The 144,179-nt window shown below is 44.2% G+C and overlaps 2 protein-coding genes across 4 annotated transcripts; one reads left to right on the top strand and one right to left on the bottom strand.

Annotated features, from left to right (window-relative positions):
• Positions 1-53,974: 53,974 nt before the first annotated feature.
• Positions 53,975-73,581, bottom strand: LOC104332715 (uncharacterized). The gene is made up of 3 exons (XM_075419848.1): positions 73,458-73,581; positions 63,971-64,045; positions 53,975-55,357 (listed from the first exon to the last, which is right to left on the bottom strand). Exons 1-3 carry the CDS (start codon positions 73,481-73,483, stop codon positions 55,072-55,074), a joined length of 387 nt encoding a protein of 128 aa, XP_075275963.1. The 5' UTR covers positions 73,484-73,581; the 3' UTR covers positions 53,975-55,071.
• Positions 73,582-74,022: 441 nt separating this feature from the next.
• Positions 74,023-136,298, top strand: LNX2 (ligand of numb-protein X 2). 3 transcript variants are annotated; one of them, XM_075419822.1, is made up of 10 exons: positions 74,023-74,279; positions 107,692-108,219; positions 117,641-117,879; positions 118,959-119,158; positions 122,820-123,191; positions 124,710-124,856; positions 127,038-127,215; positions 129,015-129,246; positions 131,050-131,208; positions 134,555-136,298. In XM_075419822.1, exons 2-10 carry the CDS (start codon positions 107,819-107,821, stop codon positions 134,688-134,690), a joined length of 2,064 nt encoding a protein of 687 aa, XP_075275937.1. In that variant the 5' UTR covers positions 74,023-74,279; positions 107,692-107,818; the 3' UTR covers positions 134,691-136,298. The 3 variants fall into 3 exon arrangements, with proteins under 3 accessions (XP_075275937.1, XP_075275953.1, XP_075275946.1); XM_075419838.1 differs by lacking the exon at positions 74,023-74,279 and adding an exon at positions 92,812-92,938; XM_075419831.1 differs by lacking the exon at positions 74,023-74,279 and adding an exon at positions 97,328-97,472.
• The last annotated feature ends 7,881 nt before the right edge of the window (positions 136,299-144,179 follow it).

Here is a 144,179-nt window from a genome sequence, read left to right as displayed (position 1 = left end):
GTTTACTTGTGCAACCAGAAATACATTTTTAAAAAATCACTGCTTTATCAGTAGAATTGATTCTTGTGGCTGCTGTACTCTCCTCGCTGGCCTCTTGCTTCGTTGAACAGGACTAACTGCATGAACAGATATCTAAAATGCGTTACTTTTGGCTCCTGACTCAAACTGTACTCCGTACAGAATTAACCTTTCCTCTTGGGCGTACCTTGCACACTGACACAACAGTGACTGCATGATCAGCCGGTTTCACAGTGTTTATTTCTCCGAGGAGAACACCTCTGCATCTCACTCAGCATCTCTGCGGAGAGGTAGGGCAAGCTCTGTTCAGCTGACGGACCGCCAAGGCAAAGTGATCAGGGCTGGTACCTATCTAGGACCAGCAGAAGGTGATGCTCATGTCCTTTGTTTATGTGAAGCAGTGTCTGAAAACTGCAGAGTGTATTTTGTGCACCGACTTTGGTCAAAGCTGGAAGCGTTCTACACCTTCAGAGCCAGGGCTCAGGGGAGGGAAACTGGCAGTGAGACAGTGAGAAGAACACAGGTACTGAGAATCTGCACGAAAAAAAATCACCTTCTATCAATTGCTCAGTGATCTATTTTGCTCTGTCCATGAATACCATCAGAGAAGCAGAAATAAAACCCAGTCTAAACACAGGCCATATCACATCAGACCGGAAGCCCATCTACAGCCGCAACTTCTCTGCAGCAGTGGCCATAGTGGAAATGTACTGCAGTCTATGGGAAAAGAAGTGTAGGGTGATCTTTCACTGGTTAACTCCTGGAGTGCAGTGATCCATAATGCGAGGGCTTCCAGAAACATGTTTTTTGCTTAATTCAATTTCTTCCAAAATAAAGGTAAAACTACAGGTTTCTTTGTCTTGAAGTTGCCCTGCGTTTTCCTTCAGCCCTTGCCTTGTCCATCCATATCTTCCAAATTCATCACCTTATCAATTTAGTAGCCTACCAGCAATGGCCTTCGCCATGCAGCCCTGATATGTTGTCGTCCCAGTTCATCCAGTTTCACCTAGTTTTCACCACAAGCTATCATGGCAATAATTTTTCTGTGCCTGTAAAGCCTGTGCCACAGGAGGACCAAATCAAAGTTGCTTGTTTCCAGGACCTGTATTTTTTACCCTTTGGTCACTTTCAATAAGCAGATATCTAGGGCAGAAATTCACCATGTATCTTTGCTTCAGGCCTGTCGCTTGCTAATAGGGTGGGTCTGTAAGGGAAACCTGTAATCGCCTCCCAAGAAGACAGTTCTGGTGCTCTATTTCCCCTCCTTGATTTGACCTTTTACTCAAGAGGACGTGTCAAAGAAGTAGTCAGACAGAAATGATGAAAAGGTAACAGAAAAAGTAGGAACATGTGAAATACTCACAGAATGTAAAATAGCCTTTTGCTTTCATAAAGAGACCATGTTTCAAATTGGTGGTGACCTTGTAAGACAAAAGGACACAGAGGATGGAGAAGTCCCTGAGAGCAATGAAGACAAGGAATTGCAAAAGGGAGCTGGATAAGAGTTCCGCAAATCTGGTCAAATTATTAAATCATTTGCGATACGGCCCTTCAACCTCAGAATCCACCCTGTTTCCCAGCCATTTTTTATTGTCGTCTTCTCCTTTCTTGAAATTTCTCACCTTTATGTATGTCGAGTCCCTTACAAACTGAAAGTTTTTGAAGTTGTCAGTGTGGTCTTCGAGAATATCCAAGGGGAAATTCAGTCATCTCATAAGGTAAGAGACTATATCATACCTGCTATTTCTATGAAGCATTTGAAGAGTTTTCTGAAGCCTGATGAACTTCTTTGAAGGTTTTAATCGCTTTCATGCAGCAAGTACTCAACAAACCATACTGATTGTGTACTTGGGATTAGGGATGCACTGGTTTCAGTGTTGGCTTCTCATCCCCAGCCTGGCAGATTTGGAGGGTTCTGCAGTGGTTGTGTTTATTGCTGAATAAGACATCCAGTTAGTGCATTCTGCGATGGAAGAGAGACAAATAACGGTCTATTAGAGTCACTGTTCAAGAGCTTTCTTCAACTTCTCCTAAGTGAAGTTGCACAGAGAGCCAATAGGAAAAAGCAGAATTTCCCCAAGTCATTTTAAAAGCAATAGAAAAGAGCTGAAGAAGTTGGAGTCGATAAAGGCATTCAAGATTAAACTCTTTGCCTGAAAGAATATCAGGATTTTAATTTTGCAGACAGAGTTTCCCTAACACTGAGAAGACATTCCCAATAGAGTTTTACAACGCTGCTATGCAGCCGCATGCAGAAACACACCGGGAGCATTGCCGAAGGAGGAGTACGGCAAATGAGGCAGGGTGTTTTGCTTTGGATTGATGGCTGGTAGGTCATGCACGGTGAGTGGCAAGGGTTGTGAGAAAAGAGGGCAGCTTGATTGCCCGCAGCAGGGTCTCCTGGACATTGCTGGTGGCGCAGAGATAGAGCCCAAAAGTTGCAAACCAGAACTGTGTAGCTGCTTGATTCCTCCTTTGATGTTGGCGAATGCATGCTCCTCAAGTGTTTATCACACGTGAATGTGAAATGATTATCTTAAATGTTTCTTCAGCTTGTGTAAATCAGACCTCACCAAGGCATGTTAATTCCTTTAACTTGCTAGTCCTGGCAGCAGGCCGAGAAGAGGAACACTCTGAACTGACAAAATTAGTTTCTTCTTTTTATTACATTTTGAAGACTTTAAAAACCCTTTTGAATACAGGAGACTATTACAAATGTATTAGGTTACATGTGTTTGTGTCTGCATATCTGGAAATGAACTTTTACATTATATTATTAAATATATCATTCTATATTATTAAATATATCAGCCGAAGTATCAAGTGTATAGGATGGGAGTGTACAGCCATAAACAACCATATTGTAGCAATTCTATATAAATAATTTCCTGGAACCTGACCACAGTCACTTGTTAACCTCCTCATATTTGCACAGAGACCTTCCAGAACACATCAGAGTATTTTTCAGAGACCTGAAACAAGCATTAATTAACAAAAGCACCAACAAGGATATGCAAGTTGGTGTGTGACAAACGTAGGTGTTGGCACTGCATTTTTTGTGTATTTCAAATGCAAGTATAGCCTGCGAACCTCATTCTTCCACTTCCTTGCTTTTTGTAAGTATAATGACCCAACACATACAAAGGTTGGGTGTGTAGTTGTTATAGCCTGTCCTGGGCTAGTAAGCGACCTAGGAAGTCTCCTATTCAAAATGTGAACTTCACAAATCTGACTTTTGCTTCACACACTTTTGCTGTTACTCTTCATCTTCCCCATGCGGAGAGTGGTATCAAAGACTCTCCCGTTCTGTGGCCCTGTGTACCTGGTGTGCAGCACCACAGCTGAGCTACTACTGAGCATGCGCATGAGCGAGGACGCTCAAAGTTTCTCTCGAAGGAGCTCACTCCTTGGCTTTAGTCTAGTGCCCCAGTCCCTCCCATCATGGGCTAAGGTGGTTCCCTCCAACATGCTTCAGAGAAACTGTCCTTCACATGACCTCAAGAAGAGCTGTCTTATGTTTTGGGAAGATTACCCAAAGCTGTGTGTTCTGATAGGTGTGTGAAAGACGTTATCGTTAGTTACGGACCTTAGGCCAGTGAAGTTCAATGGGAAGACAGCTTACGCACAAAATACAGCTTGGATGTCGTGGACTTCTGGAATCCTACTGAGCTTGTCAGACCCTTGAACTTCAACTTTTGCAGTTGGTGTGAAATACTTACATACGAAAGGATGAATGTACAAAGTGTTTAGAATTTCTTAAAGAACAGTCTAGGGTTTTTTTAATGTTTGATTTACACACAGAGTAGCCAATGTCCTCTGGCTTTGTGTGGAGGGTGAGAGATACACTACATTTCTTTCCGTATGTGAGATGATATGTTAGTGACAGTATAAATGCTTATTGGCAGCCATTCAAAATATTTTTTATCCCCCTGTAAGAAATGGAATAATCTTAGTCAAACTTTATTCTCCATGTAGTGCTACTGTGGATATATAAACTCTCATCCTGTGTTACCTTCCACTGTACCTGCTACAGACATATAGGGAAGGTGCTGTTTTGAGAGGAAGGATTCTACATGAGAGCTGGTCACCCTTGACTCCCTTTGTAGTCAGTGGGGAGAAACAGGTATCTGGTTTACTTCACAAGCCCTTAAAACAAAATAAATCCCACCAGAAATGCCTGTCTGGTGCTACACAGACTCCCTAAATGCCTAACCCAGACGATGTGTCCAGGTGAAACCCACTCGTGCTGTGTCCTGTACTGCTCTGTCTCAGCTGTTGCCTTTTCTCATGGGCTGAGGCTGCAACATTTGGAGCACGGACTCTACAGAAGCCATGGGGCTGCGCAGTGTGGTAGCCAGGAGCATGATGTGAGGAGCCCCTCCAGCCCATGGTTTCTCTCACTTTTGGCTTCCATGCTTGAATCATTGCTCTGCTGATACCTTTGGAAGCTCATATAGCTGAGATCAGAGCCCTTTAACTCCACTCAGGTCCCAGAGTATGGAAACTAGAACTCTGTGCATTAAAAAATGCATCCTGGGAGACTGCAGTGATCCATCAGATTTTAGCCAGATATTCCCCCTTACTCTTTGTTTTATAAATTTTTCCTCCAGTTTTCAAACTTCAGTTCTTCTTTGGATGCTCCTCTTACTTATCCTCCACTTTTTCAGAGTGTCTATCATTTTCTCCATCACCATCTTCACTCACTGTCTTTGTTTGCTTCTCTTCAGCCAGATCACTATCTCAGTAAATGGAGCACTTCTTCCAGTAGCTTTTCATGCATAAGTGTGAGAGCAGAGGTCTGAGCCTGGATGAATGAAGTCTTCCAATTATCCCCACCAAAAGATCAAACTAGGAGGGAGGACAAACAGGACTGATAGTATCTTCTAGGGTTTATTCGCATTTCCCAGACACAGGGCTAGGAAAAAAAAAAGAATATGCCATAAAAGGACAGCATTTTGTCTGCCGCAGATTAGAAGACTCTACTGTCTTGATCGCAGACACGTAAAATGAAATGACAAATTAATCTTAGCATAAAGAATAGGCTGGGGGAAAATCAATATTGCAATCAAGTGAGATGAGGAGAGAAATGTCAGAAATTTCTACAGATGTCAGGAGACCAATTGTGCCCAGAGATGAATAAATACTTGGACCCAATCTTCAGCACCGATTGAAAAAACTCAGCAGTTGCACAAACCATCCCTTTTTCTTCTCCAAAGATTTTAACCAAACTTGTCCTTTTGTTCTTGCCTAAGCTTAGGTCAAATATTGAAATAATTTCCTTCCTGGTTAAAAACAGCTGGAAAGGGACTGGAAGCGGGGAGGGTGTCAGAACCCTCCAGACTCAGGCTGGCTTTTGGTATGTTCATTGATGTACTCCATGTACACACAACAGCACCTAGGAGAACTTCTTTGCCAAGTAGTATCCCGGCCAGGTTGCTTGAGAAAAAGACTGGGGACTCTCTGCAGGCAGAATATAGTTATTAAGGCAGTGTCTGAAGGGTAAAACTACAGCCAATACATGTCCTCCAGTTGTTTTGTCATTAAAATAGGCACAGATTTGGCTTGGCCAAACAGAGAAAGCAGGGTCACATAAAGGAGCTTAAACACCCTGCTAGAGGCTTGCCCCTGGCCACCTCTGGGCCTGGCAGGAGATGTACAGCACAGAGCCCTCTCTGCAGCCTTGCTGGTACCCACAAAATCTCTTCAGTACTGGCAAAGGCAGAGCAAGGAAAAGTGGCACTAAGCCTCCTACCTGTGTTTTCAGTTTTACACCCTTAACAGATGAGCTGTCCTACAGCAAGAAAAATAGACTGGAGCATCTCTGCCATGAATTTCCATCTCATTATTCCTGCGGGCACTCAGTATGCTTAATTTCACCAAATGCCTTCCTTTCCTGCAGTATAATCAGCCTCATGTCAGGAAAGATTCTCCTCCCTTCTGAAGGGATGGGAGTTCTTTTACCACCAATGGCCTTAAAACTTCTAAATCTTCCTTTTTGGAGCCGAGACAGTGAAGGAAGGCTCCTGAGCCCAATTTACTTTGCTGTGCTGGACAGGATCCTGCGGCATCTCTCCGTACAGGAAGCACCTTGCTCTGAAGCAAAGGCAGCAGCATTTTGAAGGAGTTTGTGGCCAGCCTGGATGCTCCTGGGCTTCTCTCGCCAGTACAGCAGTCATTTTGGTAGCTGTAGCTCATAAGTCTTGGCCTTACCATCATCCTCTTCACGAAGCTGCTGTGCCCATTTGCCCAGGGTACTTGTCTGGGCTGGTATGTTTTAGGGTACCAACTTTTTCACCAGTCCAGCCACACTTTGGGCAGAGTGCTATTTTTGACCTAGGGAAGCTTGGTTTCTCTCAGCAGAGATAATCACCAAATCATTTGCAAGCCTGAGTGCTTCCACAGGGAGAAAGCAATCCTGCAGCTCTCTCTTATTTTAGACATTTTGGTGCAGTTAATTGTAGGCTTGATTACTAACCATTTTGCTTGCACGTACCTTTTGGCTTTACTCTGGTACTTTATGTGATAAGTTACTTTAAAATGCAGGATTAGCAGAACTTTCATGAGGCACAGCTGTCCAGCACCCCATTAGGCACAGTTCACAGCATTTATCATTTTTTACACACACACATATGTACACAGAGGCAGACAGTGAGCGCAAATTTGTGTCTCTCCCAGGGCAGCAAAGTTGCAGGACTCCTTCCTCACAGACTTCAGGGCTTAGGCTGTGCTCCCTAGGTGTGTCAGGGCTGGAGAGGACCGGGAGGTGCACCCAGCTGCAGCTGCAGGCTGTTATTGGCTTGGCCTGGGGACGTGGTCTCCAGGGGCTCTGGACCCTGTGCATCGTCCCTGTGCCAGGGCCATCACACCTGCTCCTGCACAGCCTGGGGTGGCCGGGTTAACCATCCTTCTGCAAGTTCATTGAAGCTGGATTTTAAAACGAAGAGGAAGTATCTGACAAGTTTACCCTGTGTTATTCAAGCAATATATTCAGCAGAGCTCAGATGTGTTTCTTTGAGGAAATCAGAAAGGGTTAGGAAGGAAGAGCAAAGCATCGTAAAGAGGCACAAGTGCAGGACTTCCGTTGTCTTGTGCCATGTTGTGGCACGAGGGCATGCATCTGCGTGCTGGTTGTTCGCTTCCCTGGTGTGGTGGGTGACCCAGCAGAAAAGCATTTTTCTGAGGGATCTGACCATCCTGTTTTTGGAACCGTGGGTTTTCTTTAAGGGGCTCTGGCTGTGGCCCTTGGGGAGCGCAGTGCACAGCACAGCGGGCCCATCCTGGGGACTGATCATTATCAACTTGCAGCAGAGGGGCCCCATCCCAGCCTGGGGTCCCCAGAGCAGAGAGCTCCACGGCCAGCCCCGCTCCCATCAGTCACCCTCCCACCCAGCCACACAGGACTCCATGCCCATGGTGGCTGGAGAGGCTCTCTGGGAGTCTCTGGCACGCTTTCCCAAGTCATCCCCAATGAGATCAGCAGTCCTGGAGCCAAAGCCAGGGTCAGAGTCGTTTGTTTCTCCCCAGCAAGACTTCAAAAACAAGCGGTGCTCACAGTGTTCCCCCGGTCCCGAGCTCAGCTGGGGGGTGCAGCCTTCTGGTTGCCCCTCAGCCTCTCCTGCTGACCTTTCCTCTGCCGCCACTTTTTCTCATGTGGGGCATGTTTGTGTGTGGCTGTGAAAGGGGGTCTGCTGTTTGTCCTGTGGCCGAAACGAGCTGCAGCAGGGTGAGGACATTGCTTGGCGACAGCCTCCGAGGTGCCGGTGGCTTTTCAGTGCCCTGCCGGCTGGGTTTCGGCGGCACGCGGTACTGGTCATAGCCATCAGCCTGCAAGTTCCATGTTCGTGGTGGCAACAGCTCCACAACTTCTGTGTTGCTCAGTATTTCAGAAAGGCTCCTCTGCCTCATCATAGAGTAATCTGAGTTAGATCAACAGCAAAATCTGCCTTTGAAGGGAGGAGACCTCCTGAGGGAATTATTGCATTGGTTGCATGTGATAGGGAAAAAGAGAGTGAGAGTACATGTGTGTTCACGTCTGTGTATTCAGAACTGTCCCAAGCTTCTCTGTAAATGAGACACTACTTTGGGCAGATGTTTGCAATCTAAATTAGGTGCCAAAAATACTTTGCAGATGTGACAGCTAATCCAATGTGAAACATGCCCAGAAGTCGACGGAACGCCCGGTGAAGGCTGCTAATAGAGTCAAAGTCAGGACAAACGTTTTCCTCTCTCTGAAACACAAAGTCAAAGGAATACCAAAGATGACAGTTAAACATGAAAAAATCCAAACCACAAACATACACACAAAGATGCAGTGCTTGAGGCTGAAGATGACAGCTGTGGGCGCTGAGAACGATATCAGCATGCAGAATACAATCCATCCTTTTGCTGTCACCAAGCACCTGGGTTAAGAAAGCAAGTACTTTTTCAGATAGTAAGGGGACCACAGTTAGGACTTGCCTTTAGACCCCTACTTGTAAGAAAACCAGACATTCAGAAGAAATTATCACTACTCTTCTCAAAGGGAATAATTTTTTCTCCTGGACTGAAATAGCTAGTGACCACTTGCAGAGCAGGAGAAAGCATATCTATAGTAGGCTTTGGTTTCTCAAAGATTTGTTATTTTTATTTTCTCGAAGATTAGTTATGTTATCTCAGATTGTTAGGTTATCTCAGATTATTTGATAAGGAGGAGTACAACACTCCAGTGCTCTGCTGAGACCAACTCATTACAGATTCCTGGTCACTCTAGAAGCTGCTGTCAGCAGGCTCTGTCTAGGAAGCACCGCAGGTCCCATCCCACCTTTGCTACCGTGTGTCATTCAGCTTTCTTGACTCTTATGCATTAATAGGATAGTGAAATGAATCTTCTCCAGTCTGCATTTGTGACACTGACCCTTGAGTTCTGTGATTTGATTTTTTCAGATTTTTATTAACACTAATGCATAATTAACTGAAGAAGAGGTGCAGTGTTTTAGAAAGATGCTTTAACAGTAGCCAATACCTGTAGTAGCTGATAAAGCTATTTTTTCAGAGAAGTCAACAGGGAAAGTTTGCTGAGGATTTGAGGAATAGCTTCATGTTTTCTGTGTTGCTTTTACATTTGGATCTTATTTGTCCTGGTTATATGGGTTTGTTCAACAGAAGCAGTACCCTTTGATGTCCCCCTCAGCTATGCTCACAAGTGAGAAACAGGGGAGCTTTACCTCTGCTGTCGCTCCCATATGAGGTGAGGAAAGCAGCCAAGATGTATGCGTGGGCAAAGGGAAGAGCTCTGCCACCGCAACTCCACAACATGTGTGGCACTGGTTGAGGGAGGCAAAATAAGGAAAGACAAAGACTAGTTCTCCTCTATTGGCCTAACAAGGAACATCAAAGAATAATTCCCCTCGATCCCCTCAGTGCCCAAGTAAAGCTGTGCCTGCGTAAGCCCCCACTAAACCCCTCCAAACTGTGCGGGTGGGCACAGCCATTCTCCCATCCACCTCCCAGACACACACGTTTCTCCCAGCTGCCAGCTGCTTTCTAACAATTTCTTCAGCTGTGCATTTTCAGCATGTAACATTTGCAGGGTAATGCCCATTTCTGCTGAAAAGTGTCTCAGACTTGTGTTGAATATCATGAGGAACAGTGCGGGGTACTCTAGTGGGGCATCTCCCTAGATTTAAAGGTTTAAAAATCTCAGCCGTCTCTTCCTTAACTAACATGTTACAGAAGGCTAAAGTGTTGAGCATTGCAGTGCCAGAGAAACCTGGTCCAGGGCAGCAAAGGACGGTGGGGTTCAGACATGTACCAGCAGCGATAGCACGCTGCAGACAAATCAGCTGTTGTCCCACTTGGAACTAAAGGAGATGGGATAAACCCTCCTCAGGAAATGGTGGTGTTGGGTGTGTGGGTTTGAGTTGATGTTTCTGCTGTTTCACTGTTCAATTGGCCATCTGGGAAGCTGTGTCTGAGGACAAGGCTGAGTCTGGGTCTCCCTCCTGCACAGACAGAGCTCGCTCACTGTGGTTGCTGGAGCTGTAAATGAAAAGGAAGGGAAAGTCAATTTTGTGGTATTGTTGGCTGGATGGTGAGAAATATGTACATTTAATTTCACCCAAATTAGGTGTGGAAACGGTTTCCTGGTTTTCACTTGAGGCTTCACCTCTGCTCACACAGACAGAGCTTGCACACGGAAAAAGTTCAAAAAAAGCACCAGCAAAGGAGTGCTTGTAAGAAGGGTCTGGGACAGCTGAACATGCATGTGTGTGCACGCGTGTGCTCATCTCTGTGTGTTTGCAGGTCTTTTGGTACCATGGCAATGCCAATTTACACTTTGCCCTGAAGCCGTGGAGTTATGAAAAGCTGGTGTGAGTGACACTGGTGTGGAAGCCCAAGCTGGCAGAGTGACACTTTATCGCAGCGTTTTGCAGCTCTTCTTTCAGGTTCAAAGATTCTGGAGCAGCTCTGACATCAAATGTAAATCAAACTGGAGACAATTCTGCTCTTCTCCAGACTAGAGGAGGGGAGGAATTAGATCCTTCCTGAAATAACATTAAAAAAGAACATTTTTTTCAAGCAAGCATCCTTCTTCTGTGCATATTGGAGAGAGGGGTCCAAGAAGACCAGAAGACAAAAAGCTTGTGACACATTTGCATTATTTTGTGCGCTTCCTCCTAATTCAGCATGCAGACTGACTTGGAGAAGTTTTTAACATTGAATGCCTGTGGCAGCATTTTATATACTGAGGCAAGTGATTTCTCCTGTGTGTGGAGTTTCTTCAGGGAAACTTGTCTGGTACATCATGATCTCTCACATATTTTAGTACACACTTGCCTAGAAATATACTTATGGCAGAAATCTAAAATATAGCAAATTAGGAGGAAGTGAAAGCTGCAGAAAACTGTTCTGGTTAGCACAGGATTAAAAAATAAATTATAAAATAATGAATAGTGAAGAGGCTAGAGAACTGCAAAACAGATAGTGTAATTCTTTTACCATGAGCTATTTATGTGTGTTAAAATACAAGGCAAAAATCTGGGGCTCGTTGGGTCAGAGGAGAAGCCTGACTCACTTTGGCTGTGTTAGTCCCAAATCTGTGAGTGCACCCATGTAACCTGTCCCTGGGAAGACCGCAGTGCAACTCCACTCATCACAGCACAGTGTCTCACTAAAAGCACCATGGCGTGAGAGCTGGAAGAATACAGTCCAAGCAAGGCATTAGGAAAGATACTGCTGCACTCAAAATTATCGGATTTTCACCTCTGTGATGAAAGTCTTCACCCCAGCACCCCGCTAGACCAGCTGAAGCCAGTCTGTGCAGTGGAGCAGTCCCAGGTGGGGCAGTCCCCTGTAAATGGGATATTTCTGGTAGAGAGATACTTGAAATCATAGTAAAACTGTTAGAAGACTACGTGGCTATCTGCAAGAAAAATTAGGAATCTCTAGTGTTTGCAGACATAACAGTGAATGTGTGCTTGTTAATGCTGGGAAACGGACAGAAACAGCTGGTGGCTAAAAGTATCAACAAATATCTCACTGTTCTTCCCCTCTTGGCCGTGAAGAGCAGGAAAAAGCAGCTCCTCTGCCCCCCCTGAGAGGGACAAGCACAGGCACTGTCTAAAGGAGGGCGGGAGGGAATGGGTGAGCAGTGCCATAACCAAGGGTGTGCGTCCCTGCCTGCCCAAGCACGACGGCTCCCTGCTGAATCCCCCGCGCGAGGGGCTGGGTCCTGGGAGGTGGCCTTCTGGGCACTTTAAGTAAAAGAGACCTTGAGACTCCACCAACTCACTTCACACCAACTTTTTGTGCGGTCAGTAGGTGAACCTTCAAAGGTGAAGATCTTAACCCATAAAGATTAAGGTCTAGCAAAATCAAAAGATGAGTACTATTAGAGCAAAAGTAACACATGGAAACCAAATACCATATATTTCTGAGGCTTCTTTCATGGTTTTTCATTGCTTCAGGTTGGCAGTGTTGGTCAGTTTCACAGCAAGAGGGGAAAACTGCCAAAAATTGCTTTCTTAGTGTTTTCATGTCTTCAAGTTTCTTTTTCAGTTTAGCTTTACAATTTCCCCATACAAAAAACCCCAACGAACAGAAAACTCCCTTTTTCAAGCTGACTGCTGCTCGTCTCTGTTCTCCACGTGCCCATCACCACTTGCAAATGAAAACCTGCACCTCTGTAAATCGGACGGAGTGAGAGAAGAGCAACCTTCAGGTTTCTCCAATTGGAATTTATGGATTGTCCTTTCTTGCAGAAAAAAAACAGCTTTCTGAAGAGTTTAGTGGCATCTGAAAATATTAGATATGTAAATTATCCTGTTTCCCACAGTTTCAACAGATACTATTTTTACTATGTAAAATTTTATAGTGAAAATGAGGTAATAATCAAAACAAATTCTCCCTTAGTCATGGAAAAATGCCCCCAGCAGAATCTCACAGAATGTCTCAGGAGAGAGAGCCACATCCTTCATTAGAATTAAAAATTAACCAAGAACACAATGAACACCCAAACATGAGAAACCACAAACAAACAAACAAAATAACCCATTCATATGATGTTTTAAGAAGAGGTAAATCTGGAAAAAAACCCTAAACTTTTCATTAAAATGTTGTTCTACACAATGCATATCTCCATTTTTAAAATATTTTCTCAAGCAAAGATACTGTACCTGGTCTGTTACTTCTCCTTTCTGTTGCTTCACATCAGCTTCTGGGCAGTTGGACCAGGTGGATGGCTCCTGGCATTTGTCCATCTCTCAGCCACCAAATAAGATCAGCTCTGAGAGACTGAGTCCTTGCAAGGGGAAAAACTGCTAATCTATGCTTCCTTGCTTGAAATTAAACTTGATTTTTTAAATATTACTGCATCTTCAGGTTCTTGGTCAAATGTGCTTTGAAGTCAGTGGAAGAACTGACATTGCTTTTGAATACCTATCATTTTGCTTTCCAATGTTTTCTTCCTGTCCACTCTTCATTGGATTTGTTCTGTGCTGTTCTCCGTGCCGGGATGAGGAGCAAAGTTCAGAAGTCTCTGATCCTCATTCACCTTCATGGTTTATCTTCACAAAGCTTTATTTCCCACATCTCTGAAGCACAGCCCAGCCATCCTCCCTGTGTCCTGAAGGTGCCAATAGTAACAGCAGGAGCTGCTGAGCACTTTAGGGGGCCTCCAGGCAAGGGGAAGTCTTGTGTGACTAAACGCGAGGTAGGAGCTCATGTCAGGCAATGCATCATGCTTAGGCTGTGTTTACATTAGCTTTTTTGTATGGAGCAACAGCACCATTGTGGAGCAACAGCACCATTGTGGTCCCCTGACCGTCTCCTCGTATCACACTTCGTCCTGATCGACAGAATGGTTTGAGTGTATGCAAACCAGGTGCCTTCTGGAGGAAAGCAAAGTGGGAAACTCTGCCCAAGAGGCACACAGACTGGGCTCCAACCCCTAAATGGGGACACGAGGGTCTGAAACAGTTACTGGCTCCTCGAGCAGAAGCAAAGCAGAGGCACAGTGGAAACATTTAATCCAGGAGACTACTACAAAGGTCATTCAGAAGACAGCACAGGTAGCTTCAGGCTACACATTTGCCCCTAGTATGCTGCATTACCACTGGGGTAGGTGTAGTCCTGGAAGGCGAAGGGCACTCACCCACGGGGACAAGAACATCCTCTTCCCAGCCAGGCCATCCAAATTCACCATGCCGAGTCTGTGACTTTGTGTGCTGGTTTCAGCTGGGGTAGAGCTAATTTTCTTCTCAGTAGCTGGTGTGTTTTGGATTTAGTACAAGAAGCATGTTGATAAATCTGATGTTTTTAGTTGTTGCTAAGAAATCAAGGACTTTTTTTGGTTTCCCATATTCAGCCAATGAGCAGGTGTGCAGGAGCTGGGAGGGAGCGCGGCCAGGCAGCCAGCCCAAGCTGGCCAGGGGGAATATTCCATACCATGGGCGCTATGCTCAGTTTATAAATGGGGGTTGGCTGGAGGGCAGGAATTCTCTCTTTTCCAGGAGATTTCAACTTTTTTCTGCGATTCCTTTTTTTTTCTGTGAGTTCAAAATTTCCATGAGTTTGAACTTTTCTGGGAGTTCAGTCTGTTTTTTAGGAAGTTCCGTGAAATTAATGAAATCCGTGAGTTCCATGTTCCATGTTCCATGTTTGGGGACCGGCTATGCAATCAGTCTTCAGGGAGTGAGAAAAAAATTATATTGTGTATTGTTTGTTTTGCACATACATTATTATTATTATTATTATTATTAATTGTTTTATTAAACTGTCTTTATCTCAGCCCACTAGCTTCCCCTTTTGTTTATCCTCCTGCCCATCTCATTGCGGGGGAAGAGGAGGGGTGAGCAAGTGGCTGTCTGGTCCTAGTTGCTGGCTGCTGGGTGAAACTACAACACTTTGTTTCCAAGTTGTCAAGCGGATAGAAAGCTGAACTACAATGGAAAAACAATACATCTAAAACCTAAATACTGTTTTTTTCTTCTTGTAATGAGTGTCCAGGTTTTGACTACTTTGATGAAGAAATAACAAGGATCTGGGGCTCTAAACTCAGCTTTCTTATGCTGCGAAAACACTGACAATCATGGATGTGACTTGCACAATTCTCACATCATCCCTGGAGCAGAGGAAGACACAGTCAGTGCATGGCCTGTCCCCCTCTGCTCACACGTTTCTGGCTATTGCCCGGAAGGTCACTTTTCTGAAGATTCATCTCCAAAACAAGAGCATGAAGCAGACTACTCACTGTTTGCTGCTACCTGCCATGGCTTCTACAAGAGGACAATTGCCCAGCAAGCTGTGCACTGTACAGTGATTCTTCCAACGCATGAAGCTAAATCCCAAAGAGGGAATTACAAGGTGTCTGAGTCACGTTAGCTACCTCCTCATCCACGACAGAGCAGTGCATCCAGAAGTACAAAAACACTAAGAAACAATTGTATTAAAGCACAAAAACCACTGAAGTCCCATTTCCATGTTTAGTCCAGTACAACACATCTACCCTGTCGTACAGACCTGGTAAAGTCAATGTTATTTTTACCTTTGATGACAATAGGAGTAGGAGAAGGCTCTGAATTTACAGGTTTTACAATGTCGGACATTTAAAACCATTTACAGGTTTTGCTTATTAGTTTTATTGTTAGAATAGGATGAACAGAATTGTGATAGATAAGGACATAAATGCAACGCAACTAATTAATGCAAATAACGAAAGGAAGGACACTTGTCCTTCTACAGCACAAGAAGAAAACCAGACACAAACATATGCTTGAGCTTTTTTCCTGCATATGAAATGATCTCAAAGGTTCCATTGTCCAATTCCTAGATCACTCATATAAGTGCCTTTCTCAAGCAGTGATTTTTCATGGTTTCACAATGGACATGGAGGTCACTATTAGAATCAAAAAATTAAAACCTCTGAATTTTTCTTTTAGCATTAACTTCAAATATGGAACAAAAAAGGTCTTTATTTCCATCAATAATAGATAAGGGTCAAAGGCTATACATTAAAATCCCCTCCATTAGGCACAGTCAATTGAATTTTGAAGTTTGGTTTTCTGTCCTGGAGTCTTGGTTGGGAACTAAATGTAAGAAAAAGTCACGTTTCCTGGAAAAAAAAAAAAGCCTGAGGACAAAAGGACCTGCTGATGAGTGTTCACACGACTCTGGGCTACGGCAGCTATATGGACCAGGTTCTGACTCCTAGCTCTAAGCAGGCAGTGATGGATGATGTCCCAGTGTGAAGGCTGAGCAGTGATAAATGAGGCAGCCACACTGAGCACACTCAGGGTAACATGGTAGTTTTACAACACATCATAAAACAACACTGGCTGCTGCTTTGATGGACAAAACTCATGGAGACTAGAGAGGAAATATCAGCTGTCTGTGATCAGGCATTGGGAAATTCTGGCTGGCAACCAAACGCAAACAAGAGCACCTTTCTTGGTGCCTCCACTGGGAGAGGAAGAATAGCCATTTGTTAGGTACAGAGAGCTCGTGTCTCTGCTCTGTGGATGGCCATCGAGGGGCTGTGGGCAAAGAACGCTGAGCAACACAGGAGAGAAAGTCTCTGAGGTATTTTGAGACTTGGTCTCAGACACACAGGTATGGTGGGACATTTGGGACGTTGGTCCTGGACTTTGGAAAGAGATAGATATCAAAACTGTGTTGTAAAAAATTCATATAGTTTAACTGAGTCTGAATTCATGTATGCATCAGTCCTTCGAGTGGATTTTCCATGTTGAAAATATGGGCCCTCAAGCCTGGGTGAGACGAGAGTGACCAGCTGGCACATCCCTGGTCAGAGGGGACCAGTCTCTGAGACTTGCAGCTCTGCAAAAGCAGCCAGGGCCGGAGCGGGATCTGGTTGAGACAGAGGAGGTGGTGCAGGCATTGGCAGGCACAAGAGAAAGAGGGGTTGAAGAGGACTAAGGTGAAATCAAAGTAACAGCCCTTTGCTAATGCCCATGCCATTGTCTCAGCTGTTGGCCAAGGATGGCACAGAGCGGCATGTTAGGTAAGGAGCCCAGTACAGTGGAAGTACCTTAGCGAGTGGGAGTTCAAGGCACAGAAACATGGGCTCAGCAGAACGAACGCTAAGTAGGTTTGTGGTGGAATATGACACCAAACATACAGTCTCCAACACACAGAATCACAGAATGTCAGGGGTTGGAAGAGACCTCTGGGGATCATCCAGTCCAACCCCCTTGCCAAAGCAGGGTCACCTACAGCAGGTTGCATAGGACCTCGTCAAAGGTGGGTTTTGAATATCTCCAGAGAAAGAGACTCCACAACCCCTCTGGGCAGCCTGTTCCAGTGCTCCGTCACCCTCAAAGGGAAGTTCTTCCTCACATTCAGATGGAACTTCCTATGCTTCACTTTGTGCCCGTTGCCCGTTGTCCTGTCACTGGGCACCACTGAAAAGAGTCTGGCCATCCTCCTGACACCAACCCTTAAGATATTTATAGGTATTTATAAGGTCCCCTCTCAGCCTTCTCTTCTTCAGGCTAAACAAGCCCAGCTCCCTCAGCCTTTCCTTATAGGAGAGATGGTCCAGTCCCCTCATCATCCTCGTAGACTTCCGCTGGATTCTCTCCAGTAGTTCCAGACACAGATGCTGGAAAGGGAAAGCAGGAGAAAGGGAAAGGCCAGCTGACCCTCACTGCCAAGGGAATCAGCAGGAGTAGATACTCTTTTTAGGTGGCTCCACCCATTCCCTGGAAGTGCAGGGGCATTCCCCTCTGCCTGGCAGTCACCTAAACGTAGGGGGTACTAGACCTCCTCCACAGGCCTCCAGAAACACCTGGCACGCTCATTGACTGTGTAAGGACAGGAGTCATCACATCCACCCTTGGCTGCTCAAAATGTTGGAGTCAAGAGTGAGTGAGTCAGCTGGTCTCCTGCTGCAGCTTGTGGAGGGAGGTAGACATCTCCAGCTGGTAACTAACCCCACAGCAGAGCAACTCATTTCCCTAGGACCCCACCCCAAAACTCAACCACACACATCATCTGTCAGTCACACTCCACTTCTGAGCAACGACTGTAACCACACTGCAGTTACATTACCCAAGGCTGCAAACTCTCTTGCACGTGCTGGGCTTTCCGCATGTGAGCAGTCCCTTTGAAACAAGAGAAGTTAAGAACACGCACCAGGTGCTGCATTATCAATGACTAAACTAATAAGATGGATCCTGAATGATTAGTACAGATCCTATACAAAAACTATAAAAATCAATAGGTTCATGCAATACTGGGTTCTTGTGCTGAACACGATAAAAATCTTAAGCTGATTCATTTTCATATTAACATAATTAAAAAAAATTATATCCATGACAATTTGCATACATTGCACAATCCAACAGCTAGACCCTGTACCATCTTCAGACTGTGATTAAAAGTGTGGGTCAGTGAAACCAACAAAACAAGCCAAGTATGGAGGAGGAGAGAAAAAACTTCTTTGTTTATAAATGTTTATTTGTTTTATTTGATCCAGAATTGCCAATTCAGCAGCAGTTCTCAATGGGAAGACTGAGGACAGAGAGCATATAAGGCAACTTGCAGTTCCTTTTGCCTTCCACGAAGTCAGAGTGCCTTTAAATAGGACTTATCCTTTATTCAATCAAATTATTTAGTTTATCTTATTTGATTAAATTGATCCCATGTAATCGGCTAGACAGATGACCTAGAGTACCCTTAGAATATTGGCTTTTTTTAAAATCCCTAGCTTCCTCGATTCTGTAAATGTATATATGTATCATTGAGCATATAGCTCAACTGAAATATGGAGGTCTTCACCAAAAGAAGAAAAAGTCATGGGACACCTAGCTCAGGGACAGATACCTACACAGACCCTCCTGCTCAGTGCTATCCAGCCACCTACGGCAGTGTGGTTCTATGAAATGTACGCAAGGATTCAACGGTTATATCTCAAACGGGAAATACCATGGTGATGAAATGTATCACAAACCCAACAAATTAAACGAAGTGTGCTGTGCTGTATGCAGTCTGCTGTGCCCTCTAGCAGGAAAGTTCAGCAGCAGTCATGTCCATGTGGTAGATTGCTTTGGCATCTCTTCTTTGAAGAACTTCTGGTCCCACCTCTTGTCAACCTGCTGCCCTGTAACCCTGAAGTTTGGACTACCCAGTCCAGGTGTTTCTTGCACAACACGTGGTAAAATAACAGCAAGTTGGACATTTTCGAGTAAAATGTGTTTTCTGCCCATGTTTGATGCAACATTTTTATTCGCTGTGAAGCTGTACCATGTGCTTTGGAGGAAGGACTGGGAATTTGCCCCAGATGAAACAAAAGAAGGGGTGTTATTTATTATACCTTTGCTCTTTCTATTAGCTATCACCTGATTTTGCCCCAGGCTTCTAAGGAACACGTTTTGGACATGCTCAGTAGACCCTGCAGGGTTGAACAATTCTTACTTACTGAACTTAACTCCATCCCAGGGCCAGATAGGGCCACCTGGGATCTGTTCAAACAGACTCAGTCATGCCTGTGGACTCTCTGTGCTGCATCCAAGGACGACCAGGTGGAGAACAGCTGGAGAAGGACCTGAGCAGGAGGGGAAGTCAGGGAGGAGCACATTGAGCCAGCAATGCTGTGAGGGCAGGACTGGATGTATGGTGATGTGAGGACTGTGAACTGGTATATGGGATAGCCTGGGCAGCTATAGAGTCTGGATCAGAGGGTCCGGGACTTAGTCAGCAAGACTGGAGAGGAGTCAGTGACAGAAACATTGCCACTGGCCTGTGACAATGACTGACATGGCTTGAAGAGACACGAAAAGGGAAAAAAAATGGCAGAAATATGGATAGGGGTGGTAAGGAGAAATGGGATGAGGAGGATGGTCCAAAGGGGTCAGACAATTGCGAGAAGAGCTGTAACATAACACCATAGAAGGGAATTTCTGCTCCTTTGTTGGGCCTAAGGCACACATGGACGGACAAAGCTGCCATGAGCTCTGAGCACGGCTTGATACCCTGGGCTCTCATGTATGTACTGCAGAGCACTCTCTGTGCAAAGCAAGTGAAAAGAAAGCACACTCCAGACCCATGAATTGCTAAACTGCGATTCATTGCAAACACTGCCCTGCGGCTGCCAAAGTCGAATGCAGAGGAATAAGGACTCTGGATCCAGTCCCAGGCAGGGTATGTTCGGTCTGATGCAAACAAACATGTTTGCATTGATCTGGACATCAAAAACACAGCAGGAAATAAAAACAGTCCCCAAGCACGAGGACATTAGTCCTGCTGGTTCAAGACCAAGATGTAAGAAATGCCAATGGGGCATTTATAGCAGCGGCTTTGCAAGGCCATGGGACCTCAGAGCTACTGCTGTTGGCTGTTGCCTGCACCCCGTTCTGCACCCATCCTGCCGCAGGCTTCTTGACCTGCCTCTACTGCTCCTCTGTGTAATCCTGCAGTGTCTCCCATCAAGCTGGGCATTTCCCGCCGGAATACTCAAAGACCAGCTTTGTGGTCTTCCTTTCTTTTTCCCTTGTATTTTGAGAGGCATGACGGTCTTCTGTTGCGTGTTTGCTTTTGATCGGCACCACTGCAGTGAAGTACATACCTGCAGGCTCCCTTTTTTGTATTCTGGGGAGTTAGTTCAGTTTTCCTGACAAGACAGTGTCTTTGCTGGTTCAGGATGCTCTTCAGGTTCAGAATGAGGGTAGACACCACTGCTTCATCTCATCTCCAAGGTAAGCAATATAGAGAGCTCCAGACCTTAGTGAATAATATGTCCAGCTCCCAGAAATTATGCCTGTAACAATAAATCTAAGTTTGTCCTTTTCTTTTCTGCTGTGTTTTAGCCATTAGGGGCCACCTTTTCAAATTCTCCTTTACAATTCGGACACCATGCAATATGTTATGTTTGTTTCTTAGACCAAGCTGAGAACATCATATGACTCAGAACTGTAGGAACTGTGACTGACAAAAAGCAGAAATCATAAGACATTCATCAAGTTTGCTGAACTTAGCAAATTATAAAATCATAGGACGTTTTAGGCTGGAAAAGACCTTTAAGATCACAGAGTTCAACCATAAACGTAACACTGTCAAGTCCACCACTAAACCATTTCCCGAAGTGCCACATCTACATGTCTTTTAAATGCCTCCAGGGATGGTGACGCAACCACTTCCCTGGGCAGCCTGTTCCAGTGCTTGACAACCTTTTTGGTGAAGAAATTTCTGCTTATATGCAGTCTAAACCACCCCTGGCGCAACTTGAAGCTGTTTCCTCTTTTCCTATTGCTTGTCACTTGGGAGAAGAGTGATAATGAAGCTCGCTGTTTTTTTGCTGCTGCTGTCAGATCAGCCTGTCCTATTTGCTATGCTGATCTGGCAGAAAGTAACCCCAATGAGGACCTTCTGTCCCTTTGCAGAATCCCCACACAGGGCTTTTCCCCTGATCCTATGTCTCTGAGTCTTTTCCTTCTTCGCTCCTTTTCATGTGGTCCCTCCTTTCTGTTACTTGGACCCAAGGCTTGTCGTTGTAGCTGCTCTGCTTCTCACGTACAGGACAAGTCCAGCTCCACCCAACATTCAGCCTCTGAATGAAGATTTTTTTTTCTCCATGTTTCTTTCTTTCCTGTTTACTTTCTTTTTCCTGCAGTGCTCTAAAACATAATATTTGGCTTTTGTTTCATAAAGAAATAATCTGGCACATTAAAGAGAAAAGCACGGCTGTCACTGCTTTCACCTTGCGCAGTGAAACTGCTCCTAAACTCCCAGATTCTGTCAAACGGACAACTGTGGTAACTGAACCTGGATGAAAACTCCTAAGGACAATTCTCTATCATAAAACCAGCTTTGACAAAATCAAAATGTGTCCAAGGAAGATACCAAGCCTGAAAATTCTTCAGTTAGAAGTTGCAGTCCTTTGTCCTGACCGTATTACTCCATATTAATAACATTGTAAAAAATTATATTCTGATAAAGTAAAATATAATAGTTTGATATTTTTATTCCAGTACTGCTGTTATTGTAGCACATCTATTTTATCATTACCTAACGTTTTATTATAATGCTTTCACTTTATTGAGGTTAAATGAATTGCAAAATGAAAACATGGTGAATTCTCAAAGCAAAATCTTTCAAGGATCCTACATCACACTTTTTTCATTCAAATGTGCATTCAGCAGAAAAATTAAAGTGCTGGTTTTGCATTTGGATACAGTTCACCAGTGAGGTGTAGCCACAGGCTTCCTCTCCCTTTCTTCAGCCTCCTTGGAACAGGGCAGTCGGCTTCTCGCTGCTCTGGGTGTGCTCCCACCCATCACAGGACTCCTTACACAGGCAGCAGTTATCATAACTTGCTATTTAAAAACACACTTCATAAGCTGCTGGTAACATTGTAGGTTGGCTTTAAAGTTGACATGATTGATAACAAAACACATCAAGCACAAACCATGTTATAGCTACTGATGGGAATGTCACTGGTTTGTTCCTAGGCAATTTAACTGCTAGAAACCGTATCAGTTAAAATGAAAACCCAGAAGCAAATAAAGCTCACATCAGTGCAGATTAGAGAAAAATGTAGTTCTCTACGTCTTTTCAATTTTTTTTTTACTTCTGTTGTGGTTTAACCCAGCAGCTGGCAACTAGGAGCAGACAGCTTCTTGCTCACCTCTCCCTCCCCCAGGGGAGTGAGAAGGAGAATGGACAAAAAGCAAAACTCGTGGGCTGAGAGAAAAACAGTTTAATAAAACAACAAAGGAAGGAATGATAACAATAATAATAATAATAGTAATAGCAGAATATGCAAAACAAGTGATACAGAATATAATTTTTCTCATGGCCTGATGACCAATTCCACAGCCAGTCCCCGAGCAGTGATCGCAGGAGTTGCAGAACTCGCAGATCCCTGTCCCCCAGCCAACCTCCACTTATACACTGAGCATGACATCCATGGTATGGAATATTTCCATTGGCCAGCTTGGATTAGATGACTGGCTGTGCACCCTCCCAGCTCTTGTACACCCGCTCATTAGCTGAACATGGGAAACTGGAAGAAGTCCTTGATTTCTTAACAACTGAAAACATCAGTGAATTATGAACATTCTTTGCATACTAAATCCAAAACACAGCAGCTACTGGGAATAAAATTAACTATTTCCCAGCCAAAACCAGCACAGCATTTAAAACAAATAAGGATGTAAACAAGGCGTTTCTACCGTTTTGACTAAACCTGTTCAAACTCCTGATTTCAGGCAAGCCTTAGCCATGTTCTGTCACCGGTGAGGCTGAACTAATATATAGCAGGGAGATGTCTCCAAGTGCCTGCAAAGCTAGAATACGAGTGGTCAAAACAGATCATGCTCCCACTGCTCTGCATGTTCACCTTCTTGACTTTCAAGCAAAAGCCTTTATAGTCAAACCCTTGTTTACATGCCCCTAATCTACCTTGACTTCAGCAAGGCTTTCGACACAGTCTCCCATGATATCCTCCTAGGGAAGCTGAGGAAGTGTGGCCTGGATGAGTGGTCGGTGAAGTGGATAGAGAACTGGCTGAATGGCAGAACTCAGAGGGTTGTCATCAGCGGCGCTGAGTCTAGTTGGAGGCTGGTAACAAGTGGTGTCCCTCAGGGGTCAGTACTGGGCCCAGCCTTGTTTAACTTCTTCATCAACGACCTGGATGAAGAGTTAGAATGTACCCTCAGTAAGTTTGCTGATGACACCAAACTGGGAGGTGTGGTAGATACATCAGAAGGCTGTGCTGCCATTCAGCGTGACCTGGATAGGCTGGAAAGCTGGGCAGAGAGGAACCTGATGAGGTTCAACAAAGCCAAATGCAGGGTCATGCACCTGGGGAGGAACAACCTCATGCACCAGTAGAGGCTTGGGGTGGACCTGCTGGAGAGCAGCTCTGCGGAGAGGGACCTGGGTGTCCTGGTGGACAACAGGTTAACCATGAGCCAGTAGTGTGCCCTGGCTGCCAAGAAAGCCAATGGGATCCTGGGGTGCATCAAGAAGAGTGTGGCCAGCAGGACAAGGGAGGTTCTCCTTCCCCTCTACACTTCCCTAGTGAGGCCTCATCTGGAGTACTGTGTCCAGTTCTGGGCTCCCCAGTTCAAGAAAGATGAAGAGCTACTGGAGAGAGTCCAGCAGAGGGCTACAAGGATGATGAGGGGACTGGAACATCTCCCCTACGAGGAGAGGTTGAGGGAACTGGGCTTGTTCAGCCTGAAGAAGAGAAGGCTGCGAGGGGACCTTATAAATGCTTATAAATATCTGAAGGGTGGGTGTCAGGAGGATGGGGCCGAGCTCTTTTCAGTTGTGCCAAATGACAGGACAAGGGGCAATGGGCACAAACTGAGGCACAGGAAGTTCCGTCTGAACATGAGGAAGAACTTCTTCCCTCTGAGGGTGACGGAGCACTGGAACAGGCTGCCCAGGGAGGTTGTGGAGTCTCCTTCTGTGGGGATATTCAAGACCCGCCTGGACAAGGTCCTGTGCAGCTTGCTGTAGGTGACCCTGCTTCGGCAGGAGGGTTGGACTAGATGACCCACAGAGGTCCCTTCCAACCCCTACTATTCTGTGATTCTGTGATTCTGTAATCAAAGAAAGTGCTTGAACAACAGATCTGAGAGTGATGACACATTTGAAAATTTTTCATCTATCCTGAAAACACTTATCTGGAGTAATAGGAAAGCCAAGTGTTGAAATGTTTTTTCAGTTGGTGTCTTCCACCTCATGTGGAGTTGTGGTAACAATTAGCTAAGTCAAGCTAGAAAAGCGTAGAATCAAAACCCTTTGGAAATTAACAGAATGTGTCTGACCAATAGAATTGTGAGAAATGATCCAGAATGTTATTTTAATGTTCATAATAGCTTGTGGCTCAGTGGGAAGACATTAACGTACCATGAACTTCAAAAAACCTAATTTTCCTGCCCAAGCACTGCATATCACTTCTCAGGTCACAATAACTTTTGTCCAAGTCTGTGTATACAAACAAAAATGAACTCATAAGCTGATGAGATGGAAAGTCTATAGGGAGGAGCCATGGGCAAATTACTGTTGAATTTCTTTATGGGATAACCAAACAGAGATCACCTTCAATATTCTCTGCTCCATATGACCTTTGAATGGAGTAGAGATGATGTAATTTTTTTTTCTTTTTTCTCACAGGCTGTGATGCCAGTCTGTGTTATGCACTGACTTCACCTTTTAGCCCTGCATAGGTATAAATCACTTCGATGGGATGCTCACAGCCCTGTAACCTCTTCTTGCGACCTCATCCAAAGGGTCAATCTCTGACTGACTCCCCTACATTTGCTCACCTATATCTGCCTTGGCACAGTGGAAGGAAAAAAGCTGTATTTAAGAACAAAAAAAGGACATCCTCTCCTTCACAATGAAATCTTAAAACATCTTGTGAGAAACCTAGCAGTGGTCCAGTGAAAATTTTCCTTTCCACTCTTTCCAGTCCAGCTACTATGAGCAGAAAGAATTGAAACTGAAGCTTTGAGTCCAGGGGTGTATCAGTGTCAGGGCTGGAACCTCCCTGATGCTTGTTTGCAGTCGGGGAGTCCCGTAAGAGAGTAGTTAGTCTTTACTACACCCTGTAGACCCAAACGGTAGGGAGACCTTGAACATTTGGGTTTTCCTTCCCAAAAACTGTAGTAACCGCTCTCCCTTTTCATGCCTTTTAAAAACAGTCTTTCTACCTTAGTTGCCACCCGGCCCTCAAACATTACAGCTGAGAAAATCCGCTGTCCAGTAGACCTGTCCACTCTAGAGCTTTAGCAGCAGTGTTTTAGCTATGCAGCTGTTGTCATCCAGGTACAGAATCACAGAATGGTAGGGGTTGGAAGGGACCTCTGTGGGTCATCTAGTCCAACCCTCCTGCCGAAGCAGGGTCACCTACAGCAGGCTGCACAGGACCTTGTCCAGGCGGGTCTTGAATATCTCCAGAGAAGGAGACTCCACAACCTCCCTGGGCAGCCTGTTCCAGTGCTCCGTCACCCTCAGAGGGAAGAAATTCTTCCTCATGTTCAGACAGAACTTCCTCTGCTTCAGTTTGTGCCCATTGCCCCTTGTCCTGTCACTGGGCACCACTGAAAAGAGCTTGGCCCCATCCTCCTGACACCCACCCTTCAGATATTTGTAAGTACATATTAGGTCCCCTCGCAGCCTTCTCTTCTTCAGGCTGAACAAGCCTGAAGAATGCTAGTCATGATGCTCAAGAGAATGGGGAAAGGATCATAATCATTATTATGCTCATTTCCACCAGGCTTTGGTTCCACAGTATTTTCATTTCTTTAACGAAGAGATGTGACAAGATGTGAAATAGTGGGCAGCTGGAAGGTGTATTTCTCTGCATTGTCCAGCTGTGACTCTCAGAGCACTATAAATTGCTGAAGATATTGCCTTCTCTAATCTTATATCCTCTTCCTTGCTGACGGATGAGAAGACAAGTACAATACCCCGTTGTCTGGAGTCCTACAGGATACAGGCACTTGCTTGCTACTGTACTTTGGCTGGATTGTCTCCTCGTGCATGAGTTTAATATACACACTGTAATCATCAGAATGAAACTTGTTCATACTCTTAACATTTTAAACTATGAAGTTGTTAAAATGTTTGGGGTTTTGTTTCTTTTAGTGGAACTTAGACTTGTGAATCTAACATATTTGGAGAAAGCTCAGATTGTTAAGGAATCAGCAGGACACATCACCGAGCTACAATAGGTTCACTTTCATGTGGATGCTGTAGCAGGCAAGCCTTCATGGAAAAACTCTGAATGTGAATTTAGCTAGTTTTGGATAAAGACGCCTTTCAGCGTCAATAAACACCATGAATGCAGCCACGGTAGAGTTACAACTTAATGAGATGAGGGGAAGTGCACAGGGTCAGGCCTCATCTCCCGGCCTCTGTCATGCTAATCAGCTGGGCAGCCTGCAGCTGAAAAACTGCTGGAATTTTTATTTGCATTTCATTTAGTTGGAAGGAAATTGACCCAGATGGTCCACAAAGGCAATAGAAGGCTGGCAAGCAGTCTAGTGCTGCACACTTTTCCGAGGGGCTGCACTTGTCCGCCCGTCCCTCTTGGAGCCCAAAACATAAAAGATTAAAACAGCGTAAGGGAATTGATTTCATGATTTTTAGATAATTTCCCTAAGATTTCAGAAAAGACCTAAAAAACCTAATTTAATCAGCTAGGAGCTCAACAGTAATTAAAGGGAAGAAAAGCTGAGATAATGAAAGAGGTGGTAGGGATTTTTGCTGTTGCTGGTGGGAACCTTTCTTAATTAGAAAAAGTCTAAAAACTAAATGATGTTAATGATGACAAGCATGAACATTTATTGCAAAGACACTGTACCCTTGGTCAGCTTAGATGATTGATTGCCAAATCTGATAAATTTCCTTAGAAAAAGCTAAAATGATTTGCTATGCATTTGTCCAAGCCAAATATTTCCATGTGTTTGCTCAAATGAACAATGTTGGTGTCACTGTCATTTGGTGGCCAAAGTTTAGACATTTGCACAAGCGATGTGTGATTCTACACCATCTGCTCATGGTTTCACCTATTTTGCTTTGAAAGCTTAGTTAAAACTCTAATAAAATTAAGGGTACTCCAGGTTCCACCTACTTTTGCATTGTAATCTTAGAGATTATAACACTTCAGAGCATGTTCAGCAACCTTATGGAGGGCCAGCTGATGGCATATCTACTTAATTCGAAGATATTACACATAACCATAATCACATTATGTAAAGTGTTTCATAAGGGCAAACTTTCAGCCATAAACTGTCATGACACCCCAGAAGTACACGAAGTTGGAGTAAACAGCTGGTGATCCTTTGTCTTCCAGCTGCACCAGTGGAGGTGCTGCCCTTTACCTGCACCCTGACCTGAAGGCTGGAACCGACTGGTCTTTCATTGCTACTAACACTAGCCAAGGTGAAGCTTCATCTCCTTGTATAAACTGTCTTTCTAGACAGTTAGGTTGCCTCAAACAGCAGTGTGCTAACCCCTTTGGTCTGGATATTTACTGAACACGTGTAAACGAGTCTTCCCAGGGCAAGTCCCGGGGAATCAAACCCAGCGACTTCCATGGAATTGCTTCTGATTTGCACTTGTATAAAAGTGTGTGTAAATCTGGACTAACCTGCTTGGATTACTGGGCTGACACAGGCTTTTATTTTTATTCTGTCTTTGGGGAAATGTGATAAAAGGAGCCTAAGGTAGCCACCAAACTGCACGACAGTGTTGGCAGTGTGACAGCTCGTGCAGGAGCAGAAAGATCTGGGGTTTTGCAGCTTCTTCTGGTTCTCTGAGGACTTACAGTGGGTTCAACTTTTGGCAACTCAGCTGCTAAGCAGCTGCACAAGAACACCACCAAGGTCACCCAAACATACCACACAGTTCCTGTTATAAGCCAGACAGAGAGCTGCTCTTTGTTTTCCAAGGCATGAGTGACTCAGCCACCAGTTTTCTCAAGGATTGTCCCTTCCCATGGTTGACAGTCACACTTCAGCTTTGATTTTATAAAGTTTATGTAAAGCACTTGCCCACAGTCCCCTATGCAAAACAGATTGGGATAATTTACATTTCCATCATAATCAGAAGTCCCAAAGTGTTCCTAATGTCCCTGTTAGCAGTTCAGTAGCTAAGAAAGAATGGAAGAACAATCAGAGGTCATTAGCTCCATTTCTTGATCTGGCAGTGGCCTCTTTAGTAGCCTAGGGAAATTTATAGGACAAACATTTAGAAGGGAGCCAAGATTTATGTGGTTCTGAAGACCAAATAGTCATAGAATCATAGAATCATAGAATGGTAATGGTTGGGAGAGACCTTAAAGATCATCTGGTTCCAACCCAGTCAAGACAGAACACCTTAAAGTTCATACCTGAGAACCATAAGGCAGCTTGCATAGCCACTGTCCACGCTGAAGGTGGCTGAAAGGGCTTCTGGCACTGCAAGTCTTTGAAGTATCTTCTCTGAAAGACGGGAAGAGATCAGTAGTTCTGATGCAGCCTTCGATAGCCCTGCTTGTCCTCCACTGTAGAAGGGGAGGATGCTGACTTCGGGCAATAGCTGTCTCACAGGGGTTGAGCACACTGTGTAGGAGTGGTCTTGGCTTGCTTGAATGAACAAGCTGGTTAAGAAATGTTTCTATTTGCTTGCATCTCCGTATCCACTTAGGAGCCTGGAGGTGAGAGAACTTGGTAGAAAATATGGAGGGCTGAAGCATTCAGATGGTGCACTAATTACATTAAACCCGAATGCACATGGGAAGCCCATAAGGAAGTTTAAAACCGCTCTTCCCAGCACGGACAGTGACGGCTTCACTGCAGGATGCTCCCCTGGGAACAGCAGCGGGCTCAGTACTGAACAGGGGTGAAGAGCTTAGAAAGAGCTGGATGGACTTTCAAGATGAATTGGACTATCTTACTTGCAGATGTGGGTGTTTCTGTCTCCTCTGGAGTCTTCTCGGTGCAAACGCAACCTAACTTTCCAACTGAATGGAGACTCAGTGCTAGAACGGAGCGTGACAGGCCCTGGTGCCAAGGCAGTGCCTAAGCTACATTTTGATTGGTGCCTGAAACCCAGGTGTAAAACCAAAATTGCCTCCTGTTTCTACTGACAAGGCAGAAGAAAAAAGTTTGAGGTGAACTTTGATCTTTTGAGTTGTCGCTGTACCACTGCTGACCCAGTGCTGTCCCACCTGTAGTGTGGGTGAGACGCTCACTACCAGGTTGCCTGTTTCACATTTCAACATAGCTTGAAATTGCCTCGTCGTTGCCACTGTCTGTCTGGGTTAGCTGTGGTGTGCAGACGGACTGAATTCAGCGTACCATACAGGAGGGCAGCAGCAGGCTGGGCCGCGTGAGCCCCACTCATCAGCCCTGCAGGATGACCTCGGCCGCATCAGGGCAGATGATGGACAGGGCTTGCTCTCTGGCCCTTCATGCTCGTGAAGCTCATGCTGGAGGAGTTTGGATGAGCAGAGTAGAAGCAGAAGTTAAAATCTGAAAAAAATGAAAACAACTGTGAGGACCAGCAATTTCTTTAGAAATCATTCAGTATGGTTAAAGAGGCTTGCTATCTTCTTGGCATGCTTTTCAGCAGCTGTCATCAACAAGGGTTTCCAGAGCATAAGCTGTTGCTGCTGGAGGAGATGGAAAGGCTCAGTTCAAAGCAGGAAGTGTAGCCCCCAGGAGAAGAGTTAGGAAGAAAATCAAAAGCTGTCAGATTAACTAAATGCAGTTCTGGAACTGGGGAGTCCAGTCAGCTCTCACTGCGGGACCTGAACGCTGTTGGTTTCTCAGATAGTTTGTTTCAAAGCCACACTTACTTCAAGGCTGCAAAAGCCAAAATTTGTTGTTTATGCTGAAATCCCAAGAAGGTCTCAGGCAAAATGGGAAATGTTTATTCAAACATCTGGCATGGAGAGCTACAGGCTGAACTGGCCCTGGCTAACTCTCCCTCCCTGCTCAGCACTGGTGTGCTCTGTGCTGGGGCTCAGCCTGTGACCTGCACACCTGGGCAGCTGTGGGCAAAACAGAGAGCCCAGAGAAGAACAAGGAGAATGACAGTAAGCCCAGAAAATGTGATATACAATGAAAGAACTATGGTTACTCTAGTATGTGCCAGAGATTTCCTGACAAGATTTTTCAAGTATGCCAAGAGTTGCTGCAAAGAAGGAGTGAAATGCTCTTCATGCCTATATAGGACAAGAAATAATATACTTAGGTCCAGCAAGGAGGTGCCAGTAAGACACTAGAAACACTTGCTAATCATATGGACAGCGAAGGAGTGGAGTTGTGCTAGAGACTTGCATGCTGCCCATCATGGGAAACCTTTAAGAACAGCTTGGAGAAACCTCCGTCTGACGGGTAAGGGTGATCACATCTTGTGGCCATGATCTTTTAAGACTGCTTGAAAACCCTCCAACTTTATTCCTATACTTTGCTTTTTTGTAATCCTTCAGAGTGAATTTACTTTGATGACTTCAGCTCTCTGAATACTTTTGGTTTGATTATGTAGAGTCACCTTGTAACATGTGTAGGATATCTGCACTGGTTCATCTCTCTAAAAAATAAAATAGTGTCAAATATAGGGCTGCAGTGTGTGGATAGAACTCAGCTAAATACAATACTTTTACAAATTTTTGTCCTAAGTCTGAAATCGATCTCTGTCAACCCAATAGAAAAAGTGTCATAGAAGTAGTAGGTTAAAGGGAAATAATTACGAAAAGCTGAATGATTTTAACATGAGAAAAATCATGCTACAGAACTCTGTAGATTAGTTTAAAATTCAACCGAAAGTTAATTCATTAGTAAAGTCACTCAAGCTTGACTAACAACAGCCTGAGCCAGAAAATCTAGCAATTTAACGTAAACCTTTCGCTGCGAGCATAACTTGATGCATATGATGCCAGCTGCAGAAATTGCCATTTCAAACCTCGCTCTGGTTGGCACAATGGGAACAAATAGCTCTCAGCTGCAGGTGAAGCCTACCAGACCTTTCTCCTGAATCTCTGTATAGTGTCAGTTCTTCTTAAAAAACAGCCATTAAATTATCGCCATTGTCTTGGGGCAATGGTGATTGATGCCTCTTCTTTTATGCTAACTCAGCTTGTCTCTCTGCTCTAAATGGCCTTGTCTTTGGCGTGGATGTTGGTAGTACATCATTAGATTTTGGTACGCTTCGTGCCGCTCGCTCGCTCGCAGCTTGGCATACGAGGCTGTCAGGCGTCGTGGCCATTCAGCGGATTAATACGACCCTCCTGAGCTTCTTAATAGAAAAAGCCACGGGCTCCCACCTGTTTGGGCTCGAGCGGGGTGCTTTGTAGGCAGCACGTTCCCCTTGTGAATGCTAGGGTGACAAGGTACAGTAACCGGGCTTTGCGCTTCTGTGGTATCTGTCGGGCTTCATCCCAGCTGCTGCAGGCGGCCTGGGAGGATGCGCAGGGGCGAGCAGGAGCTACGGGAACTCCCCATGATGGCAGCAGAGCCCAAAACAACCATTTCAGGTGCTTACGTTGGCATTCAAGCACTGTTGCATTGCTGTTGCGTTGAAAATGCGAGCTACTCCCTTGCGTGTTGGTATACTGCAGAGGACGGCCCTTCACTGTACACAGCAGATTGCTGTTTGCAAAAGCACAGCCTTTGCAGAGGGACCAAAAAAGTCACTGAACCCCAAAGACCAATCCTCAGCAGGAGAATGAGAAAGCCGTGAAGGTCTGTAAAGAGCTAAAATCGGCCAAGAGCCGTTTCCCTGCTGCACAGCCATGCTGGCCTGCACAAGGACGGTGACTGAGCCCAGGGAGTTCAAACCTCATGCCCGAGAGCCCAGAATCCGACCTGACAGCACTGCATTTTCAGGTGAAGGGGATTAGGAGTGTGAGCTACGGTTCCACGCCGAGTAAGTCATTTCACTGGGTGTTTCTGCAGAGCAGGAATTATAGCTGTGGGGTACTCACCAGGTGAATTCTGAGAGCAAATGAGCATTTCTAAAGAGCTGTGAGATGCTTTGACTAGGAGATTGGGGGCAGGGGGATAGGGAGAAAAAAGGTAAGAGGGTTTGCAGATACTTTTCTTGTATGAAAAATCTTTCTTCTCAAAACTATAAAACCTGGAAAGAGAAGAGCCAGGTTTTACATCTCTCTGGTCCCCCATATAGCACCGTCCTTCACCTCACTGGTCCTGCTCCCCCTCTTTCTCCCTTGCCCATTTCGGTTACGAGTTCTTCAAGCAGGGAATGTTTGCTGCCATGTGTTTGAATTGGTACAACACGACTCTGGTGCCAATTGTGGTTTGTCAGAGTGAAATGAGCCTTAAATGTGCTATTTATCCTTTTCTGCTCCTTGAATAGCCATAGTTTGAATTCGCTGTAATCTTCACAGCTTCTGCACTTCAGACTCCTAAGTAAAGACAGTAAGCACTAAAATAAATGCATATGTCAAAATTGTTATCTCAAGTGGATAAAAAAGCTTAGCCAATCAGTTCTACATCCTGCCTGGGGAGCGTGTGAGGTTTACCCATGCTTCTGTACTTCAGAGATGGGTGACCTGAGCTCAGAATTTGTTATTCAGACTCATATATTTCAGCAGCCCCTGCCCCAGGACGCAGCCTATGTGTGCTGCAGCCACTAGAGCACCTGGCCAGCTTCACATGGGTAAAGTCTCTCTCACCAGGAGCCTTGTTCGAACCAAGCCTACTCACAGGACACTACTAGTGAGACGACTGTGGTGTTCATGGTACAACATAACCCTCTTTATTTAGTGCATAATGTGGTTACCTTTAAATCATTTTCATGTTTTTTCATTTTCTTTTTAGAGCGAAGAGAGGCTGAAAACCTTATTTCTCTCATACATCGAGTATTGAGTGGGGCCTCTGCATCTCAAGCAGGATGTAGTGAAGTCAGAAGATATAGAAAAAGGCAATGAAAATGGCTGTGGGGCAAAGAGGACATTTTATGTGGAGAGACTAAAAAGACTCCTCAGTTTAGAGGACAGAAGGTTGAGGGGATATTTACAAAGTTCACAAAACCAAGAAGGTGATGGATAAGGCAAATGCTGAACTGCTGTTCACCAGGTCCCTGAATGTCAGCACCAGAGAGCACTCTGGGAAACTCAGGAAGATCAGTTTAAAACAGACACAGGACACTACATGGCTGATAGCAGACATCTGGAAATCACATCCACAGGAGACCGCAAAGGTGAATGGTATCAGCGGGTTCACAAGGGGATTAGACACATTTATGGACAGTAGGCTCATGAGGTGGTACTCAGGAACCTATGCAGGCACCCCCCACTAACATGCCATCACCTCTGAGGCTGGGGGCTCCCAGCAGTGCGAATGGACCACAGCACGCCGTGAAACTCATGTGCTCTCCCTCACAGCAGCTCCTAGTGCCACCAACAGGGACAGAGTATGGGGGTAGGGGACCACTCTTCTGACTCAGCAGGGTGTTTCTCGAGCTCACCTTCCGCAGTGTCTCCCCCAACAGCTTCTTGCTCTCCCCAGAGCCCAAAGAAAGCTCTCACTGAAAAGCAACCACCATGGGCTGGCAGGAAGGGGGAGCGTGCCATGGACTAGATAGTTTCCACATCTCTGAATGTGGTCCTGGAGTGACTTCTATTCTGCTTTGGTGGCCGGGAACAATACCCCTTTAATGGAGACACTGTTTTAGAGCGACTCTGTTTATAGCCAACTCCAAACAGATTTTCGCAAATGTTTTCCCAAATACAAAATAATCATTCTGCTTTGGTGGCATTCAACTCCTTCATCTCACTCCTTTCCAGAGATGTGAGGGGAATATGGTTTGCTAGGATGCTCATGAGCATAGAGCCTCTGGCAAACGTTCCTCCATGAAGAGTCACAGTAGGAAAGGATCATCTGGTAAATCTTCAAAGCTCCAGGAATTGCTCAAACTGACACCAGAAAAAAAGTGTCTCCAAGCTACCAATTATGGCTCAGTCACAAAACATAAAAAAAAGCATCTTAGGAATGCACAAGCAATAGACAAGGAATCTGCAGACAATCCAGAGACTGCGGAGCTGCTGAGAAAATCACTACAGGTGAACAGTAAATTAAACAAAATCCTTTCACAGATAATTTTTCAAAAAAAAGAAAATGTGAAATAAACTAACCTTGTTTAGGGGTCCTGCTCTAGCTTTTACAATCTAGACTTTGTACAAAATCAGAATCATAGCAAATAATGGCTCAAAGGGCCGTTTGAGATCTGGGTTGGAGTTTTTCTTTTAAGTTTGCAGTTGCTTCTTTTTAAATGAACACGACATGCTTGGAAGATGTCCGACTGACCTTTCTGGGAATGGCAGAATATCTTATTTTAAGGAAAATTCATCCAAAAGCTAAAGAAGTCTTTATTCCTCCATTTTTACAACCAGCCTTCCCATACGGTAATGTCCTGTCACTACCCGACACTGAGGGCTTTCCATGTGTTGTTTCTGGTGCTTCATTTCCTCTACGTCTTTTAGGTGGTGAGATCTGTTAAATCATAATTACGTGAACCTAGAAATAGAAGTAGAACCTAGACTTCTAGTAACCTCCTGCTAGATGAAGAAGACTTTACCTGTTTCTGGAGGTTTTTTTGAACATTTAAACTCATTAGGGTTCCCTGTGTGATTTGTCATGTTTACTGAGTTCGTTTGTCTTGTGAATTCAAGCACTTGGTTCACCCTGTTTCTGCATCAGCTCAGAGCGAGATGAGGTGTGCTGGAAGCACCTGAGAAAGCATTTTAACGACTTCAGAGCTCCTGAGAGCATTGCTATCCCAAGGTGAACAAGAGCAAATAGCTGTGTTTGGGGAGGAAGAGAAGATAGGGTGGGATGGCCAAACTGTTGCTGAGCAGGAATCCAAGCACAGCACTGACCCTCACCTCTCCCCTCTCCTCATTCCTTCTGTCATCTTCCCACCATCACGCCTCTGGACGCTGCACTGCCTTAACATCTCTTAACTTCATAGTTGCTCATGGTTGTAAACAGCTCTCAAGATTCAAGTGAGTGACATGTGAAAAATGAATGGTCTCTGGAAAAGAAAAACAGCTTCTCCAGATCCAGTGGAGATATACTTCGAGAGCCAGCCTCTGCAGGCTCCAGCTTATTTCTTCAGCAGTGAGGGGCACCCACATTTCTGAAATGCATTCATCCCATGCCATCCTGCCCAGAAGTCACTCCATGTGCAGGGCAATGTGCAAGCTGGATGTGTGAGCCACCCCAGCTCCCGGGAGTGGGAATGTCAGTGTGCCACTCAACTGGCTGCAAGGAGCAGATTTGTATCCAGCATTTGGCGCAGCACTCGGATAGCTAAAAGGGTTTATCCAGGTGCCTAACTCTGGTGTCTAGGACCACCTGAGAGGCCGCAGCAGCTGCTAGTACACAGGCATGAGAGACTCGCAGCTCCACTCCGGTTGCTGGTGCTCAGACCTCCATGCACACCCAGGCACACAGAGCCCCTGCGCCCGGAAAAGCAGCTAGAAATGGACTTTAATGAGAAGATGGGATAGACAGCAGTGATCAGGCACATGGACAGACCGGTAGCTTTGTTACACACAGCCTGCTCTTTTTATTCTCTTTCCGTTTTCCCACCCTTGTTTCCCCAAAGCACCTCCATCTCCCTCTTTCCCTACATTTAGTCCTTCTCTTACAGCTGCCACAGCAAGTTCTGTACAATCTCAAAATGTTCTTCCTCCCCTTCCCATACTGAGTCACATGTCCCCATAGGCACTAACCCCCTTAGTCTATAAGGCGAGAAGGGACCCTCTCAGTGAGAGGCTGTTACCCCCAGACTATGGGGCTGAGGATTCCCCTGTGACAGCTCTGGGAAGGGCAGGTTTTCTCAGTTAGATTGTCTTGGTTTTCTCCAATTAGGTTATGGGGGTTCCTGCCCCATCATCACTGTTGCTCTGTGCTTCGTTGTGTTCACAGAGATGAGACTTCAGTCACATAACCGAACACCTCTAGGCAGATGAATCTCAGTCCTAAAGCCAGTCGTGAAAACCATCTTTTCTGGCAAGCTGTGCCAAATACTTGCATCATACATGATGTTTTTTATTGAAATTATAAACTTGCAGATCTTCTCAAGGCAAGTTGCTGTTTCTGAAGATCTGTATGGCCTGCCATGTTTACATTCATATTTGTAATTTATTTTTCTTTCACCCCACTCTTCTTGTTGTAAACAAGCCATGAACCTCAGCCAGGCAAGACAAGCTGACCAGCCCGCTCCAGCCTTGCACAAGTGCATCCCAGAGCACAGCCAGAGCCCTTGGCAACTCCTCTTGTCCACATCCCCACAGGGCAGGACCTGCCTCCTTGGTTAATCTGGGCTGCCCTTGGCAGTTTACAAGCAGTCTCTTCCTTCTCAGACCCGCAACAATCCGTTGGGTCAGCCACATACAGAAACACCTCTCAGCCCAAGAGGTGCCTAAGTACTGTACTCTTTACTAGGGATGAATGAAACCCCTAGGGTTTCAAGCTTTTCAGCCTCTGAGTTCTAGTTGAAGACTAACTTAAGACTCCAAACCCAAGTTTATTCTCTAAAGGCCTTGGGTTTTCTGCTGTATTCCCAGAAAGAGTAAACTCTAGTTCTGAAATTTGGTCTCCAAAAGCAGAATAGGGTTTATTTCTTGACATGTAAAAGCTGGTTTCTTCTTTCTTCTTGGTAGTGCGGTTGACCATAAGCACATCAAGAGTCTAATGTAAAGCAACAAACCTCATCCCTGCCTGTCCATGTGCTAAAGAGATTTAAATAATATTTATCCACCCCTGAACTTTGCTATGCCCTGTTGAACAGATGACTCGAAGCAAGAAAGAACGATCAGTGGGACTGTCTGCCAGCTTCAACTTTTTTGTCCTCATTTAAGAGAGGGAAAGCTCTGATGAATCCCTTCAATGCTCTTGAAAAAACTGGACAAAACTGCCACTTCAGCTATAGCCCACACTTCAAATGGCCGTGAGATGGCCTTTTCTGAATGTTACATAGTTCAAGGAGGCAGTGGAGTGCTCGGTGGAAGATTTTGTATGGGAACTTTAACTTCCCATTCCATTTGACTTTTGGTCTTTAAAATACAGGTCAAATCAATGAATTTAATGAAGGCTGTGGAACACAAAGGCTTTGCCTTGCATTTTGACCTAGATAAAGGAGAGTCAGTCCAGGTCAAAAGGCTTTAGCAGCACTTTAAGTGGTTAGTACACAAATGTGACAGAGTGTTTAGACTCTCAGAGACTTGCAAGACCCAGTGACAAGCCGTTAAAAGTATTTGAAATAGCTGCTTGAATGAACTTTGATAAGGTACCGCTATTGTCTTCTATTGTCTCTTTCTTTTCATACCAAAACACCCCCAAAAGAACAAGAGTCAATGAATGTATAATGCAGTCCCACTTTTACTGGATTTGGGGCTTCTTTCGGCCCTTTGGACTTTTTTTTGTGAACTGTTTATGCCATTTTCATTCATTTCCCCACATGAAGCCTTTCTCAGATGCTAGTGATTAATGTGACTTGTCAGTAAGAGCTTTTAAAGTGCAATGATACTTTCAGAAGCTATAACGTGTCAATCGAACCTAAGATTAAGAACAAATTAAGAGTAAATTTACTCTTACTGAATCTTCTTTTGAGATGGAGCTACCATACGTGGATGTGGTGGTGGCACTTTCCAGCTCCCACAACACAGATCTAGGCATCTGAGGCAAAACCGGCACAGAGCAGCAGACCTGTATATTAAATTCTGGATTCATACCTTTCCTCTCACAGGGGTTAAAGAGTCCTTCAGGCACTTAACACACATCCACATACCCTACACAGGCATCTAAATTAGGTGGTTGCAATCAGCTTGTTGGTAAAGGTAAGTTTCTATTATCAACAATAAATACATTTTAGTGGTGGAAAGCGTACTATCAGAAAGCACAAGATCTGCCAGAAAGTAAATCTCCATTTAAATACATAATTGTTCTCCATTACCAGAAAGCATTTGTCCAAGGAAAAGTGGTAAAATGTGTAACAGTTCATTATGTCGGACCAAATTTGTCTAGAAAGACCAAAATCCTAGTTAATTTGTGCAAGGCAGAAAGGTTTAGTTTTGTTTTTCTTTTCAATTTTGTTGTAAAAAGTCTGCTTCTTGAAAGCTTTCCAGGCCAGAGATCAGGTTCCCCCTTTATAATGGGAGCTATTAATGCCTGAAATGGGCCGCTCTAAAGAACCACATGTCCGTTTCACATGGTTTGATAGCTCCAAGATTTTGCTCACTGTGCTTTTGGGACTTTTCTCAGTATTCTCTATAGCGAGATTTTTATTGTATTTTACTCTTTTGTCTGGTTTTTGTGTTCGAAAATTTTCCTTTATTCATTGACCAGCAACTTTCTGTCACCCATCTTTGACTTTTCTTCTTACTTCTGCATTAAAGCTGTCATTTACTTCTGCTTTTTCCCCTCTCTCCATATTTGACAGCAAAAGCCTTCATCAGCTTTTATCCCTTTTTGTTCACATTATGACATAACCTGCGCAAAGTGGCACAGCTCCCCAATTCTTGTATATAAAATTTGCAACATTTTTTGAGACGGGTCAGTGCCCATTTTTGGGATCCTTTTCTTTATCTGAGTACCGTGTTAAAACTTTTTGCAGATGTGAGCTATTCAGGAGCAGCCTGCGGCTGCATGCAGAGATGGGGAAAAGAAGAAAAGGCCTTCCTATTTTGTGATTGCCATAGTAACTCAAACATTGCCAGGGTGTTTGTCGGTTTGGTAGGGCACAGCCAGGGAATTTTATTTCCTGTGCAATCAAGCCCTCTACTGGAGATCATGGCTTGTATGACACAGGGTTACAGAGAGGACAGTGGGCTTGTTAGGCCCGGGATTAAGCATTTCGCTTTAAAATAATACCCGTTTGTATCCATTTTGTTCAGCATAACAACAGCTGCCCGCCTTGGGATGACAGGCTTGCCTTTTTAACCGCAGTCTCCTATGACATTTATGAATGAGGCAGACTCCATTCATTTTTGCTTTGAATTCACACTGGTTGTTTTTGGTTATTTGATTCTTTTTTGGTTTTTTTAAGCGTGTGGTGGTAGTAGACTTTGTTCCTGCAATTATAGTCACTGTTTACAATACGGGGAAAATCCATTATTTATTTGGGGTCTCAAATTATCACTTCCATTTAGGAGCAAGCAGGTTAAAAAAGAAAGGAGAAAGAAGCAAACGTATCCTCTTTCTTCTGTAGCATGGAAGTTTTTGTTAGACCAATAGATAGAGATGGAGGAAGAAACTTTCAGGTGCAGGTGCTTTTTTTCAGCCCTGAAAGAGGAGCTGCAGACTTTGGGTTGAGAAGGATTCTGTCTCCTTTCTGGGTCAGAAGAAGAACTTGCTGCTTCAAGAGCTTCCCGTATTTCCAGGCTGTGGCAGACGTGCACCCACCCCAGGTCATTCTTCAGCCACGGCTGCTGCTATTCCAACGCATCCCAGCTTTCACCTGCCCGTGGCTTAACCCAGCAGCAGTGGCTCTGCCCACCTGGGCTCCGGGCCACCGTCTGCAGTGGGTCCTAGCAGAGGAGTGGAGACAGATGTACTGATGCAGGCAGGAGGAGGAAAATAACAGCTTATGGGGAGGCTCCTTCAATCAATCGATTTCAAAGGGAGTTCATTTTTCTGCTGCTTGATGGTCATGCTTTCTGCTAAACACCTCGGGGCTGTAGTGAAAGGACTGACCCACCTGAGCAATAGTGATAGAGACACCCCTCCTCCCCCATTCCTTCATCCCCCCAGAAGAGCTTGTTGTATCGGTTTGCATTTTTAACCTGAAGCAAGTAAAAAAGCAAGCACTGTGTCGACCCTGGCAGCAAGTTTTCCAACTGGAGGACACAGGCCAGCTCTGCAGCTGTGAATCTCATGGTATTTGGCCCTGGTGATCACTGACACTGGTGTCAGGCAAGCACAGGGCATTCCCATTTCAGTTAAGCAGCAACTGCACTCCCGCCTGAGATAACGCAAAGCAGCAAGGCCAGCGTGAATCCGGCCTGGGACTGCAGTTTGATACCATAGCTGTGGGCAGGGGAGAGCATTAGCCCTCCATCGCCACCCTCAACCAGCCAGTCCCGAGGCCAGGACTGCCCTACAGTCCTACACTCTCTGAGGAACTCGGAACACAAGCCCCGTGTGTCCCGCCAGCTCCTCTCCTGACTTCTCTACTCCTGCAGCAGGGATTTAAGAGACTCCCACTCTTCTCTTGATGCATCTCTCCAACCTAGGAGTCCGTGCTCCCTGAAGACCTCCAGCTCCATTTAAATATCAGCCAAAGTACTTCAAATCTGGCACATTGTGAAGGCTGTAAGGGAAGCCAGATGTGAAATTTGGTTTTTCTTTTCCCTTAAATATTTCCTAGAGTAGACAGTCACACTGATCCTTCCCTCCTGGCGAGGTCCAAATTTCTTACCCCTTAACAGAGGTTTCAAGGTAGATAGAAAGGACCTGAAAGCTTCCTTCAGTGCTGGTGACTGAGGGAGTAAAGAGGAGAACCACTCGTGATACCAGAGGGGCTACAGTCTGACTCAGACACATGAACTACTGGGAAATGTTTATTTCATTGCACATTCCACCTGTAAACCCGCCTTTAGTGCAAACCAGAGCTTCCTCAGACCTGCGCCCTAACACCTTCAGGGTCCATTTCCTGGCTTGCCATTGAGATGACAGAAAAGCTGATGAAGACTGCAGTTCTCTTTCTACTAACTTTGGAAATTAAATAAAATCATTTGCTTGCATATAGAGGCTGAAGCAATGATATAATACTGAAAACCACCAGTAACCAAATCTGGTGGTTCAAAGAGGGATTTTTCCTGCAAGTGGTATGTTGATAATCAAATTGGAATGTGGTTTATTTTGCTTTTCCATTCCGGAGTGGTCTTGCAGCTATGAGGTCTGTGGGTATGCCCCATACTGCCACACGGATTCAGCCTTGACCAGGCTGGAGTGCAGCCACAGGCACGACCCATTTGACCTGTTTGACCATGGAAATGCCTGAACTGCAGTGGGGTTGCCCACCCAGCTGGCAGCTCTGTGGTCACTCACCCAGCGCCCGTGTCCCCGAGCTCACCAGCTCGCCCCGCGGCCCAGCCCTTCTCGCAGGCATTCACAAGCCACACTTACTAAAAACCAGAACAGGGATTAGGATCACTAACTCTTCCACTAAGACACTGGAAAAAAACTCTTTGGTCACATTTACTGCAGGATCAGCTTTTTTTTTCCTCTCAAAAAGAAATTAATTAAGCTGATGTAGAATGAAGAGAAAAAGATCTTGTACATTAGGATGATGAAGTGGCTGGTCTTAAGTCTCTATGTTCCGTGAAGTACCTGCTTTCAGACTGAGAAGGTTAAGACTAATATTCAGCTATGTCCCTGAAGCAAAAAAGATTGTAGCCCATGGCTGTTTCTTTAAATATGCTTAAGGACCTGGATCCAGATCACTCAGGCCACAATGGGAGCAAAACCCAGGAGAAGCCTGAACATGCCCATGACTCTTTAACCTGTGGAAGATCTTCCTCAAGGCCAGCTCTGCCCTGAACTGCGCCCTCACTTTGTGCGCAGAAGTGGAAAAGCTGATGTGGGGACTTCTGAAGGGGTTGCCCAACATGTGCACCTCTTCTGTACACGCTGCCCGCCCGATGGATGCCACTGCACAAAGCCATGTTTGGGATGGATTGCAGCAGCCCTGTATCCCTTGCCCATTGCATGGGCTTGCTCGCTCGAGGCTCAAATCAGGCACATGAATGTAGTAACTAAATGCAACACAGAAAAAGTTTCAGATGTGAATCACCTCCTCCTGCTCCATGAGTGATCACTTCTGCCATTCACAGGCAGCTGGCTTGGAGCAGGCACGGCTGTCACTCTGCTCTGGGACTGGATGGGGCTGCAGTCCATGACCTGCCTTCTTAGTGCCCATGGCCGTACAAAGCAATACCACAACCATTTGTACCTAAGGGAATCACAATAAGCAGAAGCATTTGGAAGTACCACCAAGTTCACCTTTCTGACTGAGGACAAGACCCATGCATCCTACAATCCAAATTCTTCACTGAGATAAATTCAAAAAGTCTCATGCAACCCAGAGGAAGACTTTCCTCATTACCTCAAACCTATCTACATCTTGCATTCTTGTGACCTCTCTACTTTGCCATTAAATCCATTTTCCTTTTTCATCTCTCCTTTCCCTTGCCCCAAACATACAAACCCATTGGGAGAGCCACCATTTAGAAAACAAACTTCATCATGCTGTCACAGCTGACATTACTGTATTCTTCAAATATTTCCCTGTTTTCACTACCAGAAATTCTTCCCCTCCCCTTCCAGGAGGTAAAAAACTTTAGGGGATTGGCATGCTTTTATGGTGTCCACTGTCTACATACAGTGAAATCAGTCCTATTGTTATCAATAGAAGTTGCACTTCTAATAAATCATCACAATATGAAATAGGATGCTTGGAGATACTCATAACTCCTTAGGGATATTCAGAAGCTGTCTGGACACAGTCCTGGGCAACCAGCACTATGTGGCCCTACTTGAGCAGGAAGGTTGGACCAGGTGACCTCCAGAGGTGCCTTCCAACTTCAACCCCTCCATGATGCTATGATGAATGCTGGCTATTATAATATTGCTAAAAACTCATTATGATGTTGGTGCACTACTGTAAAGAGTTTTCAGAAAGTAAAGACAGCAAGAATGGAAGAAGGATGTTGAACTTTAAGGATAAGAGAGACTATGAAAAAGCTTCACTTCTAATTTTTACTAGCATGGATTCACAGTAACTCTTCCGATGTCTATCAATTTATGCAGATGTAAGAAGGGAATCTTGCCCAAGTCCCACAGTTCTGAAATACGAATATTTTTAAAGGCCAGTAAAATACAGTGATGTATGAAAATATGTTGTTGTAGAAGTCTTCAAAGCCATGTCGTTCCATGCCTACTTCTGTTATTTGCAGAAAAATTGAACTTTTTTTTTTATGTGGCAATTGAGAAGTTTTACTAGCCCAAGCAATCAAAAATGTGTCTGAACATTGCTATTTTCATCATGGTCAGGCTCAGGTTTGATGGGATCACCATCTTTTCTGTAAGTGAGTCATGATTCACTGGGCAACAATGGATGCTGGGCCTCGGCCTCACCCTTCTTACAGCATAGGAATTAGGATGGTAGGGGTATACATTTGCTTAAGGTTAGAAATATTAAAATCCAGTGGGTGGTGACCTTTGAAATAGGGAGGTAACATGTCTTTTCTATGATTTCCCAAATTTACTCTGGAATTTTATATAAATTCCCAAATGACTCTCCCAAATAAACTCCGAAATTTAATTATTTACAAAATACATCCACGCAGTTCCCAGAACTGAGTGATAAGAAAAACTTACAAAAATAGTGCACCGCCGGATGTAATCCACTTTTAGGGAGAGCACTGGTGTGGCTCCGAGCTTGTCTTCAAGGTGTGTACATCTAAAACGCTGGTGGAATCTCTGTTGTCTTCACTACAGCTGTTGTATGAAGATTATTATGGGACACTTAGGCCACACAGCTATACAGGGAAAATCAGCTCTGTTAAGAGCAAAATTTGTGAGATGAAATAGCAGAAAACTGCTTTTGTGAGACTTGTGAGGCTTTGTCTCACAAATTTTGAGCAGTAGACTGCTATTTCGTCTCACAAAATTTGAGCTTAATAGAGCTTAGAAGCTATTATTTCCATCATTTTACCCTTTGCAGAGAGAAGGCTGCAGCAGGACTTGACTAAACCTAAGTACAATTCTTCACTGTGTTATTGCCTTGCCAGGTCTTTTAACATGATATGAGCACAAGGAAAGCCAAACAAAACCTGCAGCCAATTCCTCCTCAGCAAGTTACACAGTCTACAGCTTCGTTGCCCCTGCTGATGAAGAAAGATGCTCAGACCAGATGCCTAAAGGCACAGGGGAGAGGAGAAAAGAGTCTGCGCTAGCCATGGCACGTCTGTAGCTGGCTCTGGCCCGGGAAGGGTTAAATGCTTTGCGGTGAGGTGGGACAAACTTCACTTAAACTCAATTCTGTGGCCAGCCCGATTGTTTTGACACCTGCACTATGTGAGGGATGGCATGGTCTCCTTTGTGGAGCATAATGGCACATCTTCATTATTGTTCTAATACTCTGCAAAAAAAAAAAATCCCTAATCTTTCTGTGGTGCCAGTGACTGTAACAATGCCGGGATGTTTTATTTTCTTCCTTGCTCTCTCTTTCCCTTAACCCGCTATTGTTGCCATAGCCACGATGGTGCAGTACTGCTGGTTCGGGGAAGTTTCTGTACTGTACCGCCCTGAGCTTATTGTTTAAATCTTTATTATTCAACTGTTCTGAAGATTTACATTTTTAATGGCTCATTTATGTAATCCCATAAATAAAGTAGCAGAAAAGCATCCCACACAAATGAGTGAATTGGGGTTTGAAAAAAGCTGCTGAAGCAGGTCACTCAGGGTCTCAGCTGCGGGGCCTTGATTGGTATCAGCGATATAGCCACTGTGGCAATGGACTTAAGACCACCCAGTCAGCCCCAAAATGGTGCATTACCAGGGAATAGTGGAATGGTGCTATAGTTCAATCTCCCCTATTTAGCAGGGAGCAGAGTTCTGCTGCAAAAACCATTTCAGTCTCAGACTCATTTACCTTATTGCTTTGACAGCTGCACCTCTCCCGCAGCAAAGTTTAGATGATTAGCTTTTCCCTCCTAGCAGCTGATGGCGATAGGTTTTTTTTTTTTCTTAACCAGTATATTCCTGGGGCTGATAAATTCCCTCTAAAGAGGCTGTGAATTCAAGCACCTGCCTGAAGAATTTGTTTTATAAACTGAGTGCTGAGATGGAGATATGTTCTAACAATTCACTTTTAAGCTTCTCTCCAGTGCTCCCCTCGCCGGCTCCCTCCCCACACACAAATCCTTCACGAACTGTAAATCCTTTGAGCAGGGCGAGCGCATTTGTAGCCGCAGCCGTGCTAACGAAAGACAGGGAAGATATTTTGTTTCGCTGTGCATCCCGGGGACTCTGTGTCAGGGCGTCCACCGCATCTCCTGGAGCATCCTGCTCTCAAGGACAGGTACCAGCGGCCGGCTGCGTACCCCACACCTCGCACCTTTATGCTACTCCTCTGGATCAGCAGGAGAAACCCACCTAACTCCAACCTCGTCTCTCCAGCATCACCTTTGGTGAGTGCCACCCTGGCACGGTGTTGGCCCCACCAGTTGGCATCACCCTGAGGGTGTCCAGGCTCAGCATGGGCAGCTTGCCTGGGGCTACCCTGCTGAAGGGACTGTAGCTGGACAGACGTGAGCCGGCTGGAGGACCACTCCTGCCCCCTTTTATCTACTAGCACAGATGTAACTGTGGGGAGCTGGTCCTCAGCACGAGCCCTCATCACCCAGACAGCCTGGAGCTCCATGGGTGCTTGGGTCATGGCAAGATGGGGTAGCTGAGACAGAGAGACAAGCTGGTGCTGCCTGAGAAAGGGACATAGGACTGGTCACTCCTCCTCCTCACCCCCAGGAGCTCTTCTAGGGACCCCAGTTGGCACAGCATGTTTGGGGACAGCTTTCCCTCCTCTAAAATAGGAGGTGGATGCCTCCACTTATGCCAATGGTGGTGACATGAGCCGAGACCCCACCATGGTGAACACCTACCCTGGGGGCCAGCAGTGGCTCATCTCCACCAGTTCCCACCTCCCAGGTCGTCCTGCCGGGCAACAACGGCCACCAGCCTGTCCCTGCTGCAGGACAGCCAGCCCAGGTCCTTGCAGCACTGCTCCCACATGCCTTCCCTCATCCCAGAGAGCTGCAGGAGTGCAGGGCCGCGGAGGCAGCCCCACCAATCCTCCCTGGCTCTTCCCAAGGCTGCCAGGACGAGCACCCGCCGAGGCACGGGCTGCCGGACAGACAACAACCACGCAGAACCGAAACGACGCGACGCGCACCCAGCACCCAAACCACGGCACGTGGTCTGCTGTTACCAAGGCACTTCACCACTGCCTTCCCCACACACCAGTATTCTGAGTGCAAAGGAACAATGCGTTTTCCCTTAATTAAAAAGCAAACGAGCTCTTTACAGAGGTACGCCCACGCGAAGCTCTGCCCGCAGACAAACGGCAGCGGTCTGCAGGACGGACAATAGCCCTTCCTCAGTTTACCTGCTGGATCTCGTTCTGCCTGGCTGCGTGGAGCGGAGTCAAAGGAAGCTGCTCGGAGGCAGGGAGCAGGCAGCGAAACAAAGGCAGGGAGAATACCAGCCAGCCCAAAGGAACAGTGGGGAAGCTGGTAATTGGGCTGTGTGTGTTTGGCTTTCGCCAGGCTAGCAGGTTTGTTTTTCCCAGGCTGGAGCCTAGGCTGAAAGAGACATGAAATTATTAAAGACCTCAACCTAGAAAGGAGAAAAAAGGAAAAAAAGCTGGCAGCGGCGGCTGGAGATGAATCTCGGGTAATGAGAGCGTGGTGGGGGCTCTCTGCTCCCTCCCAAGGGTGGAGGTGCCTGGGAAATTATTTTCAGCAGGCAAAGAAAAATGAAGTTTCGGTAAAATTCATTCCTCTGGATTTTTATTGCTAGTTTAACTCATTTCTCAGACAGCAGGGAGCCTACTGGGCAGGATGAAATAGGTCCGGCTACAGAAAGGCAGAGCTGTGCCTTCATGGTCCCTTCATTGTCGCAAGGAGATTCCTGCAGGGATCCAAGTCCAAATGGGACCCGCTGGTGAGCCAGACCCAAAACCACCCTTGGGAAGGGATTTCCCTGTGGCAGGGCTGATCTTCGGTCCTTTCACCTGGCAAACGTTGCAAGGAGCTGTACGTCTACCTGCAGGTCTTGGAGCTTCTTGCAGGCAGAACAGAGCTGTGTGTGCAGGAGCTCGGGGCAGACCCAAAGCCGTGCCAGTGCTGCACCAAGCCTGAGCTGCTCCTGCCAGCTAGTGCCAGGTGTTTGCACGGAGGGGGACTGTGATTCCTTGCATATATTCACAAAGTACACTACAGATACAAAATTTTCAATAAAGTAACCAACCACCCTCAATATAAAGCTGGTGATAGCGAGGGGAAGTACATTTGCAGCCCCTTTCCCTTTTGGTTCAGGGAGAACCTGTCCTGAGCCTCATGGTCTCCATCTGCAAGAAAAGGTGCTGCAGAATCTTGCTGCTGGACAGGCAGCGGTGAGGGCTGGGGGAAGCAGTACCCAAACAGAGTAGGGGCAAAACGGGACTGGCAGGAGCTGCTGGTGATCCCACGCTGCTTCTCTGGCTTCCCTCCCCCTGTACCCTACCTGCTACCTGCTGGATGGAGACAGAGCTCGGTGCTTAGCTGGTGCAAACCAGCTGTTACGGGTTTGTGTGGCAAGGTTTTGGTAGCAGGGGGGCTACAGGGATGGCTTCTGTGAGAAGCTGCCAGAAGTTTCCCCCATGTCTGATGGAGCCAGTGCCAGCTGGCTCCAAGATGGACCCGCAGCTGGCCAAGGCCAAGCCCATCAGCAATGGTGGTAGTGCCTCTGGGATAACACAGTTAAGAAGGGGAAGAAAAAAAACTGCGGTAAAACGGCAGTGAGGAGAGAGGAATGAGACGGTGTGAGAGAAACAACTCTGCAGACACCAAGGTCAGTGAAGAAGGAGGGGGAGGAGGTGCTCAAGACGCTGGAGCAGAGACCCTTCCCTTGCAGCTCGTGATGAAGACCATGGTGAGGCAGGCTGTCCCTTTGCAGCCCATGGAGGTCCATGGTGGAGCAGATCTCCACCTGTAGCCCATGGAAGGGACCCCACGCCAAAGCAGGTGGGTGCCTGAAGGAAGCTGTGACCCTGTGGGGAGCCCGTGCTGGAGCAGGCTCCTGCCAGGACCTGTGGACCCGTGGAGAGAGAGGAGCCCACACCGGAGCAGGTTTGCTGGCAGGGCTTGTGACCCCGTGGGGGACCCACACTGGAGCAGCCTGTTCCTGAAGGACTGCAGCCCGTGGGAAGGATCCACGCTGGGGCAGTTCATGGAGAACTGTCTCCTGTGAGAGGGACCTCATGCTGGAGCAGGGGCGGAGTGTGAGGAGTCCTCCCCCTGAGGAGGAAGGAGCGGCAGAGACAAGGTGTGATGAACTGACCGTAACCCCCATTCCCCGTCCCCCTGCGACGCTCAGGGGGAGGAGGGAGAGAAACGGGAGGGAAGCTGAGCCCAGAAAGAAGGGAGGGGTGGGGGGGAGGTGTTTTAAGATCTGGTTTTATTTCTGATTATCCTACTCTGATTTGATTGGTGATGAATTAAACTTCCTTTTCTCCCCAAGTTCAGTCTGTTTTGTCCATGACAGTAACTGGTGAGTGGTCTCTCCCTGTCCTGATCTCGACACTCGAGCCTTTCATCATGTTTCCTCTCCCCTGTCCAGCTGAGGAGGAGGAGTGATAGAGCGGCTTTGGTGGGCACCTGGCATTTATCCAGGTCAAACCAAAACACCAGCCCAGCTCTGCTGATGGCAGCACAACTTCACTGATTCATACCAGATGAGGATTTACTTACCGATACAGTACCATTCCCTTCCCAAGAGCCCACGCTTTCTCCCAGAGATTTATTTAACCAGAGCGATCTCAGGCGTTTGATGTGAAGGGGGTCTTTGTGGTAGCCATGGCCCACAAAGCATCTTGCTGGGGTCCTCAGGGAGGGAGGTGCAGGGCCAGACTACGGGAAACTCCACGCACCTCCCCTCAAGGCATCCCCCAGCTCAGTAAATCAAGGTCAGGCAAGAAAGGAGAAGGTAACAGTCAGAGTCAAACTCTGTTCTGGACAAAGCATATTCCGTCCCCCAAGGACTTTGCAAGTGTCTTCTCTGTATGGAGGGATTCAGAGAGGCACTAAACCCCCAGCACTGGCCAGAGGAGCATCAGAAACTCAACCAGCAACACCATCAAATCTCAGCAACACTGCCTCTGCAGTGCTTTAGCAACACAGTGGATTATGCTGAAGAGTAATGTTTTAATTTAGGGGTCTGCTGTGGGCAGTTAAGTTTAGACATCCAGACTGACAACAGCAACTGTTTTCCTTACCGTCCCTGTATCTTTTGCTATTACTCTGGTGTCTGCTAATACGGCAGGGAGAGAAGACTGTATCTGAATATAACACAGAAATAAGACAAAGCAATAGCTCACATAGACCTTTGGTTTTCTTCATGTGTTATACTCCTTTCTTAATATTCTTATTATTGAACTTAAACAACGGCTCATTACCAGGAACTCTGTCATTGCTGTTTCTGATGAATTATCTGCTTGCTGGCATTTTTCTTTGTCTGAGACATTTTGAACGACTAGAGTTGGGCAAGCTTGCATCCCCCAAGGGATATTTTAAAAGACACAGGCAGTTCCTCTCCGGGAGAAGCTGGAGAATTCAGAAGGCACGGTCTCAAGCAGAATGCCCACCCACGTTTCCCAAAACCACACTTTGGTTGCATTTTGATATTAAGCAGCATGTAATACTGCTCCCGTAGCACTTTCTGCAGTCTTTCCCCATTCCCGTCCGTGTGCCCCAGGAAAGCACAGATGGCCTGGCCTGGCTGTGGGTTTCACAGCAAGCAGAGGACCAGGGACGTGCCTGTCTGGAGGTGAACGGGTGCACTCCTGCTTGGCAGGAGGGAGCAGGGAGACCACACTAAGACTACTCCAGCTGCCAACTGCCCAAGCAAACACCAGGCCACGTTCCCGCATTCTCACTTTCATACCACGGTCCTATGTTCATGCTCCTCTTTCACTCTCCCCGTGCTGTGTCTGCCACCCAAGGGAACATGAACTGGGTGCGATGGGGTCGCCATGGTTCCTCCTGCACAAGGCTGAACCGGTGTGGGTGGGAGGATGGCAGAGCAGCAGGGTTTCCTTTCTGCTTGCTAGCAAGCCTCTCTGGTGGCTCCCTGGGGCTGCACTTTCAGACTTCAGAGTCCAATTAAATCCTCAGTTACACTGGTTTTCTACTGTGGTCTAGACAGCCTTTTCTCATCCACACCATTAAAGGCACCATTGCCTTCACTTTATGACAAAGTTTTGACTTTTGCCTCTGTGACTGTAGTGTCATATCCTTGTAACGTTCTTTTTGTGACCGCATCCCAGCGCGTGATGACACTGAGAATGCAGAACACGAGCCTGTTTGTTAAGCCATACTCCAGACCTTAACAGTGCTTCACGGGTGATACAGACTGCCTGAGGTTACAGAATGGTAGGGGTTGGAAGGGACCTCTGTGGGTCATCTAGTCCAAAAGACTCGGGCTTGACATGAGGCTGTGACGCAATATTCTCAAAGCATCCCTACGTATCTGTCCTGGTTTCAGTTGGGATAGGGTGAATTTCCCCTCCAGTAGCTGCTGTGTTTTGGATTTAGTATGAGAATGATGTTGATAACACACTGACGGTTTTAGTTGTTGCTAAGAAACCAAGAACTTCTTTCTGTTTTCGATGTCGGGCTATGAGCAGGTGTGCAGGAACTGGGAGGGAGCACAGCCAGGCAGCCAGCCCAAGCTGGCCAGGGGGAATATCCCATACCATAGGCGTCCTGCTCAGTTTATAAATGGGGGTTGGCCAGGGGGGAGGAACTCTCTTTTTCCATGAGCTCGATCTTTTCTGTAAGTTTGAACTTTTCTGTGAGTTCAAACTTTTAAATGAGTTCAGTGAAATTTGTGGGTTCGGTGAAATCCACGGGCTCCAGGACATCTGTGATCGCTGCTTGGGGACTAGTTGCTGGGCGGTGAGAAAAACTGTATTGTCTATGGCTTGTTCTGCATATTCTTTATTATTACAATTATTTCCTTTGCTGTCTCATTAAGCTGTCTTTATCTCAACCCACAAGTTTTACTTTCTGCCCACTCTACCCCCCCAGCCCACTGAGGCGGGGAGGACCGAGTGAGCAGCTGTGTGGTCCTTGTTGCCGGCTGCCAGGTTAAACCACGACATTTTCTACGCTGGGTATTCCCACATCTCAAACCTGCCCTGCTCAACGCCAAAGCCACGGTGGCCTTGGCTTGCCTACATCCCCAGTCAAGACTCATGGCACTGGTGGCTAGCGGGCCTGGAGGACACAGGGCTGCACGAGCCCGTGGGACCTTATCAAACACGGCCACACTGGGAAGCTGATGGCCATCTGCAGAGCAGCCATGTGGACAGAAGGTGGGCGAGAAACACAGCCTACAGTGCTTATGACCATGCAAAACCTATTCTTTAGGGTACAGGTATACCTAGAGCAATGAGAAAACCTGCCTAAGAGCCTACACGGAAGCAGTAGACGGGAACCGAACTCTTCTCCAGAGACCCACACCAACATTACCGGCAACTACATCCCCTCTCCACGGCACCAGTGCCTGTGCAGTTAGCCCTACGCAGTCGCAGTACGAAAGACACGGGACACTCACGGGGGAACTACACAGAACTTGCACTGTTCCTTATCTGAGTGTTTGGCTCAACATTCCAGTCGTATACGAACAGCAGTTTTGTGTAAAAATAGCACATTCTTCTTGCTTTCCCTTACAAACAAAAGTTTATTTTTTTGCTTACGGATGGAGATTCAATGTTTCGAGGTTCAGTATAGACGCAGCCTTCTAGAGCATTTTATAAGGTGAGGGTAACAGCCTGAGAATCACTAAAACCATAATTGGTAAATTTGGAGTCTAAGCAATACTGACCCGATGTAAAATAAATAAGGACGGTACATCCACAGTGTTCATTTGAGACTTTGAGAGGCTGCTAACTATTTGACATAAAAATATTTGAGCTTTTTTCTATCTTAAGACTATCCTATCTGGAAATGAGGGTGTGAACAGAGATAGCTTGCAAAATTTTTAAGGCCTTTTTTTTTTTTTTTAATCGAGCTATGCCCTCTTTAACATTTACTCTTGACTATTTCCTATTGATAGTCACTCAAACAGGGAGCGTATATTAATGCGGATGAGACTTTCATTCATAGATGGTGAGCTACAACAGGATTATTTGCAAGTGCAAAGATCACTCACATGAATAAAGATTTGGTGCATCAGTGACTCTACTGATAAAATTAATAAAATCATTCTCTTAATGCAATCCAAATATGTTTTCTTGCTACTTATCCAAGCAAGTCTATTTTTGTGTTGTTCCAGTTTAATTAACTGAAAACACATCATTATTAATGAGAGCTCCGATAGGGCAGGAGAGGAAACACACTTCTCAGTGATCAACTCGCAGCCACAACACAAAAACCAGTTCTGTTTGTGCAGGAAAAGCAGCCCCCTCCTGCTACATTATTCCATTGATCTACAAACATTTACATCTCCTTTGTTAACTAGTTTGCTGTAGAAACTTCATAATCACTAAGGAACGCTCTTACAACTGCACCTCGAGAAACTTCTGTGAAGTAAACTTGGATCAGTCTGAAAAACAGGGTCTATTTTTGCCTTTAAGTTGCGTACAATGTCAAATCTGTTGGGCTTTCCTTGGATATTCATGATTCATTGCAAGTAATTCAAATTGGATTTACAAAAGAGAAGAGGCTGTACAATGAAAGAACTACACATTACTATGATCCTGACAGTCAAAACCAATAAAAGTATTTAACAAAGTGTTTTCTTCTCCTCTTTCATATTGTGTTGTGATCTACATTCAGTATCAGGTTGATGAAAATCAATATTTTGAAGAATTTCTGTCCAACATAGTAACAAAAACTCATCGACAAGCTCTTGTGACTATGGCAAGAGAATACCCTCACCTGAATAAACTCTGTTATCTGTACAACGTGCACCAAAACTAAACAAAGCCAACACTAGCAGTTTACAGATAAACCAGAAACACCTTTGAAGTATCACTACAGCAACATTAACGCAAAGTGCATTCCCCTCCCACGTAACTATGCTGCAACGCACTACTGCGTGAAGCTGAGACCAAGAACGCTCTATTTATTTACTTCTGTATTTATCTGTCTTAAGAACTAGGCACTTTTATGGGTAACAAGTGTTCCGAGTTACAGCGGTTAGTAACACATTTTGAAAAGTCATGTTCAAGCTTTAAGTTCCAGGGTTTAACTCCTGCCTTTCAGACACGTCTGTAAGATCATGTTTATAAATGTGACACTGGTGCTGCACAACATAAGCAGCTGCAGACCCAATACAAACCTGGCTTTATGCACACTATTTTTTAATAAAAGTGATCAGCGGGTGAAGATTTGCCTTCAGAACAGTTAACGAGCAGCAGTTTTTGTTTTTATTATGTACACTTATGAAAGACAGCACTGAAATGTGGACTGAACCAACTAACGATTACTAATTCAACATACGCTCTGTAAGTCAGAAAAAAGTGGAACTAGATCTGAACCTACCACCACTGATGACGACGGGCTTTCTCCACCCATCTGGTTTAGGTCATGTCAGATCCTCTAGTCGAGCATTTCTAGTACGGAAGCGCTCTCTATCAACAATCCAGACTAATTTTGAAAGCATACTCTAATCACTTTCCCTCCCTGAAAGCCTGGCTTAGATTATTGTAGAATCAACAGCAGCACTTATCCTAAAGAGGTGTTTGCAGGCCTGAGCGTGGAAAGCTCTCACGACACCACTGCAAGCCAGACCAGGAAGAGTTCATCGGGATTTACCCAGTGGAACATCTCCAGCCCTAATCCTGAGCAATGGCAAGATGAATTCTCTTCTGCAAAGCCACATCCACCCAGCACTGTCACTGCAGCAGAGCCCAGCTGGTATTAAGGGTGCTGCCCTTCCAAAAAGTACAACGGAGAACACAAGCAGCGTCCTGCAAAATAACCACTGTCCCACTTCTCAGCAGTGCAACTCCCAGTTCAGGCATCAAAATCCAGCCGCAGCAGATCTCCACTTCGGTCTCCCCACCTCCTTGCCACTTGGATCTCCTCAGGAGATGCGGTATGGAGCAGCCCATAGATGGCACTCCTGCCCCGACGCAGCCGCCAAGCGCTGGCTCCCCTTCCCCTCAGAGGCCCAGGTCAGCTGAGAAACCCACCAAAAGCATTAATTCCAGAAAGCACTTCTAATGAACATTCTCCATTTTATTGTCAGCACACTTCAGAACGGAAACCTATGTTCAAAACAATTATTTCTGAGAATACTGAAATACAAAATATTTCACGCAGAAGTTTATGACTGTAACACAAACAGAAGTGAGGTGGAGGATATGCCGATGTGTATTACAGCTGCTCCAAGTCACAAGTCTAAGAACTGCACCGCTACAGAACTGTCACACAGGCTTGGAAAGTGAGCGTTTGAGTGTTTTTAAGTATCACCTCTGCATTTCTAGTATTACACATTTACTTGGAAACTTCCTAGCAGTGGACAGAGAACGTGATAATTTTGTCTTCAAGGTTTGTTCTGAAAGCACCATGACAACAGACTGTTCAAACTACTTCCTTACAGAGGGAAGTCTAAACAGAGACAATTATTGCAGTTATGGCTTTTTAGGGGTAATGTTTGTTATTATCTATGACAGGTTTGTGAATACACAATAACAAGGAAAATCAGTATTTCCTGGTAGTTCCTCCTGGAAAGCAAAAACAGTGTTGCCCATTTGAAATTTGTTCTTTTTAAACTAAAGAAAGTAAACTCTTATATTCTATACAAAATTAATGTGCTTGGCCAGGCACTGAGCAGCTTCCCCTTCTTCTAGATTGTGTAAAACTAAACTAACCCCAACACGCAAAACTTCTTTATTGGTTAGCAGCAAAGAAGCTCTGCCAACTTTACACAATAAATAGATTTCTGCTTAATTTAAACTTATTTCCAAAAGAGTGACACGACTAAACGAGTTGTATCAGACAGTGACACACGTATCACGCTCCATCACCAAGACCCTAAGCTTAGTCAGAAGGGGAGAGAGGAATGGAGCAAAGGGAAAGGAATGTCCATTCTAAAACGACTGAAAGACCTTACGCTGCACTTTGCTGCTCTCTTAAAGGTCCCAAAGAAAAGTCTTCTAAAGCTACCTCAAGGTTACTTCTCACACAAGCAAGTTGGTTCAAAACTCAGCTTTGAACAGCATCTTTTCCTGAAAAACAGAGACATCGCTGCAGTCCGACAGTTAATGACATTCCTGGCTTGTAGTAACACATATCCTGTCACTCTCCTCTCCTCATCGTTTGCTTGATTGCTTTTCATGCTTATCCTTTGTGTGCTGGTTCCTGTTTCGGTGCCTCGGAGGAGAGTAGCTGACTCTCCTTCTGGACTGGAAGCTGGGTGTATACGGCTGAATTCTGCGTTTCTTTGGTTTTTCTTCTTTCCTGCTTTTGTTTGGCTCAGGCTCCTCACTGTCTTCCTTTTGCTCATGTTCTTGGTCTTGCTCTTTTTGAGATGGTAAGGTGTTTTTGATGGTATTAATGAGAAATCTTTTATTTGTACCAGCAAGAGGACATTTCAACCTGTGAAGACATTTAAAAGTGATCAAAAGACAAGACAAAAACATGCTGAAATTAGTCTGAGATATTAACTTCAATAATTTTAAGACAAGTTTGTGCTTTTGGCTTTCCTTGCATGCCACCTAGTGTAAACTCTCAGTACAGAAAGATATGCTCAAGGTTGTCTCCATCCTCCTTTCATCTTACTCTTTATAGGGTGAAAATGATTCTACTTCAACACAGTGAAAATCCATATGATTTTCACAAGGTAGTATGTACAGGGCGAAGCAGAGAATGACAATCTATTTTAAGGTTGACAGTGCTTAAGTTTTGAGGAATCAAATATTTAATAACACATTCTAAGTCAAATCAGAATGGTTTACAAGATCATAATCTGCTGAAGTCAGCATTACGTAATGAACTGAGATACTCCGAACATGAAAGGTACACTTGCATGAAGCACCCAAACAGCTGTAGCGATAAAACATATACACAAGACATACCAATTTTAACTTACATCTGGCAGCCACCAAACAAAATGTTATTGCTTGTTCAACAGAAAGGATACTTATCCAGCTCTTTTCCATTGTTTCTGGCTTTCTCGTCTTGCAGCTTGACACTTTTGCACGTAATTTAACAGCTAGTTTTAGCAAACAAGTACCGTACATTAGATTTATCTTGTTGCTATCAGCTGTACTCTACTTATTCCCAATTTATCATCTCTTAAAGAAGGGAGTGAGAAAAAACAAGTTTGAATATATTCCTGCAGTAAGCAGAAATCACTCTGAAGACTTTGTTTACAGTGGGAGCCACCATGGTGTTTGTCTTCACAACATTTTTGAGTCTGCATGTTGATGGAGAAGTTATGGGATTACGCTAAAAAAGCAGAGCTGCTGGAGATCACAGTGCCACTTACTGAATCGGCTACAGAGTCAATGAATCCTAACACCACAATGTTAACTACAACGTTAATACACAATGTTTTCTACTTAAAAATTTTGTGTAAGTGTAGAAACCATATCTTAATTTTTTAAAAACCTTTGACACCTCTGAATAATCAGACGTATCAGAACAACAAGAAAATTGTAACGAAGATCATGTCTGATTCTTTAGCATACTTCTTGACTTTTAACTGGACATGGCATTTACCATGGTGTTTGTTTCAGGTCTGCCTACTAAGCATTACTGATTGTTTTTGTCCTACATCCTCAAAGAACTTGATAGTCATTTTAGCAGTATACATTAAGCAGGCACACTTTTATTTCTGCTAGGTATTTCTCAAAACATTTTTACAGCATAACTAGTTTTAGAGTTTTTCTAAACTTTCTGCATATAAATCTACACTGTTTTTGCTCAAATCCTGGTTAAAAAACATCATTAAAAAGAAGTCTAGATCTGTAGCTAGTCTAGCTGTTTTGTAAATTAGGGAGAGAGTATTTATTCATTAACTGTATTACTGAGTAAATATACAAGGCTAACATATGTCAGTAGAATAGAGTTTCTACTTCAAGTTACATCAGCTATGCACATGGTGCTGAACATGTTATGGCACAGCTTACACCCAGGTCATAATACAAAACAGCCAACACTTGGGTCCTCTGCCAGCATTAAACTGCTGTACCTCAACACTTCCTACCAAGGAGGGCAGCTTTCTCCAGGCTGCATCCAGGCAAAAACTATTTCACATTTGTCTCTTTCCCCTTGCTTTTTCTTAAGAGCTAATGTATTAAGCAGTAATATATATAGCTCTAGAATGAGACAATGTACTCTAAATAAATTCACCTTGCTGAAGTATTTATGTCTTTCTGGCACTGAGAGTGCTGCCTGAGCCATACTAAGAATGAAAAGTGATGAGAAATGCAGAGATTCAGAGTCAGACAAGAGATGCCATTAGTTCACCATCATACAGCAATAAAAGCGAGCCACCAGGCTTTCAGGGGGCAGCAGTAAGTTGTGGCAATGAAGAGAAACATCAGTCCTTAGTTTTATTGACTTCAGGCTTTGACAAAGCAAATTCTGCCTTTAAGTCTTAAAGAACTGCGATGTTACACATGCACACATACAAGCCCATAATGTTTACATATACCCATAGTATAAATGCAACTGTGAAGATTAAAAGTGAACTGTATTAATCCACTGGTATCTTTGAGACCATTTCTCTTAGTGAGAAAATGACAGTATACTTCTAGAGTTGTCCTCCCCGAAGACAAGCCTTTGGCTTGCTGTAGGTCTCACTCTGCAAGGCTCAGTTCAGTGAGAGCTTTGCCCTCAGTGTAAGTTCTGAAGGGCTGGGAGGCAAGCTCAGCCTATGCAAGGTGGAACACAACACTGCTGACTAGTGAACAGTACCACAGAACACAATTTAAAAGCTTTTTTTTTTTTTTTCCTCATAAAAAAAGACATGCTAAAAGAACATTAAAGTTCCAAACTGAAGCGTACCTGAAGCAGGGCTGCAGGTGTGACCAAAGGAAGCATGCTACCTGCAATTCTGGAGCAGTTTTGTCTACAGAACTGGAGTCCATTTTTGTAGCAACACATTCACTCAATGTAAGGGTTCACTTTTTGCTTTGCATGCTCCAGTAAGCTAAACCAAGCTATTCTCACTCATAGAAGCTCATCTCCCTCCATGGATAAGTCCCCTACACCCACAGCTGTTGGGGTCGATGTAGCTTGAGAATTAGCACGACTAGGCCGCTTAAGCAAAACAGCATAACTGAACAGGCTGCTGGAGAAGACAGCTAAGAATAGCCACTGAGAAAGTTCTAATAGTGCACATGGTGTGGGTTAGCAAAAACAAGATGTGTTCAAGGACGTGGAGGCAGTCTGTTGCTATTGGCGTTAGTGCATAGTTACCAATTATAAGAGAACATGGGGCGTGTGAACAGCGTGTGATTTATGTCTGTAGCCTATCCGAATAAGCGTGATCGCATATACAGATACGGACAATGTATATAACCACACAAGCAGGAGAATAAAGAATCCGACTGTGCATCGTATCAATGCGTGTGAGAGTCGTTCCCGTCCTTTCACGGATGCTGAAACTCGGCACACAGCTCTTGCAGCCCACTGGCAATACGGACATGCAATGACGAAGTGCCAAAATCGAATTTTGAGCAAGAAGAAAAGATTCAATCCATTATTGCAAACATAGGTCAAATCTTAACTGTACTTTTGACATTTTAAGCCAACTTCTATGCAATAACACATAGATTCCAGCCAATATCTATCATCAAGTGTAGCAGGGCAGCTCAGCACAGAAGCCTACCATACAACTTCTCATCAGTAAAACATGCCGAAACCATTTAAGACACAGCAGTGCAGTGCCATGTGCCACAGCCTTTCCTCTTCAGAGTAACTGGACATACCAAACAGGCTTGGCACAGTCAGCCTCAGTAAACAGTGTAAATCAGACCTTTCCAGGAAACAGAGTTCATTACACATGAACTTACAGGTACATTTCTACCACTTCCAAACTGCCATGGAAAACACAGTACTTCACAGAAAACTGACGGAAGGCAAAAAAAAAAAAGCAGCTAGATGTTGTTTTGCCAAACTAACTAATCTAGGATGTTATCCTTCCATAGGGTATCTCACAAAAGAGGATGCCTAGGACAACACTGCAAGCTTTTCTGTATGGTCTTGGCACCTAGATACAGCTGGCAGGACTTTGGATGGGAACCTGTGCTCTGATCACAAGATTTTAACATAATTACTTTGCCACCTCTGTCTGTACCCTGCTTCTCCTCCTCTTCACATTCAAATGAAATAGATGCAGTGGAATTACATTGCAGTGTTTCTGCGCAGTCATGCAACACCCACTCAAAGACAAGATGCAACACAGCATTTTGCAGTTCCAGTGCCCTCAAACCCTTCAGCCTCCGTCTTCCTTATTTTGTATTCTGCACTACTTCTGACTAACAGATTTGATACTGAACGGAAAGCTATCTATAGAATGAAAGCAATTTTAGGATTGCTTTATAAGAAATAGGGTTAAAAATAACACTTCCAACATTTATCTTCTTTTTGCACTTCCATCTGCTCTTACAATGCAGAGCTGAAGAAACCATCCCAAAATACCCCATTTTCCATATCTTATTTTAGGTATTTTAGTAAGCAGAGAAGACTACATTAAGTTCAGCCTTAGCTCAGTTGCTACCAGCATCTTTAAAGACTACACCTATACATCGGAAAAAAAAATAAATAGCAGCCTCTGGAATATTTCTACGGAGCAGCTTTTGTGCCATTTTAACTGCCTTTCTCAATTAAAGCAGAACAACCCCTTAAAATGGGACCACTCCACTGCTATCAGAAGCTTATGAATTATGTACATAGGACCAACAAAACCACTTCAGGAAACCTTTTAGCTTGATTTTACCTAGGCACACAATGGAAACTTCAGTATCTTACAGCTTTATTCCATCTGATGAATCAAGGACACATTTATCTAACCATTTCAAACATTCTTACACTATTTGTCCACAACTTCCCATCCTGGATCCAGCTGGTCCTTCAAGTGCCTTTCAGACAGCTGCTCTGATGTCTTTTCTGATCTCAGAAGTTCCAGCATCACAGCAGCATCATTGTGGTTTAGACACAGATTCTGCTCTCTCTTGCTCAACATTTCCAGGATTAAGACCACCTTCAGAAGAGGATCCTCCCTTACCCTTCTGTCACAAATTTTCTTACCTGTGATTAGCTCCACTAATGCTTGAACCAGCTACACCATCAGCGGGATCTACATCATGTGGTATCACAAGGATGTAGGAGACACCCAACAAGAATCACTATGGCTGTAGAGTACATACAATAGGAGCATTGCGGGAACTAGAAACACTGCAGTGTTGAGAGCAAGTATCTTGACGACATCTGAGGAAGAAGTCAATACTCGAGAGTCAATAATGTGAGATCTACAAATACGAATACCCAGTATTTCTTGGATCAATTTGCCATGGACCCAGATACTGCTAATCTACGCAGTCCTGAGAGCATGGAGGCCAGCCAGCTTTGACTCTTATCAAACTCTGCTCTTGCAACCCACTGGCAACACGGACAGTTGCTCCATGTCCAGAGAGTCTAAGACAATTTCCCTTCCCGAATACTACCTTGCCTGTTACCACTGCCAACAAGGCTTTGGGACAAGCCTTTCTTCTGCTGGCACCTAACCCCTACAGGTTGCAGCACCTACCCACACCACCCACAGCAAACTTGTCAGACAATGTAACACCAGCAAAACATTCCCAAACTGGAAGAAATACTAGCAAACTGTCCCATATTTCAAGGCTGGGTCTTTGTATCAGAGACTGTGGGCTAAAGTGCTTGGTATGTTTTTTTCTGTACCTGTCAGCTATGCTAGCTTGGATGCTTGCAACTTAGGCTCAAACAGCAGCTGACTATCCACCTCCCGCAAGGAAACAGCAAAAGTTAGGTAGGGGTAACTTGCGGAACTTCTTCAAGCAGTGCACTTGAGCTGTGGAGAACTAATTACTCTGGAGAGTAATGGAGCAGTGGCTTGAACCTGAAAGCAGTCCCAAAATCACATTCAGAGGCTTGCTGGCTAAGGTTTTGCTGCCATCAACACCCACCAGGAGACACAACTCCTTTGTAACAGTATGCACAGTATAGTTTCCCAGGGAATGCCACCTCCCCACGCACCTCCCTTGAACCAATTTCTGTCAAATGCCACTGACTCCAGAAATGTATTTCCCAGTATCCAACAGCTGCTGGAGATCAACATAAACTGGAATCAGCGAAGTACGAGCAGTAGCAGCCTCTGCTTCTCCTTACCCAAAGACAGATGGCAGAACAAATCTTTTCTTCACAGGCCGAGTTGCTTCAACTATCCAGTGCCAATGCAGGACTGATGGCCTTACACTAGATGTCTCCAGGGTTTGTGCATCTCTTCTCCAGGACTCCTCTGACAAAGGGCTGAGGAAATCCCAGAAGTCCTCATGAAACACACCTGTAAGCATTTTGAGTTTGGCAAGGAAGGAAGGTTTTGTGTTTTACCTGTTAAGACTGTGCTTTTAGACAAGGTGGTGATGACCTTGTCTCTTTGCTTCTACCAGTTATGCTTTCCTGGATCTGGTCTATTAATACACATTTTCATGGACCCACTTTTTTGCTCATTTCTTCTGGCATTCACAAAGCTCAGAGCAGCAGTAGTTTACAGTTGCAAGGCTACATATCAGTCCTAGATCTTATCTCTGAAGCCCTTCAGGGTTTACCGTAACATCAGTTACATCTGATGGCATTTTGCTGGAGTGTGATACTCAATTGAGCATAGATCAATTTCCTTCCAAATATCTTACTGATTATCTCATCCCCCACGTATATATGCAATACCTAGTTGCTGGGCCAGTTCACAAGGACCGGAACAGCACAACGGGGCATGGAAATACTAAAGGGAAGAGAGCAGCAGCAGCTTTTGGCTGCTGTTCTGTCTCTTGTGCTTGCACAAGCAGACACCAAAGACTTCTTGCGAGTCTGCCTGTGGAGGGCTTTATAGTTTCCTTACGGTCACACACACCAGCCTATGCCAAAGTCCACAGCAGCAGATTTGTGACAAATAGGATTACTACCAGTCCCTCTAAGGATAAATTCAGAGAGGAAAAAATCCTTGGAGAAGCATCACATACAAAAAAAAAAAAAAAAAAGAATGCAGGATATCCTGAGCTGCAGACTGCTCGAAGCTGGGATAGTACCTTGAGGAAGCATGGCTACTTTCTTGAACTTTTCTTCCTCCATTTCCTAGGCACTGGCCGTTGGCCACTGATGGAGACAGGACACTGCAGAGATGGATCCTTCGTTTGACCCAATACAGCTATTTGCCCAGGGAAGTGGTGGAGTCACCATCCCTGGAGGTGTTCCAAAAATGTGTAGATGTGGCACTTCGGGACATGGTTTAGCAGGCATGGTGGTGTTGGTGGATGGTTGGACTTGATGATCTTAGAATCATAGGTGGGAAAAGACCTTTAAGATTCTATTCTCATGTTCCTCTGCAGCCAAAAGGATGCTTACATCAACAGCCTCCGTTCAGGATATCACCATGCCAATCCCTATGTCAACAGTCATCCTCTGCCTGAAGCCTTCTTGACAACCCTCTCCTCCTACACCTTTAACACAACTCTGGCCTAGCCAGCCACTGTTTCACTCTAGTGGAGTCTATAGCTGTTGGGAAGAACAGGTCACCTTTGGCTGTCCCCTCATCTGGCAGGTCTTGGGCACCAGGCTTTAGCAAACTGCACGTTACCCTGAGCTGATCACCCCAGCCAGCTGAGCAGGAGCGCTACTCTTTTACAGACAAGGAAGAAGAAGTAGTCAGAGCCAGGAGTAGAAGTCCATACACCCTCCTGGCAGGTATTCCAGACTGCACAAGCGGCACCAAAGTTGTACAGGGACACTTGGTTATCTCCTAACATAAATCTTTAGTTTCCACACCTGGGATTAACTTCAAAATTCACAGTAACTGGATACATGCAACACTCCACGGTGCTAATTATCTGCACTGGTTTTCCTGTCCATTTGGCACGGTTGACAGGGTGAAAGCATACTGTATCAGCATATGCATAACCACTCTCAGGGATTAAATCAATTTAACTATTTTAACATTCAGGGTATAAACTACATCCCTAGCAGAAATACCAGGTGAAACATACAAAGCCCCAAAACTTGTTTATAAAACATAAAGGATTAACTCTTTTTTCAGCACAACACTATTTTAATCTCTTCAGAGCTACTAAAACAAACATAGCCATGAAATCAGCCGAGAACTTCATTCACCATGCAGGCTTATCTTTTACCACTGTTGGTGGAGGAAGCCAAACCTTATCTACAAATGAGTTTAACGCAGTCAACTGGTGCACTACTTGTGTGAACATCCTTAGATCCGATAGCTTCTTATCAAAGTCATATACATTATTTTTAAGATGAATGACTCTTCTCAGCATGTAATTACTTCTTTACAGTTACATGCATTACGTTCCATGATAATATAGCTATAAAACCTGAAATACTGCATTGAAGAATTAACACAGTACTTAAGATTTAAATATTGTGATTCTTTTCCCACTTGCTACACAAATTAGCCTCTGGGTTTTAAGGGTTTTTTAGTATTGAAAAATACCTCCTTCCAAAATTGGATTATACTTTGAGTTCATTTTTGGCTGCAATTTACAAATTGATTCTTTACTAGAGGATCACTTATTATTTCTATTGTTTTAGGGGTTTAGGTTACTTTGTCAGGCTATGAATTCTTTGAACTTAAACAGAATCTAACTCAGCAACATGTGTAAGTACATGCACACTGAAGCTACTCACTATTTTAAAGACTCACATGGTCCCAATCCAAACTTTGCAACTCCATCCATTATAAAGAAACACTATTGCAGCAGCTAGTCCCCATTTTCTAATTGCTTTGACTTCAACACATTCAGTCAAGCAACTTCATGCAGGCAGAAATTACTTCAGCTTCTTTCTTATCTGGACTCAAATTTTTGTCCAGGCAAATGAATATCTGGATGAAGACAAATTATTTAAACACGAAGCAAATTAAAAGGTAGAGACTTCTGTCACACATTAAATGTAAAATTTATTTTGGCATCGGTCATATAGCATTAATTTCCTCTTGGCACAACTTACCAACCCATAGCTCCCATTGTTTCAGCTCTGGTTCTCCCACGTTTTGCCTCTTTAAGTAACTCTTCCACAGCCTTCCTAAACATGAGGAGAAAACAAAAAGTTACCATTTGGGGAACACAAGAATTTGCTGCTTCATGAACTTATGTAAATAAAGTGGAGAGATTCTTCACTGTAATGAATTAAGCAATAAAGAGGCTACCAAAATCACCTTGCTTTTCTTATTAAGACAATTCAGATTCCTATGCACCAAGATTAAAAGAAACATTTTGACATATTAGAAGTAATTTAAGCTGTTGCATATACAACAATCGCAATACTCATTGAAAAGTAGAAATAAAGTGTGGAAAACTGGCGTACTACACCAAAAAGCACGGTGCCTATCACTTCACCTTGGGAATGCTTTTCCCTGCTGTCACTTCACTTAGGTTCAACTGGCCAGACTAACACTCAAGTAATTAAACAACTATGTTTACATAAAAAGTCATCAGAGAGTGTAAATTATGCAAATTACAGATCACTCCTGCAATGTCAGTCTTTCAGTTCTCTTTAAGAATTAATTTCAATCTCAAATAAAACTTAACTGCTCAACAGTACATGGTTGAAGTTAATGGGAAAACCAATGAACAGATAAGGTGAGCCATTTATTATATACATTGAATGCATAAACTAACAAATTGGTTAGTTAACTGTAAGCAACTATGTATGTCAAGCAAAAATAACTGGAAGACAGAAAAGCAAAGCTGTGCACCTGGCCGTAATACCCAGTATATGAACCTAAGCGTTAACAAGACTGACGTAGGTAAGGCTGAAGGCTTGAGTAACTGAAGGCAGGAGGTTATAAAGAGGGTATTTACTGTTTAGCTCTCCTAGCTACGATGTGCCAGAATGGCTGCTGCCATTTGGACTACGTGAGCAACACAATCATCATCTTGATAGTGCAAGTGTGTGTGTAGACTGTGCAAAAAATGTAACTGCCAGCAGACTTCAACGCAAACCTCGGGGAAGCCACGTCTCATCATGTTGTTATGGTATTATCAGCATAGCAGGATTTTGCTTCTTTGCCACAGATTAAAAAAGCCTGAGTATCAGTTTTGTTGTCAAACCAAAATTGAGACTAGGGAAGTCAAGAGTCATCATTTAATAGCAGACGAAGATCTAGGAAGAAAAGTAAGCAATTTATATGGCAGGTCCACGTGAAGATCTAACAAGTTAATGCTGGGCTCTAAACATCTAACAGTGGTTTACCACCATTTAGGTTATGAAAGTCCACATAGAAAACACAAGAGGTCTTAGCTTTAAATGCATACACTGCATGTGCACAACAGGGAATGAAAACAACCAGCACAGAATTTCCTTCAGTAGCTAATGAGAAAATGTTCTGCAGTTACACAGCAACCTACAACCTAGCCTTTACCCGCTCCCTTCACATTTGTGATTGTGGATTCGTTCATTCATTAGGATAGGCTGGTGACATTTTATAAACACAGACACACTTTTTCTTCTGTCTGTATTGTTTTTGCACCTTTTGGTTTTCTGTGGCAACAGAAAAGAAAATGGTGCTAAAAGAGTACAAGTGTAATGTACACCAAGGTATAGCTATCCTTTCCACAGTTATTCTACAGTTCTGCTTGAATATAGTTTTCATATTTTATACTTACAACCAGCTATCATGGAACTACTTCCTCAATTTACAGTAATTTCCAGCAAGCAATACGTTAGCTAAAGATTCCTAAAGAAGCTTCCAGAATCGGTTACAAGTTCTCAAACAACATACAAATAATCCTTGATCAACTTATATATATATTCCCTTGTTCCAAGGGGAAACCACTCCATCCAGCAAAAGTTGAGATCTGTGCCAGACAGACATGCAAACACTCACAGATCATAACTTTTACCTTTGATAGTTGGCTTTTGAAGGGCTTTGCAAAGGAAAGCATCCAAGACTTCCACAGAAACAACATTAGAGAAATGCACCAAAAATTGCAGTATTGCTTCTCTGTGCACTAGTCTGCTAAAGCCACACTGGTTTAAGGTTCCTCATAGTGGTCTCCCCCTCTGTCTCTCGTATAAGGTATTAGTATGATCTCAGTAACAGCTGGGCTTGGGGTATTTCAAATCCTTTCTTAAGCATACATCTGACTGTGAGGACATGTTGCACATCCAGTTGTATCACAGGCATCCATGGAAACCAAGTATCTGCCAATGTCAGCTGTCACTTGTTCAAGTTGCCTGCGCCTAGATGTCAAGTACAGCATCAGCAACCTCGCCAGCTACTGCTGCCTTCCCAGGCAGAAGTAGCGGGGGGTGTGGGATGGCTACTCCCCAAGAACAAAAAAAAAGGGTAAGAAACACAGGTTCTACCACTGGAATATGGGAGATGTTGCAAACACAGGTGTTCATCAAATAATGGCTGAATTTATTTTTTCTCCAGACCCAGAATTTGCTATCTGAGCAGACTAAAATAGTTTATAGCGATGACAGCAGGAACATGTGGCCTTTATAAAAGCTTGTGCTGAGCCTTCAAACAGCATTGTCTGACAAAGGAGAGAAAGGGGGAAAAAGAAGTGTCTGACTTACCAGTTGCCAAACTTAGCAATTCTGTTTTGAGAAACCTTACTAGGAGGCAGATTAAAAGCCTGTCATTATTATTATAAAATCTGTCACTATTTTATAATTAAAATCATAAACCAAAGTATCTGAGCTACAAAGCACTAATAAAACACACACACATATTTTAAACAGCTATGATTCGGTTTTAGGGAAAACTTCATAATAAATTAATATGGTGACACCAATTCTATTAACTTAGGAATTATAAGCTATTAAATATTTTGAATTTTTTTTTCCTCTGGTTATATCAAAGATCAGACCGACTTGGCATCCACCTTAGTAGCCTTATAAGTCAACACCTTCCTTTCTTACCAAATATTGTGTCCTAATACTGGTCTTTCAACATCACTCTTGTTCACTGCACCTTTACAAAGCCCTTTCGACTTGCAGAGACAGATGAAAAAAATGCTCAGATCCTCTCTGAAATAATGCATTTCCACTCACTGAACTTCTATCCTCTACACAAGTAAGCTAAAAAGCTTAAAAGCTATGCAAACAAGGTTTTTACATTTGCTTTTAGAGGCCTCTTGGGACTCCACATTCCTCGCTCTCTTCATTTTTACAGCTTGGTTACAATGCAAACAGTCCTGTGCCTGCCAGCATCAACTCCAAGAGCAGCAGCACGAGAAAAGGGAACGCAGCACACAACTTCTGCCCGAGAACCACCCAAACACCGGGGGACTGATAGGAGGCAGGGAAAATTAGGGACAGGGGCGCATTTAAGAACACTGTCATCATTCTGGCATCTTCTATAGCAAGCACCACTTCAAACTTGCTGTGGCAATCCTTTCTGAGCAAGCAAGCTTAGCTGCAGAATTACAGTAACACGAAGGTATAAGCAGTGATGTTTTTATCTTCAAGAGTATGGTCCAAGACCTATTTACATTTCTGAGATATTAGACTTTTTCCTCTGTATTCCAAGGCTACAGGCAAAGCTCCCGTTGCATAAATCCTAACAACCTGCATCACAAATGCCTGTGTCTAAAGAATGGGAGAATGTTAAAGGCTCCAAAGCCCAGAGAAATTTTCTATTCCTCACTCAGGGAAAGAGTTTCATCATTTTTTCCGAAAGATCAGACAGACTGAGAAATGAATAACTGGTAACAAAGAGGTATGTCTGATACAGTTACAGGCAATGAAAACATCATGTCATTATAGAGACCACCCAAAGTTTGTAATTCTAGACCGCTCCGTAAGAAAACATACCATGCTGGATCTGACAGCTGAGAGGGCAGGCAGCCACAGCTCCACATCCAGGTCCAACCAGCAGCAAGGCTGCAAATTCGCTCCCAGCAGACAGACACACACCCCACACGTATACATCACTGGCCACATGGGTCACAGACAGACACACAGACCGCTCCCACCAACAGCTTCATCCTGCTCTGCTCTCCAGCTGGGTGTAAGAGCCCAACTCCACTGCTGGCACAGACCATCACGCAGAGCTGGCTGGGGCTCCCTGGTCCCCCAGTACCCAACCCCACTGCAGTCTTGTCTGTAGAGGCACACACACGCGTCTCGCCCCTGGAGACCCCCTGACCCTACAGTCTCTCCAGCAGCTGGCCAGGACTCCCCGGTGCCTCCAACAGCGAGCTCCTCCAGTGGTCTTGCTCTTAAGAGATGAACACTCACCTCCCACCCCTCACCTTACTCACCCACTCACCAGCTGATCCAGCTTGATCTTCACTAGCAGCCACAAGCTACCTCACACACCCACGCTTGCTTCAGCACCGCAGCACAGATATATAGGTCCCCAGTCCCACTCCAGTGGCTGACACTGGGTTTCACTCACTCCACGAAGCATCCCCAGTTGCTCGCACCCAGCCCTCCAGCCCAGGGTCCCAGCCCAACTGCAGGCATCCAGAGCTGCTCTTGTTCCAGGTGCTAGCACCATGGACACATGGTCGCTCCAACCCATGGTTTGATTCTAGTTGTTACCAGAGACATACACCCTCTCCCCTCAGACAGAGTCTCAGTCACCTAAGAAAGAGTCAGAAAGGAATTTAACAGGAAGACAGGACAGACCATGCTGATCAGGCACAGGGCACAGCCACAGAAGTGTATCAACCAGCAGCCTATTCACACAACCAAGCCTTTATATCCTCTTATTCCTCTATTTTCCCACTCTTGCTTCTTCCTCAATCACCTGAACCCACCCCTTTCCCTGCCTTTGGTTCCCTCCCTACACATCGCATAATAAGCCTTGTGCAATCTCAAAACGCTCTTCTCCTGCATCCAATAATGTGGCCCACACCCCTAGGCAGCAACACCCTTGAGTCCCAATGGGCGCTCCAGCATTGGCTCATCTTGATGGGTGTCAACGCCTGGAGGCCAGGGCTGTCTCCTGGGTCCAGCCCTGGGAGGGGCCCAGAGAAGGTGTTCATTCCTCTGAGTCCTTACTGTGGGAGCCCCTGTGCTCCTCTGGGCTCCCGGAGATGGACCTCTGACAGACTAGTGGCTCCTGGGATGGGCCTGGGAGAAGCCAGGGCTGGGTCCTATTTGGGGTCCCCCATCCACCACGGTCTCTCTTTAGTCCTCTGCGGGTGTGCCTGGGAGCTTTCGGCAAATAACCTAACAAACTGCCATCTCCACTCACGCCATCATCTCATTAAAGATCCCAATGAGAACTTTAATGAAAACGTATCTACAGGAGCTGCTTCACAGCACGCAATTGGCTACCAAAGTGCACAGACCCGGAGCAGGAGAGCAGCGTTTATATTCAACATCTCCCAGAGCCAGAGAAGAGACATCTTTACCAAACGCACTTTTGTGAAAGACCTTCAGAGCATTAATAACTGTTTGCAGTCTATACCACTACTACTCAAGCTGAAAGGCAAGGCTGCTCGGCTACTGTGATCTCCAAAATCACGCTTAAACCCACTTCCCGAGTCACTCTAGGTCGTGATAGCAAGCTGCAAGCCCAAGAAAAAAAATAGCAGCCTTTTCAATCAATTTTATCAATGTAGTTTTATGCTGACTATACAACTTATTTTTAACCATGCACAGGACCAGAAATAGAAGTGGATGCTGGTATTCTGATTACATCTGAATAATTAATATAAAGACCTTCAGTCAAGTAAAGGACTAAAGATACTGCCTTCTACAATAAAGGAATGGTAACGAAGGCCAGTGTTATTTATAATTAAATCCTGTGAGCTGGTTTGTCCTATATGCTCACATTTACCAAGAAAACGGATGAAAAGAAATAAAGACTAAGCCACAACATAAAGAGCAAGAATGAAAAAAAGGCACAAATATGCCACAAACTTCCTAACGTTTGTTTGAAGGCAAAACCTCTCCACATTGGGCATGTGAATGCTCTCATTCTTTGTTGCTCAGGTTTCTTTCTTAAATATTCTGTTTGTCCATCCCATGAGTGCTATTTGCAGCACATTTCTGTGCTGATATTCTCACCAGCTGGAGTAGCGAACATGCCACTCCATTTCACACAGTGATTTTAGCTGGCAGATCACTTTTATTTTTTTCCCATGAATACAGGAAAGAATGGCATACTGAATCCCAACACTTCGATTTTAACTCTTAAAAACAACAGTAAGAACTATCAATTAATTTCTCCAAGGCACAAAAGCCTACTTGTTAAAAAGTATAACTGGGATGCCTATGCAGCAAAAATACTGGACTATTGATTCTGAACTCAACTACAGGTCTCTTGTTACAGAATTATAGCATTCCGTGTGGTTCAGAGCAGCATCTCCGTAGGAAACACTTCACTCCAAGTAAATGATGCTCCAAACAAGCTTGGTAGGCACTTCTAGTAAGGTATGGTATCCAAGGTTGCAAAATATTTATAGCTGTTCAAAGACAGAACAGATTATGGAAGGATTTGGACACATAGGATAACAAAGCCACTCCCTTTATATTCTCAGAGAAACAATGTATTTTCTGTGCTTCAAACACAAAGAACGCCTGTGAAGAAAATCTAGGAAGAAGAGGGGGAAAAGATTTTTTTCTTGCATAGGGATGAAAATGGTGACTTCTGTAATATCCCAAAGCATATTTAGCTGAAATTAAGTAGGAAAAGCAAGTACATGTGCTTGCAGGGGAAACAAACTAAACAGATCCTAGTAACTGATTTGTAGCTTCCCCCCCCACTTGCTCTTGGGTCATACCTTCGCAATACCATTAATTACATATTAACAGAATTTAACCCAGAATTTTCTTAGAATCACACTGTATTTCAAGACTCTGGGTCTTCACTGACGTACCAGCAAGTTCATAGGAAAAAATGTCAGCTTCCAACAAAGGTTATCAGGTGAGAGGGAGCAGAGGAAATAATTCAGCAGAATGTAGCAAATATTACTATTTTACAAACCTGTGGTATTTACAGCTTTTAGAGTTTTAACATCCAGAGTACGCAACAGTCACATGGTAACTCGCGAGTTAGCATTCAGCTTCAGTAGCGACTATCACCTCCTATTAAAGTGAGGAAAACATCAAACGCAAGGTCAACTGACAGTCAGACACAGTAAAACAGAAAAATAACAGTAGGAAAATGTGGCAGTAAGGACGAAACAGAACAAGCAAGATGAAGAGACCTCTCCTTAGATAACAACCAAAAAAACCAGGACGACTGACTTGTCTTAACGAATCACTGTTTAGAAAGCTGGGACACAAAATTCACTTCAGACCTGAAAAAACATGCACAGAAATAGTTACACTTCTGTTTCCCCCATGGTAGATTAAATAAACATACACACAAAAAACCTTAAGCTGTTATTTAAGACTTGCTCATTGCAAGACAAGCCTGAAATCCGGAAAGAGACTACTGAAAATATTCCCAAATGAAAACATTTTTAAACACTGAAAATCTGCCTAATATAGTTAACTCTGTGGCTACAGAACAGAAATGCCATTATTTGTATGCTAAAGCCATGCTATAAAGAGTCTAAACATTATAAAACCTAACTACCATTGCTGTGCCACTGACAGGAAAGTATGATCAACAGGTCGGTGATTACAAAATGAATGAGTAATATCTGTAAACCAAAGGATGAAGAAAGGTCTATATTAGACTCTTGAAGACTGTACAGAGGCTCCTGTTTAGAAATACCCAAATATGACACCTAAATCCACATAGCATGAACTGAATTCAGGGTGTTACTAGCAAAGCAAGCTGTTACGAAAGCTGAAGGTATGAAAAAGTACCTAGTAACAGGTGGGTCCAGGACAGAAAGCAATAATCATCAAGTAGGCTATATTGTACCTGTAATGTGTTCAGAGATGATTAAACACATACGGAGGTGAACGGTAGGACGGATGGAAGACACCAGACAGCTACACCCCACCATGCACCTCTCGGTAAGCAAGACTGAGCGTCATCCCCATTATCTACCACGCTGCCACGGAGAAAGAACAGCAAATCCCAACTCAGCTTGAAATTGTGAGGCAGGATAAAACTTCAACTCTGGTTCCTGGGAAGGAGAGCACCAGGAGGAGACTGTGGAGCCATCAGCTGTAACTGGTGAGCGAGCGCCTCTGCCCCAAACCGCCCGGATGACCCCGAGTCCCCAGCACGGCAACCACAGCCAGATGACAGACAGCGTGGAAGAGCAGTGAGATGGTTTCAACGTGCCATCAATGACAAAGCCTTAAGTTTGGAACGGCACCAGTAAAAATAACTTCCATGCGTCTGCAGACAGAAGCTTTAATTATTGAACTGATGATTCGAGAACAGAAGTAGCCTACCAAGCATCAAAGGCCTCTCAGAAGGCATTATGCTCTCTAGGCCTTCTGCCATCCTGGTGCTACCACTTTTGTGTACTTGCCAGCTATAGAAAAATAACATTTTTCTGCTTGTAAGCATTCTCAGACACGGTTTCTTAAAAGTTAATGGAGAGAACCACGGGTAGAAGTTGTTCAGAAAGTCTCTGGTCATCCCTTTACTGTAACAGTTTTGACCAGCAGTAAGAAACATGCAGTTACTCACAAACAAGCTTGACAAAAAAAAAAAAAAAAAACACCAAACAAAAACTCGTAACTAAAATAGGACTATTACCCCAAAAAATCTGTGAAATAAACACCTAAAGCCTCTTTCTAAATCGAAAGTAAGCAAGGCCTGCTGTGACGGAGTATCCACACACAGAAATCCGCATTTTAACCCTCAGTGTTCGCTTGGGAACGCTGTAACTCGCTACGCCCAGTGAGACGAATCCTCTCGTCCCAAAGACACACAAGGCAGAAAGCCTTGACAGAATAACTGCCGAGCAGCTTGTGTCACTGCAGAGCAATTTTAACACGTGGTAAACTGCCACGTCTCCAGCACAGAAAACCAAAATTCATAAGAACACAAGTTTCAGCTTTTTTTTTTTCTTTTAATTTTACCACGCACACCTAAACACCAATTTATAACAGACAAGAGACGAGCCCCCTAACGCTTCTCGGTCCTGCTCCTGCGTGGTAACAGCAGGCATCCCAAGAATAATCGCCTTTTTTTTTCCCCAATAGTGTATTTTTCCCCCGTTGCGCAGGAAGATTTATTTTCCGCCACCCCTCTCTCGGTCAGGGCCCTCAGGCTCCGTCCCGAGGCCGCGGCGCAGGCCCGCCCCAGGCCGCGGCACCCGGCGGGGCCGAGGCGGCGAGCGGGCCGCGGGGCTGCCGGCAGGGCCCGGCCGGGCTCAGGGCCCTCCTCCCCGCCGCCCCGCACCCGCCACCCGCGTCCCCCGCCGGAAGGGGCCGTCCCACCGCCGCAGCCGGCCCCGGAGCACCACGGGGGGGTCCCGTCCCCGGCGGCCCCGACCCAGCGCTGCCCGGGCCTTGCGGGGCGGGAGGCGACGCCGGGCCCTGCTGGGCGGAGAGGCCCCGCCGAGGCCGTGAGCTCCCCGGGGCCGCTCAGCCAGCCCCGCCGCCCGCCCCTCACCTCTCCAGCTCCGGGTCCTCCTCCATGGCGGCGCCCGGCCTCCCCTGCCGCGGCCCGGCTCCTCAGGCGAAGGCCAGCGCCATGCCCCGCTCGCGGCCCGGCGCGGGGCGGGGCGGGGCGGAGCGGCGGGGGCAGGCGCAGAGGACGGCGAGGACCCCGGCGGGGAGGAGCCGGGGCGGTGCGAGCCGCGCCGCCGCCACACCCCGCCGGGCACCTGCGTCCACCGGCGTCCACCGGCCGGCCCCCCCCAGGGACAGCGGGGGCAGCAGCCGGCCCGTTGGGCTCCTGCCCGCCCCGCTGCTCCCCGGCGGGACTCGCTGTCAGCCTCCGTGCCCCGCGCCGGGTGAAGGAGGCGGCGGGGGGGTCACTGCTCGCTCCCCGTGCTGAGCGGGAGCGGGCTCGGCGGCGGCGGGTCCCCGCGGGGTTTGCCCCCCCGGCTCGGCCGCGGGGCTCGGGCGGGCCGGGCAGGGCCGGGCAGCTCCCCGCCGGCCCCTCCTCCTCCCCGGCCCCTCCTCCCGCCGCCCCCGGCCCCGCCGCCATCAGGCGAGTGGCGGGGACACCTCGGCCCGGGGCTCCGCCGCGTCCCGCCCCGGCCCCGCTCCCATAGGCTGTGGCGCGCCCGGCCCCGCGCCCCGGGCTGCCGGCGGAGTGGCGGAGCGCCGTTGTCACTTGGGCCGCGCCGCTGCCCGGGGCCGGGGAGGCGGGAGCACCGGCCCGGCGGAGCCGGAGTTGGCCTCCCGGCGGGCAGGGACAGCCGGCTGGGGCTCGGCTGAGGGGCGCGGCGCCGGCGGTTGAGGAGAGCGCGGCGCGGAGCCGGCGGCGGTGAGTAACTTCCCTGCCCCGCCGCGGCGCCGGGCGGCTCCGTCCTCCCCTTGGCCGCCGGCGGGAGGGCCGCGCCCCGCCGTCCCGACCCTCGGCAGCGGCGCCGGAGGGGGCCGGACCTGCGGGGGCAAGGAGTACCGGGGGGCGTCCCGCAGCCCCGGCGGGACCGGCGCGGCCCTGCCCTCGCCGCGGAGGAGCGGGGTTTCCTCCCCGGTCTCGGCGCTGGGGGAGCGGCTCCCGCGGCGCCCGGTTCGGGGATCCCCGGGCGTGCCTCCGCTGCCCCCCCCCGCGTAGCTGCGTTACCGACGCCGCGGGCCGGGGTCACTGCGTGGCGGGGGTAACAGCTGGGAGCGGAGCCCCGCTGCCGGGGCTGGCCGGGGGAGCCGGGCCGTGTGCGGGACGCCTCGGAGCCGCCCGCCCTGACCCAGCCTCTCCGGTCCGCCGTGTCCGTTCCCCGCCCCCCCGCCCGTTTGTTTGCTCTTCCCATCCAGAATGTGGTTGGAAAACTTAGAGCCTCGCGTCTTCCGAACTTTTAGCGAGGCTCGCTCGAAGGTTAGCGCTGCTCTGGGCAGAATGTCGGTACTCGGACAGCTCATGGGGAAACCGGCTGCTGGAGCCGTGGCGGTGGCAAATCTGGCGGTCCCTTGGGACTTCTCTCGCCGTGTTCCCCACGCGTAGCACTGATCGTTTGCTTCTGTAGAGATCCGCTGTTAAGTGCATCTGAGCTTCATTTAATTCCTTTTTTAATTACGCGGTGATGTGGGTTTGTTTTTGTCTGTGTGCGAAGTGAAAAATGCCTGTTGGGGATTAGCTGCGGGGTACGTTTGGTTGTCTCTGGAAATAAATTTCGAATAAAAAATGCTTTTGAGCTTCTGTTCAAAAGGGAAACTGTTCTGAGCTAGGCTCTCATTAAATAAACAATTTGAATGACTGATTTTTTTTTTTTCATTCCTCTACCCAATTCCTTTTGGCTTCGCGATGCTTTATTTTAAGCTGCAATCCAGCAGCAGATCAAGGAGGCTTAGGAAGAAACATCAGATGGTTTCGGTTAGTGCCCCTACCCCTTGGAAAATAAACATGTTAGTACCATATGCTGCCTTGACTTTACTAAAACAAATTTCCTCAAAATGGAAACAAGGTGTGTCAGCGTACTTGCGAGAACAGTAAGGCTTAAAAGGGTCCATTATCATTTACTCTTCTTTTTTTTTTTTTTTTTCCAAAATTATAATCTCTCTGACAGAGGAATCCTCTTTCCTGAACACGGTGCTATGTAAAATGATTGACTCTCAAATTCACCAGGCTGCAAAGAACACCACTGTGCACAATTAGAGGGTTTTTTAAAATAAAAAAGTATATTATGTTATGTTTTAAAGTGCTTGTATTACTACAATTCTAAAATCTCTGGATATTGAAAAAAAAAAGGTATAATTTTAAACTGAGAGTTTTCAGTAGTTAATTTCTAGCTGTACTGACCTTTAACTCTGCCTAATGGCTTCAGCAAGAGATAGCCAGGGCCTTGGACTCAGGTCTGAGATCTGCAAACACAGCGTGATTTCCTAACACAGGACTCAAATCTTCTACTAAAAAAGAAAAAAAAAAAGATAAAAGTTAAGATACAGTTTAGAGATGAAACTTTGCAAGAGGAATGTAAGCTGGTGATTGGGTGGAAAAGTACTGTTCTCTTGAGTGAGGTTAGGCTAAAAAAGAAACTTAGTAAAACATATGCAGTTACAAAAATGTTGACCTTGATGTTGCAAGCTTTGGCATTTGTTTGGAGTCTGCTCTCATGGAAGCACTGATGACATCGGTGAAATTTTGTTTTTTTGTGAGGCTTTACCTGCACTGAATAGCCTTTCAAGCTTGATCGTGGGGCCTGCATCACTAAAAACCAGCAGAAGTTTGTTAGCTTCTAGTTGAAACTGTCTACATGAAAATACTTGAAAATATCCCCCCCTTTTTTTTAATCTTGTTTTTCTGTACTCAAAAAATGTCTTAATGTAGTTGAAAGTGACTGTGAAGAAGTGACACCAGCAATACTGAAGTGAAATGTGTAAGGATATGATGCGTTCTAGACACTGGATTAATATAAATTAATGTCATAAATCAGCAAGATGCTGCTTATTTAAAGCGATCTTAGATATTAAGAGCTATAACTAATAAGGAAACAGCATTCATTCAGTGTTAAAATGCTCCCTGGTGTAAAAGGCACCAGAGGAAACTGGTTGCCCTATTTGATGCACAGTGGCTTTTCTCTGATACTTGAAAATTCTTTGCTGATTTGATTTGTAGAAGCAATATTAGTGTGACCCCATTGAATCGCATGCCGCTCAGTTGCTTTATTAGGTCAAATTGTAGTGCCTTTTTAAGATGAAAATTCTTTTAAATAACAGTATTAAATGATGTAATTGTTGGGTCATGCTGTCTACAGAGCAATAAAAAATAATTATATTGTGATGTGTGCTTTTTGGTTTTTATGGCCCCAATTCTGTAGATGGTTGTGCTTACATATGTTTAATTTTAAACAGCCAAGTCTTTATTTTGGAATTAGTAGGTCTGTTCTTAGGCTTAATGTTAAGCCTACATGTAAATATTTTCAGGGTCAGGATTTATGTCCGCAAAGTTCATGGGATAAACCTGTCATGTGTTTTCATACTGCCTGCTCTGCATTCTGCCTGAGATGGTGCAGGTAGCTGACTTCTGCTTTGGAACTGGGGGCTGCTTTATCTCCTGGCACATGAAGAGATGCTCCCAGCCCTGCTGCTGCATGACAGTGCTGGACCTGACCTGACTTCGTCCTTGCAACGTGCTTTGCAATACTACAGGCGTCTCTTTTATTTCTAAAGTGTTTTTACTGATATAAATGTGCATAGATGTCAATCCTTTACATTCTTCTAGGTGCTTATTTCAATTGATGTTAGTTTTACAAGTAATACGGGGGCTGGAAGAGGAGGGGAATCTCTTGCTGAGTTGCTCACACTGAGCTGTGCACTAGACAGTGAAAAGAAAAGCTTAAGCATGCAGCTGCTTGGTATAAAATCAGGTAGCTTGTGAGGATTTTAGATTGTTTTGCATTTCTGTGATTTTTCCCCTCAATTACTGGGAACTATTTTTATTAAAAAAATGGAGCCTTGGGGTAACAGAGCTAAACATTTGCAGTCTCCTTTTTGTTTTAAGCAAGTTGTGATGTTGCTCTGGGGTTGTGGTAAGAATTTTGTTAAGAATGTATAGAATTTTCTTGCTGTCATCACAGCAAAACAGACCAAATTGGGTAATTGTGAGGTTATAAATGCGGCAGCTCGGTCTTATATAGAAGTTAATCTTTGCCCAGGCACAGTTAGTTTACTTTGGGATGGAGTGAAAGATGTTGCATTTTGCCTGGCTGTTTTTCCTTCATTCCACAGAGAAGAATGTGGTTTTTATATTTCGTTTCAGAGATTTGTCACGCTTAACCACTGTTTGATGGGCTGTGCAGAATTTTTATGAAGAACACTTCTTTGTAGAGCAAAATGCAATTTGACCAAGGAGTATATCCAATCTATGAACTGACCTGGTTTTATAATATTGTAAATGGTAGTAATAAGTAGTTCTAGACAATGAGGAACAAGGGACTATGACTTGTTCATCTTTTTTCTAGCAATAGAGCACAACGGAAAATGGTGCGTGTTAAAGGAGAACCCGTATGTGTCTGGGTGAAGGGAGGAACCCCCAGTAGTTGCAGGAAGGCAAAGCGGGGCTTTTGGATCAGGTCGCCTGTAGTGGTGTAGTGCCGTCGGGTATTGTTCAGCACAGTGAGGAAAAATGAGTGAAAAGCTACCTACTTCTGCGCTGGTATGTTATTTGCAGTGGGAGTGATTTTGAAGGGTGCTGTGGGCTGTGCTCCCCACCCCGACCCCCAAGACAGCACTGCCACTGCGCGTTCCCATGACCTTCTCCGAAGAGGCTGCACAAGCTCAGTGGAAGGTGTTGGGATGCCAGTGCCGTGCATTCCCGGGAGCTGGCTGGTTGGACAACAGTTGAGAATAAGCACAGTTTAAGTTCAAGTCAGTGTTCCTGTATGTTGACACTTTTATTGACTCTTGCAGTTGCACTCATCATGTAGATATTTTTTTTCTTTGCATGCAATTTTTGCTTGAATCCGAGCTGTCCTCGGCAGACAGCCCTCTCTTAATGCAGTGTCACTTGCAAAATTTTGGCCCTGAAAGGCCAAAGAATACTAGTGATGGAGCAGTTTAAGCGCTTGCCTTCCTGTGGCTTTCTTTGTTCTTCAGATTGCTTCTAATCCTCGTTTCTGAGTACATACATAAGAAAAAGAAAGCTGGTGCAGCAGAGGTTTTTGGCACAACAGAAGCAAATGGAATTTCAAGCAAAGCTAACGGAGGTAAAATGTCGCTGACTTGTGTACTGAAACCAGTTCGCAGAAAGCGGTTTTCTGTGGTTGCAATATTGTGCTTGGATAAGCTGTCATGTTCTGCCACAGGAATGTTGTGTTTGCTTTGAAAAGACCAACCAACCCATGGGTTTTTTTTCTGACACAAAGCAGCATTTCAGAATCTAGGCGTGTCGTGATTTTTCTGGCTGTCAAGATTTGGTTAGCATTTCTGAACAAAGTCTTCACTGAAAAAAAAAATCTTGGCTGGCATCAGTGAGCCTTCTTTGTTGATGCATTTTACTTTGTCATAACATGAATGTGCTTTTCTCTGTGTACCTTGTATTAGTCCCCAGGTGAAACAAGCTGTGTCAGCAACGTACTCATGGCAGTAGAATAGAGCCTATATTGGGGTTTTCTGCGGGTGTGGCGGTGTCATCCGAATCGTTCCCCTAATTGACCTCGCTACCTGCTACACCAGGAAAAGCAAAATAACAACGACAAGAAGAAAACCCACAACCCTCACAAGGCTCTTAAGCTAACCACCTTTTGACTTCAGCATGGTCCTTCCACCGCCTTCAGTGACAGTCTGCGCAGAGCGGTGCATTCAGAGTCCATCTCATGGCTGGGTAGCCTGTGTCTAGAGCAAGTGACATTTCAAGGAGGACACTGGAGATCCATGTGTCCTCCATGATCCATGTGTCCTCCATGATCCTCATGGATAGGGCACTGAATATCTGCAGTAGAGGAAATACTTAAATACGGACTGTATTAAGTCTATCTATATCTACACATTGGAAGTTAAAACTGAGAGGGGGAAAAAAAAATCAGTAACAGCTATTGCCACTTCATGCAGAGCAGGATGCCTTACTGTTACTTCCAAGTTCATGCATTTATTTGCCAATAGCCCACCCTTCCTTGTCTTCTTACCTCTTTTTATTAGATTTGTTCCCCTGCCCCATATCATCGTTTTCTCCTATATTTTTTTTTAATCAAGTTGTTTCAAATTTGTTTGAAACCAGACTGAAATAACTAAGTGAAAGTTGATCGATACCTCACAAGACCGCATAGATCCTAATGTGTTGTATAAACTTCCTGGTGGTATTCAAAGAGTTTGCTATAAAGCCCTTTCTCCTGATCATACAGCTGTAACTGGACCCTTGGTGCAGCACGTGTGCACTGTAGCTGGCATCCGAACCCGTGCCGCTCCTGGGGCTGCCCTGACTGTTAGGTGAAGTAACCTGTTTTTTAAACTTTTAAAAAAACGTTTTCAGTCAAGCTTCTTCCGGAGCAGGTTGACGAGGATTTCTTTCTGTCTGGCTTCTTTTTTCTGTCATTATGTCTTATTTGCTCTAGAGGGGTTTTCTTACCCGTTTATTGTTACTGACAGAAGCTAATGAAGGTTCACCCAGTGAATTAGTAAAATAGTTCTGATTCTGTGCTAGATCTTGCATTTATGTTGATTAAAAATTAGTATTGGTCAATTCCTGGACTATTTTTACAAGTAGTCCATTACTAAGCTATTATTGCTGCTTCTAAGGAAGACTGAAGCTTTAAAAGTAACAGGGTTTTCTGCCTTATACTAAACCAGTATAAAATGCTATTCATTCAGTACTGAATGCCTTCAGAATTTAGGTTCACTTCTTAACTATTCCAGTTCCTTTTAAATGCTAAATGTAAAGCTAATCTCATCTGGATTATATTAGGCTAAAAATACAGATAGTTTTGTGTACTTGTAGATCTGTCATGCATTCCATCTGAATGTCTTAAAAAGGTATGGAAGTTACATCTTAATACACGTTACAAAGCTTTATAAGAATTCAGTGACAACCACCAAATGTGTTTCTTTTTCGAATCACCAGTAAAAAAAGGTATCTTTCTACTTCATCTGAAAAAATAACCACTCTGCATTCCTGTTATCTGGGGGATGGCTCAGCACGCCTGTTCAGCGCTGATATTTTGCTTCCGATACATGTCTGTCCATAGCTGGAAGTGAGACGAGCTGAATTAGGCTTCACCGTATGTACAGCAGCAAATATACCTGTCATGGTGTACTTATACAGCGTGGGAGTGATCCTGTGTAAATAATACTTGCTGTTTTAGTTGTGGGGAGGTTTTTTTCCTGCTTTGAAATCCATTTTGACTGATAGCTGCTGTCTTATCTACTGACTGTGACTCTCCTGCGTTCTGCAGGGAAAATAACTAAATAACTTCCCGGTGAAGCAAAAGTGAAGATGATTCAGTGGTTGTAAAAAGGAGAATCAGCAGCACAGCTCATCTGTGCACTTGACCTGAGCTGTCTTGCCATGTAAGCAGAAAAAGAGAATCTATGGGAAAATTAACACCAAAGTGAGCGGTAATGCAGAATTTTGGGTTACTAGAGTGTGAAATGAAACCGTTACAGTTCTTTCTTCTGCAGTAGGGGTGTGTGCCATCAAACTAGAGAAATGCTGTAGAAGTGTAATGCTTTCGTAAGTTGTATTTTTGAAAAGTTTGAAAGGATGTGAAGCCAGGAAATGTTCATAACTAAGTGTCCTGCTGTTACAAAGCAGCAAAGTTATCTGATGAAGAACTTTTGGGTACATGTTACCTCCTGCAAATGATCATAACCATACGGATTTCACAACAGGTATCATTTTAAGTCTCAAGTTTAGTGAAGGGAACTTACTTCACACAGTAATGTCAACATTGTGCTATGACTTATTTTTTTCCCTTTAAGGGTCAAAGAGGAAAGATTTCTGGTTTAGCTGCGATACTAACTTTGAGGATAAAGAAGATGGTTTGTTCTAAAGTGTTGATATAGGTGAGGCTGTGTATACCTGAAAACCTGCTAAGCAGGTTAAGTTGAAATACAGGAGAGAAGGGATTTCACTACAATGCAAACACACGTGTTAGGAGCAGTTGCTCTCTCATATATGCTATTTTTCAGATGATGTATCACGTGCTGAGTCATACTTAGTCATCCCTACAGCCTGACTGTACAATTGAATCTGCAGCGGTGACTCCATGGGGTGCTTCGTGGGTGTGAGAGTCCTTCTGCCTGCTTCTGCTCCCAAGTCACTGACTTCGTCAGAGCCATGATGATGTGGTTACAGCAAAGCATCCCTTATGGGATTTCTTTGCTAGGGCTCATTTCCTGCTGGTACAAATCTGGTTAGCATTCTACTTGTCATTGGACTTACTTTACATTATATATATATATATAAAAATTAATTTCTCTATATAAATAAATCAGTATAAAAAGAAAAAAACAAAGCCTGTACTTACTCTTTTCTTTCAACAATTTTTTTTGCTCTCCTTTCTTTCTTTCCAGATCTTAACTTAGAAATCCTTCCAGATTTAGCTCTAACGTTCAGTGTTTTTTATGGAAGAATGAAGTTGAAATACAGTATGTAAAGATGTTATAGAAATCTGATCCAGTACAATTTTACCAGCTTAATTATTGTTCAATTCTGTGGTTTTTGCTTTTACTTCTTAGCTGGGGAGTAGCTTTGTTCTTCTGGTGCTGTCAGCAGTTACAGCACTGAGGAGCTTCAATAATGTGTTGTTTAAATAGAAGAGCTGTATAAATATTATTGATTATCAACACTGATTATAGAAAACGTCGTGAACAACCTATGGGTTTTGTTGGGGGAAATTTTCACATAAATCACCACAACAAAAGTTTAGAAAACAGTAAATGAGTGATGGAAAAACAGTAACATTTATAAGACATAAGGAGTTACTTTCTTAATGTTCCAGCTGATGAGTAGGTGTATGTAAATCAACAGACATCAGATTGCTTTTGCTATCATGATATATTTTTCTAGAGGTTAAGGTTTGTTTTTTATTTAATAATAAACTTATTCAGGTTTCCTACTTAAAATTAGCCTGCTTCTCAAATTCAAAATAAAATAGAAGCAATCAAAAAGAGGTGGAATAACCAATCATTTAATCAGATATTGAAACTTATTTGAATATATTTAAATATGTATTTGTTTATAAAATTGCATTTAAATTGATAAAACTCTTTATTGGAAAAAATGCTTTGCTTTAACATGAATTGAAGAGGATTAGGATTTAATAAAGTGAATTACTGTTTTCTGTTTGAGAAGGAAAAATATTTTTCCCCAAGGTTTTGCTTTTAAAACTACCATCTTTCTTCCCAGATGTTCTTGAATACATTCTGCATTGTTTTAAAACAACTCTAATCTTTAATACGATTATCTGTAAACTTCCTCTGTATACTGAGGGATTTTTTCTGATTATCAAATCATTTTTTATATAAATCCTCCTTTTCTTAGTGCACACCGTGAGTCTCTATTGCATGCCTGAGGCAGTGCCCCAAATGAAGCTGACTGACATCAATAATTGATGATTATTCTCTGCGCGCTGGGAAGTGAAATTGAGTCTCCAGTCTCGATTCACGGTTTGTTTCAAGGAGAGGGTAATGAGAGCAGGTGCGGAGAGACACCGGAGAGTGTGCATTGATTTGCAGGGTAAGCGTAGACAAGTTACTGAAGTGTATATGGGATTGAGAAGATAAAATGGTTGGAGCTGATGTTGTCATTGCTTTTAAAGAACTTAGTATCTTTTCCTGGTACCCATACATACACCAAAATGAGAGGAGCTGGGATGCATTAAGAAGAGTGTGGACAGCAGGTCCAGGGAGGTTCTCCTCCCCCTCTACTCTGCTCCAGTGAGGCCCCATCTGGAGTACTGTGTCCAGTTCTGGGCTCTCCAGTTCAAGAAAGATGAGGAGCTACTGGAGAGAGTCCAGCGGAGGGCTACAAGGATGGTGAGGGGACTGGAGCATCTCTCCTATGAGGAAAGGCTGAGGGAGCTGGGCTTGTTCAGCCTGAAGAAGAGAAGGCTGAGAGGGGACCTTATAAATGCCTATAAATACCTTAAGGGAGGGTGTCAGGAGAATGGGTCAGACTCTTTTCAGTGGTGCCCAGCAACAGGACAAGGGGCAATGGGCACAAACTGAAGCAGAGGAAGTTCCATCTGAACGTGAGGAAGATCTTCTCACTCTGAGTGTGATGGAGCCCTGGAACAGGTTGCCCAGGGAGGCTGTGGAGTCTCCTTCTCTGGAGATATTGAAGACCTGCCTGGACAAGGTCCTGTGCAGCCTGCTCTAGGTGACCCTGCTTTGTCAGGGGGGTTGGACTAGATTATCCACAGAGAGGTCCCTTCCAACCCCTAACATTCTGTGATTCTGTGGTTTTCTGTTATCATGGTGGTGATACTTCATTATGCTGGGGCACGGGATAGCACTTAACAGGAGGGAAGAGCCCCTACGTCCCACCGAAGTGTGGCTTGATCTGATTTGCTCTGACTCCATCAGACTCCAGAAACTAAAACTGTACTCTGTATTTGTCATGCACCTGTAACTTTCTTTCAGTGTGTTTTTTTAAAGTGTGAAATCAGGCAACCTAACATTGGAGATGTGCTTTGTGTGTTGCTGGTGCTACTCGATTTTGTGCCCGTCCTTTGCACGGGACTGGGCTGCTGGGGAAAAAAAGCTTGTGAACAGAAACCAGTGGCTGGGTTACAACACAGGTTCAGGAGGGGTGCAGTAACTGGAAGGCAGTAGGTGAGCTAAGAAGCGGCATTTCTTAATTTTTTAAATTAGCTTGCAACCTGAATCATCATGTTTTAACATTGCTACGTGTAATTTTTGACATTGTCTTTTTGAATGACAGCAACAGTTGCAGGAACTATTTCATTAGTAAAATCGTTACTGCTTATGGGGTTTAGAAGGAACTGGCAATACTGCCTGAGTTACAAGACTGCTTAGAGACAGAAGAAAACTTTATTATTCTGTAGAGGAGAAGTAGTCTGCTTGGTTTTTTCTGGAGGACAAAATGATCAGCAAGGATGCAGGTCCAGCGGTGTTGCCCCACTGCAAGTCCTTTCCAGTGCTGGCAGCCTCTCGCTGGTCCAGCTGCCTGGGTTTCCCTGCAAAGCGTTCGCTCTTGGGTATTGTTTTGGCAGGCTGTCTTCAGGCTTTCTGAAGAGAAGACGAAAGAGGCGAATACTCATTTTTTTCAAAACCCGATGTGGAATTTCTTGGCACAGAGCAGGCTGTGCAGACACGTGAGGATTTTTCGCGTTGGAAGTTGTCAGAATCTGTTGTAGGGAAAAAGGTCAGACATGAACACAGGAGCGTGATGTTTCCCAACAGGACTTGCCCCTCCGTCCTCTGGATGCAGGAGTTCAATTGCTGAATGTGGTAGGGGCAAGTAAGAAGTAAGCGAAAGAGGACGCGACTTCAAAGGATGAATCAGTGTGGGGAGAGCTTCCCTTGCTGGCAAAAGCCTGAGTAAGCAGGTGGGGCTGGCAGCGTGCCCTGAAGGTTAACGGAGTCGGTGGCCAAGCCGAGGGGGGAGGCGAAGCCCTCCCTTCTGCCGGGGTTCTCAAGAAAGATGCTCTGAGAAGGCGTCTGGCTGCCGCCTCTCATTTCACCTTGGGTGCTGGGAGGGAGAAGTGGTAGCTAGGACTGAGACAATGCAAGGGTAAAAAACCCAAAACCAAATCAATGTGTGTAGTATCGGTGGCGTTTAGAACTGTGTTGGTTTCTTCGTTGGGCTCCGAGCAGCAGCAAGGCCGGTGTTTCATTTCTTCTGCAGCTTGGCTGTGCGGGCGGGCTCAGAGGCCGCTGTCTGCCCTCCCAACCGCCCAAGCCGAGGTTTTGTGGTGCCTCTGAGGCTGTTCCCGGGTGTCAGCTCTATATTGGAGAAATGCCACCAAATTTTCTTTAGCGCTAATGCAGGAGAGGGCTAGCTGAGCACAGAGGCAGTGATACTGTTAATTTTCCAGGCTGTTGCTATCTTACTCTCAGCTGTCCCTAGACATCCTTACTGTTTTATGTTTCCTCTCTAATGGCATGAGCCAGGATGTCGTCATATCCGAAACCAAATGTACCAGAAAATATAATAAATTAGAGGCAGGCTAGCAGAGTAATTGAAGAATAAACTGAATTTTAAACAACACAAGATTGCATTATGAACTGATTTCTATGCACAAAACGCACCAGAGGAGTGCGACTTCATGCAGATTTACTATTGATGCCAGCATTTCCTAGATTGCTACTGGTAATAAAGAAATGAAAATGGTTTGAACTTCTGAGTTAGTACCACAACGTAAGATTGCAGTGAAGGAGAAGTACCATTCTAGTTAGACTGCAAAGTAATTCTGGAAGCAAAATTTTCTCAGTGCTTTAGTTATTTATTTATTTAAGAGGTTTACATCTGTTTAGCAATTGTGGAGTTTATAAAGCCATAGAGTGAATGCTGACTTTGGCATGGAAAGAACTAAATTTGTCTTCAACTCCTAATGTAATTCTTCTATAAGAAATTACTTACGAAATGTAGCAGTAGAATGGATTCCTCTCATTCAGAAAAATGAGTTTAAGGACGTTTGGTGTCCTTAAGGAATTCTAAGGTTGTTTGCCAGGTCAGTTTTATGGCAGATAGTCTGCATATTTTGTTTGACTAATTTTCTTGTATTTTTTATTAATTAAAAACAGATAACACACATGCATAATAGGTTTACAGAAGAACTCTCTAGCTGTGATACTAGTAGAGGTATAGGGAGATGGCATAAGAAGTTCTGTTTTTGTGAGCTAGAAGTTACCTTGGCTGAGCCCTGGAGCTGAGCATCCGTGTTCTCCTGGTCTGTTGAGATGTGAAATGAGGTGGCGCTAGTCAAAGCCACCCTGAAGGTTGCTCTTACGACTAGAAGCTATGGGAAAGCCTGTGAAATGCAAATAGTCAGCAGCAGGTATTGGCTAAAAGATAACAAATGTTGTTCGGGCTGCTGGATTGAAGAATCTCAGTGGACAGTATGAAAATGGGTGCTGTGCGGAGGCATCATTGTTAAGGTAGTCGAGCTGCTGATGTGCAGAGAAACCTGAAAACCACTTTGGCCGTACTTTATTTTCTATTCACCATAATTTTGAGAATGCGAAGGAAATTTTGTAAGGATGAGATTTTTGGCGACAATGATTCAAGCTCAAGGTAAGACTCCGCCACTTCCAAAGGTGGAAGTATGGCCTCAAGTTGCATCAATGGCCTCAAGTTGTGTCAGGGGAGGTTTAGGTTGCATATTAGGAAAAATTTCTTTACTGAAAGAGTGGTCAGGCATTGGAACAGGCTGTCCAGGGAAGTGGTGGAGTCACCATCCTGGAGGTGTTCAAAAAACGTGTAGAAGTGGCACTTCAGGACATGGTTTAGCAGGCCTGATGGTGTTGGGTTGACGGTTGGACTTTATGATCTAAGAGGTCTTTTCCAACCTTAATGATTCTGTGATTCTAAAATTGTGTTCTCTCTGAAATACCAGTGAATGGAAGGGCTGTTCAGTGGTAGAAATCAAACATAAGTCTTCTTTGGTGGCCGGGAGGGCAGGAAGGCAAAAAAGTAGTATTACTGCACTGAAAGAATTTAGTTTTGTAGTGCTAAGCAGTATGATTTGTTTAAGTGAATACTTTGAAGTTGAAAGGTTTAAGTTGTATTTAAACATGAAATAGGATTGTTTATTTTCATTACTCTTGTAAAATTTAAGTAAGATTCTTTACCAGGAACGGTAATGAAAATACATTTGATTTTTAAACTAATTTTATGAAATGGTGAAAAAGGTAGCTCTTGAGAGTTGAATACTTGAATATAAACATTAAGCTTTAGCATTATTAAACTAACTCATAGTGCTGTAAATACCTTGATTTAAATTACTTCACTGTGCCATGACCTATGGAAGCAGAAATTAATCTAGAAGGTGCAATTAATAAACTACTATTCATCTAGAAGATGCAATTAACAAACTAATTACATCCCCTATGTAATATTTAAAATGAATTATTTTTCTGTATGTGTTTTGATCCCTCGCACCCATCCGGCACCTCCACAGAAGTGGGCTCAGGGATCACCGGGAGGAAGAAGGGAGGGTATCCAGCTGCTGCCTGCCGCCTGGGGAGACAGTAAAGGCCAGTTTCATAAACAAGCTGCAGACCACCATGGGTCTGGCTCGTCGAACTTGTGTAGAAAACTTGGGAGAATTGTGTTACAAAGGAAAAAATAATCTGTGTATCAATGGGGGTAAATAGGCAGCATTTAATCAGTTTAAAAAGAAACAAACTTGAGCAGGTCTTGAGGAAGGTCATCTTAAAGACTGGTATTTCTGTTCTCTTCAATGGTAAGTTCTGATATTTTATGAAAAATTCAGAGCTGAATTTTATCTGAAGTGAAAAATTCAGAACTCTCCTGTGCTACTGAGGACTCCCTGTTCCTTTTCCCCTCTCCTGCATCACAGGTGACTTTTGGTGAGTTACACAAACACCATTTATCTGTGAGAGCTTTTCCTAGTGGGATGTGACACTTGTAAAAAATATTTGTATGATTAAGCCTTTCTCTAGCTGTGGTCAGTCTCTTTTCTAATGCTTGTTACCTAGTTAACCTAGCACATGAAATCTGTGTACTGTGGATGTGCTCTTACTGCAGGTAAGACCCCTGGAGAAACCTCGAGTGCAGTTGTTAGGGAGGAATATGATGGGTAAATGGAGTTGTTTCAAGGAGTCGTGGAGCATCATTTTCTTTCGAAATATATTAGTGGCATGGAAGAAGACAAGCATGTCTGATAAAGTTTATTGCAATTGTAAATGTTAGAAACAGGTCAGCAATATTGAGCGGTGCAGATCGTTTTGGAAGCTGCAGGCAGTTGAATGATATATTACAATTTAACCAATATATTTGCTAGAACATTTGGAACCAGAAAATCTAAACCATTTTCACAGGGTGAATACATCCTGGAAACATGCAGCGGTCATCATGATTAACCATTGGAAAACAGCTCCGTGTTCAGTCCCACAGTAAGATGCCTGAGAGTCTTTTGAGGAAGGATATATAAGGGAGTAGCAACAAGGAGCGCAGAGGTGCTGTTGCCTGGGGTATGGGCACAGGTGGTACCTGGGACCTGCCGGTTTCTGCTGTGAATGCTCTTAAAGAGTTAACACATGCAAGCTGAAAAGACTTTTAAAAGGAAGAAAAAAAAAAGAGTTTTCAAAAATTATTAGACGTTGCTTTATGGTATTTATTCAAGAACCCTTCTTTCCTCATCTAATTGGTAAATAAACCGTAGTGCATAAAAGTAATGGGAGGTTTCATAATTTTAAGGAGATGTTTACATATCCGGTGGCATCGCTGATGGGCAGCTAATACAGCTAGGCAGGCCTGGTAATGGTTTGCTACAGGCTGGGTAAATACCATAAACACTTAAGGGTGGGAAACCCTCAGGAACAGTAAACAGAACTAGCTAATAAGTAAAGATTTCACCGTTGGATGCAAAATTGCAGAAATGTGTCTTTAATATGTACACACAAACTAACCACTTCAGCTAGATCCATCGCACAGTGATGCTGCTGGGATCAGCGCTTAATGGTACAGTTTCTATTAGGGAATGCTTTTTCTGTAGTAGGTGGGCAGGGAACAAATGCTACGTAAAGTCATTGCTGTCATCCCAGGGCTGCTGGCAGTGGGGACAGGTGGGAGCGGGGATCCTGAGGCCGATGTGCAAGGCAACCGCATCCGTCCTTGCATGCCGCTGCTGCTGCGGTGTCGGACCACTGACGTTCATTTTGTGGTGTGTTGTTGAGTCCTGTAAGGAAAGCCCACTAGAAAGTTGATCACCAGACTAAAAGAGATTGCTATGCTTGAAGAATCTCTTCAGTCTGTTATTTTAAATTATGTATGCCCCAAAGCAGGCATAAATGAATGCTCCTAGTGTGTCCATTAGACAGAGAGATGGACAGCTCATAAATTGAGATGTTGCTGTTTCGTGTTCAGTCAAATAGACTGTGATGGCTGTAATGTAGCAGCACAAAGGCATTTTGAGTTCTGTGAATGCAAGAAGGAATATTAATTTCAGCTTTATCCCTGAAAGTCCAGTGGAAAAAAGAGGAAGAGCCTTTCACATATTTTGTTACGTTGTTTTCTTACCATGGTAAAAGCTGCTTCTCTTCAGCATTAATAAAGCATGTAGTAGCTCAAAGGAAGCTTTTCCCATGTGAAGGAAAAGGGTGAGGAACTGCAAAATGAGTTTACAAGATTGTCAACAGAAATATTTCATGAGCTTACAGAGGATCCCTTTGTATGAAAGTGGGAGAACTACAGATATAAACTAAGTCCCTATGTGAGGCGATAGTTTGTTTGAAGTGACATACCAATAAAACTTCTTTTTTTCTCCCAGCTCTTCTGCATTTTTGAAGAGGGCACGGAAAAACCCATCTAAAGAGTTCATAAAGGCTAAGACCTTTATGGTTGTCAGTGATTTTGAGGTTTTTAGGTAAAGGCATTACGTAAGTGGAGTGTACGGTGACTATATCATGGGCAGTACATTGTTCTGTCACACCTTACAAAGTTAAAAATGTCATGAGTTCAAAATGTGTTTCCTCATATTTGTGCATAACGTAGAACAGCACCATTGCTCAGCTACATAAATAGGACATTTTCAATTAGAAAGTGCCATTAGCTTTGTGTGTACTTGCCATTTATGAAATCAGTGGGTGGTTAATTAAATTACTCCTTTGGACTCTTCTGAAGCCTGTGTATTAATTATATTTTAGTGGTGGTGTGCACATTTCTCAACTTTTTAATAAGGGTAAAAGTTGTTTACCTCTTTCTTCTGAAATACGTATTTTTTTCTTGAGGTTAGTATAATATGGGGTTTTGTGGTGGGTTTTTCGTTCTTTCCAAGAAAATCTTATTATTCAGCTGCTCATTGCAATCATGTGGCATGCTTAGTTGAAATAAAATCATAAAATCTTAATTCTCTTGTGGTGCAGTACTGCTAGAACTGTGGAGTCTGTGCGTTAAACCCCATGTTGATGGTGGGAATAGGTTCAACACTCAGGAGGAGAGCATGTGTCCTTCAGCCATTCAGGTCTTTTGAAGACATGGCTCCTGAAGGCAGTTTTGGGGCTCAAATCCAGAATTTTGTTTCAGCCCTTTGGCTGAGCAGGCAGATCCTGGCTATCCTCCTCCCCCTTCATTGGCAGTGAGAGCAGGGCTGGTATTTGGGGGGTCAGAGGGACCCTTGCGGTGGCGGGGCTGGGGAGCCCTTTCGTGTGGCAGGGCGAGGGATCTCCTTTTACTCCCTTCCTTTGCTGTGTGGCGTTTCACCACGCCGTTTCACAGTACAGCTCAGATCCCCATGTGAGAAATCTTGGTATCTTAGCAAATGCCATCTCCAGCTATGACTTTATTTTGATTAATGATACTTGGCGTGCTAAAGGAAGCCCATGTAGGTGTTGTATTGGTGTGTTGCCAAAGGAACACTGTAGTCAGGGTTGGTTTGTATTGGTTCTTGAGATGAAATGGTGTATTACAGGCAAATGCTCAAACCCAAAGAAAATGCCCCTAGCCTAGCATAAATATCATGGACATTGTCATTTTAGTGCCGTTGGAAATGTCTCTAGCAGAGGTCAAAAGTTTCCATAGCACTCTCCAGGTCTCTGAAATACCATTGCAGGTTTTATCTCACCAGGAGGAGCAGAATGGGCCTCGGTTCTGATCAGACATTTTATTTAACTGGTCTGGTGGCCTCACCGAGGGTGATGTCTTGTCTAGGCCATGCAGGTCTCCTATGAACCAGAAGGACATCAGTCCTCTTCACATTGTGCTGTTTATCCAAGCACGTTTGTTTTAAGATCCTGCCAAGCCAAAAAGAATCAAGAAAAGCAGTACTATTTCAGATGGGTAGTTTACTTTGCAATCATGTTTTCTCAAGCAGAGGGAGGTGTAAAGACCACTCTGAAGTCTTCTGAAGCATCCACTGAGACTTCAAACCGAACCCTTCACTGCTGGAGCATGTTGTCTGCTGCTGATTTACGGTGGTGGTTGTAGGTTTAGGGTTTTTTTTCATCCACTTCATGTAACTGAGTAAGGAAAGGGAGAGGAGGGTGTCTTGAGGGAGATGGTGGTTATCGCATTTAGCTGGCTGTGGACTCTCCTGCGTGTGGTTTGTGTTATGTCCAGTACAATAGGAAAAATAGTACTTTAGTATTCAATTTGAAAATAGAGTTATTGAAGTCCAATATACTGGACTTTATAAAAGCTTCTATGGAAGACAGAGGTTTGTAGTTTACAAGTCTGCAAATATGCACTATATCTAGTATTTAAAAAGCTAGGAAGTTGGTTAATTTGAAAGAAAATCAGAATACTCTTTGGTTTTTGGATTTTTTTTTCCTTCTTTTTTAATTGACAAAAGCAGAGTAATTTCAGGATGTAAAACTGACTTTCTGCACTGAATACCCCTCTAGTATTGAAATACTGAATTATAAAACTATACTGAAATTGAGACTTTTTCAGAAAGTATGGGCAGTTTTCTGAACAGTTTCAACATTTCATTTTAATTTTCTTATTTAAAAAGCAGAATTTTCTTAAACAGAGGAGGGGAGGAAGGAAATATAACGTTATATAATTCTATTTGTTGTTTTTCTTGCAAACATTGTGTTGCTTTATATAATATTCATGGCACATAGCACATGGAGGGCATGACAGAGACTTGAAATGGCCTGTGTGTGTTGCAAAGCCACTATGTATGTGGAGTTACTGTGAGTATTCCTGTGTGTGTGACACCCGAACATGCTCACCGGGTGTGCTTACAAAACTGCGATGTGCTAGATGTAGTAGCACCGTTGCATTATGCATTCATGAGAAATGGCTGGCGACATTTTAGCCTGCGGTTAATTTTAATGTTAGGTTTAGGATTTAAAAAGGACGCAGTGTAAGGGAGCGCCTGCAGATCTTTTACGCTGGCTTCTGCTCCGGTTAGTATTTACTGAGCCACAGCTATTAGGGCTTCACTCGTATTCCTGCAAGGTTAGGTGATTAGGTGAATTTACTGCTTTAAGTGTATCAAACCCCGAGAGCTGCTTTAGTGGTTCTACGAGGGGCTGGTCCTGGTTTAATTACCCACCGGTGAATTAATTTGTGTATACCAGCGTGCCAACAAGCTTTTTTCTTGAAGTTCCCTGTTGTCATGTGATATCCCCTCCTCCAGAACAACAGTGTATTCTTCTTTTGCTTCATGTTGGGCAGGTATGCCTTGCTCCCTCCTCGCCTCTGCTGGGATGGAAGGGTAAGAAATGCAGACTAAAATGGTGATGAAGGGAAGGGGCTGTTGTGCTCTGTGTTGCAGGTTTCGTAACAGATCCTTGGTGCCGGCTGCCGAGGAATCGTACCTGGGTGTTTCCTGGGCTCCGCTCAGCATTTCAAAGATGCTTTTCTTCAGAGGCTGGGCACCGAGTGCTTAATTGCAGGTTAGACCCTGTGACGAGAATTACGCACAAGAAACGAAGGGAATGCTTTCAATTTGTCTGGTTTCAAATGCATGGGCTGTTCTAGCCCGAAGTGTAAAGTGAATCTTGAATTAGCTGGTTTGTGCTTTTTGTTCAGTTTTGGGTTTTTTCATTTCTCTTTCTGGGGGTTTTTCCTAAATTATATGGTTCTCTGATATGTTGTATTTAACAGGTTGATGTTTTGCGAAGTGTTGTGGTCAGGAGTCTAAATTTCACTTGCATGAATACAAAGGCTGTTTCATGTGATTTGCATGTATGCATATGAATTTTTAAAGATTAAAAAAATTTTAGCTTTGCTCAGTTGTAAAATTCAAATTTAAAAACACATTTCATGAATTACAAGAGATTTCTGACACCTTTGTAATCAGAAGGTGAGAAAGAATGAGAAGTGAAATAAAATGAGACATTTATGCTGATACAAGCAGAGGTCAGTGTACGTTCTGGCTGAAATTAAGCCAACATCCTCCTTTCTCAAGGCCATTTGTATTATTTATAAATGCATGAGATGTGTATTGAGAGGGTGGCTGGGAAATAAGCTCTTAAATGCGAAAGCTCTTTGGTCTCCTAGGATACGTGTGTAGTAATAGTTGTACAGTTATCCATGAGGTTTTCCAACTGTCGTCCTAGAAACCCTGATAAACTTCCAGCTCGTCTTCATAACCACCTTGCAAAAAAAGCTTCTCATTTTGTGGGGAGTTGTGCAGTGCATGCAAACTTTAAGTAATACAAGTCTTCTGGTTATGACGTTTTTAAAAATAAAAAGGGATGAAAAAACAAAGCGAGAAATAGAAGATCATTCATGCACTTGTCCCTTCTTTTTACTAAATCTGTTTGCTTTCAGGAGGTTTTGGTAGAAAAACAGAAGTTAAGTCTCTAGTGTGTAAGTATTTTGAAATAAGTGTATTTAATGTTTTCAAGTGGAAATGTTTATCCCAGAAGAATAATTCCTGTTTTGCTGTTTTTCCAGGATTTGGGGAGGAGAAGGAGGGAGAGAGAAAAATGGGAGAGCAAGAAAGGTGTCTGGTCTGGCTGTTAGGGGGCTTTTTAATTGAAGATTTGAAATTGTTGATGAGGTTCAGTGGTTTTGTTTGTGTGTTTTCTTACCCTAAACATGCTGTCTACCATGTTTACAGCAATTATTTGGGACAAGGTTTTATAGCTAGCTCATCGCACGCTTTGACCCCCAGTTGCAGCTAAATAAGAATCTCTGAGCCAGCGCATCCCCTCAGTTGCATTCAAAAGCCTGAAGGGAGTCAGGAGGGCAGTGGAGAACATGGGTCTCCAGCCAGCCAGAGCCCCAGCAGTTCTCCAAATCCAGCAGCCAAAAAAAATCCATCTTCTGTTGCCTATGGGAAAGGTGCAGTGATTTATTTTCATTTACTTAGCAAAAAAAGCCAAGGCTCTTTGCAAACCCTTTTAGCTTTAAATTTACTTCCATTTACTAGTAGGGACTGGCTCATGCTAAAACAACACAACACGCTTTAAAAACAAAATAAACATCAGTTTAGAATTTAACCTTGTGGAAACTGTCATGTTCAGTTAAACCTGTCTGTATGGACAAGCAGTAAATCCAAGTTCATAGAGTTCCCGTTGTGAAGTTCGTACAAGGAAATGTATACACATTACTCCGTTTAGCCAAAGTATGCTCTATTATTGCAGTAGCTTTCGAGAGTGACTTCTTGGTTCTGTGAAAGGATTTACTTCTTCTATCTTAAAATTGTTCAGCTAGGATGGCTTTTTCATTACTTTCCTTTTCCCTGTTTGCTTGACATTCACTCAATATACGGAGGCAGACTAGTTGCCTGGGATTTTATTTCTTATTTCTGTGTTCTCATCCCGTATGACTAATAATAAGAGACATTGTTGCTTGTAGTTGAGTCTACTGCTTTTAAAGTAAGATATCTCCTTTGAATTAAAATCTCATCATGTTCTTCACTGCGCTTCTAGTTTTCAAATTGCACACCAAAAGGACAGGATGAAGGCTTTTAATTACCCTGTGTGCCCACCTCTTGGTTCATTACATTGAAATGATTAGCTTTTTAACTTTCAAAGCTGATGAAAATCAAGGCTATTTTTTTCTTGTACTGTTCTTTACAGAAATGTGGCATTTTGTTTTTCTGACCCAAATGTCTGTCTCTTGCTGGAAACTAATAACCATAGAGCAGATTAATGTTTTGCATGGATTGCTTCATACTTCTCTATATGATATGCTTGATGCAGAAGGGACCCTTCTCAGGATAAAGCGTGCGCTCATTTTCTAGGTATTCCTTCGCTTTTCAGCGACTCTGCCCAGTGGAGATGACTTGTGGCATAGTTTCTGACTCACTAGACCCTGCTCCTGTGAGCCACAGGGCTGCTCTGAACTGGATAGTAAGTTTGAGTCATTTCTTACAAGACCTGTATTTTTATGAACTGGCAGTTTGCAGGTGAGCTTCTGACTAATTCCTTGAATCCCCGTTGTTGCTGGTAGGAGCAGAGAAGCTTGGAAGTATGTTATTTCCAAATAATCTGTCACGTGCTAGTGCCATTGCGTTGAGCTAAACTGGCCTTACCAAAATGGCTGCTGCTGCGTGAAGGGTGGGCAGGCGTCTGCAGCAGCCCTGGGCATTTTGGTGCACCACACTACTCCCCTTTTTATGAAAAAGAGATTATCGTGGGTCTGTGTGGCAAGGTTTTGGTAGCGGGTTGGGGGGCTGCAGGGGTGGCTTCTGTGAGAAGCTGCGGGAAGCGTCCCCCCACGTCTGATAGAGCCAGTGCCAGCCGGCTCCATGATGGACCCGCTGCTGGCCAAGGCTGAGCCCATCAGAGATGGTGGTAGCGCCTCTGGGATGACATAGTTAAGAAGAAAAAAAAACTGCCTAAGGGCGTTTGAAGCTGGACAGAGGAGCGAGAACTGCAGACACCAAGGTCAGTGGGAAAGGAGGGGGTGGAAGTGCTCCAGGCGCCGGAGCAGAGATTCCGCTGCAGTCCGTGATGAAGACCATGGTGAGGCAGGCTGTTCCCCTGCAGCCCATGGAGGTCCACAGTGGAGCAGATCTCCACCTGTAGTCCGTGGAAGGGGCCCCACACCGGAACAGGTGGATGCCTGAAGGAAGCTGTGACCCCGTGGGGAGTCGGCGCTGGAGCAGGCTCCTGTCAGGACCTGCAGACCCGTAGAGAGAGGAGCCCACGCCGGAGCAGGTTTGCTGGCAGGGCTTGTGACCCCATGGGGGACCCACACTGGAGCAGCCTGTTCCTGAAGGACTGCACCTCATGGAAGGGACCCACGCTGGGGCAGTTCGTGAAGAGCTGCAGCCCGTGGGAAGGACTCACTTTGGAGCAGGGGCAGAGTGTGAGGAGTCCTCCCCCTGAGGAGGAAGGAGAGGCAGACACAACGTGTGTTGAACTGACCACAACCCCCATTCCCCATCCCCCTGCACCACTTGAGGGGAGGAGGGAGAGAAAAATTGGGAGTAAAGTTAAGCCTGGGAATGAGGGAGGGGTGGGGAGAAGGCGTTTTTAAGATTTGGGTTTATTTCTTGTTATCCTGGTCTGATTTGATTGGTGATGAATTAAACTCCCTTTTCTCCCCAAGTTCAGTCCGTTTTGTCCGTGACAGTAACTGGTGAGTGATCTCTCCCTGTCCTGATCTCGAGCCTCGAGCCTTTCGTCATGTTTCCTCTCCCCTGTCCAGCTGAGGAGGGGGAGTGATAGAGCGGCTTTGGTGGGCACTTAGAGTCCAGCCAGGCTAAACCGAAATGGAGATTCCTCCCATGGGAATGTGAGTCTTTTATCTCAGAGGCAGCATAATCTTTTGGGTTCCTTTGCACGGCTCCCAGTGCAGTAGGGGTGTTGTCTGTGATGATTTCTGGCTCTTGGACAATATAGCAATTAAAAAAAAAAAGGGTTTATAAAGTTTAAAACATGTTTCATCTAAGTATCTGGCATAAAACATGTGAAAGTGTTTAGCATGGGTTAGGAGTGAAAGAAAAAGTATGGAAAATAAATGAGAGTTTGAATTTTCTGTGTCTGTGAACCTAACCTAACTTGTTGAGAAGTGCTTGGTTTGGGAAAATGAGCATTGTGGTTAGGGAGTGCAAAGAAGATGGGCACTCCTGAGGCTGAATCGTCCGCCTCTTAAAGACCTTTTTTCCAAAAGTGATGCTAATGAAGTAATATCCTTCAAAGCAAGACTGGTATTTTAAGAGCTAGCTCTGAAGGGTTGAATACGTAGAATAAATGAGGAAGTGAAAGTTGTATCATCCCCCACAGATGCAAAATTTCAGTGTGCTGAGAAGAGATTGGACAGGGAGGAGGAGGAGGAGGAGAAGCTTGGCTCCTTCCCAGTGTAGCATGCTTCTGTCAGCCTCTATTGCTGGATCCATTTTGACCACAGATACAGAAAAGTGGTGCCTGAAGTTAGGAATCTGAACGTCCTACCTGGTGGGGCTCCTGAGCGCGTCGCTCCTTTCCCACTCTCCTCCCAAAACGTGGGGAACCAGAATTCCCTGCTGAAGTGAGTAAATATTTTCTATGTGTTTTGCAAATTCATCATTAAGTATCTGAGGACTGAAAAGCATTTTTCTTTCATAATTATAGGCCTTCGGTTTTTTAACAGCTCAGCCTTTGTTTGCTAGGCGAGTGTAGCAGTTGGAGCCCTGATGCCTCCCCACCCCAGCAAACTTCTGACCCTTCCCCCTGTTTGCTTGTAGGACAAGTAGCCTTCTCTGAGCCCCTAACCCTCTTTTACTTTTACTGGACATTTTTATTCTAGTTTATTTCTTTATTTATAGTTATATTACTATATGTGTTACTTATAATTTCTGCATATGGCTACCAGTTTGGTGTTTCACATAGGTGCTACCACTACGTGTCTTTAGTGTCATTCTTTTTCTTTTCTTTTATTTTAATTTGTATTGCTCACTTAGAAGGTAATGATTTTCATTTGTCTGCCTTTGTTTAGAAATCTTATTTTTTTAAACAAAGAGAATGAGACTACCAAGGAAAGCAGCCAGAAATGCTATAACAGCAGTTCAGCTCTCACTCCTCCACATTACTGATTCTGCAAGGGGGAGGTAGAAGATTGCTGCTTGATGTTTAGCCCCTGTCACTCATTTGAGAATACATACCAGGACCTGTTGGCCTGCTGTGTGTAAGCATCTTTGCTAACATTTTCACTTGAATCTTAAAGGATTGTTTTTCAACAGTTCCTGCTGAAATAGCTTCTTTCTGAGAGCATTAACAGGATTCAGGGGGTACAACTGCAGCAGCCAAACTTTGCACCTCGGGCAGATAAATAACAGCATTGTAAAAGCCTCCTGATCTAATAGGTGCTGATTTTTTTAAAAATGTATGTATATATATGTATATTTATATATATTTAAAATGCAGTCAGCCAAGCTTATAGGGAAAGTAATTGAAATAAACAGCTGGAAAACATGGTTAGGGGATAGAGAAATGTTTTAGGAAAAATGTTTGCGGTTTTTTGTTGGTTTTTTTATTCAACAAATGTTGTCTCCGCTCTTTCTTGGTGGCTGTGGAATTACAAGGGATGAAGTGGAAAGTGTGTGATTCCTACAGTTGGACTATTAATGAATGCAGTGCTGTCCTTGCTTCCGTATTCCTTGTCTCTATCAAATCTGCATAAGCAGACTTGACTTTACATAGTCAACTTGAAGTCCACTTCCCTCTCTGAATCCTGTCTGGAGGCCCTGGATCAAGTGTTAGTCTACTGTGTATGTAAAGACCTGTTTACATACAAAATATTTAAATGTTTTGTATTTAAGATAATATTTGTATATTTAACACTACAGCTTCTAGATCTAACATGTTCTCGTTATGTAAATTCTGATGATGCATGGAGTCATGTATTTTTAGTATCTGTGACTAAAGTACATCTATCTGAGGTATGGTACATGTACGTATAGAGAATGTGAGCAGAGGACAGCAATGTAAAGTTTTTATTTTTGGACAAGCATCCTGAAAATAATACGGGGGTATTTTGTACAAATGCAGAAGAGCCTGAGGACGGGTTGTACTCTGCCTTTCCTGTGTGCTCAAAGCTGGGTCAGGCAGCTAGCTCTGAAAATAATCTTTTTACATGGATCAGAAGCAAAGAGCTCCCTGGAAATCAGGTGGAAATTAAGTTATGTACAGCAGCAAAGTGAAATGTCTTCAGCAGGGTTAATGGGGAGAGGCGCAGCCATCACCTTAAAGCATTAAGAATCAAAGAACCTGCCTTTACCGTGGGGTTAATTCAAGTGACAGCTAGCGGATGGCATCCCAGGCAGAGGGAGGGACCGCTGAGGCACGGCAGTGCTTTCACGAGCCACCAGCTTGCCGAGGGGTGACCGGAGCTGGCATGGCTTTCCCAGCTCCAGTGTCGTCGTGCTGGGCTGCAGACCCAGTGGGGTGGTTCGCAGGTGAACCGGTCACTCTGTGTGCTGTACCCTGCTCACGAGCAAGTCGCGTCTCCTACCTGATTTGGCCTGTGCATAGGTAGCCCAATTTAAGCACTCTTTTGACTGTGGGCTTCTTTTTTGGAGAGTCCTGATGTGGTGATATTTGTTCTGTTTCATTAGGGAGAAGATAAGCAGTCTCCAGGCAGGGCAGACTGGTTTAGGGGATTGCCTTAGCTCTTCAAGCAATGCTCCTGAGCTGCTGGGGTGCCCTTTGGCAGGTCAAGACTGGAGGCTGAAGCCACAAGCCTTCTGTCTAGACCCTCATCCGCACTCGTTCTCCCGTACTTTCAGGTTTCTTCCTCTGGCCAGGGGTTGTCGTGGGTTCCTCACAGCTGACGGGTGCTCGCTCCTGTGGAGGACTCTGCCTGCTTTCCTGCAGGGCAAGGACAGCATGTGGCTTATCGTTTACCCGAGACGTCTCTGAAGTGTGTACTCTTGGTTCCATCACACACAGATCTTAGAAATCCTTGTTTTGAGAGAAATTGTTCTTTTTTGTTAGCTTAGTAGAGGGCAGCTTCATTTTTTTTTCATGATGCGGCTGAGGTAAGAACTGCTAAGAAACAAGCTTAGTTTACCTTTCAAAATAGCTTTTCACCATCACTGGGGGTTTGGTTGATGGGGAGAACCAGCTGTAACACGTTACGCAAGGCAGCATACGCCCGAAGGAAGAGACTGGGCTGGTGTTTCTCCCTGAAAATAGTTAGTCCTGCGATTTAACTACCCAGAAAGTTCTTTTATCCTTCTTTCCACCCCCAGCTTCTCTCTGTCATCAAAGCCATTTTGTGATTAATCCAAGTGTTGACTCCCTGAATTTTCTCCGTGCACACCTGTAGGGACGGGCGCTGGTTATATGAAAGAGCAGAAAAAGGGAACATAGCTCACTGCTTCCTTCTTTATGTCTGAATCGCTTCAGCTCTTTAAAATTTGAATTAATCAAATCAAATTGTCTTTGTGCATACGCAGGAATCAGCTACGTTTAATCTATTTAAGTGTTTTCTGTTCATCCACGAAAGTCCCCATTTCAGGGCAAAGTGCACAGGGGAGGGCTTTCCAAGAAGGTTTAGCATCTTGATGGACAGCTTTCTGATGCATTCATCTCTCCAGACAGAAAGGGTGGCACATATGGCGAGGGCTGGTGGACAGATTGCACTGCAGAAAATAACCATGGTAGATAAGCAAATGTTTTACTCTTTCTTGCCTTTCTCCTCTGCTCCGTCACCAAGAAGAAAGCCTCGCTAACTGTCTCCTAGTGGTGGATTTTTGGCTGTTGGGGTGCTTATTTTGCTCCCACTGGATGTAAAAGACCACGCGTTACAAGAGCGGTAGCAAGATACTACTTTCGTTATGTCCTTTGCACTAGGAAGGAAATTTGGCTTTGGCTTTACTGGCAGGTGAGTGTGGGTTATTTTCACTTTCATTTAACTTTGCTTCTTTTTATTTATTTTTTTCACTGCTGCAAAATCCCAGAAGCGATTTAGGAGTTTGAAGGAGGTTTCATGCAGAATTTTTTTATACACTCAGGCCTAGAAGTTGCAAACCTACTCAGTTGTTGGGAGGCCTGGGAGCATCTCGAGCCCTCAGGCACTTGTCCTGCATTCGGTAGTTTCTGCGGTGGGGTGGCTTCTGACACCAAGCAGGGTTAACCCCCAGAAACAGGCCCTTCTCTTTCCACTTAGCAGAAAATTGAATGTAGCCGCAGAAATTGGATCTTCCAAATTGTAAAGGTGGCCACCGCCTCTCTCGTGAAGCAGCCTGGCAGAGAAGGGCGAATGCTTGTGAGCGAGGCTTCAGGTATGGTGGGTAGCAGTGGCTGCCATGCCTGTGGGGAAGATGGTGCAAGTTCAAGTCCTTTCTCCTCGGAGGAGGCCAGGAGAGCGACCCGGCCATCCAAACCTGGGCGGCTCTCATCTGGCTGGGCTTGTGTGTCTTATGTCTTCCTTTTCCATGCTCCTCTTGTTCAGTAGGAGCATGCAAGGTTTAGTCTGTAGATGTGTAGGTGTATCTTCATTAAAGATTCATGCTCTTGTCTCCTTTTCTTCTCTTCTAAGATGACGTGTCGGATGTGGCTCTATATTTGCTATAAAGAATGGGTTTTTCATTGCAGAGACTTCTGTACGGTCACAGTCCTCATCTTCCCTCTCTTGTTCAAGACCGATTTGACTAAAGTAAAGCTATTTTAATCTCCTGGTCCCAAAATAGAAGCCATTCCATTTGTGCCGTAGAAAATGGCTGCAGGATGATCTTTGCATGTTTGAGCAAAACCTTCTGGCCACTTGCTTTATCTTTGGGCACCACATTCTTCTTTTTCCTCTGGTCATCCCCTGGTGTTGAGCAACCCTGGGTTTGAGGTGCTGGTTTTGGGAGACAGGTGTCACCCATCTTCTCTTCTGAGGTCAGATGGTCTTGTGCTTCCCCTCGGTTTCCCCGTTCTTTACATCTCTTGCTTCCCTGGTGCGACGGCTGCTCGGATGCCCTCGGACACCGGTCCCCTCACCTGGCAGCTTCTCACGCGTGCTGCTGTGCTGCAGGGGCCCTGCACGTCGCGGCAGTAATTAAAGCCCGTAGCCCCCTGTTGCCACGGAAACGCAGCACTCCACAAATACTGAACGCAACTTACAGTCCTGTTAATTCTCCCAAACACTCCTTCTTCGCCACATTTAAGCAGGGTTTCATTTCACAGCCTGGAAAAATGCCATACTCCAGAAATACCCAGCAAGGGGAGTGTGCGTGCACGTCTTTTTTAGGATATTGCATGTAGAAACCTGCACCCCTGAGGTGGGGAAGGTAAACCATCACCTATGACCTGTTGCCTTTGCAGTGACGATGCCACGTCAACATCTGGTGTAGGGCTGACACATTGGCTGTGTGGGCATTGCTTTGATGGAGCAAAAAGACAAACACAGAGGCAAAGAAATAATCAGTGGAAAGCTGGTTTTACTGCAAGCCCAGCATTGTCTGGTTGTGGTTCAGTGGAACAAGGTTGCCGTTCAGGCACAATTTTATTTAATTTGAATATAAAAATTCCAGTCATTCTGCTAAATGACTTCAAAAAACACGGAAAAGGGTTGCTTATTGGTACAAAAAAGAAGTGTATTGGATCATTGGCATGCACTGACAGCGTGGCTGCAGATTAGCAGAAATCTGTCCCAGTCTTAATTGTTGTGGTCTGCCCATCTCTCGTAGGTTTTTTCCTGACTTTGAGCTGCCAGATGCCATCTTTTGATAACACTTTCAGTTGCTGGCATTTTCAAAAAGAGGAAGAGTCAAACAGGATGACTGTCTCATAAACTTGGACTAGAATCGAATTGGGGTTTGGTGTTTGAAGACAGTGCAGCCCTCAGATATCGGTATAATTAACATGGATATTGTAAAGTCAATACAAGTTGCTAGTTCTGCTTCACTTGTTTGCTGTATGGCTTTAATATTAAAGCAGAGATTGTATCTAATAAGCTAGGTCACGCTTATTGGAAGATGTGGAATAACACTTTTCCCCTCTAGTGCTGCGCGCCAGCTATCTATTCTCATCATGTTTTTTATTAGCTTCTGCTATCTTTTATTCTTCCACTCAGGCTAGGGCCTGCTTTTGAAACAGTTAGGAATCATCAGCCTGATACTGTAATTCCTGTGAAGGATACTGGGCTGGGAACTAAGATCTGATTTTTAATCAGTTATGATGTGGTTTTAAGCAATGGGTGTAACCACTGTCTAGTTTCCCTCTCCTGGGACTGCTGTGGATCCACTCCTGGCTGCTAAGAGGTCCTGTTCACAGCCCTGGTTTGATCAAGGCAGGGGAATTTGGATACCCCAAGATCCTTCCTAGCTAGCTTGGGTGCTCAGGTAGGAAGAGACAGACTAGATCAACAAACTGGATTGAGGGGCCGAGGCCAGTCGTATGAGGTTCTACAAGGCCAAGTGCCGGTCCTGCCCTGGTGGTGGGTTGACGGTTGGACTTGATGATTTGAGAGGTCTTTTCCAGCCTTAATGAATCTATGATTCTATGAAGTCTCAGTGAGATGATGTTCATTCTGGTGTAGAGAGTTGTTAGCCACAGAACAGAAAGGTCTGCATCCCAGCTGTGTTGGGGTACAGCAGCACTGGAGTCCAGCAAAGGTGCAGGGCTGTCATTCAGCAAAGCGTGTTCTTTTGACCTTCGCTTTTGGTTGAGGAAATTGCATAGGGCAGTAAACAAAATATGAAATTGTGGTGTATTCAAGATAATTTTTAGAGAGATTAGTTGGTAAGATGGGTATTTTCCTTAGTTGTTTGCTACTGGGGTATAATCAGATTTTTTTGTAAAATTTTGAACAGTCAGTTAATGGGCTCTAAATCTCCAGGATTTTAATAACAGAATTTAGAAATAGATTACTTAAATCTCTGAGAGCATTCATTGGAAAATATGTATTTGCATTAACTTCAAACTGAAATTAGCATTAATTATTTGTGACTTATGTAAAAAAAGACAACCATAGTAAAAAAGACAACTGTAGTAAAAAGGCGAAGTTATTGCTACAGTTCTGGTTGGCTTGTTGTTTGGTGGTGGTGGTGCTTTTTTTTTTTATAGTGCCCATTCAGACAGAAGGAATAAACATCATGAAATCTGATGTAGGTATAAAGCCTGACATCTTATGCTTTTGTGTAAAAACGTGTCACGCTTCACCGAAGAATGTTAGTTGAATCAGTAAGTCAGAACTAGAGGAGGCCTATGGATAAGGCTGTCTTTTTCAGTCTAAAATCACTCTCGTGCACGCTCCACTTAAAAAATAAAATAAAAATTTTGCACGGTTGGATGTCCAGTCTTACCCAGTTCCCAAGTGGATTGTGATTTAAAACTGAAAGCAGGGCACCACCTGCGCTGTTCAGCTGTTGTAATGGAGTCCCAGGAGAATTATTTCCTAGGGAATTATATGACTTGAATAACAGGCCTGGCTGGCTCTTTCACCCTCTATAACTTTTTGTAATTCTGACTGTTTTTCCTGTTTGCAGCTTTCCTGAGCTGACATCACCCTGTGGACCTGGTGATCTGCAGTGATAAGAGATACAGCAAATAATATAAGGGATGCCTAAAGAGGGTTGAAGTAGGATGTTCTAAATGGCACTGCTCCAGTATTGTGGATTTCAGGGATATAGTGAAATTTAGACCCTGCCTGCCATCCCACTTGTTGCTCAGACCACAAAGACTGTGTTTGTGGACTTTGTACAATCAGTTGATATTTTGCACTGGGAGAAGCCTGTGAGAAGTCTTGGAATCAATAATTAGCTGTGGTATATAATCAGTCCAGATCCTGGTGACGGATTCCTCAGTCACGAAGCAGGCTTGCCCCAAATGCAGCACAGCAATGAAGGAACCAAACAGCAGTGCAAAAGTGAAGAAATCTTGATGGAGTTTTTGGGAGTTGTTTTTGGGTGGTGGTAGTGGTGTTTGGTTTTGGGTTTTGGGGCTTGGATTTTTTTGGATTTTTTTTTTTTTTGAATCTTCATGTTTTTATCCACTGTCTATTTCTCCCGCAGCTCTGCCAGCAGAGAGGTGGTGGGAGGGTGGTCACATCAGCTGCAGAAAAGGTGGTCGAGTTAGTGTACGTGGTATTTATTGATGGTTGAAGCTAACAGGGCAGTGGTGGCACTGAGGAACGGCTAGAGGCAATGCCAGCAGCCTGCAGAAGCAGCGTGCGCCTGACCTGAAGTGACATCTTCGCAGCGAGCACAGCCGAGGGCACTTGTCCCCACACCAGCAGTGTGAAGACACTGGGATGGGGCAGTCGCAGGAACAGGTCTGTCTGCTCACCTCCTTCAGGGGTGGGCAACAGAGAGTCACTGCCTGCGTTTCACTGAGGGCAAGCTCTTGTGATTGCTGTACATAGAGCTTGCCTCTGGATATACCTTTGCAAAGAAAGAAGGCTTCTCATGACAATTTAAAACATGACAGTGAAAGTTTCATCTCTCAATAACTTTTCATATTTTGCTTTTTGTTCAAAATGTATCGTAAGCTATTTAAAAAAGTTTTTGACACAGGAAAGGATTTAATTACAACAGAGAGGTGCAGCTATCTTTGGCCACAGCAAGTACCTTACGGGTGTATTTACTGTGTGACACTGCCTGGTGCTCTGTAGCAGACTGCCGTGTGAGTCCCATAGACTCCAAAGGGTAGAAACTCCAGAAGCCTTCGAGAAGGTGAATTCGGGATGCTCGCTGTCAGGGATCCGTAACTTGGAGCTCCATAACTGCAGTGCACAGAATGGTCCCTGGGTTTTTCCATAGCCTTGCTCATGTAGGGCTTGCTCCTTTCTTGGGACCTGGGTTCTTTGGAGAAGGAGGAAGAATTCCGGTCAAAGTCAACAACAGGAGTGGGTCTAGCAGTTGGGCAGCAGGCTCTTAAAATGACTTTCTCTGCCTGTGCTGCATGCCCCCTTCCTCTCCCCTGCCTGTTGATGTTGCGGGTACCCCCAAGTGCAATACAACACATGCCACGTGTTCCTCTCCTGGTGCCCCAAGCAGCAGTAAAGTCACAAATCAATGCAGTGTTTTTCTAGAATGCTTATCTTATTTTGCATTACATAAAGAGCAGCCATTAGATGGGTCTCATCCCTGCTGTGTTAATCCGGTAGCATGAACGCAAAGCGAGAGCGCTGCGGTTTGAGCACGAGGGCCCCGTGCGCTGCTCTCCTCAGCTGCTCTCCAATCTTTGAACTCTTACATAACACGTTTAAGACTGGTTTTTGCGTAATCTCTTTTGGGGTCTCATTTTGCCTTCTTAGTATCCAGTAACAAAGAACCGCTATGCTCTTCCCTCGTGAAATCCTTTCCAGAAGGTGCACATTATCTACTATGAGGCAGGGAAACGATGAGCATCAATTTCCACAGCAGAATAGAAGCCTGGATTACAAATTACTATTTAATCCTTTTTGCGTCAAAGGACATAATAATCCTTGTAAAATGTGCCGTAAGTCTTGTGCGTGGCTGTGTGAGGTTAAGGGGCAAAAACCGAAACAGGGATTCTCTTATAAGACATGGTGAAGTGCATGTGTTCCACATGAATTTCAGAATATATTTATGACTACATTTCAGCAGCTAAAAATAAAGATGATGGGCTGGTACCTAGACTAGCAGTTTTTTATTTCTCTGTGCGCTTGATACTGCTCTCCTAGAACACACTAAGTGTCTGTTACGAGTGTTGCTTGCAGAATTGCAATAATGAATTCAGGCACAAAGTAACCATTGTTCAAATTGATATTTTTTTTTTCCACCCACTGATGAGAACATTTACCAAAACTAACAAATGAGGAAGTCTCATAAGAATGTGAGAAAATTTGTTGTATTTTCTAAATCATCCTGTTATGAGTGTCAAGCAATGTGATTTTGTAAGGGAGAAGAGGGTAAATAAGGTTGGGAGAGGTAAGGGTTTAGTGGTTGAAACTGCAGACTAATGGCTGCACAGGTTCCTGACCAGGCAGCTGTTTTAAGAGGGACAAAGTCTGACAACTTACAAAGTTTAGAAAATAAATCCCACAGTGACAGACCTGCAGTCCTTTGACTGATGTGATTATTGTGACATGGAGTATGCTGTAATTTTGTTAGATAAAAAGAAAACAGGGTAATTGTTTGGAACCAATAGCTTCGTATGATTACTTTATTCCACATTTTTATTACTGGCCTCTGTACTAAATCCGATGTGGTATATTGAATAGAATCAGTCCCTGTTACCATGTAGCAACCCACAGAGAAAACCTGAAGGTAAGTGGTGACCTATATGCAACATTACTAATGAAAAGAACAAGGTAAGTGGTTCATTGCTGTTATTTTTAATTCAATGTATTTAGACCTTTAATGTGTAATATTCTACATTAATAGTCACAATCAAAAAAGGAGAGTAGGACCAGATTAAGATAGTAATCTCATATTAAAGAACACATTTAATTACTTGGTCATATAACCACTATTCCACAACAGGGATTTTTGTGCTAGATGGTAATTGCACACTTAAAGTGTGACATTGCATAATGCGGTGCCCTTGCTGTCACAAACCGGTCATCGTGCCGGTGAAAACTGCGCAGTGCAGCAGCTGTTACGAAGCTGTGAAAAGTTTGTGTTCTAAAAGGAATTGCACTTACAGATTTTTTTTTTTGTTGCTCGCTTATATGACAAATATACAGAAAACAGGAATATGCTTTTAACCTGTTCAACTGTTGTGTTTTGATAAACCCAGAAGTCAAAAGTTCTGACAAGAACTTTCATAATTTGTGCGAAACGAAAAATTCTTATTTTTTTTATTTGTTGCAGAAAATGTCATTTGGCTGAAGACCGTAAGTCAGCCTGGAAGAAGTTGCTTCCCTCTGAGCTTTACGTGAGCAACCCTATCCTATGAGGAGGAGGAGGAGGAGGATCCGTCAGCCTTCTTAGCTGTACCATGGGGACTACAGGTGACGACATGGCTTCGGTGGAGCAAAATGCCTCCTTGAACCCTCTGTGCTTCGAGTGTGGCCAGCAGCACTGGACAAGGGAGAACCACCTCTACAACTACCAGAATGAAGTGGACGATGACTTGGTCTGCCACATTTGCCTTCAGCCCTTGTTGCAGCCGTTGGACACTCCCTGTGGACACACTTTCTGCTACAAGTGCCTAAGGAACTTTCTGCAGGAGAAGGATTTCTGCCCGCTGGATCGAAAAAGGCTCCATTTTAAACTCTGCAAAAAATCCAGCATTCTTGTTCATAAACTGTTAGACAAGCTGTGTGTTTTGTGCCCCTTCTCTTCCGTGTGTCAGGAAGTCATGCAGCGATGTGACCTGGCGGCACATCTCAAAAACAGGTGAGCGGTGCAGACGCTTGTTTTGCCTGGTCGTTACACACCTGGCAGGCCAGTTTGTGTGGCAGTAGAAACTGGGGACAGGATGGGGGAGAAGGTTGTTGGTGGTTTTTAAATTCACTGTAGGAAATGGTTGGTCTGTAACTGTGCACACCTGGAGCGCTGGATCATGTTGTGGGCATCGCACCAGAAATAGTGAAGAACACTTGGAGAGAGTTATGGGGAGAACAACATGATTCATTAGAGGTCTCAAAAACATGATACATAGAAAAAGTTAAAGAAAATGGGGGTGGTTTATGGTAGGGGAAAAAAGGCTGGGGGAGGGGGAAAAGGAGAAATGTGCAAACTCTGTCTGCAAAGAGGAAGGAAATAGTGCAACAGGAACAAAGGAGATTTAGTTCAGATTTTAGGAAAAAAAGCTTTATAAAGGTCCTGCATTGACATAGATTGCTTGGGTGGTGGTTGTGTACTCCCCACTCTCAGAAGTGTTTATGAGCATGTTAAACCAACCTTTATCAGGAACAGTTAGGGCAGAACTGATTCTGCTTTGAGGTAGGCAGATGGACAGGGTGTCTCTTGAGACTCCTGCAAGACCTACTTTTCTCTGTTGTAAAAATAAATCTGTTTACTGAACAGGTTAATGGTATGTTATGTGAACATGATGTAGTTTCTAGGATTTGTTTGTTTGTTGTGATTGATTATAGAACACTTCCAACACCCTGTTAATTTGGTAGAAACTCATCACTTCAGTGGGAAGTTTGGGTGCAGCTTTCATGAGTGATTTTGTGTCAGAGAAACACATTCTAATACTACCTGCACCTAAATGTTTGGGACCTTATTTTCAACTGTTAATAATTTTATAGTTCTTCTGCTTTATGCCATCGTACCCTAAATATTTAAATATTGAAAGGAGGCCATGATGGAAGGGGAGAAATTGTTTTTTTATAAGGTTAGACCAGGTGATCCTTGTGGTCCCTTCCAACCTTGTATTCTACGATTATGAAATTCAGATGGAATGATAGTTCATATTGTGCAAACTAGTGCACTTTGTTCTTCCAGCAAAGGAAATGCCTCCATACCGTGTGTGCGGTACCCTACTATGTGAAGATGTTTTGTTCTTCTCTGTAAGGCAGTGCTATTTTTCTAATGGAAAAATATTTAATTTATTTGAAGGGGTATGTTTGACTTCTTTTATTTCCTCTATAGGTTGGAGAATATTTTCAGTAAATAAACAGATAGTTTTTTACATCATTAGGTATTTCATTACAGGAATCATGAACAAAAAGTTGGACATACCACTTATGTTAAAGCTAAAATGTGGTGGAATTAATGAGTCAGGGCTAAGAAATATTATGCATATCTGTACCAACTAACTTTCAACTGTTTATAGATTTATGAAATTACAAGAGCAGTATTGTGAAGAATTACATAGAGAAGGAAGTTATGTATTCAGGGGAAATGCATCTGAGTTCAGAGGATCCAGTTCAGGTGAATTGCATCTGCTACCAGAAAATATTCCCTGTGTACAAATCAATGCTGTTTGAAATCCTGTGTTCATTTTGCAGAGAGCGGTTTCAGAGAAGTGTGTAACTGTTCCTGCAAAAAAGCATCAAACCCAGAAGAATAAGCATTGCGTATATCCATTAGACGTAGAGGAAAGGCACTAGGGAAATAAAGCTCAACATGTGAGCATTTTTGTCAGCAGCATTCGTAAAAACAGGCATATTGTCTGGCAACTCCTCGAGAAAACAGGTAGTATGAGTCCCAACTCTTCTGGTCTCCTCGGTCACCGGCCGAGATGAGATCTTTTTCATTTCCATGACTTCATCATGGGCTTTGTTGTTACTTGCTTTGCTTTCTTTCAGTTTGATACTCTTTTTTTTTCTTCCTCTGTATATTTTTTAAACCAGCCTGCATAAACTTCAGCAGTTGCCCATTTCATGAGGGTGTTTTGTGATTTGGTAGTCTTATCTGTGCTGGCTCTTTGGGCAAAGAGCTCTCCCCACTGGGATTGACAACCCTGGGGCCCAGAGGAAGGGCCAGTGGTGGCAGCATGGGGAGAGGTTTCCTTCCCCGTTGCCCCCCCTGAAAGGAGGCTGGTGTGAGCTGCGTGCCTCCTCCGCCCGCCCTCGCTCGGGTCCAGCGGCACTTCTGGCCACCCGCATGGAAAGGTCTGCTTGAGAGGTGCATGGATCTACCCCATGAACTTCTTTCCAAGTCTCGGTCTTTGTCCAGTTGAAGACTCTTGGAGACCATCTTTGGGTGAAGGGTGGCATTGCGGAGGAGACTGCTTGGGAGTCAGGCATGGTGCGGGCGTATGTGTGGGTGAGAGCTCTGCAGAGACAGGAAGAGAGCAGCCACCGCCTGCCTTGGAAAGTTTGTTCACATGTGTTTCTCTAGAGTGCCCGCTTCCTTCTTGGCTGTGTCCTGAAGGTTTCTGAGGGTTCAGAGCCTGGGAGGACCTTGGGCATGCAGGACATTGCATGCGGCAACCCTATGGAGTGTGGTGAGCCTGGAGTTGCCTGGGGTTTGCTGTTGTACTCCCAGCATGAATGTGTACATGTGGTGTCCGTGTCAGGGAGGTACGGGGACTAACGAGGAGCCTTTCTCTATCATCTTTTTTTTCCTTTTTTTATTACTCCACACGGTTTCCATGTTAGCTTGGGCTCTTTCTTGTTTCCTTCAGGCAAGTAATTTCTGATCTGTATGATGACTTGGAGGTGGTGAGGTTGCCTACTGTTTGTTTGACTTATAATCCTGATATTAAACCTATTTGATTTTAGTAAAAGGCAGAATGCTAGCAAGACTCCTGCTACATATTTGATTCATCTTTTGGTTTCCTACTGTCATTTCCCTCACTTTTCAGTCTGTTTTCTTTGGTTGGCATCTCTTTGAGCTATACTGAGGTTGTTTACAACAAGGCCATGTAATTTATTTGTACATGGAACACTACGTGTGCTCACTTTAGGAAATACTCATTTACTTAATGCACAAGGTTATTATGAAATCGAAGTGAGCTGAGCCACTAGCTTTTCGTGTTTGTCAGCTGGAAAATGCTTTCAGTTGCAGATGGCTGCTCATCTTCAGTTCCTTCTGTTGTCTTGGGATGCTGATATGCATTTTGAGTATATGGTGATTTACAGTTTTCAATTAAGTTTATCTGCAAACATCTGAGCACCTGTAAATTGTCGTTGCTGACATAAACGATAGCAGCAATTGCATAGTTTGAATTTGATTTTATATGGATTAGTGAATCCAGTAAAATTCTACTACTGATCATTAAATGTAGGAAAAAAATATAAAATTCAGTATTATTATAATTTTCAGCATAGAGTAATACAAACCAGTCTCAACAAGCATGAGTTAGTTTGTATTTCTAGGAAATGCAGTATGGTTGGTTAGTTTTCACTGTCTGAAAACATTCACATTCAGGTTTTGCAGTGTTGTTATAATTGGCTCCATTTGAGCGTAAAAGCTGGAAGAAAATGTCATCGTATCCAGCAGGCACCTCGGAGTGTAAGGTTGCTGCGAGCTGCTCCAGCAAGGAGATGAGAAGCATGAGACACAAATTTGATTACTTCATGGTCACTAATTGCACTCCGTGATACCTCACTGCAGGAAGAAAATATTCTTGATTTATCAGTCTTTCAGTTTCATCACATTTACTTGGGAACTGTGGTTTCGAAAGTTAAACACAATGCACATAATCTGACTTAAAGGAAAAAAATATGTCAGTAATGCTGAGTATTACTGTTTTTCCCAGTCACATGGTACAGACAATTTGTTAGTGTTTAGTAAAGTAGGTGCCAGTTCCACTTCTATCCATCCAGGGTAAATTTATCAGAAGGAAATCCAACAAAAAATTACTGAGCTTTTCTATGTATGACTTTAATTCAGTTAATTCTTATGGATTATTCAGACCTGAACAAACTTCACTGTACAGAAACATACTCTGAAATTTATACAACTTTTTAGTGAGAGTGTTAAGTGTTGTGTTTATGTATTGCTTTTGAGTTGGGCTTCCATTTTCCCCCTTCTATATTCAGCCCTATTAGTTTAAGTTACTGTTTTGGATGGAGACATTTTTCCAAATGTTTTAATGTTAAGGCCAACAGTCAAGCCAATTTTCTGTCAACTTAAGTATGAACTTTATGTAGGGTTGTATTTTATGGAAGAAATTACCGAGCTATTCACCGTGTGTCAGTCAGCATGCTTAATATATGAATTTAGATTAAAAAGAGCCACGGGAAGATTCGTTGTATAGATACATAATTCTATCATTCAAAATCTTGGCAGTCCCAGTTATTTTGGTGTTTATGATCGTGCTGCTGAGTCCGGTTCGTCCCTCCTGGTCCCACGGTAGCTGCAAGCACTGTCCCTACCCTGCTCTTCGCAGCAGCAGCAGAAGTAGAGAGGATCTGTAGGATCAACCCTCTTTTGGCAGGTCTTTTCTTATGCCTGTATGAGTGGATAGGCAACAGATTTGGAGTTTCTCCATACCCTACAGACTCTTTCCATTGCTAGAAATGTGATGGGTCTTTCTGTGCTTGGTCTCTGTTCTGAAGCTACCTGGGTCCTTGTAGGCTTCTCAGATCATTGGGTGTGAGACAGATGTGCAACAAAACCACTCTTTTTTCTTTTTCTTTTTCCTGAGTCTTTGCTGATTCCCAAACCTTGATAACTTCTAGTGCCTCCTTTTCTTTTTTTTCTCCTTTTTTTTTTTTTTTTTTTTCCTGGAAAAAGAAAATCCAAGACCCAAACACTTAACTTTCCAAAGCAGCACCGTGTTTTACTCAGAATTTCAGCTGTAAATCTTGCCAGAATTACTGCTTAAGGTCACTGTGCTGGCAAAGTTTTATGAGCAAAAGCAAAGGCATTTGGGTTGCTTCTCTGCAGTCTTTGCTTAGATTCAGCTCCTGCTTGGAAAACAATTTAGTGCAACAGGTTTGAGGCTATTTGGTAGAGTTTGCTTTTATCGAGCCTCTGGAGCGGGCAGAAACTGATGGCAGAAGTTACAATGAAATCATTCTTTTCAGTAGCCAGCGAGCAAATGTGTTTTTTGAGCCCCTACTGTTATTCCACAGAATACACTGTAAACTACATCTTAATTTTGAATGTAAACTCTTTTTATCTGCAGAGAGGGATTGCTGTTAGTGTTCCAAGAAGTCAGCTTTTAAATGAGAAACCCAGCAGACTTGGCTCTAAAAAAAAAAATCAAAACCAAAAAATCCCTTTTCTTCTCTGTCTGATATGGATTAAGAGAAGTTGAAGGTAAAAGCCCTGCTTTTCACCATCCAGAACTGAGCAAAAGCTGCTGCTGAAGGGAGGAGAGAAGGGAATTGATGAATGTAAGCCGAAGCTCATTTTTACATCCCAAGAACAACTGCCCTGTGAGTTTCCCGATAAATAACATCTCTCAGTTGCTTTAGCTGGTTGTTTCAGTATCTCTACTCCTGAGCATCTTGATTCATGAAAGAAATTAAATAATTTCTGGAAATTCTAAACAACATTCCTGCCGTTTCTCTCTCTCCTAGCCAAGATATTCTGGCTTTGTAGGTACATAAGAAATGTCGTTCCTATATGACACATTTCAGTCTCATTTCAGCCCTTTTTTACGCAATTTGTTGTATGAGAGTGGATTCCTGTGCCCATAAAAACAATCTTCAATGCTCGTTTTGATCCCGAGATGCCCATCTGTCGTAATTTGTTACAAGATTTAGTCCAAAATGCTCTTATCCCAGGTATTTGGCAAAAACAGTATTAGTGAAGGTGTGCACCTTTAGAGATTTATTGGTGCTTGTTAACTGTTACAACTGCTGTATCATTTTGCTGTTTGTGAATAATACATTCCTACTGCCAATAAAAATCTTTTTATGTTGCAAATGGAAATGAAAAATCTCCTTATAGGTGTGCTTGAATACCAAGGGGCTTTGCTGCTTGGTAGGTGGCATACTGTGTTTAAAGACCTAGGAGTTAGCATACCATGAATTAATGTCTCTTCCAGACACCTACTTTCCTGGCAGTGCAGTTCCACTATGCTAGGCTGAAAGTCGTAGTCTGTTACAATTACTGGTTCATTTGGGGAAGAATCTGTGGTTTTTTCCTTTTTTGCCTTGCAGAGTGCTGCACAAAAGGGATTCCTCTGAGCTGAGTAGGTGTGCTCAGGAGGCTGCATTTCTTGATATTAGGCTTTGAAATGATAATTAAATATCATTTAAATAAAACACACCACAAATCTATTTATATTTTGCATGACGACTTTCATCAGCTGCCAGGTAGCGATGGGGGAATGTGGAGGAGGACCTGGCTGTGGTCTGGAAGGCTTTGACAGAAATAGGATACTCCCAGGGATGATTTTTGTTCTGCCCTGGTTTGATGTAGTTTTAAAAAAAACAGATTTCCAATGTGTGCTTTGCCATGCACACCAAGTCCTTTGGGATCCACAGGCCTTGTGAGCTGGCTGAGTAAGAGTCAACAGCACAGTATTGTGGTAGAAGATACCGAAGGAAGTATCTGGGTTCACAGAAGTGGTCTGGTAAGGCTGGGCTCTGCCATCCAAGCTCAGTGGAATTAAAGCATGATCCTCTGACGCTGTCAGTTTTTAGCTATTCATTCATCTCTGCTGAAAAATCGCCAGTCCTGTAGCAGAGCAGTTGAGGGACAGCAAGGACATGCAGCTTGGAGTGCCTTCATCCTAAACTCTTGTGGATCCATGTGGGAGACCCCATCTGTCAGAGCCCCCAGGAGACAAGAGGTTTCCTCTGCAAGAGCATTTACCCCTTGCCATGTTGCTGTGGAAGTGAGTGGTGTTGGAGATTGGTCCTTTTTTCTTTCCTGTTAGTGCTGACATATGAGGGAGTGTGAGGCTAACCCATCAAGTTAAAGTATTTTAGAAAATTTGAGGGAAGGAATTGCATCTCTCTCTGTCTTGGCCCTTTGGGATTCTTATTTTGAGGTTTGCATTGTGCAGTGGTTGATGATAAAAGCTTCCTGCTGAGTTTCGCCTGTAACTGCACGTGTCCGACCACCAGAATAAATTGAGACTGGCCAGATTTCTTAGCTGATCAGACCCACTATGCCAATGATTTCATAGAATCATAGAATGGTAAGGGTTGGAAGAGACCTTAAAGATCATCTGGTTCCAACCCCCTGCCATGAGCAGGGACATCTTCCACTAGACCAGGTTGGTCAGAGCTCCATCCAACCTGGCCTTGAACACTCCAGGGAGGGGGCATCCACAGCTTCTCTGGGCGACCTGTGCCAGTGTTTCACCACCCTCATGGTGAAGAATTTATTCCTAATTTCTAATCTAAATCTGCCCTCTTTTAGTTTAGAGCCATTCCCCCTTGTCCTATCACTACACACCCTTGTGAAAAGTCCCTCTCCATCCTTCCTGTAGGCCCCTTCAGGTACGGGAAGGCTGCTCTAAGGTCAGCCTGGAGCCTTCTATTCTCCAGGCTGAACAGCCCCAACCCTCTTAACCTGTCCTCGTAGGAGAGGTGCTCCAGCCCTCTGATCATCTTTGTGGCCCTCGTCTGGACCTGCTCCAACACATCCATTTCCTTCTTATGTTGGGGGCTCCAGAGCTGGACGCAGGACTCCAGGTGGGGTCTCAAGAGAGCAGAGTAAAGGGGCAGAATCACCTCCCTCGACCTGCTGGCCACGCTTCTCTTGATGCAGCCCAGGATACGGTTGGCTTTCTGGGCTGCAAGCGCACATTGCCGGCTCATGTAGTAAATATTTCATGCAGTAAATATTACCTGGACAAAACCAAGAAGTAGGGTTATGTTCCATCATTAAAATCAGATAAACTTATTTTGCAAAGCAAAAACCTTTTAGGTAATTTTCATCTTTCATGCTTGCACTGTCTTTAGCTTTGATAAACAAGGTGACCAGCGGTCGCCTCGAGGAAAGCCCCAAGAAATTATTTCTTAAATGTGTCATTTTGTAATGTGAACTGTCTCTAATTTTGGTATTTATGCATATTTCACAGCACATTTGGGTTACCTTATTCTATCCTTCTAAACATGCATATAATGACTTTAATACATGTATATGATGATTTATATATATCACTTTATGTATGTATAACACTGCTGGGGGTCACAAAAGCTATACAGGTGTCTTTATCAACATTCTTCAGAGCTGAATAAGTTTGTTAATGTTTCTTCAAAATCTCTCATGCTGAAACAGTGTAACCATGTAATTATCAAATCTCCTTCACAGAACGTCAGAACAGAATTGTGATTCTCAGAACATTCTGGTTTAACAAGTTAGGGCATCATTAGACTTCTGCTGTCTTTTACACTGTTCATGCGTTTCTTCTCCTGTTGCAAAAATAAATCATTTCTTCTTTTGTTATAACAATCTGCCAAGTTCCCAAACAGGGAGTCCTTTCAAGACCATTATTCCTTTTTTCTCACACTGCTACGGTGCGAGCAACTGTAGGTGGTCAGCAGCTCCAGAAGCAGGGACTTTAAGAAGGACATCAAATACTATGAGAAGTGAAATAACAGATGCTGGCAGAACTGTCACACAGGCAGATATGAGATTGATGTTCACATCCAATTATCTACACGTGAATGTAAGACCATTCGATAAATGAAGGCTTTCTGTGGATTTGCAACATTGCAGCCCTTCTTTGCAGTAAACTATTGTAGGATTTTAAACATAAGCAAAAAAAATTATTGCATTAAGAATAATGGGAACTCACAAAAATGAGTTTGTAGTGAAAAGCGCCGAATGCTGATGGAGCATTGTTACATGAGGGAAAGCAGAAAAATTGCACCTCCTGTGTGAAGTCAGGAAAAAAAAAGGGAAAACGGGAGGAGGATGAAACACCTTCTGCTGATTCAAGAGATCATGAGCAGAGCTGTTACTTTTGCTAAACTTTTCATAAAAACTCCTAGAGAAGCATTTTTTTTTTTCCATTTTTTTAACACTTAGATTGCAATATAGGTAAAATTTTCATCTCTTTCTTCCCCCGAATGACCCCAGGAAAATATGATGCGTCCTTCTCTTGGCTTGTTAAGGTGAAAGGGGATTGTTTTAGTGGGTCTCCAAATGTGTCTTTGAACGGGGCTTCTCTTGTGTGGAATTTTATGCCAGTCCTGTTTAATCTTTTCAGCAAGGTTGTCTTCCAGAAACTGGAATGTACATAACAGAGTAAGCCCACATTCAGAAGGTATTACAGCACATTTAGTTCATGGCCAAAAAGCTAAGTAGAAGAAGTGTTGTGAAGAAGGCAGTATTGTTTTGAGGTTCTGACCACTAAAACATATTTTGGCTTTAAAATCCAATGTGTTTAATATTTTTTATGATGAGTTTAAAGCTGTGGCTTTGAAGAAGACTGATTTCGCTCAGGCATTCTGTGCTACAAACATTGCTTCAGGCTTGAGGCATGGTATAAATGTTGTCTTCACAGGTGTCCTGGCGCTTCACATCGAAGGGCTGCTCTGGAGAGAAGGAAAACCAGCAAGCTGCAAGCAGAAGCAGAGGGCGAGAGCGGTCCCGGTGGGACGGAGCAGCCCAGCAGTTTATCTCCAGACGCAGATCAGGGAATAGTGCCAGCGGAGCAGAGCTTCACCTCGCCCGCCCTTCCCGCATGGACAGACGAGCCTGGCATCGACAATCCGCCTTTTGAGGAGAACACAGTAGCAGACAGTATGTCATCACTTATCTTCTCAACTCTCTTTTATCAGATGTGGAAACATTTGTGGTGTCAGAGCTTGTCTCTTACCAACCGTGAATGCGCATCTTCATCTTCTGCTCTTTGCTTTTGCAAAGAGAAATATTAGTGGGTTTGGGTTATGTGCAAGAATGCAACTGCGATAAGGTCACACTTATGAAGGAAATAAATATCTCAGTGTGTGTGCCAGATGTCATGGTGCTGTATCATCGTTTATCATATCATGGTGCAGTAGTTCGTGTTAATCTGCTGGTAGCACTGGCCTCGCAGTGAGCTGGCAGGAGTTTATTTTCTGTAAAAGTACAAAAGTTGTTTTCTAAGATGAGATTTCTTTTCCCCTCTTCCCTCTTACCCCCTGCCTGGATCAGCAGCCTTCCCACACACGGAGTGCTGTCCTGCTCAAGCAAAAAGGCAGCTGAGTAACTCCTGCATCCATCTGCACCGAACGAGCAGTAACGTCTCTAGCATCTGGGATTTTAGAGAGGAAGCGCTGAGCCTTACCACAGAGGAAGGTGGTCCTGTCCCCTTTCTCCTCCTCTGTATTTGCCATCCTTTAGCATCCTCCTTTTTCCTCTTTAGTTGTCTCCATATTTGCTTCAGAAATGGGCTCCTTCTCTTGACCCGGTAACTGAATAGCAGCTCTTAGCACAGTTGTGAGACGAGCTGATGAAGAGGCGTGACCAAGTCATGCGCCATGGAGTAGCCCCTAAACCACATTGTTATCGTCATCACCAAATGTGAACACACAAGTGACCCAATTGGAAATGAAATGTCTGAAATATAAAGGACAGGATCCAAAGGGTTCGGAATATCCTTTTCCAATCCAAATGACCCCATTTCAGGAAGCATGGATGCTACTAAGTTGTTAGAGAGCTGTTTCTAATGAGCTAGGTGTTGCAACAGGTAGTGGAACTAATCCAATTGCACTTGTTTAGTTTGTTGTTAAACCGTTGTCGTGTGGACTGTCTGCATTGTCCTTTGGTGATTTACTTTATTGAAAGTGAATGAGATATAAAGGATATTAATAATCTTTCTTTTTAAAAATAATTGGCAGCAAATCAACAGCCACCTACCTTGCCTGAAGGAGAGATCACTACTATTGAAATTCATCGGTCTAATCCTTATATCGAATTAGGAATTAGCATAGTGGGTGGTAATGAAACGCCTTTGATCAACATTGTCATTCAAGAGGTTTATCGAGATGGGATCATTGCCAGAGATGGAAGACTTCTTGCTGGAGACCAAATACTACAAGTATGGAACCTAATTACGTATTCTGTCTGCTTGCTGTCCATTCACTTCTTGCAGAACTGCCTGTTAAATAGGATGGGAGATTTTCCTTGCCAGACTATGTTGTGTAAATGTTAGCTTTGCAATTATCAGTTGGAAGGCAAATTAATATTCAGAGCAGAGCTTGTTGTTTTAGCACTTTTGGCTATCGTGCTCTGTGTTGTTTGTCAGACCAGTCTCTGGAATTATTTTTCCTCCTTAGCATCTCTTATTAATGTTTAAAATATGAGTTTCTTCTTCTGTTTTAAAATGTTGTGGGAGTTGGTCTTTATTTCAACTTTATGCACGCTTACTGAAGGAACCCAGGGTTACTTCTGCCTAACAAGTTTGCATAATTTGTCCTATGTAAAAAGCAATTTGTGGATTGTAACGCTGATTTCATCTAAACTGTTGTTTTAATGTGGCTTCACTGTTACCTTCCAATAGCCTAGGCAGTTGACCTGCATCTTTCAGTATGTGCAGAAGAGTCAGTGATATTCTTCACTGGCATGATTTGAAGCCAGGTGCTCTAAATATTTTTCCAAAAGAGTAAACAAACAAAATTGAAGTTGGCTATGACCAAGTGTGTATTTTTATTACAGTTTTAAGTAATTTGCCACAGACAGTGTAAAAAGATGAAATTCTATTAATTTTTGAGCTTAAATTTTATATTAGGGGAAGGGGTTGTTTACAGGACTCAAGAATGGCAGTAACTGACTTCTACATAAACAGAACAGTCCTCCAGCTTCTTTCTATTTTTAATCATTCCACCTGAAACAAATATATTACCATAATTTCAAAGTGACTTCAGTAACAATGTTTGCTTTTGGTCTGATAGCCTCAGATCAGTCCAAAAGTAGTATCGGCCTTTTGCATTTCACTTTTTTGAAGTCAAGATGATAGAAGTAGCTTAACTACTGTAGTTACCCTTGGAATTAAATCAGTTTGCACTTCAGAAAATAAAGTCCCTTTTGAGAAACATGCCTTTTTCCTCTCTTGGAGTGTTAGCATAGTGGCTGGCCAAGAAAGCAGCCCAAGAGGTTTCCAAAATGTTGCCTTTTTAACAAGCAGTTGCAGACACTGATTGAATGCTGCCTAATTTATTTCAATGCTCAAGGGCTCTCCTTGGTTGCCAGAATAGGGAGCTTGAGCTCCAGTGAAGCTTTGGAAATTCCTGCTGTTTGGGCAAGTGTCAATTATAGTTTCCAAAGCTGTAAGTGGCAATAAATTGGCTATAAATACAATTTCAAAGCAGCAGTGAGTCTTCCCAATCAGTGTGCTGGCACTAGGGCTGTCAGATGCTAGGTGGATGTCCATGAGAGTCCACACGAAAGGAGAGGTACAGGAGGTAAAAGCCAAACTTTTTGGAAGATACAATATCTTTATTGCTCTGAATTTACCTGTACAGGTGCTGAGCTGTTGTATTAAAATGACCAGGCTCGGTCTCTGCCAGCAGTAATTAAGTGCAGAGTTAGAGGCAGCTCAGCATGCCCACTGCCATTCGATATTTCTGAAAATGTCTTCAAAGGCTTTTACGAGCAGTAAAGGACTCAAAGAAAGCCAGAAAGGACTGCGAGGTGAAACTCAGCATTTTCTTGCCCAGTCAAACAAGAAATATTACCCTTTTAAGATCTGAGAGAACAGCGTTTAGCAACAGCTACATAAAAGCGTATGTTGTCTGCAAGGTGTAGATAGGTGCCTAACATTTTCAAAGTGCTCTGCAAATTGTCCCTTTTTTTTGCTGGACTGTGACTGTAATTCATGTAAAACACGTCCTAATGAGAATCTCTCTCCTCACGAAATGCTAAGGCTGTTTTATTCTGAAACAGTGAAAAGAGGAATTACATTTTATTGCATATATTCTCCGGTGCCCTTTGAATGCTTCCATATGTTATGTGTTTACTTTAGCTAGCGACAGCTAAAAATAAAACTAGATTTAATTTAAGGGCTCTGACGGATGAGCCCTAGAGGGTTTTGCTGGTGGCAGCTCTAAATGCTACTTCTCTTAGCTGTGTCTCCTTTCCCTCTGCCCAAGGTTACAGCCTGTCTCAGGGCAGTAGCAGACCACGACACGGCCGTGGGTCCATGTCCGAGCTCGTGATGCTGCCGGGAGCGGTGGCTTTGTGCTGGGCATCGGGCTGGCGGATGGAGGTGGCTCAGGGAGGGCTACCCCCTGTTTCGCTGCTGGAGCGGCAGCCTCTTGCAGGGGCAGGGTGCCGGTGGGTACGGCTACCCCGTCGCCATGCTGAAACCGCCGCAGCCAAATGCTTTGGCATTGACCTCTCAAAGCCCCTCAACTCAGAAGCGTGATGTAAATGTGTCGGCTGTCATACACAGACTTCTGAGGTTTTTCCTATTTTTTTTAAAGTGTTAACATTGCTATTAGATGGTGGGAAGCTGCAAGTTTAAATTTTTACTTAGGTTGCAATGGGGAGCATTAAAAGGCTTAGGTAAGGCAGGTCAGTATAGTGCATTTGGTGTTCGTTTCTGTCTGCTGAAATTGTGGGGCAGGGGTTCCTCCATCAGGACACAGTAGTACGTGCTAAGGATGAAGATTTAGTGTTAACTTAGAACCCCTTCTTACAGAACAAGGCAAATACAGCTTTTGTGCTTATTTTTTTGTGGTGCTCCTGTTTTCTGCCAAATCTCATTACACTGTCAATTTTTATCTTAACTTCATGGCACAAGAAATGACTGAAGATTACTGGTCTTTGTGTCAGTGGGCCACATGAAAAACACAATTCTTGTTTATAGGAGGGCAAGTTTAATCTGTTTTTCATTTACAACTGAATTTTGAGTGATACAGGTTGTAAGTCTGAAACTCTGACCTAGATGAAGTCGATGGAAAATCTCCTAAATTCACGCTAAGTGTTGAGAACTGTTACAACCAACTTTTGCTACTGTCTTAATGAACAAATTCCATTATTCTGGATTTCAAGGGTTTTTTTTTAATTTTTCACATCATGGAAGTACTGTATATTGTTAGACATAAGCTTTCGTCAGAAATTTGGATGTATTCTTTTTATAGCTATTGTTTTATAGTTTTAAGTGATGTTGCGCTTGGCACTGAAAGCACACACAAAGTTCTTCTCCTGTAGAATGGACAGTGTAAAGATCTAAGGAAGGCAAGTATAAGAGACCAGGAGAACAAAAACACTGGACTATGATGATAGAGGGTGTTCACTATTAGAAGGATGTTGCCACCTTTGTGGGAATAGGCCTCAAGTTGCACCAGGGGAGGTTTATAAATTTCTTCAGTGAAAAGGTTATCAAGCGCTGGAACAGGCTGCCCAGGGAAGTGGTTGAGTCACCACCCCACAGGTATTCAAGATGTGTAGATGTGGCATTTAGAGACATGGTGTAGTGGTGGACTTGGTAGTGTTATGTTAATGGTAGACTGGATGATCTTAAGGGTTTTTTCCAACCTAGAGACAGGTTTTGTAGATTGAGCAGCCAAAGTGGGTTTGCAGGAGAGGATGGAAGGATGAGCAAGGAAGTCTGGTAGGGTTAGATATGTAGGTTGCTCCAAGGTTGGTTTTGCAGTGAGCTCCAAATGTGGTTTGGAAAGGACTTCATTTCCATAGCTAGGAACGCTTAAACACATGAAAATACCGTTCTTGTTTTTGTTGTTGTTGTTGCATTGCAGGTCAATAGCTTTGACATAAGCAACGTGTCCCACAACCACGCTCGAGCCGTGCTTTCGCAGCCCTGCTCGGTGCTGCACCTCACCGTGCTGAGGGAGCGGCGGTTCGGCAGCCGCACGCACAGCCACGCGGACACCACCAGCTCCCCGCGCGAAGACAGCTTTCAGGTGACGCTGCACAAACGCGACTCCAGCGAGCAGCTTGGCATTAAACTTGTACGCAGAACGGATGAGCCGGGAGTTTTTATTCTCGACCTTTTGGAAGGGGGGTTGGCTGCTCAAGACGGCAGGCTCTGCAGCAACGACCGCGTACTTGCAATTAATGGACATGACTTGAAGCACGGGACACCTGAGCTCGCTGCTCAGGTTATACAGGTAATTTGCATTCTCTGCCTGAGTCCTTAGCTCAGCTTTATTTCTTGGGCAAAGCCTGGGATAGAGTGTGTCCTGGACGGAACAGCTTGTGTAACGCTTAAAAGCCTGCAGCGATGCAATCTGCTGTGATGATGTTCTGGAAATAATAGTGCAAAAGAGGGTTTGCTTTGGCACCTACCAGATGAACTGCACCTCCTCAGAAGTGAGAAGTGCATCAGTCTTCCCTGGCCTACAGCCTGAAGAATACTGCTCGTGTGAGCAAAGAGAGTACCATGTAGCTTATTACTTAGAAGAAAAACAAAAGAGGATTATTGTTATATTTATGTATGTACTGTGGTTTTAATCTCTCAGTAAGCTCTATAAAAGTGGGCTTTGTTTTGTATGGATTTGCCTGTGCATGGAATTGGGGTTAAAACAGGAAAGTGATTTGTCAGACTTCGTAGAGGCAACAGGTGGCAGCTGGGAAGATGAAAATAGGTCTCCCGTGAGTCTCGTGCAATAAAACTCATTTCCTGAGTGTGCAAGAAGGGGCTGTTCCCAATGTCTGGCTCCGCTCTGGACACAAATATTACCAAGTATTGCTTGATGCAGTGTGACATACGACCCTTCCCTCGTCCCACAGGAAAACCTTTACTCCATGCCTTTCTCCCAGTCTGTAAGGAAACAACTGCAGCACAGTGGTGCTTCCTGCTGATGGGATGTTGGTGAAAATTGCTCTGTTTTTAGGGAAGTTGGAATAGACCAGCAGTAGGCTCTTGCAGTCTGGTGCAATCATCTTTGCTTAGTGCAGCACCACAGAGAACTCCGATACAAATGAGTAGTGAATATTTGTTTCGGGAATCATTTCAAGAGCTTCCCTTGCAGTTAAAGGAAAATAACAACAATCTTGGGAAGTGTAATTTCAGTTTCCCAGTTTTTGGATATAGTGAAGTGGTCAGAATTTTACACTGGGTAACTTTTATCTATCGAGGTGTGTTTTTTTGCGGCAATGGAAAGAGTTGATGTTTTATTTGCCATCTGGTAGCTGAGTCTCCTGATACTTCCCAAACTCCTGAATTTGATGGTCTGCTCATATATAACATCTTTCTTGGAATTCTCTTTGGGAAGTACCAGAGGTATTCAGAGCTTTTGAACAAAATCTGCAGATCCCAGAGCCATCGCCTGGACATTTCTTCCTTTTACTGCTGCGTGTTGCAGAAGTTTGCAGAGGCTGCACATGGAATTGTGTGATTTCTAACGTTTGAAGTTCGTTAACACGAAGTGAGAAACGGTCCTTTCGGCAAAGGATTTCCAGGTGGTGTAAATGTAACAGCAGAGGCAAAGGAGCCGTCCTAGGGAATATTGCAGCAAGCAGCAAGTAAAGGGACTGTTCAGTCTAAGCAGTTTGTGGCACCCTCAGGAACTGGAAAACAAGTTCTGTTCTTGTCTTATTTCATATTTTATCACACATTTTTCCTCCCTCACTGCTGATGATCAATATCCTATCAACTTCATTACTTTGTTTTATATATTCAACAGGCTAGTGGGGAAAGAGTGAATTTGATCATCTCTAGACCCCTGAAGTCACAGACAGTCAGTATTATCCGAGACACCGGGACTCACAACAGCAACGCACACCAACACCAGTCCCAGCAGCTGTATCACAGCAGACCCAACTCACATAAGGTTGGTGTTTGTCTTTCTAAGAGGTATAAATACCATTTTACTCGTGTGATGGTCTAAGTGTGTAGCAAGGCAAAGCTGGAAGAAAGAGTTATATCTTTTTTTTTACCTACTTAAAAAAAACAAAAACAAACACCTTCCATGTATGCCAGTAATGCGTCATGTCTGGAATGGGAACAAAAGATATGCAACAGCTTTTCAGTATTTTTTTGGATTTGCTGGCTGCAGTGAAAGAGCTTGTCTAACACAGTGGCCCATGTGCTACTGCTTCATGGGAGAGCTGTCATTCAAGAATGTTATTTTTTTGTTGCCAATGTGCTGGCTGCAGCCAGCAAGGACAGGAGATGTGGCGCACACCATCCAGCATGTAAAGAGCATATTGGAGGGATGTGTCGTCTCCTTCATGAGCCAAGAATGCTGGCTGCAAGGCTGCCAAGTTCTGCAGGGTCAGTCAGGGAGAGAAAGGCAGAATGAAGAGGCTTTCATGAAGCTAGTGTGAAATTATTTGAAAGGCCTGCAGAAATAAAGCCTGTGCTTGCAATGCTCTTGTAGTTAGAGAGATATGACTTCTCGCTGTTGACAAGTTGTTTTTGCGAAATAGTTATCATGTTGACTGTGTCAACCAAGTCCCCTTTCCTCCTGTCCACTCTGTTGGCATCACTGTTTAACACTATACTGCTGTTGGGAGGGTTTACATGTGTTGATAGTGTTTTCTTTTAAAAGTTTGGGTGGTTTCAGAGAAGAGCAAGTGAGGGTCTAGGAAGCTTGTTTTCCTCCTGAGGGACAAAAGTGAGGCTCCTGAATACAGTTAGTGGCTATTAGTACTTGCCACAATGTTAGGCCGTGTCAACACAATGATTGCAGCTCATCTAGATCAGAGCTTGAACCCGCTTTCCGTCTGCCAGCATGGGTTGTGATCATATCGCAGTTCCAAAGCTGATCCGTTGGCTGAGCTGATTTCCCTCACGTATCAATACCATCCCTGGCCTCTTCCGAAGTGGAAAGTCCCACGTAACCACAAGTGGACATTTCCCATGTTTCATACCGTTTGTCTTTGCCTCTCTCTCATTAATCTACAGTTGGCTGAGGAGTCTTGTGGCTTAAAAAATGTTTATGTAATTGCATGGCACCAGCCAGTTAGTCCTAAAGCCTGAAGAATTAAGCAGGAGCTGTCTTTATAAGCTATGCTATGTATACGTTTTGCTATATATGTGCTTAAGACATGTATACGAAGAGCAGAGTCAGTCAGAAGGAGCATGTGGCATTGGAAGTTGAAGAAAGCAGTGTTGTCATTTTCCAAGAGGAGGCAGGGGAGTGAATAAGTATTTGTAGTTAGAAGAATCTCTCAGGTTATTTCTTCTGTTATTTTGGATTCCTTGGAAATACTCTGTTGATTTAAGATGCTACTACACATGCATGTGGTGTGGTTTGAATGTATGACTAAATATCCTGAAGAGGAAGGGATTCAGCAAATAAAATATACTTTGATTCAGGTTTATGTCCTTTTGATGGGGCGAAACTAAATATGGGCTAAACTTCATATTTCAGGTGTTAGAAAATGAAACACAGAATATCTTCTTTCTTCAAGTTTGGATCTTCATTGTAATCATTAGGAAGTCTGCACAAGAGACCCGTTACTAGCCTGTAGCATTGATTGGCCTTAGTTACTTTGTGCTCTGGGAGATTCTACACACGAGCTGCGAAAGAAGACATGATGTATAAGAGCTTTAAATGGTTCTCTCTTTGTCATCATCAAAACACGTGTTTTCATTACTTAGGAGCTTCTTTGTAGTTCTGGGCCATATTCTACTGATAAATGAGGTAATGCTGATGTTCACCAAGACATCGAAAGATTTATTTCTGGTTTGTGTCTGCTCTTTTGACCATATGATTTTGTAATGCAGTCCTAAAATGTAGCCTATTCCAGTATAGGATGCTAAGAAAAACTGGAGTGAGATTTTCAGGACGGGCCTGTATAATCTTTCTGTCCATGTTTAAATATCTACCTGAGTGGCTTTGGGTTTTTTTTCTGACCTGGAGGAAATGCAGCTGAAGCTGATTTGCACTACTTAGTCCTTTTAAACCATTCTGTTAAAGTGCCAAATTATAGCTTTGGGATGTATTTAGTTGTGTTTTGTTCTGTTTTTTTAAGTTTTAACACTGTTATTTTTCCTTGTCAAACAGGATCTCTCCCAATGTGTTACATGCCAAGAAAAGCACATTACTGTGAAAAAAGAGCCACATGAATCTCTGGGAATGACAGTGGCGGGAGGCAGAGGCAGCAAAAGTGGCGAACTGCCCATCTTCGTGACAAGCGTACAGCCTCACGGGTGTTTGGCAAGAGACGGCAGGATTAAGCGAGGTGGGGCTTGGCTTTCCTGGTGGCATGGGTGGCCTCTGATTGCTGTTTGATGAGTACGTGCTCTGGGGTCACGTGGCATCAAAAAGTCTTTTCACAGATTCAGAGAAGCACTGATGGATGCTTTTCTTCATGTTTCAATAACGGAAATAGAGTATTTAGTACGGCACTTCCACCTTTTCTAGGAAAGGGATGTTTAGAGAACGATATCAGGGGAAGCGGATGAGACCAGGAAATGTCTGGTTAAATTCTTTAAAGCTGCCAGTAGTCCCCGGAGCTGAGAGTCTGGTGCGATGCTTTGTACTGTAGTGCACACATCCTGGTTTTGTGTTCAATGGGGTGGGCTGGGCCCCGTCTCTGTCCGAGCAATCTCCACTACTCAGCGTGATGTCTGGACAGCAGAGATGCTCTGATGACAGGCCACAGCTCACCCGTGCTAAGTTTACCCCCGAAGCTACGTCAGTATTGACCCTGGTTCCTGAATGGTTCCTGAATGGTTCCTTATCCTTTGGGACAGCTTGGGTTTGCTGGTCTGCAGGGGTGCTACAGCACCCGTCCATGTTCCTCAGCTTTGCAGAAAGGAACGGGAAGGTGGAGGTTAGACTCGGTGTAGGGGAAGGCAGTCCTGCCGGATCGATAGCAAAGCATTTGACAATTAAAACATATTGTGCCGTATGTGAAACAAAGACTGCCTATGGGATCTCTGTGATTCAGAGTTCACAGAATTACAGATTGTTTAGGAAAGAAATTTAGGAAAGATAACTTCACAGATTGCAGATTTAAAAAGAACAGTGTGGGAGCATCCTTGTATGCTTCTGAGAGAGGGAGATTTACACCCACATACCAACGGGCATGGTTTCTTTTTCTGTACTACTATGAATAACTCACTTGATGGAAGAATCGCAATTGCTCTTTCATTGTGTAGCATTAAAGTAGCCACAGCAGCAACAAAAGTGATTTGAAGTGAAGCTGCACCTCAACTTCAGGTTTCCCTGAGAGGACAAAGCTTTTAAAAAAAGAGTCTCATTCCAAATGTGATGCAGGTGTTTGCACTTTTGCTTTGGTTTTTCTGGCTTTCATCAGAGAGACGTGTGAAAGGGGAGACTGTCACTGCTTGGACAGAAAATAACATTGTTGTTTACATCCTGAGACTTTTAAAAATACTCTGAAATAAAATAAAAATTGTGGCAAATTTTTCGTGGCTTTGACTCTTTCCGGATTATCTTTGTAGAGATGCCTGCTTTTTCTTCTGATGGACTGGGTTTTGTACCAACCTTTCCAGTAGTTTTTTGAATTCCATTTTGTTCTCCCGAATACCAAGTTAGAAAAAGCAGATGACCTAAAAGACTCTGTGGAGCCTCACTCATCTGCAGGAGTTGGTTACTTTGTGGTGCCTATATTGTTCCTTCCATCAGTCTTCCTTCCCTTTTAAAGTTAGGGTGGACCTAAGATCTGTCACTGGAAACGATTAAGTAGTGGCATCTGCAAAAGCAGTTGCAGCCGAGATGGTGAGGTGCCTAGGTAATTTCTGTCTCAAATTTTCCGGGTGATGTACCATAGAAGCCACATTATTTGATGTTTGTGGAAATAAGTTATACTGATCCAGCTTAACAGTTCAATACATTAATGTTTCAAACTGACAGTATAAGTGTTCAGAGCTATGCACATTCCCGGGCTGTTAGTTCTGACTGTCTCAGCTCCAAAAAATACAGTATTAAATGAAACCCTGGTGCAGGAGGTGCTGTCAGCAGGAACAGCTCCGAGAGACTGATGTGTTTGTTCTCGCTTGCGCCTTTGAACAGGCGATGTGCTGCTGAACATCAACGGCATCGATTTGACTAACCTAAGTCACAGCGAGGCGGTGGCCATGCTGAAGGCTAGTGCTGCTTCTTCGGTGGTCGCCCTGAAAGCCCTGGAAGTCCAGATTGTAGAAGAACAGCCCCAGGCCAACGAAGAACAATTGAGTACCGTCAGTGAAAATGAGTACGATGCCAGCTGGTCACCATCATGGGTCATGTGGCTGGGACTTCCAAGGTACGGAATTAATTGATAAATAATTAGTTACCTGTTTTAAGCTAAGTCTGAGAGAATTACAAAAGCAGAGACACTACTAGTTGCAGCACATCTGCCCTTATTTCTGCCCGACTGACCACCTCAGCTATATTTGGTTGGCAGTGTGCTTACAAAGCGGACTGTGAACAGGAGCAGTGTTTTACTTGGGGAAACTGGAAGATGAATTAGCTTGGTTTGTCCCTTCACAAACGGTAGTAAATACCCATGTGGATTCTTCTCATTGAACACAAATCATCTTTTCTGTCGTTTAACCCTTTTGTAACTTTCTGTAGAATATCTGAAATCAGAGAGATTGTTAATAACAACAGAAAGTATATACCCATATGTCTCTGCTAATCTGCTACCTAAATTTACAAGGCCAAATACATAACTTCAGAATATTGGATCAGAGTTGCCATTCCTTCAGACTCTTGACACGGGTCTCTTGAACACATGTGAGCCTGTAGTTAACAAATCCCCATGTTTTTTTTTTCCAAGAACCCATGGCCATCTCTGCCAAACGCAAAAACTGTTCAGGCTTTGCAGTGAGTTCCCTCCCCTTAACTAATCTGTGGTCTGCTGGGCATCACCATGTTTCATTTTTACTCTTCTGTTTTTCAGTCTCTTGTAACTACAGCTATAAGCTCATTCTGGCATTGCTTGCTATCAAGAAAAGCTCCCACTACAGCGAGCAGCTTTGTTAAATTCAGTCAGGGTGCGCAGGTTAATTCCTCTCCCTCTGATAGATATACCGGGCTCAGGTCTGTAGTTTAAGCATAAAATCATAACAAGAACCAGGTGTATGTGTAGCAGAGTGCAACTGAAGAGAACAGAACCATGTGTTGGCCCTCCAGAGATTTCACACTTTTTAAGAGTTTTACTATCAGTTAATTTCTCTTCCGTTTAAGTATTAATGAGTTATCTAATCTCAATAAGCACAATAAGCAGCTCTCAGTTTTGGCAGAGTACTTCCTTTCATGCTTCGCAGTGGTTTATTGCTTATATACTACAGATGCACATGTATGGCTCCTAAAGTTTTGTTACGCATTGTACTGCTGTTCTTAAAAGGAGTGGTGTACATCAGTAAAGAACTTGGCATCTTTTTTACCCAAAAGTTAATTTCTGTGTTGTTTGGTTTGTTGGTTGTTTTTTTTTAAATTACAGTCATTGCAAACTTCATTGGCAAGAATTGATTTTCACTGGGGGAGATAACCAGTACAGTTCATGAAGCGTGATCTCCATTATTTACATTCTGTGCAATAACATCGTTAATCATTTATATTTTCATTACTCATGATCCATCAGTGCAGAGCTTGTGAAGATGATGCATGGGTTTTTTGATCTTTACTCAAAGTAGAAAAAGCCTAAACTGACTGGGGGTGGAAGAAAAACCCACTGCATTTTTGGCTTGCAAACTAAACACATCAGGTACCCATTTTCCACCCACGTTCTTGCCACCTGTGAAATCCCTAAAATGCCATGCTATTACTGCCAGTTTACAGAGTTAACTGTGTTTCAGTAATTCTTCTAGTACTGCATTATTCTAGCACTGTGTTATTTCTTTTAAAACACTTTTCTGTCTCAAGATTGTGGGTTTTTTTGGTAATCAGTTTGAATACTGCGGAATTACTCTGGGAACAGAAGTCCCATCACCATCCCTCTGCTACTCTTCCACGCTTAGCACAGTGGTAATGATGAGACAGCAGGTGTTGTGTCTACTATAAAAATATCTGTATGTGCTATACATGGCTTTTTCTCTTGCTGTCCTGTGCTTCCATTCCACAGCTGCCTACATAGCTGCCATGACGTAGTTCTGCGGCGAAGCAATTTAGGGAGCTGGGGTTTCAGCATCGTTGGTGGCTACGAGGAGAACCACACGAACCAGCCTTTCTTCATTAAAACGATTGTTCTTGGAACTCCTGCATACTTTGATGGAAGATTAAAGTAAGCTAAAATAATAGTCATGATAATAATAATCAACACTTTTAAATAGTTACATGCTGGTGCAAATAATTGCTTAAGGAAATACATAGTAGCATCTCGTGCTGGGCGAATCCTGCAGCCCTGCAGTGCTTTGCCTCCCTGAGCAGTGGGATGCAAGGAAGCGCAGGGTGTTTCTGCTGGGGAAAGGGTGTCAGTGGTGGGGCTTGTGCTGGCACCTCCGCTGTCTTCCATCCATCTCCTCCGCAGCTGCAGTGCTGATGTCACCTGCTGCCTCCATCTCCCTGTTGCATACTTCTTTAGGCCAGGAGATTTGCAAAATGTGTGTGTGTAGAACTGGCTAGCTCATAACTTTTTTGTCTTTCTAGAGAACAGCAAAGAAATTAGAACTTATTTCTGTAAAGTGGGGAAAGCTGCTTTATCCTTTCATATAGACTTCTGAAGCCACTGTTGGAAACGCTGGTACTGAAGATGGGTGGTGCTGCTTTAATGGAAAGGCAAGAAAGTAGGTGCAAAAGTCAGTACGTCTGAAAAGATCGTTAAGGAACCGAGTGCCCCTGTCAGTGCCCTGAGAGTCATTAGTTGGCAGCAACAACACTGATAAAGGAGCCGAGTTCAGCAGAGGCTCCTGAGATGGGGGGAGCTGGAGCACTTGCCCTGCAAGGAGCGGCTGGGGGAGCTGGGCTTGCTGAGGCTGGAGCAGAGGCGTCTTTGTGGGCACCTGACAGCCCCTTCCAGTACAGATTATTGGGGAGATGGAGCCCAGGCTCTGCACAGTGGTGCAGGGCAAGAGGAAGAGAGACAGCGGGCACAAGCTGAGCAAAAGAAGTTGAGACTGGTTACAAGGAGAAACTGTTTCTCCATGAAGACAGGCAGGCAGCGGCAGAGGTTTCCCAATCTCAGTGCTTGGAGGTTTCCCAGACCTGACAGGATAAAGTCCTGAGCAACCTGGTCAGATCTCAGAGCTGACCTTGCTTTGAGCAGGAGGTGGGACTAAAGACCTCCTGAGGACCCCTCTGACCTTAAAGATTATTAAGCTATGCTAAGGCACCTGGAGGACAGGGGGGTGATTTGAGACAGCCAGCATGGCTTCGCAAAGGACAAGTCCTGCCTGACCAACCTAATGGCCTTCTATGACACAGTGACTACATCAGTGGACAATGGGTCATCTCTCTGGACTTCTTTAAGACCTTTGACATGGTCTCCCCCAACAACCTTCTCCTTGAATTGGAGAGAGATGGATTTGATGGGTGGACTGTTCAGTGGATGAGGAATTGATTGGATGGTCGCATCCAGAGGGTTTTAGCTGGGCTTGTTGCAATAGGACAAGGGGTAATGGCTTTAAACTAAGACAGGCTAGGCTTAGACTGGCTATAAGGAAGAAATGTTTTAAATGAAGATGGTGAAACCCTGGAACAGGTTTCTCAGAGAGGTGGTAGGTGCCCCATCCCTGGAAACATGCAAGGTCAAGTTGGATGGGGCTCTGAGCAACCTGATCTTGTTGAGGATGTCCCTGCTCATTGCTGGGGAGTTGGACTAGATGACCTGTAAAGGTCCCTTCCAACCCAACCCATTCTATGATTCTACTTACACATTATGTTTGGATGCAACCTTGAGGTCTAATATGTGTAGACGCATCTTAGCCTTGTGTGAGATTAGTTCAAAACTAGGATTTACAGTTCCTATTAATGGGTTTCTTGTTCATAAACTGATCTTTTGTGAAGGTGGCAGTGAAGAATATGCAACTTGAATTTTTATGGCATGATTTTTACGTGTAGATCTACTTACAAAGTAACTTAAGAAAAAATGTACTTATGCCTAGAGTCTTGCCAGTAATTGATTTTTTCAGTTCAATGACTAAATAAATAAATAAATGGGAAAATACCTTGCCTGAACACAAAATTAGATTTTTGTGGCCAACTATGAAACGGTTTGGATTAAACGAAAGATTTCAATTCAACCCAAAGGAAATAGTTTCAGATTGGGGGATTAATAACTAGAAGTCTTCACAGAAATGGAAATTCAAGCATCATTGCTAAGAAGAGGGGAAGGGCAGTTGTGGTCACACTTACCCCCTTGTAAGGAATGGAAAAGATGCTCTTGTGTGATATTGTGATATAGCACTCTCTGTTCAAATCTCACTGAGCATATGGACCAACAACCAGGGAGGGCTGCTTAGAGTCTGCACCATGAGTTCTGCTGGGGCAGGGCTTTTTGGAGATGTTCTGTTTTGTTTAAATTATCTAAAGGTTTTGTTTGACTAGAGAGGAAGGAAGAAAATAATTTGACAGTTCAACAGTTAAGACAGTTTTGTGCCTGGTGTGATTTTGTAGAAGGTGAAATTCCTTCAGCAGAAGGGCTGGGTGAGTGAGACCCCACTCAGGGAACTGTAGCATCGTGGTTTGGATCTTGGGGTACCTTGGTTCAGGCAGAGAAGTGCTTTTGCATGCACATATGACTGGTGTTGGTCACACCGCCTCTTCTTCCTCTGCTCTGTCCTAGTCGAGGGTACTGGCAGAGCTCAGGAGAGCAGCTTTCTGCCATCCGTTTTGGTTCCCCCAATAGCTGGGAGGATCAGTTTCAGCAAAGTCCTGTTTGATCTCCAGAGTCATGTTTGATTGCTCTGGGGGATGCCAAACGCACACTCAAGTCCCAGAGAGGAGATGCCTGGAGATGGAGCATGCTCAAAGTAGGAAGAACATAGGTGCTTTTTTGAAGTGTCTCTTGAGCTCATAAACACTGAAACTTAACCCTTCGAGTTCGATTTTCTCAAGGCCAACAGTCAGCATCCTCCCAAATTTCTGTTCCCTGCTTCAAAACGCAGAGATGCTACAGCTTCTCGGTTGAACCATCTGCCGAGGGAGATTTGAAGCCAAATGGTTACGTTTGACAAAATCGTAAGCCATTGAAAACAAGGTTCTGGGTTGGAATGTGGTTGGTAACCATAAGTTATCTTTATTTACACCTCCTACGGTAAAGGCATGTGTGGTGTAAATGTGTTATAATCCACACAAACAAACAGAAATACTTCTGTTATGTGCATGCTGTCTCGTTATGTTCTCTTGACTCCACTACATCTTTCCAGCTCTGTCTGTTCACGTTTTCCTACAGGTCAGCTCTTAATGCAGAATTATCTTTGTATTAGAATTGAAATCCAGTGATGTGGGGATTTCCCGGATGAGTTTCAGTAGTAAAAGAAACTTAAAATTGAACCCCTTTGAGGTTTTTAGCTTCACTTCCAACCTGATGCAAACCTATCAGCACAGCAATGAAATGCTGCTTGTTGATTTGTACTAGTTACTGAGACCAGTAGTGATCATTTGGGTTTTTTTCTTCTTGTATTTTTTAGGTGTGGTGACATGATTGTTGCTGTAAACGGACTATCCACGGTTGGAATGAGCCATTCTGCACTTGTTCCTATGCTGAAGGAGCAGAGGAACAAAGTGACTTTAACCGTGATTTGCTGGCCTGGAAGCCTCATATAGATTTGTGAATCACTTCGGTTCAAGCAGCGTCTTTTTCTAGATAGCTGGCACAAAAATCTCTTCTAGCTTTTTCTCCCTATTGATACAGCTGGTTACAAGCAGGGCCAAAACTGCTGTATTTTCTTTTTTTACAGGCTTCTCAGACTTACTCTATGTATCTTTCCGTTCTGAAGTAGTCATTTCTGTTTGCTATATCCATTGCTGATGCAAATGCAAATATCCACAAGCTCACAGAGAAACTCCTGCTCTGATATGGCTGTCATTGAGCTTTCCCCATCAGGCTTGTAGAGTCAGCAGAAGAACTTAGTGGTTCTTTGGGTTTCTCTGCACAGTCCTCAAGTTACATGTGATATATAAATGTAATAGCCATGTGCCCGTTCTTCCCTGAGAAGAGAACATGTGTCAGTACCGCAGTGACACAGCTGTCTGCTGCTAGGAACCAAAACCCGTTTCCAAAGGTACGTCTCTTCGTTTCGTAAGCCTTTCCGTTTTTGATTCAGTATTTCAGACTGCTTCAAGTAGTCCATCTTATTCATCAGAAATTACTCGGTCCCCCAAATTTTTCTTGCAGGGCATCAGCGTTCGCAGAAAAGTAGGACAAAAGCCTGATATTACTGGAATTTTTATAAAGTGCAATAATTTGACTCTTTGTTAGGAAACTTTAGTATATTACAGAGTTTGTATTCTATAATGACAAGAAATGTGGAAGTAATTACTGTTGCAACACTGGCAAGAATACACGTGCCCGAGATCGCCTTTGAGTGAGTGGCTTGCAGTATGAGACTTGACTTTACAAATGAATGTTTTGCTATGTCAGAGAATTTTGATGAACATTTTTATGAAGATCATTTTTACCGTTTCTATTGTAGTTGTCAGCTCTCTTTACTCATGTGTGGAAACTATACTTTGACTTGTACTTTCTAAATGATAGAATTATTTCTAGGAAAAAAACGAGCTATCAAGAAAACATACATTACTGTTTACAGGTGGCAGGCTAGAAGGAAGGCCCTTTGAACTCAAGTCCAACTACACAGCGAGCTGCAAAGTTCACTCTTATTCTGTCACCTCCTGACAAATGTGCAAATGCCTTGATACCAAATGCTGAAACGATCTCTCTTGCATTTCAGGATATTATTCTTTTTTTTTTTTTCCTTTAGAGAGCACCTGCTATTAAGTTGTCAGCAAGAGTAATACTGTTTATCTTGGATTGTATTTAGTATTTTTACAGACCAACCTGTAACTTCTAGACTTTGCCTTTCCACGACATTTGCAGGCTAAGCACCCGTTTGTTTAACAAAAGAGGGGTGGAGTGCAGAAAGAAATGTGCTGACCTGGAGCTAACCCCGTGTGTTGTCAGTGTTCTGCACGTCTGAAAAAGAGCTTCATTTATAAACCAGGTTCCCAGCCTGAACTGATTTTATGAATGACCTCTGTATTGTGTTATTAATTACTAGAGAATGTATTTGAGAATCACCGCATATTTCAATTGTGAAGCATGAACTTTATTTTCAAACTTAACCAGTATAATATCGGGGTGTATTATCGCATGTCATTAATTCCAGTACCTTTGTTTTCAAAAGAAATAAAGTTACTCTTTTGCAAAAAAAATTGTAAAAATGTCATATGAATGAAGTGGTTTTATTCTTCTCTGTAATGTATGCTGTTGGTTTAATTTCATAATATTAAAATACAAAAGAATATCCTCAACAGTACATTACTGTACTGAGAATCTTTGTTTCTGAAGCAAACACCAAACTTCTTTGATACTCTAACTGATTAGAGAACAAGTTTCCTCTCATCCCCAGCTGCTGTTTAACTGTATGCTTTGCTCTTAATGCATTTTTTTTTATGTAAAGTACAGCTTAGTGTAGACACTAGGGAAGATTTTGACATACATATTAAATTTAACGGTTTTTATTTTAAAAATTACATTTCTCATTCAAAACCCTGCAAAAATCAGATTTTTAGAAGTTCTTTTTCTTTTAGACGTGTATGTAACAAAAGCATGGCTTAGATTAAACTGTGCAGTTTTGTTTCTGTGTGCTGTAGCTTTTGATCAGAATATGTAGCGATAAAACTTTTTGAATTAATTCCCTTCCTGAATCATTTTTCCTCTTTCTCTTGTAGTGGCGTAGTTGGATTTTCTGTGCCTTCTGTTTTAAATTATTTCAAGATTATTTTTTTTTTCCCAGATATTGCTATGTAATTGTATGGTATTAGTGAAGGATGAATGAAAATAAAAGTTCATTCTACTCCTTGTAACAACTCAAAGTATTGGCTCACTCTTTGCAACAGCTATAGGTAGCTCGCTGCAGACTCAGTTTAAAGATTTTTTTTTTTTTTCCCTGCTGTGATTTATCATAAATTACAGTTGGTGAATGTGCCAAGAGAGTCTGAGAGCGTGCTCATCCTGCCAGGGCAGTGTACCAGCTGTAACCAGTAATTCCAGCACTGAGAAGTGTTGCTAAGGCGGAGGTGGGATCTGTGCCTCATGGTCCTTTGCCACAAGCAGCGCTCCCTCTTTTCCCCTCAACGCCAGCTGGTACCGATCCGCTAGAGGATGTTTTCACAGCACAGATTTAATGCAAGGAGACAGTCTTGCTGGAAACATCAGCTTTACAGCTGCAGCTTGAGCCTCCTGGCAATCCCTTCCCATCTCCACCTCCTGCAGGCAAGTGCGCTCTATCTTTAGACGTCTGCGAAGCTGGAGTCAGTCCAAAAGCAATTTCTTAATGATTTGCAGTAGAGTTGCCCAGAACCTGGATTGTTCTTCCTCACAGTAGTTTGTGGGTTACGAACAGAGGAGTTCCTTTAAAACAAAGCCATGCCTGTGTGCAGAAACGCAGAAGCAACCGGCCATGTCTGCCAGCAGGTGATTATCAGCTCTCGTACTTCTTGTACTTCTGGTGAGAGCCAGGCCATCAGAGTTCTGATTAACAGACAGATTAATGACTCCATTGCTGCAGCTGAAGGTGCACAGAGCCGTTGTGTGGGGTGGTGGACCTGGTCATCTGTGTGCTGGAGCCTCATGGGAGGAACACCTTCCCCAGACAACCCTAGGGATCTCCGGCAAAGAGTGTAAAACAGTTGGTGCTGCTTCACAGCATGCCAGTGAAGCAAAATCTGAAGATGTTTCATTTGCCGCTTTAGTCTCCCTATTTAGAGTCGGGAACAACTGAGGGGAAAATCCAGCATCACAAAAGAAGAATTCATTTATTTGCAAATGGCCTAGCAGATCTGGGGTGGGTATAATGGCAGCCTGAGCCTGGTTCTCAGCTACAGTGTGACCCAGACAATATCACAAGCAAGGCAAGTTCCCATTGGTTAAGAAACTTGACCATTTACTTCTGAGGCAATTTTAATGAATCATAAAAATTTGTTAACGAACTGAGCTAGGAGATCCTGATGCGGTAGAAGAATGAGTTTGCCAGCGAATACAGAGTGAAGGCCATGCATGTCTGATGCCACACAGCCTGGGAAGATGCTGTAAGATCAGGGAAGGTCAGTGAACGTCCTTGTCCCTGCTAGGCAAGCTTGCTTACTGAAAAAGCAGGTCTCCCCTAACACATAGTAAAAGGAGAGACAGAAAATTATTTGCAATGGCCTCATCGCACCTGAGATAAATCTGGAGGAGGAATGAGAGCCAACTGTTCCCTTCACAGGAGAGGGAGGAATTGGGCAAGAGGTGGAAGGGGAGAGCATCTTCTGTGTTGCTTAGGGGCAAATATTGCTTCTAGGAGGCACTGCCCCTCTTCACCCTCTTTCCCAAGTACTAGTAGCTACACCTCAGCTCTCCTCCTGGACCTTTCCTAAGCTGCCTTATCTGCAGCAATCAGCTGTGGAGGCCATGGCTCAGGTTCAGGGAGAAGAGGCGGTGGCATCAAGGCCGCTTTGCATCCCACAGCTGCCTGCCGTGGTGGCAAATACCAGCTTTGGCTATGCCACAGTTAATGGTCGTGGTAACTCAGTCTTGGGCATCTTGCAGGGAGGTGGTCTGCAAAGCAACCACCTCTGCCTTCTGAGGTGCAGCTGCAAGGGCTCGTAAACACGTCAGGAGCACTCTCTAACTCTGGTCTCAGAGTCAGGCTTGCCAAATGTTACAGATCCATAGCACACAGAATAACCTCTGCTGTGTAGGGGTTTCATCTGGCAGCTCTGCTTTACCCCCAAAGCATAGTGTGTGGTGGTGCAAAACCACCGCGGTTTCAGCAGCTGTTTGGTCTTCTACAGCTCTTCTACCATAGCAGTGTTGGCAATCATGAGAGGGACAGTCAAAGGAGAGGAGGTAAGTTTTAGTAAAACAGAGCTTGCTCCTTTTGCTTTTACCTCTTCGTGGACTAGCCACATTCTCTGCATCACATTTTCCATGCTGTGCCTTCAGGTTGATACTAAATGGTGGTGTATGAGCACTAAATGACAATGGAAGTTAGAGGTGATGTGTTCTGTTGCATTAAGTAGTTTCGCAGAATCATAGAACCATTAAGGTTGGAAAAGACCTCTAATATCAAGTCCAGCGTGAACCCAATGCCATCATGCCTGCTAAACCATGTCCTGAAGTGCCTTGTCTACACGTCTTGAACATCTCCAGGGATGGTGACTCCACCACCTCCCTGGGCAGCCTGTTCCAGTGCCCAGTCACTCTTTCAGTGAAGAAATTTTTCCTAATATCCAATCTAAACCTCCCCTGACACAACTTGAGGCCATTGCCTCTCATCCTATCGCTAGTTACTTGGGAGAAGAGACCAACACCTGCCTCACTACAACCTCCTGTCAGGCAGTTGTGGAGAGTGAGAAGGTCCCCCCTCAGCCTTCTCTTCTCCAGACTAAACAGCCCCAGCTCCATCAGCCGCTCCTCATCAGACTTGTTCTCTAGACCCCTCACCAGCCTCGTTGCCCTTCTCTGGACACACTCCAGCCCCTCAATGTCCTTCTTAGTGAGTGGCCCAAAACTGAACACAGTACTCCAGGTGCGGCCTCACCAGTACCATAGTGCCACTAGGCTGGACAAGATACATCATATAAGGGAGATGGTATCATGAGCTGTGAGAGAATTTAATTACAATGATGAATTTAATGCTATGATGAGGTTTAGATGTCACTGTGACATTAGCTACTTGTAGTGACTTCATTGCTTAGCAACCTCAGCACCAGGCGGCAAGACCCAAACTGCTGTTTTTCTGCCCCTAAAGCGGGCAGGTGTTGAACTTAACCAGAGTTAAAGTCCTAGGATTTTAACTAACTTTAACGCCAGAATCTTAATGAGTTTCAAGCGGAGCTACAAAGCCTATTCATATTCAGCTATAGTAGCTATTAACATTCTGCACATAGAGAACATCATGTAGAAAAACAACTCTTTATGAAATGATGAGGCTGGTGGCTATTTATGCTGGAAAGTAGGCAAAATGAGTTGTTTGCTGGTATTAGGGATTGGCTGTAATTAAGTCAAATGTAATTTTAAAGAAATTTAAATGTGTAAATGTTTTTTTTAAATGTATCTCACCAGCATGTACAGAGTGTATGTGCAAAGCCAGGCAGAAGCAGCGAGACACAAGGCTGGCTGCTGCGGGGTGACTATGGAGGGGTGCTCGACACCACGACTGCATCGCCGTCATGTGGCAGGGGAGCAGGGGCAGGCCAGGAGGGGAGAGGGGCTCTGGTCTGGGGGAGGACGCCCTTGCTCCAGCCCTGGCGATGCCTCGCTGGTGAGTGGTGGTGAACCCCTCTTCAGCCGGGTGGGAGGGGATGACCCTGCGGGCACCCGCCTTTCTGCTGGAAGCACTCTGTAGATGCTGTAGAAAGCTGTAGATCTTGGCAGGCCAACGTCAACGCTTCCTCCAAAGCGTGTCAGTTTGATGAAACTTCACAGAGAGGTTTCATCACTCCTGAGTGATGAAAGTATTTCTGAAAATTGCCGTTTATAGAGTCATCTCTCAGAAAAAGCTTAATCGGGAGGGTTCATCATTTTTGTATTATTTTTACATTATTTTTAGTGTTTGCAGAATCACAGGATGGTTGAGGTTGGCAGGGACCTCTGGAGCTTATTTGGCCCAACCCTCCGTGCACAAGAAACGCCAGCTCAAGCTGGTTGCCCACAACCATGTCCAGATAACTCCAAGGTGGGAGCTGATACTTCTTCAGTTTAGGTGCATCAGGCAACACGCGCCTCTGAGAGACCAGGAATTTATGTGCTAGGGAAACAGTGCGTTATTTTAACCTTCTTTTTACAATCAGCTGCTGCTGATGCCTGATGTAAATGTGCAGCCATTAAGTCCACGTCCCAGCATTGCCACTTGGTTGTGATGTCATGACGATGGGACCTCCTCACCCCCGTTTAGCCATGCAGGGGGGCCCTCTGCTATCCCCCTCATCGATCAGGTGGCACGAAAGGATCCAGGCCTGGCCCAGCCCTTGTTCAGGCAACCATCTCGGTACATGGAGGGATCACCTTCCTGGCCTCCCTGCTGCTTGTGGAGGCAAACTACAGAAGATGCTCAGCCTCTGGGTGGGTGATGTTGGCTGGGATGGGCTCTCCCCAGAGCTGCCAATGAGCTGGATGGGCATTTTCCCTCTGTAGAAGTGTGGACCCCAAAGGTGGGTGCCCTAACGACACCTGGCATCGCTGCCTGTCTCCCTGTGGCTGGCAGCAGCAGCCAGCGAGGGTGCGGGCACTTGTGGTGGGTGGCTCTACTTGATGTCACCCCAACAGATGCCACGTTTCCCTTGAGAGCCCCCAAACCACAAGCTTTGAGCTGGGTTTTGTCTGAGATGCATCATGGCCAACCCAGGAGTACCTCAGAGGAAGTGGCTGGAGGCGATGGCTCCGCCAGCATGGATCTCCCTGAGGATCCCACCCCTTGGGTCTCCCTTGGGCACCCCATGTTTATATCTAGCCAGGTGTGCTTATTATTGTCTGATGCCACCTGCATCCCGGGAGGGGAACTAAAATCTTCTTTGTTGCCTAAATTTCTTGACTGCTTTCAAAACCAGTCACTCTCAGAGGCTTTACATCTACATGGAAAACTCCTCCTCCTGCCTACAGCAGGATTCATCTCACCTACCTTTAGACACTAGTGTGCAGATGTCAGGACCTCGGCTGCTCATCCCTGCTCCCTTTCAAGACGGGGGGGCAAAAAAACCAGCTATGCCCACAGTGTGAGTCACAGAATCACAGAATCACAGAATAGTAGGGGTTGGAAGGGACCTCTGTGGGTCATCTAGTCCAATCCCCCTGCCGAAGCAGGGTCACCTACAGCAGGCTGCACAGGACCTTGTCCAGGCGGGTCTTGAATATCTCCAGAGAAGGAGACTCCACAACCTCCCTGGGCAGCCTGTTCCAGTGCTCCATCACCCTCAGAGGGAAGAAGTTCTTCCTCACGTTCAGACGGAACTTCCTGTGCTTCAGTTTGTGCCCATTGCCCCTTGTCCTGTCACTGGGCACCACTGAAAAGAGCTTGGCCCCATCCTCCTGACACCCACTCTTCAGATATTTGTAGGCATTTATAAGGTCCCCTCGCAGCCTTCTCTTCTTCAGGCTGAACAAGCCCAGTTCCCTCAACCTCTCCTCGTAGGAGAGATGCTCCAGTCCCCTCATCATCCTCGTAGCCCTCAGCTGGAGTCTCTCCAGTAGCTCTTCATCTTTCTTGAACTGGGGAGCCCAGAACTGGACACAGTACTCCAGATGAGGCCTCACCAGGGCAGTGTAGAGTCATCTGATTTATTTTAGACAACTACATTAGGATGAGATGAACAGCACCTAAAAGTGCCCATTTCTGTCCATTAAGGAGAAAGGGAGCCCAAGCTCCCTGGTGTAAACATTAGGTAGCAACATGATGGATATCTGTGCCTGGGCAGAGCATCTCTATCCTCATGCCTTCCATCCGGACCATCAGCGGGAGGGACACCTGAGTGGTGAAATTCTGCTCCATCGTGAAGGTCCCAGGTAGCTCCAAGGTTGCACAACTACAGCCGTGGTTTACTGCAAGGTATGGGAGTGCAACGTAGTTACACATTGCCGGGACTTCCCAGACTTCCAGCGCTGATGTTTCTTTCCAAGTTTGGGCTGAAGTTTACCTGCAGTCTCCTCAAAGGTCTATTTTGCTGTTCCTGTTTTGTATATATGAGTTTTAAATCTTCTTTTTTTCAACAATGTGCCTGTCTTATCTTTAAATTCTGAGAATGTCACTGTGCATGCTGAATTTGAAGAAACTCCTTTCTGTCTGGTGCTGCTCCTGTGCTAAGAAATATATTGACTTGACTGAGCATTTACAATTACAATATCTGATATTGCAGGCTTCCAAGGACTCACTGAATGACAGGCAGACACACCTGGCTGAAGCTGGAAATGGCACATGTTAGCTGTTGTTTGCAAGTGTCTGTCACAACATGCCAGGTTTGCTCCTCGCTCCCTGGTTAGCTTTTATCTGTTTGACAATGAAAAATCACGCTAAACCATGGGGAAATTTACATTCCAAAGGTGCATCTCTGTGCTCAGCCTTCCTTCCTCGTCATAAAGTCAAATGGTTTTCATTTTAGCATCACAACCCATACAATTGGTAAAAGCCCACTCTCAAGCCCAGGTGAGCAGCTCCTTCTTCTTCAGCATGAGTGGGAGACAGTGGGAGAGCAACGCAGCGCCTGAATCACAGAATCACAGAATCACAGAATGGTAGGGGTTGGAAGGGACCTCTGTGGGTCATCTAGTCCAACCCTCCTGCCGAGGCAGGGTCATCTACAGCAGGCTGCAAAGGACCTTGTCCAGGCAGGTCTTGAATATCTCCAGAGAAGGAGATTCCACAACCTCCCTGGGCAGCCTGTTCCAGTGCTCCGTCACCCTCAGAGGGAAGAAGTTCTTCCTCATGTTCAGACAGAACTTCCTGTGCCTCAGTTTGTGCCCATTGCCCCTTGTCCTGTCACTGGGCACCACTGAAAAGAGCTTGGCCCCATCCTCCTGACACCCACCCTTCAGATATTTATAAGCATTTATAAGGTCCCCTCTCAGCCTTCTCTTCTTCAGGCTGAACAAGCCCAGCTCCCTCAGCCTCTCCTCATAGGGGAGATGTTCCAGTCCCCTCACCATCCTTGTAGCCCTCCGCTGGAAGGCTACAGCTGATAAAATATTTATCCTGAGCCAAAGAAGACATCCATCTGGCTGTTCATCTGTAAAACTATAACCGAAGAAGGAGCCGCGAGCCTCACATGTTATTCACTCTGGTGAATAATTGCTCTAGACTCAATTGTATATTCCAGGTGCCATTGTCACTGACCCACGCTGTATGACCCATAGTGGGTACTGTTTCGTTGTTGCAATTGATGGATTTGCTTTTGATTGTAATAATTCATACAGAGACACTCTAATTGTAGGGCTTGTGCAATCGGGCCTAACCGTTGAACCCCAGAATTGACTGTGGGACACCTGAAAACTCCGGTGCAGTTCCATTTGAAATACTGCGACTTCCTAGCTCTTGTCGCCCTTGTATTTGTCATTAGTTT

The sequence above is a fragment of the Opisthocomus hoazin genome, chromosome 1, assembly GCF_030867145.1.
Source record: "Opisthocomus hoazin isolate bOpiHoa1 chromosome 1, bOpiHoa1.hap1, whole genome shotgun sequence".
In the NCBI taxonomy this organism is placed as follows: domain Eukaryota; kingdom Metazoa; phylum Chordata; class Aves; order Opisthocomiformes; family Opisthocomidae; genus Opisthocomus; species Opisthocomus hoazin.
The sequence above is the reverse complement of the archived record's forward strand: the minus strand, read 5'-3'. Positions and strand labels throughout refer to the sequence as shown.

Excerpts from the sequence above, each read along its gene's own strand:
- LOC104332715 (XM_075419848.1), bottom strand. The coding sequence starts at position 73,483 with ATGGAGGAGGACCCGGAGCTGGAGAG. Across the intron at positions 64,046-73,457 it reads GAGGACCCGGAGCTGGAGAG|GAAGGCTGTGGAAGAGTTAC; the intron begins GTGAGGGGCGGG and ends CCTCATGTTTAG. Across the intron at positions 55,358-63,970 it reads ACAATGGGAGCTATGGGTTG|GTTGAAATGTCCTCTTGCTG; the intron begins GTAAGTTGTGCC and ends ATGTCTTCACAG.
- LNX2 (XM_075419822.1), top strand. The coding sequence starts at position 107,819 with ATGGGGACTACAGGTGACGACATGGCTTCGGTGGAGCAAAATGCCTCC. Across the intron at positions 108,220-117,640 it reads GCGGCACATCTCAAAAACAG|GTGTCCTGGCGCTTCACATC; the intron begins GTGAGCGGTGCA and ends TTGTCTTCACAG. Across the intron at positions 119,159-122,819 it reads CTGGAGACCAAATACTACAA|GTCAATAGCTTTGACATAAG; the intron begins GTATGGAACCTA and ends GTTGCATTGCAG.